Here is a 144,179-nt window from a genome sequence, read left to right as displayed (position 1 = left end):
TTAATCAAAGAGTTTATGTATATTCCGGATACAAGTAATTGCTTTATTATGTTTTTGGATTGTGGAGATTATTTATCATTTATTTAGAGTTTGTCCTTGTTGAATATGCAATTTTCAGGTTGGATGGATCACATTCAATTAAAGTCATGGTCAATTGAAATAAATGCAGTTTTCACTACAATGTTCTTAAATATTTATTTGGCACGACATATCGAATTAAACCGAGCCTAATATCCGAGTTTCCAGAAGAATTAGAAAAAGTAAAGTAGGTTTGAACTTGGCTACGCAACTCCATTACTGAAACAATTGGACTCTACGTGGAAATTGGCGTATTCTCTTTAAAGAAGTGACGAAAATAACAACATATAAAACAAAATAGATTGAAATTATATTTATTTTGTGTTTGTCTAGATGTTTGATTTTAAGCTTGATTTTATTAATTTGTTTATTTAAATCCTAAGATGATTTAGACAAAAATTAGTTATATATATAAAATGTGGATAGAGATTGGATTGAACTCCAAATTAAAATTGTTGGTGCTATGACAATCATTATAAAGATAGTTAATTTCCTCAGCAATTCCATAGTAAACCTCTATTCTCACACATTTTATTTTGCTTTGAAAAGATGATGCACATATAAACTTTTAAATATTTGGTTTATAATTAACATTTTGTATTTGATGCACACATTTTAGGGCTGATTTGATGTTGGTTATTTTTCGAAAAAATACTTATTTGATGAAAAAGTATTTAATTAAATTATTATAATTCTTATATTTAAAATTCAATTATTATAAAATAAATTTAAAGTTAATTAGAAATTTGGTGAATGAATTGAACAATTTAAAAAGGAAATAGAATGGGATTATATTGATTATGTGTAAAAATTATAAAGAATCCAAATAAAATATCTTAGGGTTGACATTTAGATGGGCCACATATAGGTTTCTTTTCTAAACATTCTTCTTTCAATAAATTGAATGCTCTAAGTACAATAATTTATTTCAAACTATTGGGCCTAGATTGATTCAAACTGAAAACTGACATTTAAAATATGAGAAAACACTCCATTGACCCACCAATTTGTGATGTGATTTGGTTAAATCATTGTTTGTGATATAATTAATTCATCTATTTTATTGCGATGTTTAAAATATGTATAAAATAATTTAAAAAATAGTTATAAAAGTAATAAATTTTTCATAATAAATTTTCTAAAATTCATTAAAATAAAATCAGTAAAGTCAGTCTATAAGTAAATCGTCAATCTCAATAATCTATTAGCTTGATAATCAAAGTGTTTATATTTTTTTTTCTTATTATTATTATTATTATTATTATTATTATTATTATGTTTTGTGATTTTTTTTTCAATGTTCATGTTTTTTTTTTGTTATGGTTATTGTTTTAAATTTTTAATATAAACTATCCATTAAAAAATGGAAAAAAAATATATTTAATATGAATTGATTAGTTGAATGTTTCTATCTATCCCATAAATCTAAAGCTTGTTTGATGTTGGGTTTTTTCAGATTGTTCATAGATTTTTTGTTCCAAAAAAATTTGTTAGATAAAAAAAGTGTATTATTTGATATTTGTTTAAGATAAATTCTTAAAATTAAAATAAAATATATAATATTTTAATTAATGAATAAAATTAACATGATATTAATGAGAAATATTGAAAGATTTTCCAAAATAATATATATATATATATATATATTAAAGTCAACAAAATCCAAGATCAAATGAACTTGGTATTATATTGGTCCAACACTGATTGCCCATATTATTACATGTAATCCGTAACACTTATTTCAAATCAAAATGCAAAAAAAAAAAAAACATTGTGTCTTGTTTGATATAGGTAAATCAAATTTGATTGATTTAATGAAAAAGAAGGTTATGAATCAAATTATTAAAATATTATTAGTATTTAATATTTTACAATATTATTTTAATAAATTATTTGAATTAAATTATAAGGCCAAAATTGAAATATTTGTATTACTCCATAATGACAACTAAATAATTTTGAATATATAACATTGTTCTATAGAATATATTATTATTTTAAATCATATATATTTTTGAAAAAATAAGATAATTTCATTAATTCAAATTTTAATAAAAAAAAATAACTAATAATTAAATCAATAAAAAATTAGCATGGACATTTTTAAAGTAAAAATCGAACTTTTTTTTTAGTTTAAAAAGTTAACAACATATTGAATTGATTCGATTTTTTTTTCTTATAAGAATTGAACCTTCTTGACACTTATGTAATTATATTAAGTAGTTTCAAATTAATATTTTAATATTATATTTAAATTAATTTTATCTTATTTTTTTTAAACATAAAACTTAAATTTGAATTAGAATTAGAAATCAAATTCCAAACATTACATAGTCAACTTTAATAAATAGAATATTACAAATTCTAAAACAAATGACTTTAGATAAATTAGCCAAAAAGATGTCAACATCTCCTGAATTTGGTCAATTTTACCAATCTAAATATAGTTTCTACTGTTACATGTTGTCTTATTATAGATAATTCTTAATAAAAAAATTATATATATTTCAAAATATTTAGAGTTTTTCTTCAGCAATTAAATATAATTCAAACAATGGTACATGCCAAATGTTAGTTTACACACAATTTACATATTAAACCCAACCTTTTGTAATGTAAGTTGTTCAACAACCATCACAAAAGGTAAATTTCTTAGATAATTTTGGTCAATTTTACCCAATCTATATAAATTACATATCTTATTTTAGATATATCTCAATACAAAATCATATATATAATTTTCAAAATATTTTAGTGTTTTTCTAAAGCATTTAAATATAATTCAAACAAGGGTAGATGTCAAATGTTAGTTTACACGCAATTTACATATTAAACCCACAAATTTGTTGGACAACCATCACAAATAAAAAAAACACCAAATCCCAAACCAAATAAAAATAAAAAAGATGACATAAGGTCCCAAAGTCGTTTACTAATTAATTATTAATAATAATAATAATAATTATAATTATTCCCTCTCAACCTCACCAATTTCAACGGGGGCGGCGGCAGCTTCATCACCTTGCCAAGTCCAAACAATCTCTTTCAACGACGGCCGTACATCTTCTTCACAAAACTTAACAAACTCAAAAGTATCTCCGGCCGATTTTGAAAATTCCACCACCGCTAATTCCGGCGCCACCTCAAATACCTCCGCCGTAACCGTCAATCGTCCTTTCCTCCCTTCCGTTGTTTTCTCCAACCACAATTTAAAATCCTTCGATTTCGAAACCCTGAATCTCAACCCATTCGCCGCCGATTCAATCGTCGATAATATACTCGCCGCCGACCATCTCGAAGTAAACATCGGCCGTCTCTTCCGTTTCTCTTCTTCTTCAAATAAACCAGATAAATCAAATCCAGATGACATCGATGTTATCAACTCAAACGCGTTTAGAAACGCCGGCGTTGACGCCGATTTCCTTATCGTACTTACAGTCTCGCCGCCGCCGGCAACAGAGGAAGAATCTTCGTCGTCGTTGTTGTTGTTTAATCCGTTGAAGGAAAAAGCGCGAGGGATTGAAAAACCTTTTCTGAACCAAGGAACACGCATGATTGCCGGCATGGAGATTCGACGGTCAGGATCAGCCATCAGAAGTTTAGAGATTAACCGGCGAGATTCAACGGAAAACCACGGCGGTATTTGAAAATCAGCCTTGAATACCTTCTTATACATAGTCATTAGATTCTCATCTTGAAAAGGTAAGAAACCGGCGAGTAAAACGTATAAAACGACGCCGCATGACCAAATATCCGCCTTAGATCCGTCGTATCCTTTCTTCCTTAACACCTCCGGCGCGACGTATGCCGGCGTTCCACACTGAGTGTGTAAAAGTCCGTCGTGACGGAACTGCTCCGGCAAGGCGGAAAGACCGAAATCGGAGATTTTAAGATCTTCGTTCTCGTCTAAAAGTAGATTCTCAGGTTTCAGATCTCGATGAAATACGCCGCGACTATGACAGTAATCGATTGCGGAAATCAATTGTTGAAAATACTTTCTCGCTTTCTCTTCGCTTAGTTTACCTCTTGCGACTTTCGAGAATAGTTCGCCGCCTCTGACGTGCTCCATTACGAAGAAGATCTTCGTCTTCGTCGCCATAACTTCCTTCAATTCAACTACGTTTGGATGTTTAACGAGTCGCATAACTGAGATCTCTCGCTTAATCTGCTCCATCATACCTTCACTCTTCACCTGCATCTTGTTGATAACTTTAATCGCTACTCCATCGCCGGTTGGAATTTCTCGACCGTGATAAACCTTCGCAAACGTTCCTTTTCCCAATAGCTTCCCGATTTCATACTTATCGAACAGTATTTGTCTCTCTTCCATTTCTCTCATCAATTGACTGTCTCTATAACTATATATATACTCAAATCAAATTCAGCAATCAGCAATCAGCAATCAACAATCAACAATCAATCAGAATTCAGAATTCAAATTCAGATCAAATGATATATAATGGAATCCATGAAAGTATGGATGATATGCCTATTATATTGTTATTATACAATAGCATTGCTGAACGGAGAAAAAGAGAGAGAAAGTCTCCGGCGGCCGGAAATTCAACCGGAGAAGACTAACTAATTTTTGAGTCTGAGGAGAGAGAAAGGGGTATGATTGTGTGGAGTGGTATACAAGAATATAATTATATATATACGCGTAATTATTGGAAGGTTATATGGGGACGAATAAGAAGATGACACGTAATCATGAGATTATGTTAAGTAATATTTTATTGTTTTGAGGCCTTAATTTTGGGTTTTTGATTATTTTATTTGTTAATGGAGTAATAATTGGTTTAATTTTTTTATGTTTTATGAATATTTATTTTAGTTGTTAATTAAGGATATGTATGATTTTGATTTGGTTCAAAGCGAAAGTAAGAAAGATGATAAATACTTAATAGCCACTAATTGAATTGAATTTATAGTTTATATAACAAATTAATTGCTATCTAAGTTTATTGTCAGTATTTTAATATACATTTTTTTTAAATGTTCTATATATGAAAAAAAAAAATACACATAAAACATAAAATTAAATAAAAAACATTATTTTTAATAAATTTTCGAATTAGTAGATTATAAAAAAAAGAACAATTAGAGAGCATCATAATATAACAAGTCCGAGTTTTGGGTTGTTCGAGTCCCAAGTAAAAATGGTAAAAAATAATTTTAACTGCATGCATTAGATCAATTTAAAAATTGATAAAAAAAAGAATTAATTTTATATGAGATTTGAAACCATAATCAAATCAAAATTCTTAATTTTGATCTTGAATCAATATGCTAAACCTTTTATGTTTAAAAAACTAAAAATTTTAATTAAACATCTATGTTATTTTATTAAATAGGCTTCTTTAGGAGTGTGATGTCCTAGCTAATTCGGCTAACTCGTGGGCTTGTTGGACTTACACTGAAGGTGGCCCGACTCTGAATAAATGATACATATCAAATTAAATGTTCACATATAGTTCATTTTACACCGTACACAACAAAATAAAATAAAATGGTAATTCTCAAACTTAAAAAAAACAAATAAAATTATAATTTAACTAAAGGATAGAAATCTTGTGAATTTCTAAACCTTTCAAAAATATAGCACCAAAGTTTACTATGTTATGTTATTTAATAAAAGAAATTATATTTTTGAAAAAGAAGTTAATTGTTTAAGTGGCTTATAGAGACATGAAATGAATTCAAAGATTGAATTTCAACTTTTTTGGAACCGGTTGGATACACATTGTTATATTCAAATGTGGGATCATTCATGTTTGTTATATAATTAATTGTATGTAGGGGCTAATAGAACGGACCGCCTTAGGGTGAGTTGAATTTTTGGGACCGCCTTAAGGTATAATGTATTCGGGACCAGCCATAGGATTAGAGGAATTCGGGTCAACCACAGAGCGAGGGGATTTGGGTCGACCATATGGTGAGGAAATTTCGAAATGAATTAGGAGGACCACCTTATCCATCTCAAAATTTAATAAAGAAAATATATTAAAAAAATATATCAATATATTAGAAAAAAAATATCAATAACCAATTCTTCTAGCACTCTCTCAAATCTTCCTCAAATTCTTTTATTTTTATTTGTCAACTTGTATTTTAGGTATAGATTATAATTATCTATTGAATTATTGAGTTTATAATTAACTTTTATATAAAAACAACTCTCATATTATAAAACTTGAGAAATATATATTAAACTAATATTAATTTCTTATTAATAAATTTATACTTTTATAAATACGTTAATATATTAGAAAAACAAAAAAAAACTTAGAATACATTCAGCCTTGTCTATGTAAAGATTTGTGAAGCAAGACAAGCAAAATTAAGAATTTTAATAGTAAATGTTTATTTAAAAAATTGTTAATTTTATATTATTATTATATTTAATTAAATATAAAATTAATAAAAACAATATAATGATAAACAAATTACAATGATATATCATTATCATTTGTAGAGTTAGTCATGTATTATTTTGATCTAAGAAATTGGAGCACCATGCATATGCATGACTAAGATAAAAAAAAAATGGATGTGATTTCTCAAGATGAGTCCTTCAAAGTTTGATTTCTTTTATTAGATTTACAAATTTGAGTTTATTGGAATTTAGAATCTCAACTAAAAAATTCACTAAAGTAGTTTAAATGTTAAAAATTGTTTTTAAGAAAATAAATATCAATGATTCGATCCTCAATTTGAACACTTTAAATGGAGTGAAAACTATTTGTGTGGGGTGTCATGTTAAATTTTTACTTAAAAACTTATAAAAAACAAAAATTATTATAATAATTTTACATAATTTTATCTAAATATGGTTCAATTTTCCACTAAAATAATATTAGTTTATCAAAATAATAATAAAAAAATATATTATAAAATTGAATATATATTAATTCACAATTCATTGCAAACATTAAGAATAAAAATTGATTTATAAATGTATTGATTAGTTAAAAGCTTAAAATATATTTACTTTTATTTTTCTAATTAAACTCTCCAACTTTAGCTTGAGAAAGTATTTTTAAAAAAAATTGTTCTTTGCTAATTTACAATCTATTGTTTATATTTCTTAATTCCCCTAAATAAAATCACTCTAAATGTCACAATCAATTAACCCAATTGAAATTAGGCAATTAAACTATATTATTTGTTTTTATTAGATATATGTCAATTTAAATACAGATGCACCCAGCTAATTTAAATAAATATTTTGAAATTTAGTTTATTTTGTCTTTCTCCATTCATTGTTAACATTAATATATATATATATTCAGCTTTACTATCACTTTGGAGATATGACATAAAAATCAATATTTAGACTTTTAAGTGCTTGAATGTCCATTAATAATGATTCAAGAGTGCATATGAACTAGGATCCAAGATATCATTTATATTGCTCATTCAACAAGATAATTAATTAAATATAGCCAACATCTTTTTCTTTTTTTTAAAAGAAAGATTAAAAACTAAATAAAACCAACATTACCGTTTAAATTTATCTAAATTAAAACCAAGTAGAACCTACTTGTGAAACCAACCGGTATATAGAATGTAACAATTTAATTTAGTAATTTAGTGGAGGTCGAATCATAAACCAACCAATTATTATTAAAATTTAAAAAGGAAAAAAAACTCATTGACACATGTTTTACTTGTATAAATAATTCATTTGATGTATTAATTATCAAAAAAAAATCTAATAAGACATATTTACTGTTAAAAATTAATTCATTTAGTCATTATTCGTTATTTTTCCTCTTCTCTTCTCTCGATTTTCATTTATTTATTATTACTGATTTATATATTTTTAAATTTTTAATATAAACAAAATCTTATTATTCAATTAAAAATGTTTAATCATATATTTATAAATTATTTAAATTTTAAATATTATTTCATATAATATTATAAAATATTTTAATAAATTATTAATAACTATTTATTCTTATTGAAATAACACAACTTATCACAAAAATAAAAAAACAAAAAAAATTAATATAAGAAAAACTCAATAAGAAAAATAATACAATAAATTTAAATCTAATAATTTCATATCATACTTAAATTTATTGTATTATTTCTATTATTAATTTTTTCTTATATTAACTTTTTAATTATTTTTTATTACTATTTTTATTAAATAAGTAATTTTAAATTATATATGTACATTTTTATTAATATATATGACCCATAATTAATATAATTTTAATTTTTTTTAATTATTTATATAATTTTTTAATTTAAAATATATATATAGAATTATTTATCTTAATTTTTTATACTATCAGTTGAAGTAAGTTTAAATATATATATATATATAATTTTTTAGATTTTAATTGAATTCTAAATTATTTTAAAAATATTTTGTTATATTGAATAAAATAATATTTGAAATAAAAATTTATTTAAATAATTTTAGATGAGAAAAACTTTTTTTATATAAAAAAATAAAAAAGATTATAAATTTATTTTAATAAAGTAAATAAATAACAATTCCAACCAAATTATGATAGAGTGTTAAAATAGATTAAAAATAAATATTAATATATATAAATGAACACATTAAGTAAGTAAATGAGAGACTATATATTAAGTCAAATTCATATTTAAATTAAATGAATTTGTAACTTACTAACTAATTAACTTAAGTGCTAAGATTGGTTGATAAAGATTAAAGGTTACTATTTAAATTGAAAGGAATATCATGAATAATATGTAAGTCTGAATAATAAGATTTATTGTTTTAAAATATGTATAATTAAAGGGCAAAAGTTAAAATCATTGTTAATAAAAATTAAAGGGCAAAAGTTAAAATCAACTAATCAATTTAATAGAATGTTTCAAGTAACCCATCCACATACAAAATGTTCAGATCGTCCAAAATGTTTCAAAACTTTAATTATCTAGTTTGAGATGTGAAATTTATGATTTTATTTTATTTTATTTGAAATGATAGTTGGAGTAATTAAGAATTTAATAGGATAATTCAAATAAAAAGTCATCTTAATATTTTAGAATTAATTTTGGTTTAAAATATTTTAAATAAAAATATAAGTGTTAAAATTTTAATTTTTGAATTTTTCTCAATTTCTTAAATTTTTTTCTTTATTACTTATATTTATAATCTTAATATTTTATCTCAATAAATTTAAATAAATTATAGTTACGAAAATGTACATGAATCTGTAGTGAATAATGGTTCATAAAGTCTTTTTTTATTAGTAAGCGATATATGAGTAAGCGGCCTTGTTAAATGTTTGATGTGAGTTTATGTTATTTAATTATCTATAACAGTAGTTAAGTGTTCTTGAAGTGAGTTATATCATTATTGTGATACAATCTATATATATATAATGATGTTTAATTTTTAAAGTGTTCGGATTGCCGGGTCGAGAGCTATGGTTAATTTGGATATAAGTGAGAGTAAATGAATACTTGGGTCGGATTATGGGTTGACCCGCCCATAAACTTAAAACGGTTAAAAATAAAATTAAAAATGCTATAGGTATGGTTCGAACTTGCAACCTAACAAAACAAATACAACCTTTTAACCAACTAGGCTAATAACACTTTATATTTTAAATTCAACCCAAAATTTGATAAACGCGTGACATTTTAACAATATAAGTTCAACTTTTATCTAACTAATCTATATATATATATATAATGATGCTTAATTTTTAAAGTGTCCGGATTGTCGGGTCGAGAACTGTGGTTAATTTGGATATATGTGAGAGTAAATTGATATTTGGGTCGGTTTGTGGGTTGACCCGCCCATAAAAATTTTACCGTAATATTTTTCACGTTTTTTTATATTATTACTCGTGCAAATGCACGGGATACATACTAGTTAATATAATGAGTAAATTATCAATATAAGTTGAGATATAATCTTAATATACTCATTTAGTATTCGCTGCACATCATTTAAATATTATATGCTACACAGATATATTCTTTTATATATGTCTAAATAAGAAAATAATTTTTATACTTTAATAAATTACTTTAATTTAATTTATATTTTTTTTATTAATAATTAATATATACCAAAATGTTAGAATTAATTTTAACAAACCCAACATTTATTTTAACTTGAAATTTCCCTCTATATATGTATATATAAAATATATAACTGATAAGATCTCCAGCTCTGCAATACTGGGTATTGATGATCTATTGACCAATTGGGCATATTTATTCCTTAAAATATGGACAACAAGACAGTAAGGCATTACCCTGAAATTAAATTGTTATTAAATCGGTTTTAAAAAGAACGTGACAAATGAATAAGAGATAGAGATGAGAAAAATTCAGATTATCAGACCAAATAAACATTAATTAATTTTCTATACTACTTCTTCAGTTCAAACATGTCATAAAAGATAAGGACAAAACAAACAACAAGAGAATAAAAAACATCAACATGTATTATTTACCTTTAATCAAATGGACCCACATTGATTTGCTTAAGATCATATTTCAAATATTTCTTGGTTGGTTGGACCATATTTATTGAGATATTTTTGTGATTAGTAACTTATTGCTTGATTAAAATTTAGAGGTATATATATATATTCAAAGTGTTTCTAATTAGAATTGAACTTATAATTTTTTATATTTTAGGTTAATTATTTTTATATGACTTATCATGTAACCTATATAATAATTGTAAAAAAAAGTTAAAATAATATTGTTTGAAAAGATATCAAATGTTTAAAATTCAATTTTAATAAAAAAAATGACTAAATTAAAGTGAAGATTATAAATATAGAATCTCTTAAGAAATTTGTAGGTGTTATTTAAAAAAGACTTTCAAGATATATATATTGTATTTGTAGTATGAATAAATATTTTAAATTCCAAAAATATTATGTTTAGATATTATATTTTTAAATTTGAATTCTCACTAAAAAAATATTTTTAAATTTAAATAAATTGTGTTAGTTTTTTCTATAGAATAAACTCTTGTTTAAAAATAAAATCGATTTTATCCCCAACAACAATGACTCGCACCCTCATTAAATGCGTTAAAATGAAAATTGAACACTTGATATTTATTTTCTTAAAATTCAGTCTTGCAGTAATTGAATTAGTAGAGTGAAATTAAAATTTCACAATATAAATAAATATAATTCATTTTTCTCTCCATCATTTTTTATATATCCTATGGTCCTATGGATGATATATATGGATGACATTGAAACTAATATCTTTAACGATTAATTATTAATTTAATGGACTATTTTAATAGTATAGTAGCTAAGAGTAGAAAAATTATTATACATTATCTTTTTCTTATTTGTTAATGTAAACAATGAGTTTTCTATTGCTAACTCATATGGAGAAGACTATCAGATCAAACTCACTATTGACATAATGAAAATTAAAGGTTAGATCTTGGTAAGATAGATATCTTATCAATAGGAGGAAGGTTGCTACTTATATATTAAGTCAACTCTTTGATCTAATTCTTATGTATCAAATGTCACTAGCATTGACTCTATTATTTGTGATAAAAAAATTGTTCAAATTGTTTATAAAAATGAAATTTTATATGCTTGCAACCAAAAATCATCAGCTAATTAAGTGCATGATGTTAATTTTTTACAGCCTAATTAGGTGAAAAATATTCATATATAAATCATATCAAATTATTGAAATAATAATGAATTGGGAGGTGTACATAAATAAGTCCATATATTACTTTGTATTGAAGATGTGAGATTAGATCTTCTAAGAGAAGCTAAACAACCCTTAAGTGTTACTTTACCTTTTGACTTAGATGTATATATAGGTTAAAAAAAATAATAATAATAACTTTATTATTCTAACATTTAACTAGACACAATTATTATATATTTTAATTTAACATAAATATAATAAATTAAAACATTTTTGTCTTATTTTGGACACCCCAAACTTTGAGATTGGTATTAGATATACATAATAAGTAAGCTACTACTAAGTTTGAACTTAATTTTAATATACACATTTACTATCTGATTTATCCAGATATAGTAATGATTTGTACACAAATATATATCTAACACTTATTATAAAGAAGTAATTGATATTTTCCTTTTGAATTTGACACGATTTTATCATTTGCTCTTTCAAGTATATAGTGTTATATTTTGTTTCTTTTATTGTTAAATAAATATAAAATTTAATACAACTAGATAGTTGAATGTATATTTTTAAAATTTAAATATTTTATTTTTCAAGTTTTTAAATTATTTTTGTCAAATTTTATTATTTTAACCTTTTATTTAATAAACAATAACTTTATTATTATTTTTAATTAACAATAATAGCATAATATTTATATAAAAAATATACCCTACAATAACATTATATAAAATAATAAATATTTATCAAATAATAAAAATATAGTGCGATTAATTATTTTTATTTGATATTTGAATATATATATATAGATATATATATATATATATATATATATATTACTAGTATTATTATATTTTATGAATTTATATATATATATATATATATATTTGAATAATTAATAGTTTTTAAAATATCAATACAAAAATATATAATTTTTAATTTTGTAATATTTAATTAGTACTCTGATTTTTTTTTCATAATATATAAATCGTTTAAATAAGAATAAAATATAAAATGAATATATTAATTAGTTTAAAATATGATTGTATACCTAACATTATAAATTAAAAATAATAAAATATAATATTATTCAAAAAATATGTTTAACTATTTTGTTAATTTTTAAAGTTAGTCAGGAAGTGTATTTTTTTCTTTGAAGCTAATTAATATGATCTTTGAAATCATGACTAATGACCCTCTTTTAACTTAATTATGGTGTTCATTGATTAAAAAATATTCATTGGCTTCACTTAGCTCTTGAATAATTGATTTTGAATATAAGAATTCAATAAATTTTTTTGTCACAACTTTTATTGATTTGACTTTACTTATCTTTATTGTTTTTTCAAACTATTTTTTTAATGTTAGGAATTTACATAACATTTAAAAATATGCACGACCACTCCTCTCTATTTTAAAACGTTTAAAATGAAAAGATTGTAACGTCTTTCCACTACATAAGAAATTAAAAACGGAAATTAGATATTGAAAAATGATCGACTCACATAAATGCTCATTAGACCGTCGTTCCTTTGTTGTTGAGTATTTTACTACGGTTTCAAAGGCTACTATATTTATAGAACGCAACAGTAATGAAGTTCATAGCAATAAAACTCAAAGTTACGTCAATAGATTTCAAACTATCTTATATAAAATAATGAGCAAATATGAATAAGTGATGGTGCGTTATAGAATGATTGGAGCTTAGATGACATTTATTTAAGTATCAAAGTATATAGTATAACACATTAAGGTTGTTGTCATGATAAAGATGGACATCCTATCATAGTTTTTTTTGTTGATTTATTATATTTTCATTCTTTAATTGTATCAATGAAAGACTAATAAAATGGTGCCAGCAAATGCATCTGTCAATTACTTAATTTACAACTAATCTAATTCGAACAGCTCATCATGATAAGAAAAAATAATTCCAACAACTAAAGCATTGTCTTCTTATATTTTGGAAACAATCTTCATTTTTTTCAAATAATTATTTTTATGTAAAAAATTAGTACTGCGATTCCTTGTTTGGAGGAGATCTTTGTTTTCTTTTTCAAGATTTTCCCCTAATTTTAGAAATGATATTAGTTTTATTGTTATGTCTCATTTTAAAATACTTATAATTATAATTATATATGAAAAAGCTAAAACAATTATCTCAAATTAAGATAGGATAAATATTGAGGCAAAAAAAATTATTTAATAAATATCACTTCATTCATCTATTTTTCATTAAAAAAACTTCAACTAATTCAATTACACATTTTATATCAAATACAAATAAAAATTATCTTCTCTAACATTAAAATGATTTGTAGAATAAATTTAGATTTTGAATTTTTTATGTCAAAAATTAATATTTTTTCTTTTTTATTTGATGTTATTTTAAATGGTTAGAACTTTTCATTAAGAGATTATTTAAATTTGGATTTATATATATATCTATATATATATATATATATATATATATATTTTTAATGGGTTCTTAAAATATATTTTTTTAAATGTCTTAAAATATATATATAATGATAAATATTTTTTAAAATATAAAATATTTTAGTATTTTAATTAATAAATTAAGTAATAAAATTAATAAGAGGATAGATGAAATCATGTTTGATTATGATTGAATTTAACCAGAATAACCCTTATATTTTTTTAATTGATGATGGATAACTAATTGATTGTATTATAATGTATGACTACTAATTTATAATTTGATTGAATTATTGTTTTATCGAAATTGTATAAATTGTTTTAATTTCACAAAAATTAGAGAAATAAATTTCATCTTTTTAAGAAAACAACAATCCTTAATTTATGGATCTAAAAGTGCCATTAACTGTACAAAGAATCAATAACTAACTTAAATTAGATGCATTTGAACTAATTTTCTCAACTAGGCTTCTTCCACCATAAAATCTACAAATTAAGAACAATAATAATATGTCTAATTCTCATCAATAGTCAACAAATAATATAATAATAATATGGTTATTTAGGGTAGGAATGTCAGCATAGCGGATAGAGTCAGAGTGTATTTATTATCCGTTTTTGTTTTATTTAGATTATTTTTAATAAAATTTTCGTAAGACATCGTTTAAATCACATTCTCTACCACAAAATAAAATCCATTTATAATAAAATTATATAAAATGATGTTTTATATAATATATTATAATTTATTGAAATTCATATTATTATAAAAAATAAATTTACAAGTCTTTTAAAATATAAATAATAAATAAAATATAAAAATAAAACTCTTAAAAAATATTATTAGTATTCTAGGTAGAATCAGTGAAGAAACTCGAGCTGAATTATAAATGACATCCTTAATGAATAAGAGTTCTAGAGATAGCTATGTATAAAAAAAGAAAAGTCCTTAGTCTCCTTAAGGTTCTAAATTCGAGTATGTCAGGCAAAACGTCTGATTACATTGGTTAAATCTGTTTGCAGATGATGTGCTACCATGCGAAAATTAATCGCACCCCAAAAAAAGTTCTAAAAAAAATTGCAAATACTCCAATTAAAGTAAAACTAATTTTGGTTAAGAATTTAAAAATTTTATGTTGTATTTTACTAAATTTTTTATTAATAATCGTGACAAGGTTGGTTATCTTTAGTAATAAAATATGGTGTAAAACATGGGTCCTTTTTTTTAGCTTATTAGAGATATTTGTTTAAGTGGCAGCAAATATGTTTGATTGAATTAAATAAGTTTTAAGAATTTAATTTTGAATAAGCTGGAGTACTTGAGGATACAAATAGAAATTGAAGATAAGTTTGAGGGACCAACTATGATTTCATCAAAAAAATAATGCTAAACACCATCACTTGCATTATTAAAGAAAAGGTCAAACCAAAACCATAATAACTATTAAATTTCTTTTTTTAAAAAAAATAAATTATTTAATAGTTGAGGACACATGTGACATGTACCTTCTAGTCAAATGAAAAATATGTTATCCTATTTAGTTTAAAATAGATAAAAAAAAAAAGATTCATTGTATTTCCCATATTTAATTAATTAATTGGGGAGTTATTTTTAATTATAAACTATTTAATATTTTGTGATGAAAAATAATTTTCTAATAATGAAGTACATAATGTTAGGTCAAATTAAGTGAAATTGTCTCTTTTCATTTATAACCTATATATATATATATATTTGTTTCACCTTTAAAAGTATTAATATGTATTATCATTACTAACATTTAAAAATAATACATAATTAACTTGGAAATAATCTTTGAAATTATCGAAAAATCAAAGATTAGAAGCCTAATATAAACAAATGCAGATTTCTTGAAGCGGAGATATTTCATTTGTATGGTGGTGGAATAATTCATTATTTCCATTCTATATATATATATATATATATTATACTAAAAATACAAATATTGTATTTATAAGACTATTATTTTATCTAGTATCTTCCATTTAAAAAACAATTATTATTTTTCATAAAAATAAAAACAAATTATATTAAATTATTCGTAATTTGAATATATACTTGTTAAATCTGTGTAAGCATAGTAACAAAAAATATGCAATTTAAAGCAAAATATTAAGTTTTTTTCTTTCAAAAATTAAATTTAATATACCCTTCCAAAAAGTTATATAATTATTATGCAGGTAAGATGATTAAAAATGAAAGGCACCTACTATGTGTATAGTTAATATGAATTTCAAATAATTTTTGGGAGAACTAATTATTTTAAATAAGTTTAATAAAGCACAAGGCAACTCTAAATAATTAATGTAAATTTATATTAAATTAATGGTATGCTATTATTTATAATTAATAATTTGTATAAGAACAAATGCATTACCACTACTATGTTGTATACTTTGAACTCTTTCCTAGAGGGCCACCACTAAGATCTTATTTCCATAGCTAAGTGGACATATAAATAATATATATAATTTCAACTTGTCCATAATTAAGAGATATTATATAATTGGTAATTTAAATAAACAAATGATAGTGTAAATATTAGTCAAAGATGGTGACCACAATTGATATAAGTGAGTGATTTAGTTGATAATTAATTACTAGGAATTATAATCAATTTTTTACTTCCTTTCAAGGGTCAACTAGTTTGATATGTTATTAAGTTATTTTTTCTTTATTTAATTTTTTTTTAACTTGTGAAAATTTGACCCACGATATTTACGATCTGACCCACGATATTTACAATCTTCACGGGGCAATGATTTAACTAAAAAAAGTATAATCTTTCAAAAAAAAGGAAAGGATCAAATTATCGATAAAAAAAGTGTGAAAAATAACCTATTATCAACCTTCACTCAAATGTATATTACGTTAGTTCATTGATTCAAATGAAACAAATGTTACAAATTTGGAATGCTTAGTGGCCTAATAATGGCTCTGTCTTTCATACCTAGAATTTCACTTGATTTTGAAAGAAAAAAACAAAATCATATCTTGTACAAGTGGAGGGGCCTCTATTTCTAATACCTCCATAACATGATCATGAAGGAAACCAAATTGGTGACATCAAAAAAGTGAAGTGAAATAATATCTCCTTTAGAGATAGCATTTTATTATGGTATATATTTCAAGGTGCTTTTATAGTCACTAGTGTACTTTAATAGTTAAACCAATGAAATTTGTTATGGGTCCTTCATGGATGATACAAATGTACACTAGTTAACTAAGTCTGCATGTAAAAATCATTCTTTTATGGAGAATTTATTTCCTTGACGCATCCACCTTCAATAAATATTCATCAGCTTAGTTATGCAATCAATTGCGTTAATGTTTTTAACAATTTGTTATTCAATAAATATTAAATATAATTTCAAACCGCAATGCAAAGTAAGTAAGGACTCGCACTTAATAATTATGACCATGTTTTTAATAACTAATTTTAATGTTACGCCTTAATGGTGGATCTAATTATGGGCTATCTGGATTGTAGCCCAAGTGACCTAAAATGTTATTTATATATAATTAAGGGCTTACTTTTTTATATTATTATCATTTTAGCTTGGAGATATTTATGATTTTTAACCCGTGTAGATTTTAAATCCTAACTTGTTCATTGCTTGCACGTAGAGTAAACCCTAATCCATAACTTCAACAATAGAGGTGAGATTTTGAATTCAAACAAAATGCCAATTTCTGTTACCACAAAAATTGCAAATAGTGAATGACCATTAGTTTTTGTGAGGATGAAATATGGGCACAAATATTTTAATATCTGTTAGAGACTCTATTAATGTCAATTATTAAATGGGTGACATCTGGATGGATATGTGTAGGATGTATTGAATAGACTAATTAGCCTTTCATCTTCAGAGGAGACAACTAACGGTAGATATGCCATTTTGTTTTCTACCTTAACTTATCCAGTTTTTATGCATTATTGACATTGAGTCATTATTGAGTTTTATCCAAAATTCTTTTACTTTATTTTTTATTTTTATTTTTTTGTTTCTGATTGATTTAAACTATAAAAAAAGTCAATAATTTTAATTTTTAATTATCTTCACCAAAGTGAATGCATTATTGGTGATTATGTGAGCTAGACTATTCAAGATTCTTAGGAGGTTGATTATGTAAGAAAATTTTGGTTGAAAAAATAGACGGTGATCCCATTATTATTTGGTGAACCATTTTTAGATTTTTATTTTATTTTTATTTTTATTATGATGTATTCAATGAATCATAATGAAATATGAAGTGATATGAGCATTTAATGATGAAGACTTCTCAATGTTTTCGAATATTTATTTATCTTGAATATTCTAGTTCCGAATCTGAATGAGCGGTCTTTTTAAATTGTTATATTAGATTTTTCGACCTCAGCACTATTGAATGTCTTTGTGTATTACTGAAAATGAACAAGTCTTTACTATTAAATATACTTAATTGGTAAGCTATATGGGTTGAACTTTGATATACACATTTACTATTTAATGGGTCGGTTTTAAAATGATGCACTTATGCATTTGCATATATATTTTAGGTCAGAAATCCCCGTAAAATATAAAATAAAATTAAAAATAAGTTATTCTCAAAGTGTGATCTTTCACTTATAATCATTAAAATTCAACGTGACGAAAAATAGAAATGTGGGAGAAGAGAAAAAGAAATATATAAATTTTTTATTTTTATTTTTTTCAACGAATCAGTTACACTACATCTTGTTTCTCTATGATTTCTCCAAAAAGTAAATATTTACATAATTATATTTCATACTTATTATAAATATACTAAATGAATCAAGCCATTAAACTCTATATTTTAATATATTAGTTTCATTTTTATTACGATAATAACTTATATATAATTATTTTTGAATATTGAAATTAAATAAAAACATGTTTATTAGAATGTGAAGTTTTTTTCCATTAAAATATTCATTATGAGCTTTCTTGTTAATTAGATATTCTAGACCTCTTAGGTTTGCATATTCTATTTAGGTTTCACTTTTATCACATTTGTAATTTTGTAAATATTATTCTCATTTTATTATCATATATAGAACTTTCCATACTAAACATTGACCTTTTGCAATATATATTTATTTGAGCTACAATATTTATATGATATTATAAATTATGATGAAATAAAATCTATATTATTTATATTAATATTTTTTCAAATTAATTGTAATAACATTGCATATGACCCAAATTGTTTTCTAATACAATATATATATACTCAAACATTAAGCAATCACCTTAAATTGATTGGATATAATTATTAATTCATGTAAAAAAAAAAAATTCTGAATAGAGGACTAGCTAATTAGTATTATCATGTATTTTATATTAAATCATTTGACCTTATTGGAAAATAATTTCATGTTCCAGTAATTACAAATAGTTGACATATAGATGATTTTTTTTTTTAGTGTTCAATTAAAATTGAACTTATTTTTTATTTTATAAAAAAAACACTTTCAAACTACAATAAATAATAAAGACTAAAAATACAGGTCTAATTTTAATAGGATTGTAAAATGATAATATATATATTTTAAGGTAAAAAGTTAGAACCTTCTCCAATTCAGTTTAAATCGTTTGAAGTGATAATTGAACTTGTGAACTTTGATCTCTTAAAAATCACTCGTTTCATTCGACTACTTTAATGTGTTAAAAATTATATTCATAGTTGATAATGAGACAGTTCGAAAACAAGTTCAAAGACAAGAAGTGCAAATTCCATCCCGCCCCGATTCCTCGAACACCAAGCATATCCCCGCTCCAATTCCTAACAGCAGGTATATTTTTTTATATATATTATTCCTGCCTCAATCGGAGACATGGATTCCTCGCGGGACAAAAAAATATATATATGATATTTTTAAAATTTTATAAAAATGTCAAAATATTATTTGTTACAAAATGAAAAGATATATTTTTATAAAGAAATTTTAATTAAAAAGAATAATAATTACCTATAATTTATTATCTATATGATAATGATAGGCTAAAACTAGTTATAATTATTATATACAGGTATATTGATTTCTTTTTATCTCTCTTCCATATATATATATAAAAATTTTCTTTTATAAAATAGATTAATACATATATTTGAAAATTATTTTACATAAAAAAAAAAATGATTGAAGACAATAATCAGAGACAAGGCATAAACCTATCGCGATTCCAATCTTCGATCAAACAGGAAATCTGATTGATTAAATTGATTGAGAACGCTTTTAAATTGTCATCTCCACTCATATTAAAGCTTATCTAATTTAAATAAAAATTCTTAAAAAAATTAAAATACTTTATTTATATTATTTTTTTTATAAAATAAAGACTAGTTAACAAATTAGTATCAACAAATTGTTTAAAAAATGATTGGAATAAGAAATTTGGGAGAGAAATTTAAGAGAGAATTACTGGCCGTAATCTGATTCGATGAAAAAAATAATAAATTTTCTCTATATTCCCTCTATCACCTTTTATTATTCGGAGAGTAGGCATTCCCTCCCTCACTCTCTCTTTCAAATTCTCTCCACCTATCACTACTCTTAAAAAAAAGATAGTATCAACAAATTATTGATATTTTATTGGTCCAAACTAAAAAAAAAAAATTTGTTATTCAAATGTGTTTTTAAATGTTGGTGTAGAACTATTTAATATTCTCGAAGATAATAATAATAATTATTATTATTATTATAATAATATTAATATGAAAGAATTACGTGTCTATTAGGACAAGATACCATGTCATGCCCATGTGTGGCATGTCACATTCTAATCCATAAACCAAGAAGTAACTTTCTTAGTGTTTTTGTGGTTCTCATTAAATTTAAATAAATAATATTTTTGTTATAATCATTTTCTACTAATTTATTTTGATTTTAATTCTTTTCAATTCATAAATTTAATTGGATTTTTTTATTTTTGTAGACCCCATTTACAGTGACTTTACAACTTATGTACACACCATGTCGACAATGATTTAAAATGGCATATAATTATGAATTAAATTATTATTTTTATTTTTATTTTTTTTCAAATTTAATTTCTTAAACAAATATTCTTTCAAAATTACTCAAAATTGAACCTAAAGTTTAAAAGACAATTACAAATAGATTCATTAAGTCGGTTTTCAATCTCTTATGCTTTTGTTGTCTCTTTAAACATTTAGAATTTTGAATATATTTTAAACAATTTATTATTTATCCACATATTTGCCCACTAATTAAAATATTATATATATATTTTTTTTATTATATATTATTACTTTTAAAATATTTTCATATTATAATTTAATTATTTATAACATCAAAACAATATTATTTAAACCATCCCAAGTTCAAGGCCTTAAATTATTATATTGTTTGTCTAATTTTCTTCCAATTGGTCTACCCAATTTTACCCAATTTCAAACACAATCAATTTGGCCCAATTTGAGATTTGGTTGGGTTTTGAATTCGGATTTAGATATTGTGACTTATTTTTTTTTTTTAAGTTTAAAAACATAAATTATTTTAATCATATTATTAACCTTCTAATTATGATATCATTTAAAAAATTAATTAAAATATCAAAATATTATATTTGACTTTCATAAAATTAAATTTTAAAATATATAAAAGTATTTTAATAATTAATGTCAGTAAATGTATTAGGAAATCAATCAATCCTAAATTACTAAAATAAACTCTATTAATATATATTTAATGAAATTAATTATGTCCAAAAATATCATTCCAAAGAAATAAAATTCATAAAGAAATTAACCAAAAAAAATCTATAACCCTAGTAGAAAATTCATTTTTTTAATAAGAAAATATTTTTTTAAAATTCCATGGATAAGTTAATACTTATTGTGCAATAATTAAATATTGAAACTTTATAAAAAAAATAAAGTAGTTATTAATGTATATATATTCATCAATTTTATTAATATACTTAAAAGAATTAATTAAAAACTTCAAAATTAAGTTAGTTACTACTTGAATCCATTTATCATAAATATTGAGTATAATGCATTTTTATTTTATGAAACATTAACTAAATTAAATATGTATATGATTTTTTATTTTATTTTTAAAAAAAAAAATACTCTGAAATCCAGTCACAAATATAATTTGAAAAGAATCCAACCATTAAAAATGTTGTATCAATGTGAATAGAATAGGAAATTATTTAAGTATTTCTTTTTAAGTTTGATTTTCAATTTGAATTAACTAATTCTGGTGTACAAATAAAATTCCCTTTTTCACTAATTAATTAATAAAAAACAAGTAGATAATAACAACCATATAAAATATTATCGTTAGACGTGTTTTAATTAAATAACCCATTTTTGTAACAATAATTAAAACAAGAAATATAATCATTAATACAAGTTTTCTTAAATTTATTTATAATGTACATTTAGAAATAAAAAAAAAACATGTTTCTAATGGACACTATGATGTGACATATTTATTTTTCTTAATTTTATTGTTTTACTTAAATAATTAGTGCAAATACTGAAAAGTGGAATTATGAATTAATTATAATCACCAAACCAAACAAACAATAAATCTAAAAAGATTGATAGAATCCACAATTTAAATTTTCTTTACTTTTTATGGTTGAAAGTTATTAAATAACTATAATTTTTTAATATTAAATAAAAAAATATTTAAAATTATTTTTTTAATATTAAATATTTATGTGTCACTGAATAAATAGTTTACCCTTTCTAACTAGAAGCAATTTCTTACCTATTTTCATTTCTACTGAAAGTTTTCTCCAAGTCTCATTTTCTCATTCTAACTCTTTCAACTTTCAACTAAAGCTAATTAAGTTGCTTAGCCCCCAACCAGGTATCTAGGGTTCTAGGAAGTCCTATTTCATTTTTTCTATACATAATTCATAATTTTGTTTAAGAAATACAATTATTTGTTATCTCTTTTGGATCTACAGGAAAAAGAAATGGAGCTTCATACAACATGTTGGAAAGGGATCTGATGAATATTGGGATGAACTTCTTTGTGTACAACTAATTTGGCTTCAATGGATGAACTTATCAAAATGCTTCAAGTAAGTAGCCATGTTATCTTAGAATATTTTTCTTCCTAATTTAATCTTATCCATGTCAAATATTTCTTAACTTAATTTGCTTTTAATATATACATTTATTGGAGAATAGGGTAGACTTGTTCAACGCAAGTTATGACAAAAGTAGTTCATATCCTAGACATATTCAATGCGCAAGTGTAGACAAAAGTATTTCACAACAAATGAAAACAATATGAAAAGTTCATATTTATATCCTGATTCCCTAAAAACCCGAGAACCAAGATTCAATTTTGAATCACAATGACATATCTTTCTAAGGGATGATCATATTGTAGCTAAAAGTTGTGTTATGCCATTTGAATTTGGCTCTTGAAAAAAAAGAAAAATCCAACCATATCAATTCAATACAAGTCACGACAAAATAATTTAAGACAATAAAACGACAAACAACATTAGAAATGTCCAAAATTTCCTCTCAAAGCGGCTTCATTGATACATCTCAAGGTCCTCGAAACTATATTCAAATCCACTGAATGCGAATATCTCATTCATTGTGTTTTCACCCTTTAGTCCATTGTAGTTAAATATATATTGTAGAGGAAATTGATTCCCTTTTTCTCTATTACGAAGTCTATTAATTTGTCCTCAGTCCCCACAAATTCCATGAAATCCCATATATAATAACTACTTCAAAACATTTGTCATGAGTTGAGTCCGTCATCGAGATTTCTTCGTAGGAGAAGAATTGTGCATGACAGTGGCTTACATCCTTAGTCTGGTTCAATTGGCTGGAAGAGAATTTCAGAGGAGAATCAAAGGGGACCAAGACTTTAAATTGGGCTTGGAATCTTCCATCATCTTATTCCTCTCGTTTGACATCAATTTGGATTCAACATCTAGAAAAGAATCCAACGTGGAGTCTTTTGACTCAGCATCTAGAAAAGAATTCAAGCTCCATATTGATTTATCATAATTAGAGAATCTCATATGAAGTAATAGTCATTTCAACATTGTGACAACTTTAGCACAATGATTTGTACAATTGTATACACAACACCTTATCATTGAATCCCTTAAATCTGATAATGAAGAGAATGGTTGTGTTGCAAAATGAGACTCTCTTGGATGACCAACTCATCATATTGAATGGTAAAGAAGGAAAACTCATAAGTATAAATATGAGATTGTCTTAAAAAGGATCAACTATGATATAATCTATTAGAAGAGTTAAACAAATTCACACCTAACAAAATAGAACAATAAGAAAATGAACCAATAATCACCGGATCAAACCTCGTTAAGGAGAAATGAGACCTCGATCCAAATGACACGGCCCCATATGAGATAAAGGGGTACATAATCCTCTAATATCAATTATGTACCCCTTAAGAAATAAATGAAACCCCTAAAATAAATTGACTACAAATACTTAGACGCCGCATCCAATAACTTTGTGAATATGAGTACTGGCGATTTCAAGATAGGCGCCGCAAAGCAATGTGTTGTCTAATGAAGTCGTTGGCGCAAGAGGAGACGAATGTGTTGTCTAATGAAGTAGTTATCCAAATGAATGAGAATAGTCCTAGTGACAATAAAGAAGGTAAAAGTGTGACTTAGAAATTTATTTCAATAGGGTTAAGTTGATATTTTCACAAACTTAAGCTACATAACCCTATTACATTATTCCCCAATATTGTTTGACTAAATTGGAGAACACCATTGCTTTTGATCCGATTTGCCTCTTTAATTTATAGATGGCTATATTATGTTGCCAATTGCCTAGTAACTCATGATAGATTTTACATGTTGAATTGCTAACAAATTAAAATGACATTTAGTTCATGCACACCAGCAATGATTTCTATCTTACCATGATTTGTCATGTTAAGTTTACATTATGATAGTTATTGTTTATTTTTTATTAATGTTGATGATAAGTTCTAAGCCAATTTTTTCAAGTGTTTGAAGTTGTATCTTTAATTGTTTCATTCTTAATATTTGTTCAATGTAGATTGTTGAATACATCTTATCAAAAGTGGAACAAATGCCATCTATATCGATTCTAGAATCCATTACTCCATCAATAGAGGCATTGAGTAAAGAAGAACTTCTCAATCATTCAAATATCGACATTAAAATTCTTGTTGTTTCCTGCCTTAGTGAAATATTTCGAATTACTGCACCAGAAGTACCATTTAATGATGAAAAGATAAAGGTACATATATAAACTTTTACAAAAATTATTTCTACGTGTGATTACTTGTTCTTCTAATTGAATTGTCTGTATATTTTCAGGTGATCTTACAATTGATTATATTATGTTTCAAAGACTTGTCTGATTTTTCTAGCAGTTCATATACTAGAAGAATTGGTGTGTTGAAAACTTTTAATATGATCAAATTTGGTGTGGTCATGCTGGATTTAGAATGTGATTTGCTCATTGTAGAATTATTCCAAAACTTTCTGAGATCCATAAGGTTGGTTGAACTATTAGCTAGTCTTTTTTTTATTTAATTTTGGACTTTGTATGATAATATTAAGATTTTACTTTGTTTTATTCATAGGGACTATCATCCAAATGATGTCTTCTCTTCAATGGTGGAAGTTATGACTCCTTCTACTTGAAGAAAATGAATCTGTTTCACTTGAATCAGCTTCTCCATTATTAGTGATTTTGAAGAAAGACAATAAGGTGATAATTGATTCTATCATTTTTATGCTTAATTAAGTTATCACTCATGTTTATTCAAAAAAAAAATTCAGAATGTATTGCCAGCAGCTCTTAGATTGGCTGAAAGGGTGTTTCAGAATTGTGCTGCGAAGCTCAAACCAGTTCTACTCAACGCTGCATGGAATGAAACTCTTCAATTTGATGAGTTCAATCATGTTGTTGGCGATATATGTGGAGTAATTCGTGTCAACAATATTGAAGTTTCTTCGGCCTGCACAAGAACTTCTAAGAAAGCTGTTAGTCTTGATTCTCCGTCTATGAGCATATGTCATAAGCTTATAGACGAGAACCATACCCAAAAAGATGGATGCAAAAGGGTGAAGCTGGATCAAGATTTGGATGCAAGGACCAAAAAGACAACCAAAAAAGAAGGTAGTTTTTGGTGATGATATTGAGATATATCACCAACATCTGTTTAGTACCAAAAGAGATGTGCTAAAGAGAGTTCTAGTAAAAAGGTAACTTTAATTTGTTTTTTTTATTTCTTTCAATCTATTTTTAAATTGTGTTGAAATTTGAATTTATCCTTGCAGAAAAAAAATACTTTCACCTAAACTTCTTGAAGATAAAGGATACTAAGAATGAAATTCTAAGAGATAGGAGGATGGTAAAAAAGGAAAATGTAAGTTTTCAATTATGATAAAATACTTATCATCTTCATTAATTTTATATTTCAATAACAATGAGAATTCATACAGGAAGAGAATTATGTGGGAGAAAAATTCTATGACAAAGTCGAAGATTTCGAGAAAAGAGAAAGTAAGTGTTATTTACAAGATATTGTATAAGAAAATAACAAGTAAGATTGTAGATTACTAGTTATTTTGGTTTCTATTTTAATTTTTGTTTTTAATATTCAATGCAGGTAAAACATTACACTAATGATATAGTGTATGACCAAAAGTCTGATAAGGTCAAGGATTAAAGTATGGTGGCCAAGATATATGGAGTAAGTTAATGATATAATATTTTATTTCTTTCACTTGTTACTTATTTTAGATGAAGTAATTTATATCTTAAAATGTAATTCATTTGTTGCAGATTTTATGAAGGTTTTATTTGTTCATTTGATCCGATAACTAAAAACATAAGGTTTATCTTCTCTTCTTTGTAATTTTATCATTTATCGATACTTATTTTCTGATTATTATTATAAAATGTTTTACAGATTTTATATGACGACGGGGGAGTGGAAAATGTTTATCTCGCGAATGAGAAATGGGAGTTTGTCTAAGAACTTGAATAGACAATTTAAGTTAAGTTAAGCTTATTAATGTATAAGTAATATAAATCTTATGTATTCTAGCTATTTGTTTGAATGATTCAGATATTTTATAAAGCTTATTTAACCTTAATCTCATTTAAAACAAAAATTATCAAAAGAAAATAGTCTCAACCATTTCTCAAAAAGTGAAAAAATTGTAATCAAACAAAGTTTCAAAACAATTATATGTATTATGAAAATTAATGTTTTAGACATTCAAAATAATTCAATGGAAAAAATACCATTTTGAAAGTGAATCAATATCTAAAAATGGTGGAAATTATAATTGATTATGATAAAGAAGAATGGAGTTTGTATAAGAAGAAATAAGTACATATTAAAACCAACTGAATATTCATCATGACAAACATACTTCTTCTATTTTTTTTTTAGTTTAATTAAGGATTTTCGGATGTTTGAAATATATATATAAAGGGACGGACACACTAAGGAGCTGAGGTGGGCTTAAGCCCACCCTAGCTCATTCATTCAATTTTATATATATATATATATAATTTAGAGGAATATGCACTATTGGGATGCAATTTGAGGTTTTCAAGCCTTGTTAGATATATGGATACATTTTATCTAGAGATATATTTATTTATTTTATTTTATTTAGAAGAAAAAAAATGAGGTTAGATATATTTATTTTATTTTATTTTAATTTGAATGATTATTTAGATTTTAATATATTTTAGAATTTGTCTTATATAATTTTTAATATTTTTATAATTTATGGATACATTTTATCTTTCAAATTTATTTATTTTCTTTATATTCAAATCATATTTTATAATAATAATTATTTTATTTGAATAATGTATATTAAAATAGTCTATTCCAAATCTTTCAAAAATAATATATTAATATTATTTATATAATACCTACTCTGAACTTTTTCTAAATTATATTTTATGATTTTTTCGGTTACATATTATTCATAATTTATTTTTTTTTGTCCCAAATATTATTTTATATTTTTTTATTAATTATTGTTGGAAAGTTTATTATTATTATTATTTTGTTAATAATTGAATTTGAAATATTTTATTATATTTAATTATATAGGAATTTAATTAAAATTTTACTTTATTAAATTTATTTCGTTTTCATAATATATATTTTTTAATATTCTTTTATATATAGAATGACTCTTTCCTCGGAGTAGATTTATGCTATAATAAAAATAATATTTTGTTATATTAGAAAAGGGATATGCTTTTTCATTTTTTGTTTTATTTTTATTCATTATTTTCTTTTATAATCTAAAAAAAGATTAAACTCATGTTAATATTTCGTTAAATCTAAAATTTTCTCATTAAATTATTAAACTTATCTAAAAAAAAAGTTAAACTTTAATATTTTTTCAAGCCCACCTAACAGTAATTCCTAGATTCGTTATATATATATATAAAAGCTTGAGCTGATTAATTTATAAAAAAACAAATAAAGGGAAGGCATTGAGAGTTCCGAAATAACTTGATCATTCCTTGTTCCCCACAAATGGAGGGAAAGAAGGATGGTTCGGGAGGGAAACAAAGAAGGTCCGTAACGTTACATGTGATCTCAAATATGAATAGAATATAAAATTTATATTTTTTTTAAATAAAAGAGAATTAGAATTACACTCCACAACTATGACCCCTTATTTAAACTCAAAATATTTTTAGGTGAAATCAAACTTGTAATTTTTTTGGCACTTAAGTCGACTCTTACAAATTTTAGTTGTACAATCAAAAAGTGAGTTTTTAAGAAATAATTTTTTGAATGTTCATTTGCGTTCTTTTAAAATAGGAATCATAATTCTGAAATAGGAATATAGGAAAAAGTGCATTTGTACCACCGTTAAGCTATATAAGTCATTAATGTTTAGCATTTCACAACACTATAGGAATGATCCAGGAAGGAATCATAATTCTGAAAGAGGGTTTACTTGAAAAAAAATGTGATTATTTAAAAAATTAACGATAAAATTTTAGATAAAACGAGTAAATAATGATAAGAAATTAAGAATGGTAAGAAATAAATAGTGAATTTTAGATAAACGAGTAAATAATGTTGTTTTTTTAATAATTAAACAAATAAATAGTGAATTAAATTGAAAAATTGTAAGAAATTAAAGGTAATGTCATTTTTATCGTAATTATTTTTTGGTGGGCTTCAGTCCACCCGATCCCATACATAGATCCGCTCCCGGAATTACTCTTTTCGTGTCTAAACACGAAAAGTCACAACACTTTTTTTGGGGGGGGAAACAGTTTAGTGTCATTTCATTAAAAAAACTCAAAGAGGAAAAAAAATACAAAAGTTTAAGATCAGATCTAGACAATTTCTAAATTTGACAATGAAAAATCACAACACTAATGAGTTGTAATGTGTACAATCGAATGACCAATTTTACTTAGCAAGTATAGACATGTCAAATTTTCGTTCAGTATCCGAATTGAATCTGAACTTGCCTCGAAAAATCAAATAGTTATATTACCCGAATTAGTCCGTTTGGAACTAGAATCGTTAAATACTCATACCCGACTTAAAACCAATGTTTTTACAAATATATTTCAACCGTGTAACATAATTGTGATTAATTACGCGTTCTTTTCCTTATTGATATGGTAACATATATCAAATATTTTATTAAGTTTTAATTTGTTGGGTGAGTTGGATCTATGAGAAATTATGTTACCAAATTTAACACACAAAAAAAATGTCTAAAATTAAAATTATCTTCAATTTAAGATATAATTCTTTAATTAATGATCAATGTGTTGTGCATTGCTAGTAACATTGACGAAATTTTAATGATTAAATTTGCTTAAAGCTTGGGACGATGACTTTTTTTTTTTCCAATATGAGTACTTAGAATAAAAAATAATAATTTTGGTGTTCGAGCATATTTTCTGGATTAAAAAATTATGAAATCTTTTAATTCAAAAAGTTTAAGGCAACAATACAGTTTTTTATATATTGTCATATTTGGTTGAACTTCATGTTCAATCTACTTTTAATATGTTAAATTATGGTTTTGTATAATAAAATAATTGATCAATTATGTGTAATAGTTTATGTTAACTACATTATTGGTTGTTTAAATAATGAAGGTCATACATATTACATAGTCAACTATTTTTGTTTTTCAATAATATTTGACTTTTAATCTTTAATTTAGTAACTTTAATAATAAGAAGAAAATCTATATAGAACTCGAATTAGGCTGAAGTCCAAACCAAACAATAATAATTTATTATTTATTAATTTGTATATATTTCAATATTTTAAAATTAATAATTGTTATATTAGTTAACTAATTGTTATCGGAGAACAAAAATTATATTACATATCCGGTTGAATTTGGGTTATTTGAATAACCAAAATAAAAAACATAATTTTAATTCCTTTTTATTAAATATATCAATCAATTAATTAAATAAAATATTAAAAATATATTCTATTTTAAATTATTATTATATATGAATACATCTAAGTCTTTATACTTGCACAAAAAAAAATAAAAAAATCACATTCTCAAAATAATCATTAATTCATTATTTTTTTTAAATAATCAAGTTTTTGAAAAATCTCAAACCACCCCCACCCCGATTTGATTCTTTTTAACTACATAATTTTTTTTTTTTTTTTTATTTTCTTCGAGTACACTCCAATATTTTAGAACACGTAGTAACTTTAATTTCTAATAATCATCTCTCAATTTAATTGAATTTATCAAGACAATTGAGGTAAAAAAAAGTTTTGTTTGTTAGGGATGGCAATGGGGCGGGGAATGCATTTACCGTTCCCGCACCGTTTTAATTTCGGAGATTTTTTTAATACCATCCCCGCCCCGTTCGGTTTTTTCGGTTTCGGGGAATCCCGCGGGGCACCGTTAATAATTATTTTTATTTAAAATAAAATAAAAATTATACAATAAAATTATATAAACAAGTTTTTTAATATAATATATATTATAATATATTAAAATTTTATATTATTATAAAAAAATAACCTTACTACTCTTATAAAATATAGTAAATAAATAAATATATTAAAAATTTAATATATTTAATTATGTTTATGGTGTTCGGGGCAGATTCAGGATGAAATCGAGGCGGGTCGGGACGGGGACACAAATACCATCCCCGCCCCATCCCCATTCGGTTTCGGGAAAAACTGTCCCAAACGGGGCAATTTGGTTCGGTTTTCACGGGGCGGTTTCAAATTGCCATCCCTACGCAGTTTACTATTCAAATTATCCTTGTAGGGGCGGTTCTTCCTTGGTTTGACCGGTAGTTGACCGAGGATGGTAGAATCCACCCGATCTCGCTATAATTTGTCCCGAACATTAATAAACACAATTAAAATAACATTATCAATATATTTATTTATTCTTCTTATATTGTAAAAGTTTTAAATTTATTTATTTTTATGATAATAAATTTTTTGAATATATTAAAATATATATAATAAAAATATTGTTTATATAATTTTATGAATACAATTATTTTATTTTATTTTTAAAAAATATGATATAACGATGCTACTCGGAAATTCACAAAAATCGTAAAAAAATGGTAATAAAACAAATCTCCAAAATAAAATGAACATGGATAGTAAATGCATTCTTCATCCCGATAGATACAATTATTATTTTTGTTTAATTGTTATTAGTAATTGACATATCAATAGAAGATAGTGTTAACTTTATCTAATAAAAAAAACATTGATCACATAAAAATAATATATTTGGAACACTATATCTGATTTATTGAATTATTATAAACTAAAGTTTGTGTATATTTATTTTGCTTAAATAATTGAGGTTAATTTATATTAATTTTATATTGATTTTAAATAATTAGTGTTATGCAAAGAATAAACTATATATATGTGTTTTATAGTTTAATATAGTTTTAATAACATTCATATTATTTTAGTAATCAATTAGTGATTATACTCTTAATCAATTATTTTTTTTAAATGCATTATATATAATTCATTTAATTACAAAAATCACAAATTATATATATATATATATATATATATATATATATATATATATATATATATTATATTATAGAAGAGTTAAAATGATATGTTTGATTGATTTTGTAACTATTAAAGTTAATTCCGCAATCAAGATTTCACATAGATAATTAATTTTTTATTTAACTAAAAATCATACTAGAATAACTTTATTAATACAAAGATTTGAAAAGAAAATATTGACATATTATGAGATTTGTACGATTGATCTTTTGATTTATGATATTATATATTTATATTGCACAAAAGATTTATTTATTAATTAATTCATATACTAATTTGATTTCTATTAATACAAAATTACACAATAATATTTATTCTCCTGTGAAAAAGGACGATAACATACTTACTCTATGTTTGTATCAAAATTTTAAATATAATAATAAATTATTAGTTAGCTCAAGGAATTAAATTTTCAGATTCATTCTCATTCAAAACTTATTATTAATATAAAAGTGAGATCTAATTACATTGTATAAAGGTAAAAACAAATCAACTCAATCTCTAATCACTTTATCTATCCACCTTTTTAGGACTAGTTTAGATTCAAATTTTTAATCTTGGTTATTTAAAAAGTATTAGATGAATAATAATATGAGTATGTAAGAATTATTTTGATAAAAATATTAATATATAATGATAAAATATAATATAATAATTTAAAATAAAAAATATTTTAGTATTTTATTTAATAAATTAAATTATAATAAAGAGAATGAGATTATATTTATTAGGTTATGTTATTTAAATAACTAAAAACAAATAATCCATGGAATGACTTATCCAGATTATGTTATTTAAATAACTTAAATTATTTAAAAATAAATGTTATGTGATTATTTGAAAGAGATTAAAATTTTGTTTTATAAAAGTATTTAAAGAATGTTAATATATAATAATAATAAAATAAATTTTAATCAATAACTTAAATGAAATGATTAATAAAATGATATTTTATTAAGACGAGTTATTTAGTTATTGATATTTATTTAATTAGTTTATAATGCTGAGAAGTCATTATTTTTTTTATATAATAAATCTTGAGTTTAAAATAATAAATAAAATTATTAAAATTATAGATAAATGACCGATTAAAAAGTTACTATTTTAAATGTGAATTTATATTTAAATTTGAAAATTATTATGAAAAAACAATATATAGATTCAAAATTTAAAAAAAAAAATTGTTAATAGTTAGCCTGTAAATGGAATTCAATTCATTCTTGCGTAAAATGTTTCTTGAATTCCGAAATATAATAATAAAAATAAAAAATAAATTTAATAAAGTAATGAATAAAATAAAATGTGAAATAATGTTTGGATAATTTATATTATTTAAATAACCTAACTTTCATTTAATTTCCTGTCTAATTTTTTATATAATAAATCTTGATTTTAAAATATTGAATTTGTAAATTATTATAAAAAAATACACGTAAGATTCAAATTCAAAAAAATTGTTAATAGTTACTACTAGTTAGCGTGTAAATGTAATTTCAATTGGAAACGACGTCGTGTAAAATGTGACCCTGGGTTCCAAAACGACGTCGTAATAATGGCCGACCTCACTTTTAGCCTTTTCAATTACTAGCCCCCCCTCCCACATCCCATCTTCTTCTCCTTCTTCTCAACTTGTCTCTCTCTCTCTCTCTCTTGTTTCTTTCTTTCTTTCTTGTTTCTTCTTTTCTCTCGCCCTATCTCTTCTTCTTCTTCTTCATAGTTGACCTGCGAATCTTAAGGCAAAAGCATCGATAAAATCTTTACACTTATGCGACAAGATCGGAAACGTTGTGAAGCTCGCTCTAGATCCGATCTTTTCAACCCTTGTTTATCTTAATCGAGGTTAGATCTCTCTTTCATACTTTAATGATTCAATGGGTTTTCTTGTTTTCATTTCTTTTTCATCAAAGTATCCATCTTTGAACTGATCATACATACACCTTTGTCTTTCTTCTAATTGGCTGCAGATCTGGCTCACTTAATCGAATCGGACTATTACCCTGTTTTCAAAATTGATTCCTGAATATGTCTGCCGAGCTTAAACCCGAATCGGTTCACATCCGCGAGGTTTGGGGTCATAATCTTGAGGAAGAATTTAAACTGATTAATTCAATTGTTGATGATTATCCTTACATAGCTATGGATACTGAGTTTCCTGGAGTTGTTCTTCGTCCTTTGGCTACTTTCAAACATATCAATGAATATAACTATCAGACTTTGAAGGATAACGTTGATATGTTGAAGTTGATTCAGTTGGGTCTTACATTTTCTGATGAGAATGGTAATTTACCAACTTGTGGTACTGATAGATGTTGTATTTGGCAATTCAATTTCCGTGAATTTAATGTTAGCGAAGATATTTTCGCTAATGATTCGATTGAGTTGTTGAAACTATGTGGGATTGATTTCGAGAAGAACAGTGAAATGGGTATTGATTCTAATCGATTTGGTGAACTCTTGATGTCTTCTGGTGTTGTTCTTAATGATGATGTTCAATGGGTAACATTTCATAGTGGGTATGATTTTGGGTATCTTCTTAAGGTTTTAACTTGCAGGAGTTTGCCAGATACTCAATCGGGGTTCTTCAAATTACTTCATATGTATTTCCCCATTGTTTATGATATCAAGCATTTGATGAAGTTCTGTAACAGTCTACATGGAGGTTTGAGCAAACTTGCAGAGCTTTTAGAAGTTGAGAGGATTGGGGCTTCTCATCAGGCGGGTTCTGATAGTTTACTTACTTCGTGTGCGTTCAAGAAGTTAAAGGATAGTTTCTTCAATGGTAATACAGAGAAGTATGCTGGTGTTCTGTATGGCCTTGGTGTTGATAATGGATCAGAAAACTGAAAGAAAAAAAAAACAAAAAAAAAAAACATTGTTTTGTTGACCACTTAGGCACATGACTGATTTCTATTTGTGTACACAAATTGCAAGAAAGTTGTTTTTCCTTATTATTATTGTTGTCCATGTGTTTGTGCTTGTTTACTTTGTTTTTCTGTAAACTAGTTGTAGAACCCTTGATGGGTTTTGTAGCTGTAGAAGTGTAAAATATCATGGTTTTAGAGCCTCTCTACCAATAACAAACCTTAACATCTACAAGCTTTCATGCCCTTGTTTATGTCCATTAATTCCATCTTCATCAGTTTCTTCATAATCGAATTCATTAGCTTCTGTTGAGTGTTGGAAATGTTCATTTGATTCTTCTGTTATGATATTCAGACTGTTTCAAGCTGTGGTCTTTTTCGAATGTCTAATTCTGATTTAGGGGTGATCTTTAATCTTAAACATGTGAACTCTCTTGATTTGGTTTGGTTTTGGCAGCTTCTTTCTTTTAGATAGTGTTGTATATTCTGCTGTTGGTTATTGTTTGCATGACGATGATGATGTCTTTGCAATTTGCATTATTTGATATGGCCCGGTTTGTTTGGATGTCGCATCGAGTATTACCTAACTGCCAAACGAAGACGTGTCAGTCATGTCGATTATACTACCAAATAGAACATGTTTCCTCTTACAAAGATGAGAGTCGGTGAGAAGACAGAATTTCGAATGAAGGATTTATTTAAAAAACATAATTGTATCTAAATTTAAATCTTGTCAATTTCTTTTTGAAAGTAAATTATTTGTTGTTTGGTAAAAAATAAGTGTTTGTATTACTTTTGACAAAATTTACAAATTTCTTTTACTTTCTTCTTTTTGGGTGTATTTCTTGGTTTATTATTGAGAGTTTTTACCCTCATTAGTGGTTGAAAATTTTTTTATCTTGCATATTTAATGTGAATCGTGTTACTTTGTTTTATTGGCCCTAATAATACTAAAGACTCAAAAGTTTTATTTCATTTGTGAAATCGCGGTTAATTGAATAAATGCAAAACTTATATGTTCATTTTACTTAATTCTCTTTTTTTTTCTTAACATGACTTTCAAATATTCATGATTTAGGTGTGAATAAGTCAAATTAAGTTACTCATATTTTTCCTAAAAATCTTGAAAAATGTTTCTTATTAATAAAATTAGGTCCATAACTAATGTTTTTAATCGGTTAGTTACCTTTAATTTTAATACCATAAATGTTTATGTTAAAGTTTACTAAAAGTTGGGATTTGGGTACAATAAAATTGTTTAAGAAATTCATAGGAGTGTGTAGATTTTTGTATGAATAAAATAATGACTATTGGACTGAAATTTATTTGTTGAGTTATTTGATTTGTAATTTGTATTAAGTTTCAAATACTATTTCAAGAATGTCATGCATAATAATATCAAAATCTCATTAGGAAGCATTCAGATTGAAAATAATTTATTTTTCATTTAATAAAGGATTCTTTTTAGTCATAATTCAAATATTTAGATCTTGTACTATTTATGTTATAAATTAATTTTATATCATAATCTAAATTAAATTACTTTTTAAATTACTATCCAAATTATATTATATTAAATAAAGTAAATAATCACTCTATAATCTGAATGATGATTCTAAAAATATTTCTTTATGAAATATATTATAATTCAGTTTATAAACCAAGAAATTATTCGAATTATTTATTTTTCATTTAATAAATGATTCTTTTTTATTCGTAATTCAAATATTTAGATCTTGTACTATTTAATGTTATAAATTATTTTTATATCATAATCTAAATTATATTACTTTTTAAATTACTATCCAAATTATATTATATTAAATAAAGTAAATAATCACCCTATAGATTCTAAAATATTTCTTTATCATATATTATAATCCAGCTTATAAACCAAAAAATTATTCGTGTTATTTAGAAAAAAAAATTGACTAATTTGATTAAATGTAAAAAGATATTATCCCTATTGGTTTGCCCGTAATTGGGTTTATGCCATTTTTTTTATAATGTCTTATTAAAATATTAATTTAAATAAAATAATTTTCTAAAATATATTTTAATAATATATATATTAAAATATATATAAACAGTGAATAAGTTGAATAATTTGAAATACAAAAGAATACACCAAAATGATTAACTTCATTGAAAAATTCAAATAAATTCAATTCTATCAAACATATTTAAGTCTTAAGTGAATAAATTTAAAATAATCTTTTTTTTAATTCTTCTCTTGATCTGAGTTCTATTTATAAAAATTATAAAAATAAATGAATAGGTTCAATGTATTTCATATTAAAATGAATTATATATTATTATTTCCATTCAAATAATTAAATAACGACTTTGGCTAATTAAAAAAAAAAAAAAGTAAAAAAATGAAGATAACAGACAAGCCGTTGATAAGTCAGGAACGAAGTGGTGGGACCCTGAAATGGCAGCCATTGACAGCTGCAGAAGATGTAAAAAACTTCCTTCGTTTTCACGATTCTCCCACCGAACCATTTTCTCTCTCTTCGCAGATCTCCGATCTGGCTTTCTCTCTGCACATAAACCTTCGCTCGCTCGCGGTCCAGAAGAATTGGAACAGACTGAAAAAGATAAGAATTCTACGTAATCACCATGGATCCGCCGACTTCCTGGGACTCCCTACGGAAACAGGTATTTGAAAAGTTTCTCAATAGTATAGATTAGGTTTAGGTTCATATCACGCATCGGACGGAGTATAACTGCAGTTTCAATTGGAAATCGATGAGATAGTTAATTTTATCTAGTTGAAGTTGATATTCTATTGAGCTTCGATTTTCCATGCTAGCATTCTTATGTTGATCTGTTGAATGTTGATGATGATATATTTCAGTTCACTTGTTTCTTATGGATTGGCTTAGTCGATCATATTTTCTATTTTTGAAGTATAGTAATTGCTAATTTAGCTTTCTTAAGATTGAATAGAGGCTAACTAATCTAGTTGAAGTTGTTATTCTATTGAGCTTTGATTTTCTATGCTAGCATTCTTATGTTGATCTGTTGATGATTGATATATTCCAGTTCACTTGTTTCTGATGAATTGGCTTAGACGATCATGTTCGCTATTTTGATGTATGGTAGTAATAGATAAATTAGCTTTCTTAAGATTGAATAGAGGCTAATTGATCTAGTTGAAGTTGTTATTCTATTGAGCTTCGATTTTCCATTCTAGAATACTTATGTTGATCTGTTGATGATGATATATATCTGTTGATGATGATATATTATAGTTTACTTGTTTCTTATGGATTGGCTTAGTCGATCATGTTTGCTATTTTGATGTATGGTAGTAATAGCTAAATTAGCTTCTTAAGATTGAATAGAGGCTAACTGATCTAATTTCTTAGTTAAGGGATGCCGAATGGATATGATTGTGAGTAGCTAGAAACACCTGCAATCTTAAGATCTTGCTATAGCCATTTCTCTTAAATATTACTTTGTTTAATCCTCCATTTTCTCTATTGTCTATTAATTATCATTTAAATGCAGAGGATATTATGTTTCCTTTATTGTTTTGCCTGATTTTGTCTTGTAGAAATGTTGATGTATAGAACTGTCATGTTTTGCTGGGATTAAAATTTGTAGGCACGAAATCTTGAAGCACAGTTGGATGAACAAATGCATACTTACAGGAAATTGGTATCGACGAAGAGCGATGATACTTCAAATAAGGATCTTGAGCCAAATATTGATCAATTATTACAACAACTTCAGCGAGTAATTTTGCATATGCAAGCTTGGGTGTCATCTGGGGGTTCTGAAGTATTATCTCACACGTTGACTCGTCACCAGGAGATTCATCAAGATCTTAGGCAGGTATTGCTTCTTCCTACCTTACCTTATGAAGAGAATATGGTTGAGATCCAGATCTATTTATGATGAAAATACTCATGAATAACCGGATGGCATGTATGTTTGTGGTGTTTTGTTCACAGTCACATTTGGAAATCGCCAAAGTAAAAAGTTAAATAATTTTTGGAGTTTGGTATTCTTTTTAGATGAAACTTCATTTGGTAGACAACTTTTTTTTTATCCACTTCTATATATATGTTGGATTTTAACCTTTCCTATAGATCACCATTCACTTTGCCAAAACATCATTCCAAAAAGCTCTTCTTTTCTAGGCTAATGATATAGGACAACATATTTTGATGGTGTTGGTGTCTTGAATGCCATGGTAGTGGTGCTTATCCTTATGCAGTAGACTGAGATTCTGAATGGCATAATTGTGTGATTGTCTCCTAGATGTCTAATTTATGTAACATTATGTAGACTGATTCTGAATGGTATAATTCTGTGATTGTCTCCTACATGTCTTATTTATGTAAGGCTATGTGGACGAGGCTTTTGTTGTTGATATGACATAAAACAAATGCTAGATATGTTTAGTGATTAGTGATTTATTTTCAAAAGAAATAGACAATTGGTTGTGGTGGGGGCTCTTATTAACTTATTCCATCGTCAAACACTTCTTCCATTAAGTGATTCTTGGACAAAAGTTCATTTTGCTTCCTGAACTTGCATCGAAGGCTCGTTTTGCTTCATATTTTTTAGAAATGCCTCAAATTACTTCCGGTCGTTAAGTTTTTAAATCATCTCTACACAATTTCTGCAGCTCCTTAATCTCTCGTTAACTTATTCTTCTTTTCATAATGCATATCAAGACATTAACAAAGTTAACCAAAAAATGATAATAAAAATTAATTTGAGAATTTTTTACAATTTTAGAAGCAAAATGATTTTCTTTTCTTTATTCTTTGTAGCATTTTAGAATATTAAAGATATTTTTGTCCCCAAATAAACCACTTTTTTCATCCAATAATATTTTTATTTAAAAAAAAATTACTTTAATAACCCCAGATCAAACAAGCCATTGGTCTATTTGGACCCAATGAACCTAGTGCAAAATTAGCCATGCCTATCTATTGTAGTAATTGTTCTCTAATGCCAGCATGCCTTCTAACAAGCGTAGATGCTTGAGTCGAGCGTAAAGGACAAGACCTTCATTCAGTCTCTTTGTGCAAAATAAATGCTCACAGTTTTTTGTAACTCTGAATCATGATCAACCGCGTAAAAGTTATCTATGCTTCCCACAAGCTAAGATGCTTGTATGTAGCTTAAAGGGCTAGGATTCAGGCACTTTGTGCAAAATAAATGCTCACAATTTTTATAACTCTGAATCATGAATCACGTAAAAGCTATCAGAAAGTAGCATTATAACCTCATGAAACTCCCATAGAACCTAGGCCTTGTCTGATTTTCAAGTTATTGAATATAGCCTATGAAGGTATAAGTGCCAAGGGTAATGAGTGACTGATTTGATTTTAACTCTATTGCAGGAGTTTAATCGACTGAGATCTAGTCTTCAAGCAAAGAAGGAACATGTTTCACTTTTGGAGGATTTCAGGGAGTTCGACAGGACAAGATTAGATCTGGAAGACGGTGGTGCATCACAAGAGCAATCTTTACTTAAAGAACGTGCTACCATCAGTAGAAGCACGGGGCAGGTACTATAGCTTGAACTGTTGTGAATTTCATCTGCTGTTCTCGAAATTTCATATGGCATATATTTGATCATTTTTATATAGCCTATTTGGAAACACTTCTGGATTCAAAGCAAATAAATTTATCAATGTGTGTCTAAAAGCATAGTAACCCCACTAAGGTCTTGTTTGATGTGGGTTATTTGAGATTATTTCCAAATAGCCACTATCCTATCTCCCAGAAAATTACCAAATTACCTTTACTCACTTCATGAACCAAACAGGTTCATTTGGAAACAACTAGTTGGTTATTCAATTCTTCCCAGATCAAACAAGGCCTAAGTAATACTAGAAGCCACAATTTGTTCATAATTTCTAACATTTTTGTGGATAGTTATGTCATTGCCAGTCTTTCATCAGATGATTTAATTTCTTTTTTGGGTGAAAAGATGGGAAGGACTTACTTTATAGCTTGAAACCAACACTTCTTTCTCACATTGTTGTTACTTTGGTTTTAACTTCAGATGGATTCGGTAATTTCTCATGCTCAAGAGACAATGAAGACTCTCGTGTTCCAACGATCAACATTTGGTGGCATCAACTCAAAGCTCAGCAATGTCAGCAGCCGCCTACCAACAGTACGATACAATATCCTATATGTTCTTTAAATTACCCATGCATCTACATCCGATTAGGCCTTTGTTAGGTGTTATTTGGATTAAAATCCAAATATAAATCACTCATTACGAATAACTTCTTTCATCAAATCATTCAAATCATCAACTAATACCCTTACTTTATTTTTTAAAAATATTTAAAATATTAAAATACTAAGAATATTTTTGTCATTTAACCCAAAGCTTTGTCCGGTTTCGGTTGTTATTTGGATTAATCTCAAGTAACCCACCATCCATTCATCAATCACACCACTCAACTCTTTAACTAAAATATCAAAATACCCTCAATTTCTTTTATAAAAAAATCATTATATATTTATACTCTGAAGGTCTTTCTACTCAAATAACCTATTTTTCACTAACCTGTAATAACAATGTTATTTGGAAATAACCTTGAGCTTGTTTGACATGGGGATATATAGAAAAACAAAATCTTGATTATGAAATCAAAAATCTTGTTCGATGAAAAAGTGGATTATTTTGGGTTAAGTTTCCATGGGGGTAATTTGATATATTTATTGATGATGATGAAATTGTTTAGAAAAAAATCAAATAACCCAAAACAGAAGAAGCCTCGAATAATTCACTTTTGCCTCCAACGAGATTTTTACCAAAATAGTTGGTTTATTTTGAAAAACCCCTAGATCAAATAAGCCTTTGATCTAATTGTGCGGCCTTTGAAAGATCGAAATATTTGCTTAGCCATTCTCAACTAAAAATTGTAGTCTTTTACTCCCCACGAATATTTTTTTTTTTTTTTTACAAATTTGGTTTTGAATATTGCAGGTGAATAGCATTCTTTCTTCTATCAAGAAGAAAAAGTCTATGGATACCATCATTTTATCCTTAGTAGCTTCAGTTTGTGTATTCCTGATTTTGATTTATTGGTTAACAAAGTAGAAGGAAAATTTGTGCGGTGAAAAATGGTTGCATCAGGATCTTCTTCTTCATTACATCTTATATCACCATATCATTGTAAGTATCCTATTGGATTGTTAATGAATCTTGTTACTTTAACCGCGATGATGCGACCAATATATGTTACAATGTTTCTTATACATTTCGGCCTCTTGATTTTTTATATATTTATTTTCAAAATTATATTTTGTCACCCTCAAATGTCTTGGTTAGATTTTAACATTGGTGTGAGGGGAGAAGTTATTGCCTTCTTTCAAACTATATCATGATTTTCGATGTTTCTGTCAGTTCAAAAAATATATGTTATGGGTGAATCCTTTGGGAGAGTTCATAATCTTTTTGAATGGTTATTTGAGTAGTTTTTTTTTTTTGGTTAATTCATAATTTATAGATTTTCACTATTAGGGTGTTATTTTCGTGATTTAATGGATTAATTGTTAAACTTATTATAAATTTTATAATTCGAATTTTATTAATTTTTATTGGTGTGTACTATTAGGGTGTTATTTTATTTGTGTTAATTATTGAAATGAGGTTTTAATATATTTTGTTGTTCCTTACTCCTATTCAATTATTATTATAATTTTTATTTTCATATATTTTAGTAATGTATTGGTATAATTGAATGATATTAAAAGTAAATACATTCTTTAATGATGTTAAATACCCAAAATAGAACAATACAAAATTAAGATATATTAAAAGTTGTATTAAACTCTTTCTTTCAAATTATTTATTGGCTGAGACTTTGAGTTGTTTTTAACAAATGAAGCTTGAACTTTGATTTGTGTCATAAGTTCGAGCTATCTCAAACCCGGGAAACCTGATATTTTAATCACACGATCGAATAGGATAGTTTGAAATGCGTTTATCTCGAAAGTATACTCAATTTAACACATAAATACGTCGTTTCGAAATTATGTCAAAATTAAATATAAAATCTATCCTTTTTTAGAATTTTCTCATTTTTTTTTAAATCACACCTTTTAGTCACTAAATCCACTTTTAAGTGACAAATGAATTATATAAGAAGAGAAGACGTTTTATTTATTTGAAAAAACGCCCAGAAATTCTGGGTTCGATCTTTTTTGTGTTTAAACGATTGTATCATTTTTAATATATATCATCTATTTAAAAAATATATAAATGATTAAAATAATAATAATTCAAAATTAATAGTTAAAATTATGATTATTCAAATTCATATAATATATAAATATATATAAGAAAATAGATCAATAATTAGGAAAAAAAATAATAATTCTAAGAGATATAGTTGGTCACCTAATGATGCATGTTGTTCCTTAATGTCATCTTGACCAAAAACAAATTATTAAATGTCTCTATCAGCTTAACTAAGAAATATGTTAAATGTCTCTATCTTGTCATATTCATATAACTCAACAAATAAAAAATATTTTTAAAATTGATTTTAATATGAAATTTCAAATTAGATCATCGCTTGCTTTTATATATATATATATATAATTTAAATTAAATGAGATGAGATTACTGGAAAAATATTGGCTTATAAAATTTAAGTAGTAAACTAAAATGCAGTTTAAGTGTAATGAGTTAATATAAAAACAAATACAATTTAACTTTCTAAAAAAAATAATAAATAAAATAATAAAAAAGATTAAAGATTACTTTTAAAATAAATATATAAAAGAAAATAATTAATTGAGAAAAAATAATTGACATCTTTTGCAGGCATGCTTGCCCACTTTCTTTTTTCACTCCAGTCTAAGGTTTCCTTTTTTCTTTTTATTTCTTTTAACTATTTAAAAAAAATAAAATTTCTTAAGCTTTTTTGATCCTTTGATTTAAAAAATATTAAAAAAAAAACTTATTAAATCATATATTATTTTATGATTTAAAATGACTAAATGTCATATCTCAGTCAAACTTTAAATTGTTTAAGTTCTTATATTTTTAAATTTACAATTTTAGTATTTTAAAGTAAATTATGACTTCCCTACATTATTAAGAAAAAAATAGAGTAAATTATGACTTACTATAACTTAATGAGTAACTTATAATTTTTAAATTAATTAAGTTCTTGTAATTTTGTAGACAACATTTTTATCATTTATTCTTTAACTAAATATATTAAATATTTATACTTAATTTTATTAAATTTAAAACAAATTTATAAATTTTCGATCCAACCACCATTTCATAAATTGTAACGCTTTCTTTATTGTTATTTGTGCCTGAGGTCCCCTGATCCAAGATCCTATATTCAAGTTTGACCATTTTAAAATATATTTTTTACAAAAATAGTTCAAGTTTCTTTAATTTTAAAATTTTTATTTATATGAAAAATATTATTAAACTTTTTTGATATAAAAAATCATCATTTATTGTGTTACAAAATATATATATATATATATAATAGGTTTTTGTCAAATACATTAAACGACTCTTTTGTCACTTTAATCATATTTTAAATTTTGTTTCATTTTAATATTTTTTTTTATATATTTATAAATAATACAAATAAGATTTATAAAATTTGAATATTAAATAATATGATAAATTTATAAAAAAAAAATTGTTGAGGTGTGCAATATAATATAAATGCGAGAAATGTTTTAAATTCAAACGCGAAATCTAAAAATCAAACCTTACTATAGAAAAAAAAATATTCATCAAATATATTAATTGATGGAAAATATTAATATTTAAATATATAAATTGAACTAATTTGAATATGGTAAAAAGTATTCTTTGCTATTAATTTTATAATTAAAAAATCTGTTAATATATATATATATATATATATATTTTATAAATAGTAACAATAATTAATTTACATACACATCCAAACTAGACGTTAGTAGTTAGTTCTGTCACCGTTAAATCCTTTCTTTTGAAAAAAAAAATGCCGCTTTTGAGAAAAAGAGAGATCTATGAAAGAAGATGGAATTCGTCTTCTTCTTCCTTCAATTGACTCCATTAATGGAGTCTTCTTCTTCTTCTTCTTCCTCAATGACTTCCGTTTGACCTATCTCTGATCTGCGTTTCGAACTGGTTTAATATGTAAGTTGACTTTCGCTGTATCCAGTGGATTCCTTTATATGTTACATTATTCAATTCCTGGATTGGAATGTATGTAGCTTCTTTCAATTTAATCAATGGCTAGCTCGTCCGGAAACGGTAGTAGCGGTGGTAATCGTATAGTAGAGGTTGTAAATGGCAAGAGCTGTTCGAGAATGTTTACAGATATGTCATCGTCTTTTTCGTTTCGAGGTATTCAATCATTTGGGCCTGCAGATTCTTCGTTTTCCTCTCAATCTGCAGTGTCTGAATCTATGGTTGATGTTCAGTCCAATGGTCCGTTTTCTGGTCTTGTTATTTGTGTTACTGGACTATCAAAAGGTAATCACTTATGTTTATGTATATCTTTCTAATTACCATTCAATTGCTCCTGAAATTTAGTTATCTTTGTTTGAAATTGTTCTTTGCATTCTCATATCTTCAATTATTTAATCTTTTTGCCATGGATTTCGTTTGGCAGAAGCCAGACAACAAGTTAGGGATGCGACGGAGAGGTTGGGTGGTCAATACAGCCCCCATTTGCATCATAAGTGCACACATTTAGTGATTCAGATATCCTTTTTTCTATTTTTCTGTTCAATCATTTCATTTATGTGACCAAGCATCAAGTATTCTGCATTTCTGAAGGAAAATGGAATGATTCTCGACATGGATGTCAGATGAACTATTTCATTTTGTGTCTTGACAAGAAATATATGCATACCATTCTTCTAGAACTATTTTTGTTTCAGTCTTTGACAACTTTTACAGCTTTTCTGGACGTAAGTTTGAACATGCTTTGAAGCATGGAGACAGTAATGGTCTGTTCCTTGTCACACTTGGTTGGTTTGTGGAGAGTGTTAGAAGGAATGGTAAGAGTTGAAATCTCTCTTCTTTGTTCATCTTAACATTTTTGAAAAACAAATTGATCTATTACTTTTCTTCTCTTTTTTTACGCTATTCTTGACTGTTGCAGAGAGGTTGAGTGAAAAACTATACAGTGTAAAGAATGCAGCAGAAAATAATAAAACATCACTTCAATATGCCGGTTCAGAGTCTCCTTATCTTCCAGCAGCCATGCAGAGACATGCTAAGCAATCTAATACGACTTTACAGTTCTCTGAAAAGGATAATAATGCCCAAGCTGCGGAGTCAGCTCTCTCTGGTCATACCCTCTACATTGATGTAGATGTTTCTCCTGAAATTCGATCAAAGGTGCATAACCATTTTTCTTTTGTGAAACATCATCCTATGTATTTTTTTTCAAATAAGTGCTGGTTTGATCACTGAAATTAGGCATCAAGGCCTTGTGTGATGAAAGATTAATGGATTTATCTCATCATCAACCAAATTACCCTTACACTTTATTTTTATTCCAAGTTTTTCCATGTTAAATCCTGGTATTGAAATCATATTGCGTTAGATGTGTATTCAACTACTATGATCCACTAATGTTTATTTAGATGAATGGGATAGTGAATAACTTGATATTGACAATACACAGTTTAAGGATTCAGTGTTTATGACAACTTGGACTGGTAGAACTAATTTTCTTTATCATGTGATCAATCTGGATGCAGTCCATGATATACTGGGGATTATTTCTCACATTATATTGTTTCTAGATTTTCATTGAGTTCTTGGAACATTTGTGCTATTTGTTTTGTAATCATTTTACAGGAAAGGTGACTTTTGTGTAACTGTAAATTTAATGAGATTTTCTGTTCTTTAAAAAAACAATCATACTGACACTCACAACAACCTGTGTGGATAGATTCTCGAAGTAATTGCTGAAGAGGGTGCCACAGTCGTGGATAGATGGTTTGTGGGTTGCAATGCGAGCTATGTAGTCTGTGAAGGTCCATCAATGCATAAGTATATGGGCTACTCTAATATTGTAACAGTAAGTGCTCTGATTCAATGCATCTGTAGATTTCTAAAGGAAAAAGGAAAGAAGTTGAGTTCAAATCATTTGATTATTGGGATTCTTTGTTTTGAGGAGACTTTTAAAGAATTTATAAATGCATTATTGAATTATATGGAATTGTTAACCCTGTATCTTTAATTGTTGGTGCATAATAATGTATCTCAGCCACAATGGGTTCTAAGGACTGCAAAAGAAAAGCGTATACATAAGCTTGTGAACCTTTCTGCTGATTTGGCCAGACAGATTGGAACAATGCTCGATAATGTTCAACTTGCAACATGCAGGGAGGTATATTTTTACCTTTTGCTCCTCATTCTATTGTGATGTATTGATATACTAATTGCACTTAATTATTCCATCTTATGTCTTCTAATTTGTATCAAATATTGATAAATAGAAGTAGAGTAATGCCTCACATTGTCAAAATTATGTCATTTTTGTATGTTAAGTGATAATTTTTTATCAAACTGTTTTTTCAACTTTTCTTGACATACATGTGCCAATCTTTTTCTTTCTTTCTTTTCTTTCATTTTGAAAAATGAGAATTTCATTACAAGCATTGTAAATGCGTAGAAATCAACCAAAGTAGTACAAGTCGTGATTTGTGTAGTCATGAGTTAATCGAGAATTCAGTAAGTGGTGGGAGTTGAAAAGCCATAATTTTTTTCGGTTCTTATTGTAACATCTAGGAAATATTCTTTATCTAGTTATCTTTGTGTTTACAGTAGTTTTAACAAAGTTTTTCCTGTTAAAAATAAAATTAATTACCCACCTGATATTATATTACTCAAACGCAGTCTTCTCTGCTTGAGTCTGTGAATGAAGTAGATGAAGATCCTACAACTTCTAGAATTGAAGAACATTGTATAGACAAACAAATGATTGTTAATATGGCAAAAGAAGGTGTTAGAAAGCGTCGCTGTCGACGTATGCAGGTAAAATCTCTTTACAATTTTGTATTTTTTTTAGGGTTTCCTCATGATCTGTGTGCATTTTGGTGTTTTTCAGACATGTCAAACTCCACTACGACCAATAACTCCGAGTATTCTTTTGGAATGTATTTGTTGGTCGGTGTCAGAACCGACTTCAACTGCTTCTATCTATTTAGATACATCAAGTGTGGTGGATAATGGAAGTGAACAGAAAATTTCTGTTAATTTGTATGGAAAAGATGGTGGCAAAGAATCTGAAGCTACATTCATGAACCACTCTAGATCACTTGCTGAAAGGTTTTATTCAACTCTTAGAACTCTTTTGTATCAAATCAAATGCTCGTTTTTTCTTTATGAACTTGAAAAAAAACAATCAAATTATTACTTCCTATAGGAAGAACAAAAAATTCAACTGCTCAATTGTAAGGGTCTTTTCTTACCTAAGAGACCAACCAAAGGTCTCAGGTTTGGTTGCACTGAATTAGAAAGAAAAAATTTCAGTTTCTTATTTCAAACTAACTTCGTTTTGATTATAACTTTTTCCCTTTTTTTCAACAGTGAGAAAACGGAATTGATATTCAAAAACCATCTTTTGTCGATATTATATCCAGTTGACCGATATAGTGAGGTAGGTCCTTGTTCAAGGACATATTTCAGTTCAACGGGCTTCACATGTTTGCAAGTTTTGGACATCATTTACACATTTTATCAGGTTCTTTTCTTGCTTCCATTTTCCCTGTCATTAATTACTATCTTTCAAGTTTTGGACATCATTTATACATTTTATCAGGTTCTTTTCTTGCTTCCATTTTCCCCTCTGTCAAAAGACCAAAATGTCTCGGTTTTGATTCCCACTGTTTTCAATTTAAGGTTTTTGATCAAGTTTTCATATGCAGGAGAACATGTCGGATCAAGAAATAGAGACTGCGATTCACACGGACTCGAGACAAGCTGATCGACTTCGAGCTGCGTATTGCAATAATGAAACTGCAAACAAAGGGTACGTCACATTCAAACGCATTGATTTCTTGGGAAGTCGTAAATGTTTTGAAATGTTGAAACGAGTTATTGGTGATAATAATTGTAATGTATATGAATTATTGCTTAGAGCATGATTAAATAATTGTAGAAGGATACTTTATCATTATTATTTTTAATTTAGAAAGTTAGCACGATCCCATTTTGGGGTGTAAACGAGCCGAGTTCGGCTCGACTTTTCATTTCAATGGGAGGATGAAAAGTAAAAATGATAGAATTAACTAACACATAAAAAAAAATTACATATCACAATAGACTGCCAAAATGTGATTTTTCTCCTATGAAGAATATAATTTGGACTTGATTTATAAGATACACTTTTTGCATTTCTCTATAAATCTATATGTTTTCATAACAAACAAACAAAACTCATCTCCATCATCAATCAATACACAACAACTCGAAGCAGCCCCGGTTGGGGTTCCGAGTAATCAAGGCATTTCTCCAGCAAATATCGCTGAATTGCAGTTCGAGATCCCATCGTGTGATGACTCTTCTCTGTGCAAATAAAAACCTGCATCATTTGTCTATTGTCGGACATAGCTGTGGTTTTCATTAGAGCAAATTCACACTGAAGAATACGAATGGCCTCGGTTGCATGAAGACCATGCAAATCTATTATTCTTTCGTTTCCTCCTCTTCCATTCCCTTGTATCTCCGGATTCCTGCCAAATTTTGAAACCATTATGTTTGTCAATTGAGATCAATTTCAAATAACTCATTTTCTAATCAAAAAGTCCTTAAGGATTGTGCTTAAAAAAATCATTACATGTTTATACCATAATGCTTTTTTATATCTTTCAAAACTTAGAGCTTGTTCGGTAAGGGATTGTGTTCTTTTTATAAAATGATATTAATATATAAAAAATAAATGGTATTTTAGTATTTTAGTTAATGAATTGAGCATTGTAATCAATTAAAAGATGTTTAATTATGATTTGATTAAAAAATAAAAGGTATTTTAGTTTTCTGTATTGAAAAATGAGATTTCGTTTAAATAATAAGTTACACTTAAAAACATATTTAATAAACAGGGTTTGAACAACTAACCTGGTGCGATAAACAGACTCGTGTGATCTCTCATGACCCTCCATCAGTTCCTTCTCTAAACCCTTATTACCAATTAGATAGGCCTGCCTCGCCTGAATTATTCAAATTATAAAGAAAGAAAAACGAGCATCCAAGGCATAAATTGCATTAATAACAACTAAATCTCGTATAAACACTCTATTTTGGAATCAAAACCGTAACAGAATCTAAGAATTCCTCGCAAGGCATCACCCCCTACACTAAAACATCCAACATCTTTGATACTATATTGAACCATGTAGATCAAAACCAATATCCCATTATCGATCACTTCTTTCATCAAATCATTCAAATAATTACGTTATTCTTTACAACATTTGACCCAAACAAACAACCTTTTACATAAAACAATATCTTTTTGACAAAAAAAAACAGTTTAGTAGTAAATAAAACATATCAAACAACCTCATCATATACCTGTTCAAAGTATGTATTACGCAGACTTGGGTGATCACTTTCTTCTCCTAGCATGTCAGAATACATATTTTCTGCCATTCTCAACAATTGTTAAATCAAGTAAAATACTACTACTTACATAATGTCAACCGAGATGCATATAAGATATAGAAAACATTACCAACTGCTTCACCCGTGTCTAGCCACAAAGGAGCTTTTCGAGATGAATTATGAATTTGATGAGTCTGACCATTAATAAATGAGCTCGCCATCAAATGCGAACTTCTATTTGAACCAAAAACAGTATCAGCCGAACCGTTTCTATCATACTTCCACACATTGGACTCTTGTGTTGACATTTCCCTGAGAGCCGAAGAAAAACCTTCAGATTCTATTGTTGGCGAAGAAGAGCTTGTTTTGAACGAAAGAAAATTATCCTTTCTAGCTGACATATAAGGATTATTAATGCTTTGTTGGATATCATCTCCTGTATAAATCCTCAAATCCAGTGAACTTAGATTTGGAGCTGACAAGTCCTTTGTGTTTAGATTCTGATTCAAGCCACCATCAACTTGCAACTACAGTAAAGGTATATTCCAGCTACATACAATTAGTTATCACGCTAATCTCCAATAAAATGACAAAACTTTAAGTATATGAGCACACAACCATGTCAATTATTGACAAACAGCTTTAAAGATTGTCAATTTGTTTACTTTATGGATAAAAAATCATCTATATATATAAGATTCATAAATGTATTGACGGTTTCTCATCTGGATTCAGATAAAAAAAAAATATAAAGTGTTTCCAAATAGGTACATAAATAGTATTATGTTTCTTAGTGTTCAAAGAGATAAATAAATCTAAGAAAACGCAAAAACATGTCAATGAACTTTTATCAACACATGAAACCCAATCTACATCACAATAACACTTTATATGGAAAGGAAAGACCTAAAGGACACCCCCCGATGAGATATTTGACAAGAATAGTAGTCAACCATATTTATAGTACAATTTTTATTCCCTTAAGAAAGAAGAAGTCGAAAAAGAGATAATTCTTATTCCATCCACCATTATCTATCACATGACAATTGTTAATATTTATAGTACTACAAAAATAACTGAAAGTAACTTCCAATAACTAACTAATAACCAACTACTATTAACCTAATAATTATTAACTGTCAATAATATTACTCATCTAGTATATAAAGAACTGTTGATACCATATTCAAGAAATAGAAAGTAGAAAGACCAAGAGAAGCTGAAACTCAGCTTCTACTTCTTTATTATGGCTTTATATACAGAATAAAATGGTAAGAATATTCCCAGTTGAGGAAATAACCGACACTCTTCTAGAAGAAAGATAGTTACAACCTAATTTCCAGCATAAGCCCTCAACTTCTATTCCAGATACAATTTAAGTCCATATTCTTTACACTGCCCTTTTTTAGCAAGTTCATGAATACATTTTTCCTACCTTAATACCCTCGATGTCATCATTCTGTACCATGAGCATTTCAGCATTAGGTTACATATAATTGAAGGCAAAATCGGAGAGAGATCTTGTTATCTATATTGAAAAAAAACTAATTTATTCCAATTGAAATGTATTGATATATCGTTTAACTAAGAGTTATACAACAGTCTTCAATTCAAAAGAGAATCTTCAACTGTGACCTAATCCAACCAACAAGTTTGTTTTCTAGGTGTCCATTATGTTATCAATGGAGCAATGAAATCCTAACAATGAAATGTGGTCATGGATTTACATTACTTATGTTGGTAAAGTTTAGCATACCTCTAGCTGAGTAAGCATGTCAACTGTCTGGCTTAAGTCACCTCTGTTTGCCAAATACACATCAGCGAGGCTCTCTGCAGAAAACCCGGGGAATTGCATAGCTAAAAGTTCAAAAGGACTCAGGTTCTCATTTTCCATCATTCTTTGCTCGGCCTGGATATTGGCGAGAAAACCACGAGCAGGATTTTCAGTGGTAATTAGTTGATCCTTTTTCATGGTTGTATCATTCCAATGTATATTTGACAATTGTTTCGAGTTAGAAGACAATAATATATCTTCTTCCCCATATGGTATCTTGAACTGCCTTTCAGTTGTGAAAGGAGAAAGCTTAGGAGCTCCATGGTTGTCTTGCAAGGACAAACTATCAAAGGAAAAATTGTTAATTCCCAGTTGATCATCTTGCCCCATGATTACCTTGAAATCAGGAGTTATATCGTCAGGAAGCTGATGTCGCCAGTATTGGCGAATCTCGTCGTCAGAGTTATTTGATAACGATGACTCTGATCTGTCCAGCACGGATTTTCCCAATTTAACCGATCCAGAAAAGGTTTTGCTGGAGAAGACATTTGTAGAGCTTCCATTTGTAGATGATGATGGTGACGACGATCTAAGAAAAAAGGGAATGAACTCAGCTGCATTTGGATTCAAGCTTTTAACCTTGCTTACAGTTCCTTTGCTAGACAAGCTCATTCTTATTCTATCTCTAATTCCTCCTCAATCTCTTTTAGTTAAATAAAAGCTTTTACATGATTCCACTAGTCAAATCCTGTAAAGATATTAAAAAATCATAATCAAATTTCTAATCAGGAAACCTTGCCTCAAAATGAAGCTCAAATCCAACTAATTAATCTGCATATTCTCAATCCATGCAGACCGATTTTGAGAAATCAAATTTAAGAGAACTATCCATAAAGATATTAGAAAAACATAATAAGGAGCAAACAAATTCATAATCAAATTTCTAATCAGGAAACCTTGCTTCAAAATGAAGCTCAAATCTAACTAATTAATCTCCAGATTTTCAATCCATGCAGACCGATCTTGAGAAATTTAAATTGCCGCTTACAAGCCACAATTTAAGAGAACTATCCATAAAGATATTAGAAAAACATAATAAGGAGCAAAAACCTTGCTTCAAAATGAAGCTCAAATTCAACTAACTAATCTGCATGCAGACCGAGATCTCGAGAAATCAAATTACCGCTTACAAACTTAACCACAATTTAAGAGAACTATCCATTAAGATCTACAACTGTAAGTTATAGATATTGAATTTTACCTTCGGTAGCTCCGTAATTGAAGAAACTGAATTACAGTGATCCATGATGGAGGAGGTCAAGACTGAGAAGAAGAAGAAGAAAAACGTAAGTTGACTCAGAGACAATCGTTTCACTTGATTTGAAGCTCCGATGACGACGACGGCTGTACGTTCAATCTATATCGATATCTCTTTTGTCTTCTCTCTGAAACCCTAATCGAACCACAAAAGATGATGAAGAAGAAGAAGAAACCCTTCGCCACTCAATTTCACGAACTTATATTCTCTCTCATCTCAACCACCAAACGGCTCCTAATTACAGTTCTTCTATCGCTGGTGGTAGTTGACATTATTATTTATTTATTTTTATAATACCTATACGTGGCACCATTTCACATAGGGCCAAGTTATTTATTTTTAATTATTAAATTCTTTTTTAATTATTTAAATTACAGTTTATAAAATAATTTTCTATTTTAACGAGTGATAAAGGAGATTAATTGAGAAAGAGAATGAAGTAGGATCAGGTCATTGGCTTGGCAGAACAAAAATGTGAAATTGAGAGAATTTTTTTATATTTTCATTCTCTTTTACGTTCTCTTCTCGTCGTAATATTGGATTATGGTTAATTTTCGAACTTGATCGGATAATAACTTTTTATTTTTTATTTCTCACTTCGAATTCGATTTAAAATTCTTGAACTTTACTTTCGAGTATTTATGGGTATTGGATACATGGGTATTAAGGAATGATCGAAAAATATGAGTTAAACTGAAATTGAATAAAATTTGGAGTGGACTTACAAAATCAACGCGAAAATTATGGATAAAACGAGTGGATAAAGATAAGTTTACCATTTTTTTAATAACTAGTATTTATCCCGTACATTTACACGAGTAACAATATAAAAAAACCGTGAAAAAAATATTACGGTAAAAATCTGATAGCATTTTTAATTTTATTTTTAACTGTTTTAAGTTTATGGGCGGGTCAACCACAATCCGACTCAAGTATTCATTTACTCTCATATTGAAAAACGATCTCTAAAACAATTGATACAATTTGATTCCTCAACTCATTTAGTTTCACCTATAGAGTCCACTTCTTCCCCATACTACGAGTGAAATGAAAAATATAAATACTATCATTAAAGTAGCACAGACGAGACTTACTATATCTATATGAATTATGTCACATATCTCTATAAATATAACGGAATTCTTCTATTATTGCTCACTAATAATAGTGAAATCTATAGCGCAGAGTCAAAAAAGAATTATGACTCATTAAAAACTATTGATTAACTATCTCGTTCATCAAATTTGGTGTTGAATTTAAAATATAAAGTGTTATTAGCCTAGTTTGTTAAAAGGTTGTACTTGTTTTATTAGATTGCAAGTACGAACCATACCTATAGCATTTTTAATTTTATTTTTAACCGTTTTAAATTTATGGGCGGGTCAGCCCACAATCCGACCCAAGTATCTATTTACTTTCATATATATCCAAATTAACCACAGTTCTCGACCCAACAATCCAGACACTTTAAAAATTAAGCATCATAATATATATATATATATATATATATATATATATTAGTTAAAAAGTTAAACTTATATTGTTAAAATGTCATGCGTTCATCAAATTTAGTGTTGAATTTAAAATATAAAGGGTTATTAACCTAGTTAGTTAAAGGGTCGTACTTATTTTGTTAGGTTGCAAATTCGAACCATACTTATAACATTTTTAATTTTATTTTTATCCGTTTTAAGTTTATGGGCTGGTCAACCCACAATCCGACCCAAGTATCCATTTATTCTCACATATATATTCAAATTAATCATAGCTCTCGACCCGGCAATCCGGACACTTTAAAAATTATGCATCATTATATATATATAGATATATATAGATAAAAAGTTTTACTTATATTGTTAAAATATCATGCGTTCATCAAATTTGGTGTTGAATTAAAAATATAAAGTGTTATTAGCCTAGTTGGTTAAAGGGTTGTATTTGTTTTGTTAGGTTGCAAGTTCAAACCATACATATAGCATTTTTAATTTTATTTTTCACCGTTTTAAGTTTATGGGTGGGTCAACCCAAAATTCACCCAAGTATCCATTAACTCTCACATATATATCCAAATTAATCACAACTCTCGACCCAACAATCCAGACACTTTAAAAATTAAGCATCATTTTATATATATATTAGATAAATAAATCGTAAATAAAAATAAAAATTAAAGAAATTAAGATTAATGTCACATTTTTATCGAAAAAAATATTTCGAGGTGGGCTTAAAAAAATAACGGACAATTTTTGAATAAAACGAGTGTATAATGGTAAGTTTTGTCATTTTTAAAAAATTAAATAAATAAAGTGTAAATTAAATTTAAAATATTTAATAAAATATGGGTGATGAATGTCATATCTTACTATATTAAAAAATTTGAGGTGTACTTTAAAAAAAAGATAACGAGAAAATTATTAATAAACAAATATATAAATATAAATTTTTTTTTTTTAAATTAGATAAATAAATCATAAATTAAATTAAAAATATTTAAGAAATTATGAGCGATGACTAATGTCAAGTATTACCCTATTAAAAGCAATCTTTGGATGGGAAATTTGACGAAATAACCTAATGATTCACTTATTTGATTTTTTGACCCGCACTTAAAATAAAAAGCGTTAGTGATACTTTTTTCATTTTTTGAACGATTTTACCCATGTCGCGAGACGTCCTCGATCACGAGACGCAATCGGCACTCGCGAGATGCAACCGACAATTATGAGACGAATTTTTAATTTTTTTCAAAAAAAAAAAATTCATACGGCATTTGGTTGCGTCTCGCAACGGGGATATTTTTGTCAAAAAAAAAAGTGCCACGAGCACATTTATTTTATGCGCTGGCCAAAAAGACAAATAAACTGATCTTTAGTTCATTTCATCCAATTTCCACTTTGGATGGCCTGAGCCCAATCTGTTTCTGCTAGGTTTGTGAAAAAAATCGAAAAATCGGTAACCCAACCGAACTGATAATTAATCAGTTTCATTTTAATGGTTTATTAGTTAATCGGTTCTAACGGTTCCGGTGAAACGGTTTTTTACCGGTTAAACGGTTCGATTTTCGGTTTACCTATTTTTCTAACGGTTTAACCGATAAACCGGTAATAATTTAATTTTATATTTTTATATTTTATAATTTGTATTAGTTATTTTATAATTATTATTTAATAATTTATAAATATTTTTATTTTTACACATTATAATTTATATAAAATTTTACAAAAATAAATTAAAAACAAACTGAAATAATTTCATTAAAATATGTAAAATTGTTTTTATAACGATACAATAACGTTGAATTATAAATGAATAAAATCAAAATAGTTAAACAAGTCTTCAACATTGACTTTATGTTTTAACTTTTTGTCCAACACTTGGTTGGTCAAAAACTAATCGGCATAATAGATTTGAATTTTTTGAAAAATATATAAAAAGTTAACAAAATAGCTATAAAATATATTATATTATTATAATAAAATTAAATATTATAACATATTCTTAAATATATCAATAAAATATATTATAATAATATAATATATTGATTATATTCTATAATATAATATATTATAATAGAGAAAATGATAATATAATAGGAAAGTGCAAGCAATAATTTAAAAAAAAAATCATTTTATAATTTATTACTTAATTTAAAAAATTGAATTATCGGTTCCTAGTTAAACCCGGTTAACCGACCGAAACTGACCAAAACTGATAGAATTAAAACCGGTAAAACCGATACCATTAACAGTCAGTTAACCGGTTTGTAAAATAATAAGCAAAATCGGTCTTAACCGAAACCGTTTAATCGGTTAACCGGCCGGTTGAACACTCATAATTTCTGCTAGTGCTCATTGACATGTCTATGTAAAATGTTCACTATTTTTTTTTAAATATAAATATATATATATATATTATAATTCGTTATTTGAAGCTAAAAATTAAGGAACATATTTATTTTTTAAATTTGATAATTTTTTTTCTTAATATATGTTCAAAATTGTGGAATAACTTAAAATATATGATATATCTAAAGAGTTTAAAAAAAAAAATTATTTATTTTTTATAAATATGATAAATTATCTAAATTGTGTTAGTTCAAACTCATATAAACCATTTTAAAATAAAAAAATATTCTAATTAGAGCCTAAAAAAATTAATCATATACATATTAAAATTCAAATTTAACTCCAAATTTACTTCTTCTTTTTTTTTTTATTTGAGACCGTTATATCAATTAAAATAAAAAGCAAACTATTAATTTTATTTATTAATAAGATTTCTTATCATCACTTTCTTATAGAGTAATTATCTAAAACTCATTTAAAAAAAACAAAATTCGGTATTAATTAACATTACTCATATTTTATTATTTAAAAATTAATATTATATTTATAACTCTTTATTTTATTTAATAAAACTATTTCTTATCAAAAATAAATAAAAATATAATTAAGTCATATGTATATTTTAAATCATTTTTCAAATTCAAATCTATTTTTCTTAATGAGCCAACTATATCAATTAAAAATAAAAGCAAAAATATTAATTTTATTTCTTAATAAGATTATTATCATCACTTTCTTTATATATAGAGTAATTATCCAAAAACCCAATTAATTTTTATTTTTGTAAATTTGACAAAAAAATAAAATAAAGGAAATAAAGTGGACTAATAGTTGTACTACATATATTTCTTGTACTACACACTTTCTCAGTAGTACAAAAGCCAACCTGCGTATACATTTTCACCATTTCTTACTTTTCAAAAAAATTGCAGTTTCTCTCTCTTAATCAACGAAGAAGAAGAAGATGATGCATATGACCTTCTATTGGGGAACAACAGTGACGATCTTATTCGATATCTGGAAAACTAATTCCATAAACAGTTACATCTTAACTCTCATCTCCTGTTTCCTCTTCTCCGTTTTTTACCAATTTCTCGAAGATCGTCGTCTCCGATTCAAACTCATTTCGCTTACCAGATCTATAACGGTTAGTTCATCCATCGATGCTCCTCTCCTTGTTCGCCGATCATCGTCAAGGTTTAGCGCTGTGAAGATAGGAGGAGCTGTTCTATTTGGAATCAATTCTGCCTTAGGTTATTTGTTGATGCTTGCTGTTATGTCGTTTAATGGAGGTGTTTTCATAGCTGTTGTTGTTGGACTAGCTGTAGGGAATTTGTTGTTTAGGAATGGCGATGAAGATGTTGTCGTCGTTGATAATCCATGCGCTTGTGCCTGATTCATTCATTCATTGATCGCCGCCGGCGAGTCGTTTAGATTTCTGAATCTGATTTTGTTGTTTTGGATTTTGATGATTTAATGGAATGAGATTTATATTTATTAATTAATTGTTGTATCAAATTTTTATTTTTATTTATTTTAAATTATTTTGCTAATTAAATAAAATCAATTCACTATAAGAGAATATTACCTTAATCCAACAATTATTTCAATTAAGGGAATATTTACCTTTTGTTTTTGTATTGAAAATGCTAAAAATGTCTTAAAATTAACCTAAGAAATCAAATTAACTTTTTTTTAGTTAATAAAATAAAATAAATGTTTTGAGTTTTTTTTTTAAATCTAGTGATACAAAAATAGAGTACTAAGTATTAACTTTAATTAATTTTTAATTAGTTTAGATTACGACTTTTATTTTTTAAATATCGAGTAAGAATATATATAAACAAATAAATTGGATTTTTTTTATTATTACAATTTCAAATTTGAACATATTACATTGAATTATACAGCCCATCCCATTTTATCCGTAAAATTTATTGGTACATTGCAACTTTAACGTATGTGTTTTGACAATTTCAATAAATTGTATTTTTAAATTTAATATATTGACTTTTATCGTATCAAAACTCTACAGAGACAGATGGATAATTTTTTGTTTGATAGTTCAGATCATTTTGAATGCACTTACTAAAAACTTCAATAATAAAGTGGACCACAATTGATAAGTTCAAATTTTTGTAAAAAATAAGAGTTGGATATTTCTAAAGTTCTGGATTCAAACTTGTTGTCTGGCCGGCCCGTTAAACTAATTGAGTGTGTTTATAGACTATGTACTTATCTGTGAGAGTATTAGTTTGAAGAAATAAAACTCACAATTATTTTTCAAAAAAAGGGAAAAGAAAAAGAAAAATTACTAATTTGTTAAACACACCCTAATATAATATTGTTGTAATTGTGAAATGCTTCAATTTCAGTGAAATGATTATTAGTTAGGGAACATTAACATTTTAATATTCTTACATTTTGTTAACATTTGGAACATTGTTCAAATTATTTCTTTATCTCATAATTATTTAATTTGTGTATTCCTATAAATTATTTCTTTATCCATTAAGAAAACATCAAATCAATCATTATTGAAAATGACCAAAAAAATTGATAAATTTTAAATCAATCTCATTCCTTCACAAAATCAATAGTGCAAAATTTCATGGCTTGAATTTGTTGCTAAATAAATTGTTATCCTTTTCAAAGTTTATTTTAAAACAATATAATACTAGCAACAAAATAAATCAATAAAACATTTTGAATAATACCTATAATATCTCTTAAATTTGATAAATAACAAAAGGAAAAAAAAAGATAAAACTATATAAATATAGATTCTTATTGTGCAAATTGCATAAAACTAGAATAAAGTGCATAATAGAGTAATATACCCTAACAAACACACAGTGCAAGACTGCATATATTATGGGGCTAAGTAATAAGCTGTGCCCTAGAAAAAACACTCATAACAAACACAATCCATTGAAGGCTAAAACCGCGCCACTTTTACGATATAAAAGGAGGGAAGGAAGAAGAGCACCCGAGAAAGACCAAAACCAAATCACGATGACGAAATGCTGCTATAAACGCGTTTCAAGCTAGGACATGCAGCCCTTAGTCCCACCATGCTCATTGAGTACAACTGAGAGTAAGTAATAGCCATTAGGGGTTGTTTGGTTAATAAGATTTCAAATAACCTGCCAAATATTAGTCAAAAAAACTTACCTTTGGGCAAAAGCGGATATCAAGAGTCTCCAGTATACTGCAGCCTGAAATAGCTGCTGCAACCATTTCTTCGTCAATGTTGCAAGACTGTAGAGAGAAACAAATTAGAGAATCGAATAAAAATATTGAAAAGTTTAGAAAGAAAGATTATTACACATTTTACATACCTGAAGAGATAGGCTAGCCAGCTTAGGACACTCTAGTTTTAAAACTTCCAAGGAGTAACAGTTGCTGAGGAGAATAAGAATACAGATCATGGTAAGGTAAGGCCTTGTTTTAGGGTTAAATTATATTAAATTATCAAAACTGGTTTTATTTGAAAACACTTTTGTATCTGGATCCAATTATTGGTCAGAAACTGCCATTGAATTTATGGAATGGGTTATTGGAATAATCCTCAAATAACCCACCAACTTTTCATCCATACTCTAATCAATCTCGTTATTCAAATCAAATACAAAAATACCATCTATTTCTTTTTCATTAGTCTTTTTACCCAAATAACCCACTTTTCGTAACCGCAGCATGAACAAGGTTATTTAACCTTGTGGCCTTGTGGGTATTTCAAATGACCCGAATCCGAACAAGGCTTAAGTCATAAATCTAGCACCACATAAGTTAAGAAAAAAAAGGAACAACTATTAATAGATTTACCTCAAGTTAAGAGAACATAGGTTCAAACAAGTCACGTCAACTTCTCTCAAGTTAGCAGAGAGAGAGAGATTTAGCGATGATAAATGGAAGCAACACGCTGCAGGAGGAATGAGAACTTTCTTAATGTTTGAGCAGCCAACACAGTTAAGGTTTTGGAGCAACCGGTTTGGCTGAAGGTTCGACAAGCAGCTATCATCTTGTGGAGATAGGGCATTTGAACTGCTGCTGCCCAAACTCGGTACACTAGAATCAAATGTACGGCTGCTACTGAAGCCCCAGTTCAGATCGTGCATATTTACGCATCCATTCAAGCTCAAGTGTGTGAGATGAGTACAGAAAGCTAGAAGTTCATCTATTGCAGACTGACAAAGGGTCCCATATGATAAATCCAACTCGCTTAAGTTAGGAAGGGCGCCGCCTTTATAAAGAGGCTCTAATGATGAGTCGGTAAGATATTTGCATGCTTGTAATTTCAGGACCTATCCAAGAGACAGAAAATATGAAGGTTGATTGAAAAGAAGTATTTGCAGTAGAACGTTACACCTGGAAATCAGATTTAGGGCCACTATTTTGAATGTGCTCAAAATTACACATCTATAATAAATTCTTGACTGAATTAAAATATCTAAATGTTTTTGACAACAATAGGAAAAAAAGCATCTTAACCAATCTGTATTGAATTTTTCAGCTTTGAGTGGGGCCTATTTGGTATGGGAAAAAATCATAAACAGAAAACATTTGGAGAAAAAATTCTATAAAATAAATATATATATGCAGCACAAGCAATTTTTTTTACAACTTCACACATTTTACAATAGAAAAGGTCAATCACATTTTTCAGACTAAATGCAATCAAAATCACTTTCAAATGGTTATCTGAAAACATTCATAATGAGGTAGAGGAGTCACCTTTAGCTTCGAACAGGACTCGAAAACAGGATGCAGGCTCACCAAGAAAGTGTATGACAAATCAAGTGAGGTTAAACGTGAAAGCAGGCACAGGGAAGATAAGCCATCAGGGCCAATAGATGGACATGACATTAATACCAGGGTTTCAATGAGAGGGCATGCAGAAGTTGTTGCAGACAGGCAGTCGTCCTTTAGTTGACTGAGCATACAGAAAGAAAAAAATAAAGGTACATGTAAGCATAACCGGCAGAAAAAAAACATTAAATCTTGATCAAGAAGAAACTAGGTTCACAAAATAACCTGCAAAATGAAGCATCGAGAGAGTTTAAAATCGGGCAATTAATCGATGCTTCAGACAGTACTCCACATCCTTTCAACTCGAGCAACAGCATACTTGGAGCTTCAATTTGAAGTAGACTAAGCTTCGGGCATATGCCTAAATTAAGTGACCTAAGACCAACCTACATCCAGAATAAGAATTTCACTTTGATTTTCATATATGAAAAAAATGAAGAACGTATATTAACCTTCCTATCAAACAAGTGATGCAAAACAATCATACCGCCTGACATGTATGACCTCTCTATCTAATTGGTTATATATATATATATATAGCATGTAGCGAATAAAGTCAATGTAACTTCCATTCTATTAGTATATAATAAGCTTGTTGTGACAGTTAGGGTTTGTGAATGAATTGATAGGTGAATTGTCTAGTCTATCTCATCTCTTTCTCTAGGTTTCATCCCATTCTCAAGTGTAAACTCTAACTACTATCAGCCATTTGGAGTATCAATAATAATACTTGTTACAGAAAATGAGAGTGCTAAGACATAGCTAGTAATATAAGAAAATGAGAACTAATCATGCATTTCTTTTCCTTTTTTATCTTATCCCCATTCTTTCATGGTCACAGATTTTTTTTCATTTTTTTGTTAGGAGGCCCAACAGCTTTCACTTACAGGGCAAAATGATGCTGTTTCGAGATGGTCACAACCATCCAAGGTGACTTTCTCAAGATGAGCACATGCTAGCTGAAGAGAAGTAACAGCCCGACAACCAGTAAGAGAAAGATTGACCAATGAAGAATTGCGGAATACAACCGCTGTCAAGCCCTGCAATGTAGAAAAATAGCTTTGATGATTTATCATTATTGGTAACAAAAATGAAAAGGAAAAACAAAGTCTTATTTTACAGATATTACAACATCAAATAATTGACCTTCAAGCATCACACAAACATGGGGCATCATACATTGGGTTGAATTGATGAAGCAAGTTTCTACAATTTGTTGTAATGTTTTTACAATTGGAATGGTTATTAGTTTGTGAGCGTGCATTTACCCCTTTCTAATTCTAATATTATTTTCCTATATAAAAAGGATAGATTTTCATTAGCATTATTTCTAAAAAAGTAGTTTACAGTAAATTCTTCTGTGGAAATAAAGTGTAAAATATAGCAAGATACTCCAATACTAAAAAAAAATGAATTTCCAAGTCAGCAACTACGTGAAGTAAACAACTAGATGTAAGACCCTAACAATATCATAAGCAACAAGTAACTTTAAACAGATTATCTTATCCATATAACTGGATGAAACACCGAGTTACTTGCATAGGAGATGCATATACCATGACTTCTTAGTTCATAGCAGCTTCTCTATATTTGAGGGACTCAAGATTCGATACATTAAAAGACAGATGTGGCTAAAATCTTAAACACACCTCGCTATTAAAATATCACGAAATTACCGAGAACGAACAAGAGCTTAAGCCAAATCAACAAACCTCGCAGTTATCAAGAACTAGCGATTTTAACATAGGACATCCACCTCCTTCACTGAAAACGTCACATATGGAGTTTGTTAAGGATTCACAATCAGTAAGGTCCACTTCTTGCAAACTCTGACATTGAAGTGCTAAAGTGGTTAAGCTCTCTTGCTTCTGGAGAACTAGTTTCTGCACAATTTACAGACATAATAAAGTTGAATGAGTGGTGCGACATAATAAGGAAAACTAACTCAAGATTACAAAGGATGGGGAAAAAAAGAGTGAAGTGAACGAACTTGGAGCATATTAGATGCGAGGCTTATACGTTGCAGGGCAGGACAGTTTGACACAGTTATAGATGTCAACATTATGCTACGCAAATTTAGATCTGTAAACCTGTGGGGGATTATAAAACTGTGAGTACATTATAGAACATCATAACCGTTACTAATTGTAAAAATAGCACAACATACTTTCGACAGTGCACAAGACGTATATTCTGAAGGCGTCCAAGATCCAAGGTAATTGATGCTAGTAAATTGCAATTATCCAGTTCCAATACCTAAACATAATTCATTATTAAGATTTTGATTTATAAAGGAAGAGCTTGCTCTAAAAAGGTTAATGATTCAGACCTCCAACATATGACTATGTGAAATGGAAGCCATTGAAGCAGATGTTATTCCCTCACAGCTATGTAGCTTAAGAACTGTTAATGTTGGCAATCTTACAGACTTCCAAAGAAAGGGCTCATGTTAGGTGAAAACATATCCAAATTTTAGCTGAATTGAAGTAAATAAAAAATTATATATGATACTGACCTCAAGTGAGATGTTGGGGCAATAAGATGCATTAAGGATATGAAGATTGGCGCAATGAGGTTCAAGTTCACGCAAAGTTTCATCAGTAACACATGAACAATTTGACATATCTAGAGACTCTAAAAGTGGGCATGATATTACTGCTGATCTAATAGCAGCATCTGAGAGCTTATGGCAAGAGGCTATATCAAGATCAATCAAGAGTGGACAGTTGAGTGCAGCATGTGCCATAGTACTACGCTTCAAAGATAACGTCTCAAGCTGGGGACACCTGCAAAACCATCAAATTTTATTGATCTTTTTCTATGAACTTTCTGAAAAAATCATATACTAGATTTTTTTTTATATCTAACCTGACACAAATTCGAAGCACACGACATTTCACAATCTGAAGATGTTTCAATCGATCATGGTATATCGGTATTTCTTGAATTCCATTGCCAAGACTTCCGTCAATAATGGTCAAGTTCCTTAAAGCAGAGCACTCTGTCAAAGCTTGGAAAAAGGGTTCAGCTAATTGTCCTTTGCCCACAGTTAATGTATCCAGATTCCTGACAAAAATAGATAAGTCGCAAGCAATTGCAACAGAACATCTTTAATGATCAACGAAAATAAACATATACCTTAATGATGAAACAGCTACCATTGCAAGGTTGTGAACAGCAGGGGCACCACAAATATTCACTCCAGTGGCATTTGGATACCTTTGGCATATACCCACAACTGCCCAATTACCGATAGAAAAATTAGCATGTATTTTCAGAATATTTTTATTATTATTATCTCTTTTATCATCTAGATTTTTATTATAATTTCAATTAATTTACATATTTTAGGTTTTCCTTAGATTGTTTAGGGAAATTTGCAAACTACAGTCAGATAAAAAAATATTCATGGTAAGCCAAATCATTCGTACAAAAAACATCTAAATACCAAACTTGTTTTTCAGAGAATCTCCGGAAGGTTCGAATCCCTCTCTTTTACGTTTGAATTGGTGATTTTTTTTTTCTTTCAAATTTTGCAAATCCCTTTTCTTAATAGATCCTTTTTGAAATGCATCAAATAGAGAAAAAACTAAAAAAACAAAAAGCAAGTAAGGAAAACAACCCTCGTTTTTATATGCCAAAATGCAAAGTGGCGAACCATTTAGTTATATAAATGTTGGCATTGCTTGTGAGAGGAAACTATAAGCAAAATGACATATTAGATTAGCATGCTTGTAATTTCAGGTTTGTATTAAAAAAACATGACATGAAGCTTGATTACATAATATCAAGCAAAATGCTAAACTTCTGGACAACAATATGCATTCGTCAACCTTATTGAATTATGAATAGGAAAAGGTACATTTCCAATGGTATGTGAAAACTAAGCCACTTAAGGTGTTAAGACTTATCATACAGTAAATCACCAATCATTAACACCTTGAAGAAGCGATGTCGGATCAATAAGGAATAAAGAAAGCTTACATTGTTCAAGAGATATGTTACGATTCTCAAAATTAAGATATCGCCAAAAGTCTTCATGGGCACTAGCAGAACGCCATTGTCTACAAACCATAGCTGCCCGGAAAAGATCAACATGCTTCAAGAAAGAAAATACCTGATGCAATCGTGTAACTTATGTCATAATGAATCATCTTCTGCTAATAACATGGATCATTGCAGAACCAATAAATTCATTTAAATAAAAAACAAAGGTCATGGCTACCATATGCAATAAGTCATCAGTAAGATCCATTCTGGTTATAAAATCTTCAAATCCTTGATCATCACTCTCATCCACAGCATTAATATGATGTTCTCTACTACCACCAAACATGGGAGAGAGAAGAGTGATATCCTTAAAGGAGAAGTTGTCAAATCTGCGGTCTGTCAGATTACCATCCTCCGCATCTGTGATCGTTGTAGCTGAATGGGGACTATCCCTATCTCCAAAAACTACGAAAGACTCTTTATTCTGCCTGTCAATTGATGTGAGTATTAGATATTATTTTGACAAGGCATTAGATATTCAAAAGATGCATGCTAACACTTTGATTTACATTGTTGTGGGAGCATGCACTCTCACGAATTAATGAAATCTACAGTTTTAGCAAAATAATAGGGATCTCCATTTTTTCTTAAATTAATCACTCATAAGCAAAAATAAGCATAGGGATAAGACATTGACACGAGTGGCAAAGTGTCACGCACTAAACCTATAAATGGAGGGTTCTAATCCCACCCCTTCCCTAGCAAAAAAATGAAGCATAAGAAAAGTTAAAACCTAGACAATCTTAAATGTCATTCCAAACTAGAAACGGTGTAGGAAGTGTGACATAAAGAGGATTATGCCTAGTTCGGGATCTGTAATCCCATCACAGAAAGGGTATAATGCCCAGTTTCCTCAGTAATGTAACACCATAATTTCTATCTGGATAAATTTGTTGGAAGTATTTGGTTTAGGTAGTTAAGATATAAACCTTGACAACCCACTTGGGGGGTTAGGTAGCTACCACTATAAAATGTCTTCAATTGAAAGGATTAGATGCCAAATAAACTATGATTTCAATGAGAAGAAGTTCACCAAAAACTATAGAGAAAGGGGAGCAGAAAAGGTCATCAAAACTAAAAATGGCGTACACATTGGATTGAAGTAATTAGTCACAAGTTACAACAATATCTTGAATCAATAAAGGTAATTGAACAAAATTGAGATCGAATTGTAAAACTCACATTGGAAAACGATTAACTTTAGGACGTTTATTGAGAGGGTTGCCATCAGATTCCCCTCTGACCACCATCGCCCCTAAAGAAGAAGATGAAGATGCCACTGAAGATAACCCAAGACCCAAGCTCATGTTAGGATTGCTACGAATTGATAAAATTCGCAAACTACCATGTCCACCATCATCACTAGAATGTACCATCGACCCATCAAAATCCTGAACGTTCCCAAACGGGAACCCAGACATCATCGACTCAGCCTCATCCTCTTCCATATCCTCAGACTTTAGCTCACCTTCGTCAGACGACGCCTTACTCATTACGTTATCTTCTTTAACCTCAACTTTTTCTTCTTCTTTTTCACCAAAGCACAAACAACGCCAAAACAGCATGCAATCGCACAAACCCAGCAGCAAGAACGAACCAAAAGACAAATCTTCACCAAACCCTAAATCAAGATCTCGCAGATTCCTCGATAACCTAGCTTTTTCCTTCAAGAAATGACGAAACACCAACAAAACCCTAGAATATGTAACCGCAACTGATCAAAAAACACAAACTCTCACCGATAGGATGAAAGTTGTATCATTTATCACAGATGCAAGTAAGTAGAAGTAAGAACAAGACGCGGAAGAAATGAAAGAGAGTTAAAGATGGATCTAGTCAGATCTTTCGTTCTTCATCTATAGCCCGAGATTAGGATCGCCCGCAATATGTTGATTTCTCTCATCTGATAATACACGCACTCTCTTTCTTCTCTCTCTCTCTCTTGATTGATCGATCTTAATTCGGAGGATGGAGAAAGCAGAAAGCCCAGATATATATTCATTTCCTTAGGAAAAATGTTTGGGTTTTTTTAGCCCAAAGTGAAAAAAACATAAAGATCTTATAATTAATTATGTGTAAATTATATATGAGATTACAAATATAAAGTATGTACAAATTATGTATATATCTTTTAGTATATGATTATTATTATTATTTTTAAATAATTCGTGTATAAAGAAAAAATATGAAATTTGTACAGATATGATATTAGAATAAATAAATAAAAGTAAAATAAAAAAACTAAATATGATTGATTATTTATATAGATCAAATTGTGACTATTGGTTATGATAAATCTTGACATCTATTTTTTAAACTTTAAAAATTTATGATTTGTTCACGTTAAAGTTATACAAAATTATGATTTATTTTAAAATTAACTTATCATTTCAGAGAATTAGTAGTTTAAACATACAATTAAAATTTGTAAGTTAAATTAGTTATATAATTTTTTTTTATTTATTACTTATAAATGTCGAGTAAATAATTAGTTTAAGTCGTTTGAAACAATTAAGACAAATATTGTTTTGTATAAGTATAACTTTAATCATAAAGAAGTAAAAAAACGTGAAATTTAAAAAAATATGTTTGAAATCTAAATTTGTCACCCTAGTTTCACAATTATATATATATATATATATAAACAAATATTTAAAAATTTTAAAAATTTTAAAAATAAAATGACCAAAAGAGGTTATTTAGGTGAATTATATTATTTATTTTATAAATTACGGTGTTTTATTGAATTAGATCATTTATATTTTAAAATTGTGTATGTCAGAAAAATTAAAATATGAATAATGAACATTGAAATTTAAATACATAATAACTTAAATATAAAATAAAAGTTGAATTAATTAAATAAATAAATTAATTACTTAATATTTAAATTAGTTTGATAATATCTAAAATTCACATCTAAAAAAATACATCAAAACTATTATGCCGTTATATATTAATTATATTAGTTAATAAATTTATTATATTGAATTATATAATTTGATATATTAAATATTAAATAAAAAACGGTTAAAATAAATATTAATATTTTTTAATTTTTATATTAATTTATAATTTGTTAATTGTGATATATATAAATAAATAAATGAGAGAGGGTGACTAATAAAAAAAATCTAAATAATGTTATTACAAATCTGAAGAACTGTAATTAAAGAAAAACAAATTAAATACTTGTAGAAGAATATAAAAAATTTAATACAATTATATATATATATATATATATGATAATAATTTTATTAATCATAATATATATATACATATATACATAATAATTTTTTCATTTTTAATATATATATATATAAATATAAATAAATGATAGATGGATTGAATATACTTTTTTTTAAATAAATAAAAACTAAAATAACAACCCAAAACAACTACTCAAATAGATGTATCTATTAATATTTATATACATACTTATTACTACAGCCAAAAGGAACTACAACAAAATATCTATACTTACTCACAACTCTCATAATTTTGTACAAGTCTTATATATATGCTCCATTTAAACAGCAAGTAAATATCCAAAATATAAGTTAAGCATTTATACAAAAAAAAAAAAACAAGTTAAGTCCAAGTAGCATAAGTCCCTCCTCCCACATTCTGTTCATCAGATTGCTCCTCTCCAAACCTCATTCCTTCAAGTGCATAAAAGTTAGGACTGGGTACCTACACCACACAAGCATAGTGAGTCTAATGACTCAACAAACAATTAAGTACTTAAAACATGTTAAAATATTTTGCTTCTAAAATGGAAGACATATGCATAAAAATGTTCATCATTTAAAAAGAGATGATCAATTTATAAACACCAATGGCATGTTTAGAAAATATGAATTCATGGAGTCTGTACAGTAACATCTTGAGCCATATTTTGACCCTACACCTTTCAGAGCTGATCCTAAAGGTAAGGAATCTGTTTGAGTCGTATTTGGTTAGGCACAATTAGGAGTTCAACCCTAGAAGTCCTTGACCTATTTGGACCATCATTTAGGTGGGCAACAGTAACTAGAGCTCATGCTAGTAACTCTGGTCCCATAAATATTCATCCATATTTGGAATCAGACTACCAGAGCTCATGTCAGTAGTCATCCTCCCCTATATCCGTCAATTCCTTTGAATCCATATCCCTTATATAAAATCATCATTCTTTAGAAACCATGGACATGCAATGAAAACATACTTTGAAAACATTTGTATTGTTTACATAAAATACATGAATAATTAGCATTGTGTGAGTTTAGAAAACGTATAGAAAAGTACTTGTCTAGTAAATCTTTCATCTGCAGGATCATTGGTCGAACCACTCGGTTTTGGGTTCCATCATCCACGGTCCTAGATCTCTATCAAGACCGTAAATTGGCCTCCTATTTCATTTTTAGTTTATTATTAATTTATATATGATCACATTTTTAGGGTAATATTAAAAATGATAGGAAATTGTTAGGTTTAAATTAGTTTTTAATTTGTTTATGAGTTTGAAATAATCTCCAACTAATTATGAGTTAAGTAGTTGTTCTATTAATTTTGTAATATTACAAATCTGATAAACTATAATTAAAGGAAAACAAATTACATACTTGTAAAAGAATATGAAAATTTTAATACAATTTTATATATATGATAACAATTTTATTAATCATAATATATATATATATATATTTTAATTTTTAATAGATATGATATTTTTCAAAATAAAAAAAAAAAAAATATATATATATATATATATATATAAACTATAGATGGATTGAATATATTTTTTTTAAATAAAGAAAAACTAGAATAACAACCCACACACCACCAACCTCCCATTATACTTAATTTCAAAAAATTATTTTTAAATAAATAATATATATATATATATATATCATTGGCCTCCTCTTTCATTTTTAGTTTATTATTAATTTATATATGATCACATTTTTAAGGTAATATTAAAAATGATAGGAAATTATTAGGTTTGAATTAGTTTTAATTTGTTTATGAGTTTGAAATAATCTCCAACTAATTAGGAGTTAAGTAGTTGTACTATTATTTCTTCTTATTCTTTTTATTCAGAATAAGAAGAATAATAAAAAGAAGAATAAGTAAAAACTTAAATCCTAGCAAGTTAATAATGTATTAACAACAAGTTTGGTATCAAAGAACTAATTACAAGTGAGTGAATGAACTAAACACAGGTGAGTGAAATGGCAGAATCAAACAAATTTGCCCAGTCATGCATTCCTAAGTTCGATGGAGACTATGTCAAAAGAATATTTCAGTGTGGTAAAAAATGGATTTGTCGAGCCATCCGATGAAGAAACATTGTCCGAAGCACAAAAGAAGACCCTTGTTGAAGCAAGACTAAATGATCTAAAAGCAAAGAACTACATCTTCAGCTAAGGGTGTAAGCGGTCCGGTTCGGTCGGTTTTTTTACTGAAAAATTCATCCCAACTATTGGTGTCGGTTTTTCAAAATCTTCATCCATCGGTTGTCGGTTAAAGGTCGATTCGGTTTTGCGGTTATAAAATCGGTTCGGTCAGTTTATCAGTTTAATCATTGAAAAAATAATAATTATAATATAATAAATTAAAGAATGAAAAAATAGTTGAGTTTTATAAAAAAATATCAAATATATATAAACTAAACTAATAGAAAAATTAACATATATTCATCCTTTACCACTAGGCTAGAAGAACATCTGTTTATAAAACTATCAAAACACGTATATATACGGTCGGTTAGTTAAACCGTTGGTTTTATATTATATAAACTGTCAACCGAACCGGTCAGGGTCGGTACAAGAAATTATGAACTAGCCAGAACTCGGTTCGGTCGATTTATAATTATTTCGGTCAGTTTTTCAATGGTTCGGTCCGGATCAATTTTTTCGGTTTTGCTTACACTCTTATCTTCAGCACTATCGACAAATTCATTCTCAAGACGATCACTCTAAAGGGACTTCTAAGAAATTGTGGGATTCAATGAAGACTAAGTACCAAGGAAATGCAAGAGTGAAGCGTGCTCAACTACAGACGTTACAGAGGATTTTTTAGTTGCTTGAGATGAAGAATGGATAGTCCATTTCAGATTATTTCTCAAGAGTGATGGTGGTGGCCAATGACATGAGAATTTGTGGAGATGACATGCAAGATGTCAAGATTGTGGAGAAAATTTTACGCACATTAATTGAGAACTTTGATTATATTGTTTGCTCAATTGAGGAGTCAAATGATATCGACAGTCTCTCGGTTGATGCTCTATGGAGCTCGTTATTGGTGCATGAACAGAAGATGAGAAAAACGACATATGGTGGAGATGATCAAGTGCTGAAAGTCACTTATAAATATCGAGATGGTAGAGGCAGAGGAAGATTAAGCTAAGGAAGAGGAAGAGGTAGAGGAAGATCTTCAACAAAGAAATTATAGAGTGTTTCAATTGTCACAAACTCGGATATTTTCAATACGGATGTCCAAGTTGGGGTGGAAAAGCCAATTACGCAAAAGTAGATGGCAAAGAAGGTGACATGTTGTTGATGGCTTGTGATACGTTACTAATAGATCTCACAAGAGATGAGAAAATGGAAAAGTTTGGTTTCTAGATTTAGGTTGCAGCAACCACATGTGTGGAAAGGTTCTCTGCACTCGACATTTTTTTTGTCATTTAGTGAAGCTAAGGGAACAATTCCTAATTGGGAGTGATGGGGAAAGGGAACGTGAGCCTACAATTGGATGGAAGATTATGTACGGTCACTAATGTTTATTATGTACCTGACTTGAAAAACAATATATTTAGTAGTTGACAATTTCTCGAGAAAGGATGCAAAGTTCGAATGAAGCATGGAGACTTCAAGCTATTTCATCCTGAATTGGGTATGATCATAAAGTCAAAGATGAGAACGAACAGACTGTTTAAGATCATAGCGATAAAAAAATCAAATGAATGTTGTGTTAGAGTGCTTACAGACTACCACAACAGATGAGTTTCAGCTTTGGCATTGTAGGTACGAGCATCTCAACTATAAGGGGATGAGAACATTAAATTATCATAATATGGTGAAGGGTATACCGCATCTAAAGAACATAGAGGAAACTGCAACCTGTGTCAGTTGTTTAGTTGGAAAACAACATCGGCAAACCATTCCAAAGAAGAGTTTGTGGCGCTCATCAAGGAGATTGCAATTAATACATTCAGATCTTCGTGGTTCGATATCTCCAGCCTCAAACCGTGATAAGAAATACATCCTTACTTTCATTGATGACATAGAAAAGTTTGGAGACAAGTTGAGAGACAAACCGAAGAAACATTGGTTTGTTTGAGAACTGACAGAGTAGGAGAGTTTACATTTAACGAGTTTAAGATGTTCAATGAAAAGATGAGAATAAACAAACAACTCACAACCGCATTTACACCACAACAAAACAGAGTAGTTGAGCGTAAGAATTGTACCATAATGAACATGGTACGATGTATTCTAAAGGACAAAGAAGTCCCTAAGAATTTCTAGGCCAAAGCAGTAAGATGGGTAGTGCACGTCCTAAACAGAAGTTCAACATCAGTCCTTAAAGAAAAGACACCTGAAGAAATGTGAAGTGGAGTAAAAATAATGGTGAATTATTTTAGAGTGTTTGGTTGTTTTGCTCATGTATATGTTCCAAATCATAGAAGAAAGAAGTTGGATGTTAAGAGTATTACATGTGTACTAATCGGAGTGAGCAATGGATCGAAGGGTTACCGGTTGTACAATCCAGTCATAGAGAAAGTTGTGACAAGTCGTGATGTTGTGTTTGAAAAAGAAAAAAGGTTAGAACTCAGAAAAGTCATCCAAAGAAATAAAACGATGAACAACTGATCTGGGAAGAGTGTGAGTCAAATCATAATGAGGGTGAATTACCACAAGATATAGCTGAAACATCAAAGGACATACCACAAGATGTAGCAAAAACACCAGAGGAGATCCCTAAAATCTCTAAGACTTGAAGACCACCCACTTATTTACAAGATTACATAACCGGGGAAAAGCTTTTTGAAGAAGAAGAGATCACCAATATGGTCATGTTTATTTCTTTTGTAGATTCAACCATGTTTGATGAAACTAAGGGAGATGACAAATGGATAAAATAAATGGAGGCTGAACTAGATTTAATAGAAAGAAACAAAACGTGATCTCTTACGGAGTTGCCTAAGGGAGCAAAGATAATTGGGGTGAAATGGGTTTACATAACGAAGTTAAATGAGAAAGGAGAAATAGACAAACACAAGACCAGACTCGTAGCCAAGGGTTATACACAACAACAAGGGTTGTATTACAATGATGTATTTGCTCTAGTAGCACGATGAGACATTATACACATGATCTTAGCATTGGCGGCTCAGAAAAGTTTGTGTATCTATCAGTTGGATGCCAAAAGCGTCTTTTTTCATGGGAGCTATATGAAGATGTGTATGATGAGCAATCACAAGGGTACATAAAAGGAGAAGAGGAGCATAAAGTATATAAACTCACAAAGACTTTATACGGTCTAAAACAGGCTCCTCGCGCATGGTATAGCCGAATCGAAGCATACTTCAGCAAAGAAGGGTTTTAAATGTGCGAATACGAACATACTCTATTTGTCAAAACTGAAGAAGGTAACAAAATGCTCATTCACAGTCTATACATGGATGATTTGATCTTTATGGGGAATAATTTGTTTATGCTTGAAAAGTTCAAATCATCTATGAAAGAGGAATTCAACATGACCGATTGGGGAAGATTGAAGTATTTCTTAGGGGTTGAAGTGGTTCAAGATGCAAAAGGGAATTTTATTCATCAAAGGAAGTATGCTGGAGAAATTCTGGAAAATCAATCTATAGTATGGAAACGTAGTTAAGAATCCAATTGTGTTGGGTTCAAGACTCTCAAAGGAAGGCGAAGAAACAAAGTGGATCCAACACTATATGAGCAATTGATAGGGAGCTTGATGTACATCACGTCCACAAGACCAGACCTGATGTACATGGTATGTTTACTTAATAGATATGTGGCTTCTCCTACAGAACAACACATGCAAGCTGCAAAAATAGTGCTCCGTTATCTAAAAAGTACGTTATCATTCAGTTTGTTCTGCAAAGAGAGTTGTTGGAGAATTAACAGTCTATACGAATAGTGATTATGCTGAAGACATAGACGATAGAAGGAGTATAAGTAGAAGGAGTATAAGCGGATATGTATTTCTTTTGAATGGAGAAGTTGTAACTTGGGCATCTAAGAAACAACTTGTTGTAACGTTATCCACGACAAAAGCATAGTTATCCACGACAGAAGCATAATTCGTTGCAACCGCTTATTGTGGTTGTCAATGCATTTGGATGAGAAGAATTCTGGAGGAATTTGGGTTGGCACAGTCGGGAAGTACTAAATAATGTGTAATAACAGTTCAACTATCAAATTGTCAAAGAATCATGTTCTTCATGGTCGAAGCAAATATATTTATGTCAGATTTCATTTCTTGAGAGATCTTACTAAAAATAGTGTTGTCAAGTTAGTGCATTGCAGAACTAATGATCAAACAACAGATATTCTGACCAATTCGTTATGGTTAAAAGTCTTCGTCAAATTGAGAGAAAAGCTTAGAGTTTGCAAAAGAATAAACTGAATGCTAGGATTTAGTGTTTAGGGTTTAGTCTATGAGAAGCATTGTTATGTTTGAATTAATCTTTAATTTGTTTATGAGTTTGAAATAATCTTCTAGTAATCGGTAGTAATGTAATTGGGAGTCAAATATTTATCCTATTATTTTGTTAATTAAGTCTTCATTTTGGCTATTTAAAATCTATATTAAATAGAAGAATAATTAAATTTATTTTATTTGTGTAGAGAAAAATTGGAAAATTTAATAATTTATACACAATTGTATATAGAAGAAATTTGATTAAATTTATAAGGATATAATAAAAAACAGTTATAGAGTAGCATGTTTAGTATTTTTATTTTTAAAATAAGTTTTATATTTTAATTTATTATTTTCAATATATTTTCATTTATATCTATATAAATAAATGATTATAAATATACATTATTAAATTAGACTTATATTACACGTCATTCATATATTAAATTAAGTTAAAGTTGTTGGATTACAAAATTATATAGTTTTGAAAAAAAATCTTGTATGATTTTATACATATTATTTCAATTTGGTTGTCATTATAATTTTGTATTTATTATTTATTTTAGAGTTTGTGAAAATAAAATTAATGTAAAATGCCTAAATTTTATAAAATAATGAAAACAAAATATAATAACGGGAAAGTATTAGATTTGGATGAGATTTGGAATTTATGTATCCAACTAGGGATATAAATGAACCGAGCTGCTCGCGAGCTATTCGAATCTCGGCTCGACAAAAAGTTCGTTCGAGCTTGTTCGTTAGTCTTAACAATCCGAACTCAAGCTCGTTTAAAAGCTCGAAAATTTAAACGAGCCGAGCTTGAACTTCTCGATATTCGGCTCGTAAGCTCACGAACATGTTCGTTTATAAGTTCGCTTATAAGCTCGCGAACAAGTTCGTTTATAGGCTCACGAACACGTTCGATTATAATATTGTTTAAATATAATTTGTAAATTATTAAAAAAATAGTAATATATAAATATATATTATAATAATTAATATTATTACATGATTATATTTATAATTTTAATGTTGCATTCATTTCATTGTTCAATTTATAAACGAGCTCTTAACGAGCTTTCTAAACGAGCTTTAAACGAGCCGAGCACGAACGGCTCGTGAGCTCAAATAAATCCATACGAGCCGAGCTCAAGCTCGATTGTAAAAGCTCGAAACGATCTCGAGCCGAGCTCGAGTCCGAATATATACTAGACGAGCCGAGCTCGAGCATGATATTGTTCGACTCGGCTCATTTACATCCCTATACCCAACATTTAAAAAAGGTGTTAATGTTTTTATGATCTTTGTAAATGGTATCATTTCTATCCAAACAAAATAAAAAAATAGAAAGATGTAATATATTTCTTTTTTTTCAATTCATCTGCGCATGTAGGGTTTTATTTTTTAATCCTACTTCTAACTTAAAAACAACATGATACTCCTAAATAATCAGTTCAGATCTTCTGCTACCGATTGCCGTATTCCCCTGTGGCGGACCAATCAGATTGCAGCATTATTAATTTAATAATAAATCAATCTGGGCAGGAGACGGAGGGAGGGAGAATCCGGAATCCGGGTTTAGGCCCGGGTTCACACAAGACGCCGTTAACGGAAGCGCCTGTTAACGCCAGGAAATAATATAATATTCAGATGATAAACAGATAAGATATCTTCGCTCCGGGACCGTGTCAGAGGGAAGGGTGAGATGCGATGGGAGCGAAGATCTACACGCCCGTTGCCATGACCCTCATGTAAACCCCCCATACCCACCCATGAGAAGACCGCCTGCCTTCCATGAAAATACACTTACACGTCTATGTAAAGACCGAATTGACAGGGATTTTATATTTACGTTTATTAAATATTAATTTAATTTATTAAAATACACATGCAGCGATATAATATTCGCTTCAATTAATTCATTCATTTTTTTCTAGGAATTTTATTTAATTTTTTTATTTCATTTTTTTGGCTTGGAGACCCTTAGGAGCGAAGATATATTTGCTTCAATTAATTTTAATAAAAACCTCATGTAAAACCCCATTACCCACCCATGTAAAGACCGCTTGCCTACCATGTAAAGACACTTACCCGTTTATGTAAAGACCAAAATGACATGGATTTTATATTTCCGTTTATTAAATATTAATTAAATTAATTGATGATGACATGCAGCAACCGAACAAATCTTCGCCTCAATTACCGGCTAGATTTTTTTCCTTTTTTTTTATTTAAGTTTTTTTGGCTGGAGACCTTCATGAGCGAAGATATATTTGCTTCAATTAATTCTAATAAAAACCTCATGTAAAACCCCCCTACCCACCCATGAGAAGACCGCTTGCCTACCATGTAAAGACACTTACCCGTCTATGTAAATACCAAAATGACATGGATTTTATTTTTCCGTTTATTAAATATTAATTCAATTAATTGAAGATGACATGCAGCAACCGAACAATTCTTCGCCTCAATTACCGGCTAGATTTTTTTAATATTTTTTTTTTCCGTTTATTAATAAATGTTAATTTAATTAATTTAAAATGACAATCAGTAAACGACCAAATATTCGCTTCAATTTTGTTTTTCGAGTAGACGATTGAAAGCGAAGATTTCTTCTTTTCAAATATTTTTAGCCTGACCTTCATGTAAAACCACCTCCCCTCCCATGAGAAGCCAACTTGCCTGTCATGTAAATTCACTTACCCGTGCATTTACATTCCGCGAATAAATCTTCGCTTCTATGAATAGTTTTTATTTTCAATTTAATTTTATTATTTTTTTTTGAATTTACGATATCGAACGAATATTTATTCGCTTCCATGACTAGTTGATATAATTTCAATTTCCCGCTACAAGCCGACTCTCCCTCAATTTCATTTTCATAAGCAACTGTTCATATTCTTCTCTCTCTATCTCCCGGCGATAATCCAAACACTGAACGTCGAAACCCTAGATATTTCGTTTATACTACAAGGATTTCTTCTGAACATGTCGGGTAACCAAGGCAATAACATGGAAGTGGATCATCCCATCGACTCCCGAGAGGTCGTCTTGCAAGTTTGTAGGAGCATAAACGAAACCGAAACTGCACCCACTCCGGCATCCAACGTCAATCCCAGCAATAAACCAGAGAGGTATGTTAATCTTATTGTGTTTATACTAATTTTACACATGTTTATTCAATTTATTTCGTATAATACTGATTTATGCTATCCCACCAAAATTAATGACTTCGAGGACATATGAAAGGAAGAGGAAGAGAAATCCGAAGACGAATACTAAGTCGTCATCGACTGCTGAATCAGTTTCCACAGTTGCTGTCGAAGCTACTGATGTTGCTGCAGGTACTGATGAGATTTTACCACCACCTGTTCCCCCTAAAAAAAAAACCAAAGTTATTCCTACATCCACTCCAACAGTCGATGAAGAGTTACCAGAACCACCCCCAGAAACCACTAATATTTCTCCGTCTACTACCCCATTCGATGAAGAGTTTCCCCCATCTCCCCAAAAAACCCAAACCATCAAGAAACGTAAACTGACATTTCTAACCAGATCATCACCTCATGGCCTCGCTCAACTCATTCCTAAATTGAGCGTAGAACAGAGGGAAGCCGTGAAGGAAATCGGGTTTGGTTCTCTTCTTACAATGGGCGTCTCCAAGTGCCTGGCTCATTTTTCCAGACACGTAATCCAATGTTTTGACCCGGATAAGAGTTCTCTGGTATTGTCCAACGGTGATGAGATCCGTATCGATGAAGATCTCGTACAGCTCGTGATGAACCTCCCTAGAGGGGCAATGAACGTAGTCGAGTCCGTTGGGTTGGACAAGACTAAGGACCCCGATTATTTTAATTTCTTGAGGGATTGGAAGACCAGATGGACCGGTGAAGACTCAAAAGCTCCCGAAACACTTTCTATGATCCCCAAGATATTAAGTAACACAAGTGCAGACAACGATTTCAAAATAGACTTCGTTGTCTTTGTTGTCTCAAGTTTTTTATGTCCTGTTCAAAATTCACGAGCCAGGTAAACATGTATTCAAACTTATTGTATATCTAATTGTATTTGTGAATACTGACAAATGTATTTTTTTCATTTCAGGTTCAAAATTCTCAAATCCTTAATGGAGGTTGATAACATAAAGGAACTGAACTGGTGCCACTTTACACTACAACGATTGGTTGACAGTGTAAGAAGTTGGAAAGAAAAAGCAAGTAAAGATAAAAATCCATATTTCGATGGACCTATAACCCTTTTATCGGTAAGTATTGTTGCCTCTCTTATATATGATTTATAGATATGTAATATTTTCTAACATGTTTCCCACTCTTTTACTCCAGATTTGCTACCTAGATGGTGTTTTTGTGGAAGGTGAACGTATCCCCTACGAAAGAAAATTTCCAATTATCTCCTGTTGGGACGACGTCAGCGTGTTAGAGTTTACCAACTTAGAAGTTCGTGCCGGTGGTTTTGGGCTGGGCAGGGCAAGGGCGCGCCTAGCAGTTAAACAACCCGAGAATCCAGTTGACTCGGTTGAACTAAAAGAAGACGATAATGAGGTATGTGGAAACTATAAATTGACTCCCATTGTTCTTTATTATCCTGTTTTCAAGATTAATGATCTCTTTTTTTCATAATGTACAGATGTTGACATCCAAAATCCTGCAAACTTTTAAAGATACAGCCCAACAGCTGAATTACCTATCAGGGGAGTTGGAGAAACGCAACATCGATCCGAAGCCCTTTTTTGAGGCCGGTTTCCTGAACCTCAGAGAGTCTGAAGGCTTCATGAAACACTTGAAGGTGGTGATCGATGGTCCGGTTCATGTAGGTGTGGAAGATCCTACAAGGGATGCACTTGGGGACACTTTACAGTGTGCGGGCTTGAAAGTCAATAGTCCCCGGGTTGATTACACATGTCAGACTGCAGTGGAGGACCATGCAGACAATCCACCAGCACAGGCTGAACTGAATGATTTTGAGGATGCAGTGATGTCAAATGAAGAAAATCCATCAGATCACGTTGAACAGAATGATCTCGATGTTGCCGTTCTGCCCAATGAAGCTCCGTCACCCCCTGTTCAACCGAAATCTGTTGAGGATGTACGTGAGGACATTGAAGATGAATCACTCCTTGTTGAACAAGAAGATGTAGAGGCTGTATTTCAGCACAGTCAAGCCAAGTCACCCCCTCCTCAGCAGGACGAACATGAGGATTCATTTCTGCCCAACAAAGATGACTCACCCAGTGTTGAACCAACTGATCATGAGGGTGAATGGAAGGAACCGGATGGGGCACACAAAGTGCAGACAACCACTGTTGAAGACGATGATCAGGTTGAAGGGAAGGAACAGGTTGATGAACCAAAATCTCCGCATGAAAATCCAAATGATCAGGGGGCAGGGAAGGAAAATGTTGAGGAACCCCAAGCTCAGTCTGTTGCACCAAGTGATCAGGGTGAAGGCAAGCAACAGGTTGAGGAACCCAAATCTCAGCATTTTGAACCAAATGATCATGGTGTAGGGAAGGAAAATGTTGAGGAACCCCAAGCTCAGTCTGTTGCACCAACTGATCAGGGTGAAGGCAAGCAACAGGTTGAGGCTTCTAAGGCCGTTGAATCTTCTGAAGATGAAGATGAAGGTGATGGGGGGGACGCATCAACATTAAAAAATATCCTAAGAGGAAGATCTCAAAAATTCCTGTGCACCTTCGATCCCCTTACATGCAACAGGTTGCGGATATGTTGGACCACAAAATAACCAACAAGGAACAGAGATTAGCCGATTTTGTGTTTGATGAAGACCTGCCTGGATCGTAAGTTAGTTCGCATTGTTTTAGAAATTTTAAAAATGAAATTATTTAGTTATGGTCTTCTAAATGAATGTATTTTGTAGTGACGTTCTGTACGAAGGTGCACCTGGTAATATCACCCGTGAATTACTTCGTTCAATGAAAATGGGTCGCGAAATTTCTAGCGAAGTGATTGACGCTTGGTCCATAATTGTGCACTTCAAATGCCGTAGGTTGCCAAGGCATGAACCAAGAATAATTTGTTTCTCATCATGTTCACATGTAAGTGCATCTCTTTTTTTTGCTATGTATTGTTTGATGTTCATGACTTTGATGCTCTGCCCTTATTTTGCAGGTTAATATGCAGCATGATGCCACGTTATTTTCCCAATCCATTAAAGAAGACATGAGAAACTACCAAGTCACAAAAGAAGACCTCATCTTCGCTGACGTGGTCTGTACATATCCCTCAATTCCAAGTAAATAATATGCAATAAAGTAATAAATGTTTGTGTTCTTTTTGCAGATATTCCTACCCGTTGTCGTTTCCCGACATTTCTTCCTTGTTTGTGTGAATATTAAGGACTCCAAAATCGTTGTACTAGACAACTCCGGCCGTCCTCATGGAATGAAAATTATGGACAAGTATGTCACTTTGAGTAAACAACTCGATTGTTTTGTGAAATTCTTGTTAAGTCAAGGCATGGAAAGAATGGCTGTCAAGGTTAAAAAATACAGGATAACGGCCCCAAAGCTTGACTGGTAAGACAAAACAAACAAGACAGACTGTGGTGTATACTTAATGAGACATATGGAAACATATAGAGGAACGGCGAAGAATTGGTCTATTGACATCAACGAAAATAATGTAAGTGTTATACCATATTTTAGTATGCCACATTGAACAATTTTAGATGTTCTTATACTTTCTCTTGTTCTTTTGAAGGCCGAAGAAGCTTTGAGTACGTTGAGGATAAAATATTTATACCGAATTCTTATGTCTGAGCACAATGTCAATAGGTTCAAGTTAAAGACTGCAATTAGATCAAGATATTAGGGATTTGTATGTCTTATACGGAATTATATTTGTACAGTAATTCTTATGTTTACACAGGTCAATTCACATTTTTTAATGTATGGATGTTTGATAGTGAATTATAACTTATAATGCAATTCAGATCTTAATGTATGGACTGCAATTCAGATGTTAATGTATGGAGTTATAATGTATTGATGTTTGATGTGTCTTCTTGTACCGATTTTTTAAAAATCATAAACGAGGATATTTTCTTAACTGTGTGTTTTAATATTCTTAAACGAAGATATATTGTCAACATCATGAAACTGAAAAACTTGCAACCGTAATATCTTCCTCACTGAAAATTTTGAAATTCATAAACGAAGATATCTTCTTATGTTCATTTTTGGTGCAATCCATATTTTGGAAATCCGAGACGAAGATATCTTCTTCACTATATGTTTTTAAATTCATAAACGAAGATATCCTCGCAACTATACATTTTCAAAATCTTAAACGAAGATATCTTCTTATGTTATTTTTTGGTGCAATCCATATTTTTAATATCCGAGACGAAGATATCTTCTTCACTATATGTTTGCCAATTCATAAACGAAGATATCCTCGCAACTATACATTTTCGAAATCCTAAACGAAGATATCTTCTTATGTTATTTTTTGGTGCAATCCATATTTTTAATATCCGAGACGAAGATATCTTCTTCACTATATGTTTGCCAATTCATAAACGAAGATATCCTCGCAACATGTAATGCCCCTACCTGTGGTATGTATTGATGTCAATTCACGAATGAAAACTCATTTATTACTTCAACTACTGCTGTATCAAGATCATCACTCTCATACCCTCACTCTCACTCTCACTCTCACTCTCACATTACACTCTCACTCCTTCCCAAATCTCTATCTACCGGTGTCTTTCCTTCATTCCTTTAGCGTAAAACTCATAAGATGGATGTAGAGATTGACCCAGACATGCTTGTTTTATCGCAGCAACAGCTGGAGCGATACTTAAGTCAGATCAACGATGACCCTGTCCCTTTTAGTGTCTATCATGTAGATGAGATTCTTCCTCTATTACGAATAAACGTTAACGACGGACTGATGGCCCACATGCAAAGCAGATGGAATACGGACTCTCGTTCTTTTGTTATTGGGGAAATGCACATATGCCCGACGCTAGAGGACTTTGCTTCAATCCTTAGGTGTGGTAGTCTTGCACTCATGATCTTGCCTGTCCATCAAGATCCTCATATGGCCGCCCACATTTGCGACAGCTTCTATGGCTGTACAATGTTTGATGCTCTTTTGTTTACCCTCCAACATGGATTTCTGAATATGTCAAACATAGACGAGTACATTTGGCGTGTCCAGGGAGCTGAGAGGACCATCAACCACACACAAAGCAAACTGATCATGCTTGTGGTTCTGGCTCATTTTTTTTTATGTCCGGCTGCAGGACGACGGCCTTCGGAAAGGATCCTGCAGGTAGTTCCTGCACTGATGGGAAACGCCCCAAACCTGGCTAGCCTGGTACTTGCTGAGACATTACTTGGTCTTAACGAATTTGTTCCCGAGGAAAACAACTATTCTCGCCGTGGATCACCTTTGGTTCTATACCTCTGGTTGTTAGACAAGTTGCATTGGTTGCCCCGTCCTTCAATTCCCTACACTTCCTTTGCCAATCTACAAGTGCAAAGGGTTAATGGACTCGTGCCTCCGAATTTTATTTCGGATATTCACCCAATTAGGTTCATTGTTCCGTGGTATCTGTTTACTGAAATGATGTACGAGATGAGGGGTTCTCCATTCATCATTTTGTTGGGCCTTCAGGGAACTACCTCCTACTGCACAAGTGTCATATACAGACAATTTGGCCTACGGAATCCCCTACCTTCAAATGGACACAATCCTCCGGAGGACTTCATGTTTACTCCTCAACATCTTTACTTAGAGTACGCATCAATAATTGAAAATTCTTTGACGGTTTTCATCCCCAACCGATGGATCAATGCTGTGAACGAAGCCATTCAGCTATACATTCCACCCGTCATCGAACATGAGGTCGTGTCGCTGACAGGACCGATAGACGAGTCATCCTCTCATGAATCAGACTAGAGCTTCATTTGTATTGTTGAACAGCTATTGTTAGGATCTAGGTCGCCGCTGGTGGACCGGGGGTTGGACCGGTTAGCGGTTCTTGCTCGTAGGGTGGTGATTAATCCGGTTAGAGATTAACACCGGAGTTTCAATACTACACAACCTGTCACAAACCCTTGAACTAGGTTCAAGCGCGGAAGAGGTTTGCTTTCAAGTTGAAGCGATACACGTGTATGATAGGCGGAGTCGGTTTCGGATGATGGAGAATTGAAGAATGGTGGGTCGGTTTCGGTTATCTGGATATTCGGTATGGTCAGTATGGAGTTGGTTTGGAGCGGTATGGTTAAGTTAGTCGGTTATGTAAGGAAGCCAACAGAAAATAAATAACACAACAGAGTTTTATGGATGTTCGGAGATAAAACTCCTACGTCACCCCTTCCTCTCGAAACCGCGAGAAGGATATTCACTAAGGAATACAAATACAATCCGATCGAGACTTATTTTCTGCTCGATAACACTCTTACAATTCACACCGAAATTGTAGAACACACTTAGAATTTAGCACTTAGGCTTTCTTAGAATACCACACTGTTATCACTTGTAGTAAATGCACTTAATGTTTGTCTCACTTAGTAACTGCTCAATATCTGCCTTTTTGTCCCGCATTTACTCTTCTGCAACTGCCTCCTTTTATAGGTGAAATATGCCAACGGTCATATTTCACTTGCTTGAATCTGATTGGCTGGTTAGCGGTGCAGTGATTCAGTGTCTCAGACCTGCCGGTCTTCTCCTCAGACCTGACGGTCAATCTCAAACCTGGCATCCTGTTTCAGACCTGCCGGTCTGTAAAGCAAACCTGCCGGGTTTGTCTTTTACTCAATGTAGGCACTGTCTGCTTGGACAGTTGTCTGTACTTTGAAGATTTCCTTTCTGGCTTATCCCGAAGTAGAAAGATCCGGTAGTACTATTTTCTGCAGCCTGCAGTCTTTCCTCAGACTTGCATGGATATGGAAGTATTCAGTCTGTTCCTTTGGTATCATTCTCAACAGATACCCAAAGTGTCTTCTTGTGCAGGTCGGCCTCTTTACTTGGCCGAATATCTTTTGATAGTGAAGTGACCGGGCTTATTCCGGTTATGTTTGTCTTGAGGGTTGATCGGCTATTTGATGGATCTGGCTTTTAGGCTTTGGCCGATCCTTCCTCTGTTCGGTCGCGTACCGAATATTCTTGATCGGTTTGGTAGCTTGACCGGTTCGGTTTCTTCAGTTGGTTTTCTTTTGTTCATCCGGTCCGGTTCCTTGTTCCTGCGTAGGAGGTTTGTTTAAGTTAGGTTTATTTGAACCGGTATGAATTTATCTAACAGCTATATTGTTGGTTAATCTGTGCAGTACTTATGTAAACGGATTATGGAATGTTTTTGTGTATTCAACAATATTATGAAGTTATGTTTGATTATAGTCTGAAGTTATATTTTACATTATGTAGTGAGTTTATTCTGGAGTGATATAAATCGACTCATTGTCGTTATGTTTGATTCTTTGATTGCAATTTGGATGTCATGATCAATTCAAAGTATAATGTAAAACAACTGATCTGTTCATGTAAACCCCTTAGATTGATCCATCGATTGGTTGCTCGCTTCCTTACACAGATCTAATCAGTAAATCGAACGGACATTTCTTCGCCTGTAAAACCCTTGAAAACGAAGATGATGTCGCATCCAATCTTTGAAGTTACATATTATTGTTGACACTTTCATGTCATACTCTAATGAATTTGAAAACGAAGAATCATTCGCCTGTAAGTTTCTATATTAAACACAACATTGTTACGAAACGAAATACTATTCGCTTGATCTTCATATTTGAGGTCGACCACATTGAACGGAAATGTATTGAAATTATATTTCATCATTGAAAAAAGAAGTGTGTTTTCGTATAAAACCCTATAAAGAAATCATTTCATATCTATGGATTACTGTATTAAGCCTGTCTTGACATATCAAATCGGAACAGTGTGCAGTATTGTTGTCACATCACAAAAATTAATAAATATTATATTTTAATAAAGTTGCAAATTATGTTTTTTTTTCAATTATTAAACACATGAATTCATCTAATTATATATGAAAAGAAGCGAACATATATTCGTGTTCAGTGAAAATTGCAAATTATTAGGAACTAATTTGAAGCGAATAAATCTTCGCTTGAATGAATTCTAAGTTGACGTACATGTGAAACACACAACCCCTACATGAGAAGACCCTTTACACCTGATGTAAGTACACCAACGCTTGTATGTGAAGACCAAAATAATGAATGAATGTGGGAGGAAAATACACGCCGCGAATAAATCTTCGCTACAAACAATTTTTCAATTTCTATCCGTTAATCACATTTAATTTTTATTTATAATCATTACACATCGAATCGTACCAAAACTTACATTTAAAATTATGGCAATGATATGACTTATGGGCAACGTATACTTAGCCAGAAGAGTAGATATGATAATACTTTATTATTTCTAACAGATTCGTTATTTTATTAATGTTTAATGACATTTGCATGAAAATAAAAATAACAAATAATTATTATAATTCGACGTACAAATTTTTATTACAAGTTTCATAAACATTTCCCCGTTTCATAAACATTTGTACATTTTAACAATATTCATCTGCATCTCCAGCTTCAAGGCATCTCCATTGAAGCAACCACAGCGGATCTCTCACGCATAACTGGGGTCATACACCTGTTGAGTTATCTCTTGAGATGTTTTCCATCCCAGGGAATCACCCACAGTTGGCGCTTCCCACCAGCAGTGTACACGAATGATCTTCATTTGATCGGTAGTTTCTACTTGAGTTACCAAGCATTCGTGGTAACTGAAGATGTTTTCCACCAGTTGATCTTCATTGTACAAGTTTTCCATCACAGAGAATCTCCCAAATGATACATCTCAACAAACTATATGAAAAAAACACACACTCTCAACAAAAACGCTCAATAGATATTTCATGCTGCCGACGAAGATTGTTCATGTAATCCCTACATTTATAGCAAACAGAAAATCTGTTTTCTTCATAAAATATTTAGATCTATTGATTCAGAAAAAGTAAATTTCCCGTGATGAAATATCAAATCCGAACAGTGTGTAGTCACTTTGTCACATCATGAAAAAGTAATTTCATTCACGAAAAAGTAATAACACTTAATAATATTAAATAAAATAAATAATTCAATATTGTCATTCACATTATATTAGATAATAAATTATTTCAACATTAATAAAAATATTTTCATGAATAATTATAAAATTATATTCAATATAATACTATAATAGTCTTGCTATACGAACAGGGAAGATATCTGAGCTAAACTAACTCCATAAGCGAAGAAATTTTCGCCACAATTGTTTTCGACCTGTCCCCCGTGTACACCCCCCATACACAACAATGAGAAGCCCGCTTGTCTGTCATGGAAAGACACTAAACCGTGTATGTGTAGACCAAAATTAAATGTATTTTAAATTTCCCTTTATTTCATATTATATGAAATTATTATAACTGACATTAAGCGAACAAATATTCGCTCAAATGACCTGGCGGATCAGTAGGCAGTCCTTTGAATTGTCACATCATGCAGAAATTATATGTCATCATTGAAAAAGAAGTGTGTTTTTGTATAAAACCCTATAAAGAAATCGTTTCATATCTATGGATTCAGTAAAAGTAATAAGCCTGTCATGACATGTCAAATCTGAACAGTGTGCAGTATTGTTGTCACATCACAAAAAGTAAAAAATAGTATATTTTAATACAGTTGCAACTTATTTTTTTTTCTATTTTTAAACACATGCATTCATCTAATTATAGAAGAAAAGAAGCGAACATATATCCGTGTTCAGTGAAAATTGCAAATTATGAGAAACTAGTATGAAGCGAATATATCTTCGCTTGAATGAATTCTAAGTTGACGTACATGTGAAACACACAACCCCTACATGAGAAGACCCTTTACACCTGATGTAAGTACACCAACGCTTGTATGTGAAGACCAAAATGATGAATGAATGTGGGAGGAAAATACACGCCGCGAATAAATCTTCGCTACAAACCATTTTTCAATTTCTATCCCCTGGATCACATTTCATTTTTATTTATAATTCATTACAGACATATTTTTGTACGGTACATCATATCTTAAAGTAATCATTATACATCGAATCGGACCAGCCTTCATTATTTTAGATAGGGAACATCAATCATAATTTATATATTGTTAATTAAAAAGTTTAGGTGATGTTTGATCTTATCTTGTTACACTTATTATCGAAACCAAAAATTTATATTAAAAAATGCTGAATACTACGGTCATAAATAAAAAAATTACATTTACTATAATTAACATTATATGAAATATTAAATTGTTCATACATAACAAACCTTATATTTATTACATGAGTGTCAAAGTAAAATATATACATTGTCATTTATATTTTAAAAAGAATTAATTAAATTTAATTGACAGCTCAATTAAAAAGGAAATTAGTACAATGAAGCGCCAAAAAATTTTCCACATGTCAAGTCAACTGTCACAAAGTCTCAGGCTTTGTGACGACGGCCAGTCAATCGCTACCATCGAATCAAATGTCATTCCTTTTGATTGGATACGATCTGTTAGATTGCAAGATCGAAGATTTGTTCGCTTATTCAGCATTGAGAAGCAAATAGTTGTTCATTTTGTGGGAATTTTTTTTCAAATAATGTGAAACAAGAAAGACATGTACTAAGCGAAGATATATTCGTACATTGCGGAGTTCTGCACGAATACATCCTCGTCTATTGTAGTATGTTACTTTTCATAATGCATAATTACCTTTCACACTACAAAAGCGAATATCGCTTCGACTCGTACGAAGTTCATGAGAAACTCCTTATTCATGTTTGTGAAAACCGATACGGCCTCATGAAAATACATTCACACTAACAGTGCACTTTGCAAAGTAAAACTGTAAAACATCTGAAGCCCGAATCCGGCCGTAATACACCCAGGTTATTCTACCATCTGACCTAGCGCTGTCGTCTCCGGCATTTCGACTACGAATCCATTTCTCTTCCGGTTAGTATCTTCGGCTCCAGCGAAAATGGTAAGAAGTGTTTACGGTTGCATGCTTGTGCATATTTCGTTTTCTTAGTTTAGGTCGTTCGAATCTAAATGTGACTTTAACATCTCAGAATCAGGATTCCGATATGCAAATAGTTCCATATACTGAATCCACGACTGAAGTGAACACACTAAGGTAATTACGCGAATGTTACAATTGTTAAAATTTGACTATATTTGGATTAGGTAAGTAATCCAATTTGCGAATGATAATGTAGTGTTCAACAAAGGAAACGAAAACCCGATGCATCAGGCACGCCCACGACACCACTGGATATTCTGGCCAACGCGGCGAATGAAGCACTTAGTGAGAACCAGGTTCAGAAGAAAAGAAGAAGGACTCGTGACCCTGATGTCGATTTCAAGAGCAGAACCTCTCCATCGGGCCTTCATCACCTGATTAACAGGTTATCTGAAGAACAGAAGCAGGCTGTGAGGGACATAGGATTTGGTTCCCTTCTGTCACTTGGCATATCAAAATGCCCACTTCAATTCTCACGGTGCATTGTGAGTCTATTCAATCCCAGAAGGAGGAGCATCGTCCTACACAGTGGAGAGGAGATGCAGATTGATGAAGAGGATGTTCAATGTGTATTGAACATACCCAGATGTGAATTAGTTGTGGCAGAGTGTTTAGGAAATCACACGGACGACAAGGTGTACAAGGACCATCTCACGGCGTGGAGAAGGAGATGGGGATTCGAGAACAGTGGAGGTCCTTCAACCTACCAAATGCCTGACAAAATTCTACAGAACACAGAAGGAGACAGTAACTTCAAGATGGACTTCGTGGTGTTTGTTGTATCCAGTTTTTTGTGGACATCCCAAAATCCACAGTGCAGGTAAACCCAAAGAACCTAGCATTAATTCTGTGATCTCATTTAGAACTTTAATATCATTTTACATGGCTTGAGTCACTACTTCTTTATTTTCAGATTCAAAGTACTGAAATCCCTCCAGGATGTATCTAAAATCAAATACTACAACTGGTGCAAGTTCACGTTAGACGGGCTAGTCGACAGTGTTTATAAGTGGAAAGCAAAGAAGACATCCTATTTCCATGGACCATTAACCTTTCTTTTGGTGAGTGTAGAAATCTATTGGCTGGAGGTTGTCCATTCATAATTTTTTGATGACTTTGAACGTAACATATATTTGTTCATGCTAATGTATCAGTTGTGCTACTTGGACCGTGTGGTTGAGTTCAAGGTAAACAGTAAGATCTCAAGGAGTTTTCCTATTCTAGGATGCTGGGACGAGAAGAAGATGTACGAAAGGGTTGAGTATGAGGCTGCACAGGGGGGGTTTGGACATGGTAGGGTGGTTGCTCGCATAGCCATTCCGAATGAGCAACCACCGATGCAACAAAATGTGCAGCCAACACCACCACAAACTGGAGATGACCATCCAACTGAGCATGCTCCAATTACACAAAACCTGGCGTCATGTTTGAGGAAGGTTGCTGCCGCTGCCGAAGAATTGGCACAAGGGGCTAAATATCTGAATGAGATGCACCAGATAAACGCCATGGAACTTGTACAGTCTGCATTTGAGCCATTGGCCACGGTGCTAAACTCCAATGCAATCCTGAGGGAAGGGTTACAGCGGAGTCTGGACCAAAACAAAAAGCAGCAGCCCAGAGGAAGTGGCATTAACCCCAACACGGAAGCCACAACCCAAGCGAAAGGCAACACCCTTCCTACCAACAACCCTGCCAACACCAATCCAACGGCCCCATCGAACAAGAACACATTCACCCCCACCACCGAAACGAAGACAAAAGCCAACCACCCACCAACGGCCCCATCCAACAAGAGCACACTTTCTCCCAACATCCACAAAAATATCAACGCAGACAACCAAGCCAAATCCAACACCCATCCTCTAAACACCCTAGACCACACACAACCCACCCTCACACCAACACCCCAATCCCACAAGAACCCCCTTCCACTCAAAACAGATACCAAAACCCTAGCCCCACCCCCTCTAGTGGCACAAGCCAAAGCAAACCCCCTTCCTCCAATCAAAACCACACCCCCTCCAGTGGCACAAGCCAAAGCAAACCCCATTCCTCCACTCAAAACCACACCCCCTCCAATGGCACAAGCCAAAGCAAACCCCATTCCTCCACTCAAAACCACACCCCCTCCAATGGCACAAGCCAAACCCAAAGCAAACCCCATTCCTCCACTCAAAACCACACCCCCTACAATGGCACAAGCCAAACCCAAAGCAAACCCCATTCCTCCACTCAAAAACACACCCCCTCCAATGGCACAAGCCAAAGCAAACCCCATTCATCCACTCAAAACCACACCCCCTCCAATGGCACAAGCCAAACCCAAAGCCAACCCAATTACTCCCACAACAGAAACCAACACGAACACCAGCACTCCAACCACCCCAGCCTTGCCTCCTACCCTAATTATCCAAAAAAAAGAGGAAGCAGGACCTTCAAAGGCCTTAAATGTCCAAAGAAAAGCCCCACGAAATTTGAAAACTGATTGGTTAACCGATGTCATCAAAACCGAAACCAACAAAAACTCCCCTTCTTTGGCGATAGTTAAAAAGGAACCTGAAGAATGCATCTCCAGTCTACCACAGCCACTTCAAAACGCCTCTTCATTGGAGATAGTAAAGAATGAACCTGAAGAAGGCATCTCCAGTCTACTAACGCCACTTCACACAGCCTCTTCTTTGGAGATAGTAAAGAATGAACCTGAAGAAGGCATCTCATCCATACTACCGCCACTTCAAACTGGCTCTTCTCGTCCAAACATGCAAACGAAAGAATGGCTTAAAGCATTGGACTTGCCTACAGCTTTGAAAACACCACATTTCAATAAAATGTTTAGGGATGACAAGAAACTAACAAACTTTCAGAAGATTTTTGTGGGTTTTGTATTTGCTGGAGGACTTGATCCAAGGTAATGTTTCCTGCAAATGCTTAATTATTCATAAAAAATAGGAATTGTACACCATTTTGAAAAATGTTTTGTTGTTTTCATGCAGTGAAATGTTATTTATTGCGGAAAACCTATGTCTACACGTGACGCGCGGGGACATGCTTACAATGGCTGATCAAACCTGGGTAGACAGTATGATTATTGATGTTTGGTCATACATTTTGCACGACCTTTCTAGGAAAAATGTCAAACGTCGTTACAAGAAGATTTTCTACACAACCGTGCTCACCGTAAGTTGTGCTAGCACTGTTATTTATCAATTATGTTATTCTTGTGAGACTAAAGACTGCTGTAAACAGATTTTTCGTGAAGGTGGGATAACTACGCGAGAAAAATTCAATGACAGGTTCTGTCTAGAAGGTCGGGCTTTCCAAATTTCAAAAATGGACCTCTGGGAAGTGGACCTCGTAAGTACATCTCTAGCTGTCATACCTTATAATATCATTTACCACTCAGTTCAAATCTAATCTTTTTTAATTCTATCCACAGTTGTTTTTCCCAATCATTGATGACAGACATTTCTACCTTGTTTGCTATAACTTCATACAAAGGCAATTTCAAGTAATTGATAACCGGCAGTCACCTATGCAATCGCCCTTCGAAAGAAGATATAAGAATGCACAAATCTTGGTATGACACTACAATTAAAATTTAAAATAGTTCAATTTTGGAATTCTAGTAGCACTAAAATACATTACATAATGTTGTTTGTAATGATGTATCAGGATGACTACATTCAACAATATATGAACGACGTAGACCCCGTTCTTGCTAAAAAGTATGGCGGTTTGGAAAAGATATGTCTGAAATTGCCATGGCAGGATTCAAAGAATTACACTGACTGCGGCATTTTTTGCATGAGACACATGGAGACGTATGAAGGTGAGGTGAAGGGGTGGAAAACTGGCTTTGGAGTTAAAAGAAATGTAAGGAACCAAATAAAGACATTGAGGATGGAATACTGTTGGCGTGTCATTGGCTCGGAGCTCAACAAGGCCAGGAGCAAGGTCTACAATTCCTGCCGTAAATGGATAAGTCAATGAATTAGGAACTGTATACATATTGTGTAATTAAATTTTACAAAGAATTTTAGTTCACATGAGTACAATAATGTACTCATAGACAGATGGGGTAATTAAACTATTTCTATAATTGTAATGATTTATTGTTACAATAAAGAATATGTTGTGTAATTTCAATTCTCAAAAATTGTTACTTCACATCCTCACACTAATGAACGTGTATACATGAAGTGTGTTTTTTATGAAATTTGATTTTCCAATACTTGTTCAATTATGTGTTAAATGAATAAATTAAGTGAAATAAACATGAGCCGCATAAATATTCGCTTCAAAGACCTTCTCTTCATAAAATATATATGTGAAGCCTCGAATTTCATGAAAGAAATATGAAGAGAATAAATATTCGCCTCTAAGACATATTTTCGATGAAGCGAATACATATTCGCCTCAAATTATTGATAATGTAAAGCCACCATCTCATCCATGAGAAGCGGGATGACTTGTCATGTCACTGCACTTACCCCGACATGTAAATACCAGTTTCAACATAAAGATCAATTTCATCAGACAAATATGAGGAGAATAAATATTCGACCGAGATACATGGTGAGGTTCAAGCGAACACATATTCGCCTCAGTTTTATGTTTCATTTTCTCCATTTGCAACTAAAAGGATACTTAATATTAGTTGACTGGGGGCGAATAAATATTCGATTGATTTAGGTGTTTGTAATTTTTTAGAAATGAATTAGTGTGGTCATTCATTTGGTATTTCATAAAACTTCGCATGCATACATTCGACCTTATTCTTTGTTTCAAATCCAACGTACATACAATACTATATACATATCAGATTTCACATGAAACTGGAATTCGATAGTTGAGATGACAAAAGAACAGTGAACGGAGTATTGGCGTCCATGCTGAAACTTTCGTCCCATTGTTGAGGAGTTGAGAACTGAGGAGTTGTCGTTGGCATTGCACTTGATGGCTGGAAAGGAATATCAAATTTATTTAAAAGTATGTTATTATATGAATATTAATAACACAATTATTAGTAAAGAATGTAAGTCAGCAATTTCATACCGGAATATGTGATTCACTAGTTATTCTTGTTGATTTTCGTTTTCTTGAGTTCTTCTCCAGTCCACCTTTCCTTCTCTTACCCGACTTTGTTGGCTTCTTAGTTTTCATTCCTTTTGCTTGAACAGGGGCACCCTCGGCAGAACGTGATAAACCGGTTGGTGGAGTTTGCATATTTATACTCTCCTGCAATTTTTTATCCACAAACGTGCACTGGCTCAGCATGATTTCTTTGACATGATTGTAAGTGTCATCTCTTTCGGCTGCCTTGGTAAATAAATGCATGGACAACCCACACAAATCTCTGTATCTTATGTTATGAAGCTCACTCGGATCAACATTAGTACTGTCCACGATTGGATCAGTTCCAAATATTCCATCTTTGGCTGTTCTTGTCCACCTCTTCAATATCAACGCCGGAGGAATCTTCAACACGTCAATCGTTGTGAAAATCTTTAGGATGTGAGCACACAAAATCCCTCCAAATTCAAATTTACAGCAGCTACACTCGATATTCTTATCGTCATTCTTATGAACTGTAACTGTATGAGAGCATCTCCTAGTGTGGGGTGTTACCTTGTATTTTCTGTGTGTGTCGACATCCTCTAACATTTCTACACCACAATCATGCGACATAAACCATTGTTGTTCAAAGCACTTAAAGACCTCTGGGGTGTAAACTTTGCAGGCATCCTTTAAGATCAAAACTGGATAGTTAAGACTTGGTTGGCTGGTAATTGATTTGAAATCAGCCTTCAACACATCATATCTTCTTTCATCGAGTAGTCTTTCAAAGTGTTTGAAAAATTCTAAAAACTTGTGTTTGTAGGAGCAGTACCTTTTCAACATACTGTTCATACTCTCACTTCTCTGTGTTGTCGTCATATCAGCACAAAACATTTGTCGTCCATACACTAATGCCCACTTTCGCCTGATGCTAAACATGCGTTTCAACCAATCGTTGTATTCAAGCCCGTAGTTTGTCAACATTTGATTCCAAGCTTCAACAAACTCTATCTCTTCTTCAAAATCATATATACACGAAGAAAAATCCTTAGAAAAATCTCTGAAATTATGGAACACCGAGCTAAGATGTATGGCTGCATTTTGAAATATGTGCCAAATACAGAGACGATGATTTGTTTCGGGCCATTGAGACGCCAAGGCCTTAGCCATGGCCGTGTCTTGATCTGTAAGAATAGTTTTTGGTTTTTTCCCATGCATAGCTTTGGTGAAAGTCTCAAACAACCAATCAAAAGTCATCGCAGTTTCATCGTATAATAGAGCTGCTCCAAAAAGAATTGATTGTTTGTGATGATTGACACCTACAAAAAGCGCAACTGGACGACCTTCATTATTCTTCTTGTATGTGGTGTCAAAACTGACCACGTCTCCGAAGTATGAATAATCGGACCGCATGTTGGAATCACACCAAAAAATATTCGTTATCAAATCGTCCGCATCAAGTTGAAAAGCATTATAAAAACCAGGATCATTGGATTGTTTTTTCTGCAAATACTCTAATACACCCCCTGTTTCCCCAAAATTACACTCTCTGGTTCTTTTCGTGCGCAGGTAATTTTTGTAATCCTCAGGAAGAAAACCTAGATTCTCCCTTCCATCGATTTGTTTAGACATTAGAGCATGTGATGACTTAGGAGGAATTCCCACGTTAGTGGCCATCTCGATATGTAAGCCTGCAACTGCAGAAATATTCCTATGGCATCTATACAGGTGAGTTTTCTTTGGACTTGCAAGAGGATGACTATGATCACTAATAAAATTTACCACTTGGAACTTTCCATTGTCTGCCCTCTTTATCCTCAATTTCGCTTCACAACAGAACCGAGTCACAGAACGTCTACGTTTCACATAGACATCACGTTTGTCCTTTCCCCGTTCACCCTGTGCACTACAACAAAAAACTCTATCCAGTATTTTACCCTCCTTGTCTACATGTTTTGAACTGCGCCTTATACCAAATCCTATTAGTTTAGCGTATGCTAAGTAGAATACGTAGCCTTCTTCTTCACTCTCAAATTCTCTACCTAAAAGTGGAATTAAGTTGGATTCGATGTCCTCCAAAGGTTGGCCGTTTCCATCGAAATTCAATTGACGACGACAAGTAGCAGATTCGCTGTTCAGTTTGAACAAGTGGAAAATAAAGGTTCAACTAACCAGAACTTGTAGATTATTGGAAAATGAAAACAATATAAGCGAAGAAAGCTTCACTTCAACAGTATGAAGATTGTAATATTAGGCGAATATAGTTTCGCTTTATAAGATATTATCTAATAATATATTAGTGAAGAGATCTTCGCTTACATGTGCACTACAAAAATTGGAGAAGTTAAACAATGTTACCTTAAATCAATAATATCATTCTCGTCCATATCATTCTCGCTGATACGTATTCCTTCCTGATAATCAAACAGAACAGAACATTTCATGTCGAGTATTCAAAAAACATAGAAAAGGTTGGGAAGAAAAGTAAAGAAGGTATAGATGACATTCAAAAACATATCATTTTATAATTTAGGAAGATGGATTGATATTATAATGAAGTCTCCGGCGAAGGAGAGGTCGATGGTAGACAATGTAGTATAACTCCGGCGAAGAAATGGTCGTACAGTAGAGAGAGAGAAGAGTACAAAGTTGTCTAGCTTAGCAGCATGGCTTGCTGCATGCAGCATTTAATGAAAAGGTGGCAGGTGTTAGGTGGCGGTGAGGTGACTTGTTAAAAAAATTATTTCATTTTAATAATTAAATGACAAAAATTATTATGAAATTAAATTAATAAATCAATCAATCAATCAGTAAGCGAAGATTTCTTCACATTATTATTTTCACAATTGTTTTACAAATATTATTTTGACAGTAGTTTTAAAAAATATTAATTATTTATCAAATTTATACTTCAAGTTATACAGTATTTCTTAATGTTTCAAGATTTAGTTAAATATAAGACTCATCTTTTAAAAAAAAACAATTCGAAGAACAAAAAAGATAATTCTGAAATCAAATATGACATTGAATTTTCAAGAATGCAAAATATTCAAATATTAAGTAACAAATTAAACCAACACATGTCTATTACAAAAACAAAGGCTGTAAATCACAAGCAGCAATGGATTCTAGCAAGCTTGTGTGAGGAACACCAAACACATCCAAATATGTCTTCAGAGGATTCTCTGCCTCAAATACCCAAACAAGTTCATTAACATCGTGCCGAGACTTGTCGTATACAACTATAGTTTTGTCGTCCTCGGGCTCGACAAATGGATTCTCCATTTCTTTAGTTGTACCTCCTCCAGTAATTACAAACCCCATAAGATCAAGTTTGTAAGCCGGGATGAATTCCCCTGCAAATATGAAGGTGTAACTGTCGAAGAGTTTGAGCAGCTGAAAGAAAATACAAAACATTATTAGTAATCATGGACAATTGAATATCATATGGAGGAGTAGGAATAAGACAAAACTTACATTGTTCAAATACCGCATTCTGCCAGCTCTTGGACCGCCCACAGTCCCATGATTATCTCGCTGCACCTCGTATGGTTCCTCGTCCACGTAACAGTTAAATCTGATTGATGATTTTATCCCTGTATAAAAGCAATATGTGTTTTTAGTTTCATATATGTTAAAAGGAATATTGAGTTAACAGTAAAGGGTTAAGAATAACAGAGTCTCACAATCAATGGTAAGGACCCAACTCCCGTTCAATATGCCTTTCAATACTTTGATAGTGCGACCGCATCCACCATTAGAATCGGTGGATGCTATGACGTGGGTCACATCGTCTCTCCACCTCATTGACACCGTGGCACCACATGTGTTAGCATATTGTTGAATCAAGTGCTGTTTAAGAACAATCATAAATATTTCAGTTAAACAGGATGAAAACTTAAACAATATGGAAAAAAAAGGGAGAAATGTCACGAAGAGTACTATCTCTTCACTTGTTAATTGATTTGGGCATAAAATCCAGTCTTTGCCAAAGTTTTGGACGGATGCTGAGGCAGTTGCCTGCACGTGCATGAAAAAAAAAACGGTCTTTGTTAGTATGTACTAGGGTTTCAAGGAAATAATATCCCAAAACATAACAATAGGTAATTTATCCTAAATAACATTGATTTACAGTGAAGGTGACATTTTGAGAGTAGGGTTTCCTAAATATTAAAGAGACAACAACATCACATAACAGAATCTAGTGTAGTAGTTCCATAATCCTAAATATGAAAAGTTACTGTTCAGGAATACGTACCATTGTGGAGTCGTGAAGATGTGGATTCAGGTTCGGTCGACGGGGAGCCGGTTACGAATCGCCGTGAAAAGGAGGCAGGAAGAGAGAGAGATGAATCGGGCGGAAATGATTATAAAATAATCATATTAGGGGGTATATATATTCATGTAACCGGGGCGAACATGTCTTCTTTCGAAAAGCGACTATTCATTCCATGTAACATGACACAGGGACCAGGGGCGAATAAGTGTTCTCTCGAGAAGCGACTATTCAATCCATTTTACATGGAACATGGTCTAGGCGAACAAATGTTCTTTTCCAGCCAAAAAATTTAAATAAATAAAAAAAGTAATGAATTAATTGAAGCGAATATTATATCGCTGCATGTCATTTTAAATTAATTAAATTAACATTTATTAATAAACGAAAAAAAAAATATATGAAAAAAAATCTAGCCGGTAATTGAGGCGAAGATTTGTTCGGTTGCTGCATGTCATCTTCAATTAATTGAATCAATATTTAATAAACGGAAATATAAAATCCATGTCATTTTGGTCTTTACATAGACGGGTAAGTGTCTTTACATGGTAGGCAAGCGCTCTTCTCATGGGTGGGTAGGGGGGTTTTACATGAGGTTTTTATTAGAATGAATTGAAGCAAATATATCTTCGCTCATGAAGGTCTCCAGCCAATAAAATTAAATTAATAAAAAAAAAGGAAAACAATAGAAGTAATTGAGGCGAAGATTTGTTCGGTTGCTGCATGTCATCTTCAATTAATTGAATTAATATTTAATAAACGGAAATATAAAATCCATGTCATTTTGGTCTTTACATAGACGGGTAAGTGTCTTTACATGGTAGGCAAGCGGTCTTCTCATGGGTGGGTATGGGGGTTTTACATGAGGTTTTTATTAAAATTAATTTAAGCAAATATATCTTCGCTCATGAGGGTCTCCAACAAAAAAAAATGAAATAAAAAAAAAAAATAGCCAAGGAATTGAAGCGAAGATTTGTTCGGTTGCTGCATGTCATCTTCTATTAATTGAATTAATATTTAATAAATGGAAATATAAAATCAATGTCATTTTGGTCTTAACATAGACGGGTAAGTGTCTTTCCATGGCAGGCAGGCGGTCTTCTCATGGGTGGATTGGGGGGTTTACATGATGTTTTTATTAAAATTAATTGAAGCAAATATATCTTCGCTCCAGAGTGTCTCGAGGCAAAAATAAATAAATAACAAAATTAAATAAAATTAATTCAAAAAAATATAAATTAATTGAATTAATATGTAATAAACGGAAATATAATTATTAAAATTAATTGAAGCAAATATATCTTCGCTCCTGAGGGTCTCCAAGCCAAAAAAATGAAATAAAAAAATTAAATAAAATTCCTAGAAAAAAATGAATGAATTAATTGAAGCGAATATTATATCGCTGCATGTGTATTTTAATAAATTAAATTAATATTTAATAAACGTAAATATAAAATCCCTGTCAATTCGGTCTTTACATAGACGTGTAAGTGTATTTTCATGGAAGGCAGGCGGTCTTCTCATGGGTGGGTATGGGGGGTTTACATGAGGGTCATGGCAACGGGCGTGTAGATCTTCGCTCCCATCGCATCTCACCCTTCCCTCTGACACGGTCCCAGAGCGAAGATATCTTATCTGTTTATCATCTGAATATTATATTATTTCCTGGCGTTAACAGGCGCTTCCGTTAACGGCGTCTTGTGTGAACCCGGGCCTAAACCCGGATTCCGGATTCTCCCTCCCTCCGTCTCCTGCCCAGATTGATTTATTATTAAATTAATAATGCTGCAATCTGATTGGTCCGCCACAGGGGAACACGACAATCGGTAGCAGAAGATCTGAACTGCTAAATAATAGACAACACTATATTTATTAAATTAATAATTATTTGGTCCACTTCTTCTCACAAATTAAGTTCCACACAACAAAAATCTGTCTAATTCTAGTGCAAACATAGCTAATTAAAATTAATAAATGTTTTTCTCATTATTTAACATTAAGTTAGAACGAATAAATATTATTAAATTTGTTAATATATAAATAATATATACATGTATCATATTCATAAATTTCAAAAAAAAAAACAAATTAAAAAAAAAAAACTTTTATAGTCTAGCTACAATTATTCATACCAAACTAATTAAGTTACGCCAGGTCTCCAAAAGGAAGCAACATGTTTCAAGTCATTTGACAACTACTCTTTTATGTCTAATAAGATATTGTTTTTAATATATATTTAATATTTTAACATAATTATCTTATTATAAAACAAAATAAAATAAATAAATAATCTTTACATTATTATTTTAAAAATAATTAATTAATTTATATATCTATATTATATTTATAATGGTTAAAATGAATAATATTTTCAAATCAAATATTTTTAAACAATAATTTCTTTAAAAAAAAAAATAATTAGATAGTTGAAACCAACATTTTATCGTAATAGATTTTATAATTTTAAATATATTTCCAAACAACAAATTATTTCGACAAATATTAATATTAATATACAGGCTCATTGTATGATATTAAAATATTTAATTAAATTGGAGATGACGTCCTATAAATTATATTATAAAGTAATTAAATTCTAGAATAATTTAAATAAAATATAAAATAGTAAAATTGATAAATTATGTTTATTAATTAATTTAATTTAATTGTATTTTTGTTTTACAAATGTTGAAAAAATAATAATAAATAAATATGTAAAAAAATGGTAGACGCAACACAGAACATTCAAACTCCATAAAACATCAAGATCGTGGTTGAACCCAAGCGCAACAAATAAGCACCCAAGTCAAGGGGTCAAGACGGATGGCCCGGATCAAAGCGGAAGAGTCAAGGGCGACCCTAAACTGGGTCAACAATCACTGGACTCCCTCACGATGGAATGAACTCCGCATGTGCGACCATTTGTGGACCATTTCTATTAATCAAAAAGAGAAATATCACGAAATTTTTTTAATAATTTCTCCCAAGTCCTTACACAAATTGAGGGATCCGCTAAAGGCAATTTGACTAATAAACTTATGTCAAATCACATAAATTCAGGGAATTCACACTGTTAGTTGTTTAGATCGAAGTTGGGCCGAGTTTAAGAGTTTTTCGAAGTCTTTTCGAGTATGTATATGAAATTAGAGAGGAGGAGCCTAGAAAACTAAAAATCGACATGGTTGTCTTTTAAAGCTTCTTAAACTTTTTGGTTTAGGAGGCTACAAACATTTTTTCGTAAGGTTGATGGGAATTGGGATGAGAGATTGTTCCTATACCTATCTGTAACGGTGTAATTTCTAAAATCCTTCCATTCTTAGTTAGTTTTATAATTCTTCAAAAATCAGGTTGGAAGAAAAACTATAAAAAATGACTCATAAGACCTATTTATCTAGTGTTTATATTGAGTAGTTCAATCATATTATTATGAAGTAGTTTCGCTTTAAATGTTTCTGAGTTGATTTAGATGTTTGAAACATATTTGTAATAAAATATTAAATTTTAAAATTTTAAATTTTGGTTGTGAGGTATTGATTTTTGGAGTTAGAATGTCTTTAGGTTGTTCTAAACACACTAGACACTTTCTAAATACAATTTAAGAACATGGTATATTTTAAAAAACTGTTTAAATCCCGCTTTTTCAAAATCATATTATGGGTTGTTAGAAAAAATATTTAATTTACATACTATTTGAGTGATCAAATAAAAATTAATATTTAAAAATCATCTTACAAATATGTGTATCTGAATTATTGTCTCACTCTAATCACCCAACTTTTGGGGTCTCAAATATATATTTTTGTTATATAATTTTCCTGTTTTTCTATATCATTCAGTTATAAGTCCTTAATTCATATAGATTTTGACCCATAAATATTATGGTAATTTATTTTCTCATTGGTGGAAGATAAGGGTTACATTTCTGAGCTAAGCTATCAAAATAATTTTATTATTATATATTAATATTGTAGTTATATTTTATGTTTTATTTGAGTTTTTTTAAAAACCCAAAAAGAACAGGCTCTTATTTGAGCGGTCTCAAGATTGATATTTGTTATTTTTATTTTAATAATTGTAAATAATTTTTTTCTAATGAAATGATTTTTTATTTATTAATAAACACTGCATTTTCACCCATATATATATATATATATATATATATATATATTTCATTTTACTATATTTTCTAAAAATAAAAAATAAACACTCATTTATTATAGTCTGTCTTAATAAAGAGAATTGACAAATAGATTATTAAATTTACATAATTTCATAGCACTATTTTATTTTATATTTCTTTGGTAAGATAGTTTTAGCCCAAGACAGAGATTGGGCCTTAACTTGGGCTTTAGGGTAAAACTTGCAAACTTAGTGATTTGATCCCGTCCGTCCAAATCTGAAACCTATATCCATGACCGTACGATTCAGCGATACTTCACTATATGTAACAGATCGGCAGTAGGGTTTGAGAGACCTCAGGCAATCGTTTATACATCCAAGCGCGGAGCTTTCTTCTTTCTACTCCAAGTATCCAACCATGGCTAGCCAGATGAGCAAAAAGAGAAAGGTTTGTACCGTCTTTACCTATCCAATCTCTCTTCGGTAGATCTCAATAGAACGTTAGATTATACTTATGGGTTTTGATTATTGGTAGTTTGTCGCCGACGGAGTTTTCTTTGCCGAACTAAACGAAGTTCTAACCAGAGAGCTTGCGGAAGATGGTTATTCCGGCGTCGAGGTTAGGGTTACTCCCATGCGCACTGAAATCATCATCAGGGCTACCCGTACCCAGAATGTTCTCGGTATGTTGTTTTTCTTGCCTGTAAATATGTTTTTTTTGATATGGGTTTTGTTTTACTTTACAGTAATCTACCTGCTTAGATCTCGAGTTTTAGATTAGAAGACAAAAGAGATGTTCTTGTTAGAAGTCTGATGCTCATAGTTGATGATGAACTGGTTTTTGTGGTCTCTTTCTTTGATTTGGTAGTGATTCCTGTATGTTTATACTTGATAGGTGAGAAGGGTAGAAGGATCAGGGAGCTAACTTCTGTTGTTCAAAAGAGATTCAAATTCCCAGAGGGAAGTGTTGAGCTTTATGCTGAGAAGGTTAATAACAGAGGTTTATGCGCAATTGCCCAAGCTGAGTCACTCCGTTACAAGTTGCTTGGAGGTCTTGCTGTTCGCAGGTATATAAATTTTCATTTGTATCTAATAAGAATGATCTATTATATAAAGCTATCTTTTGATGAAATTAGTTTTACACCTGGTCCTGCAATACCCATTACTTGCTTCCTATTTGCAATTAGATTATTTATGTCCAATTGATCTGTCTAACAACTTGCTACATTCTTCCAATTTGTTTGTCATTATTATAGCGAGTTGGATTTTCTTTGTGCCTTTCTCGTGTCGGATGATGACAATATGTTGATTCATCTAATGTTGGAGTCCAAAGAAGAATACTCATCTTATTTGTGACGTAATTTAGATGTGAAATCTTTCAAATTTATTAATGTCTTTGTTTGTTCATTCGGTTGATTTTGATGTCACTTGCTACGTGTCCCTTTGTATTGTTCTAGTTGATCTTCATTATTCCTATTTGTTTGTCATTATTATAGCGAGTTGGTTGATCTTTGTGCTTTTCTCGTGTCGGATGATGACTATATTTTGATTCATCTAATGTTGGAGTCCAAAAAAGAATTTCATCTTCTTTGTGACGTAAATTAGATGAGAAATTCTATATTTACACTCTAGTTTCCTTTGGATTCCTGTGTTACTAAGGTTGAGTTTATGTCACTTACTATGTGTTCATTAGTATTTAGTCTAGTTGATCTTCATTCTTATAATTTATTTGTCATTATTATAGCAAGTCGGTTGATCATTATGCCTTTCTTGTGTCGGATGATGACTATATAATGATTCATATAATTTTGGAGTCCAAAGAAGTATTTTCAATTTATTTGTGACTTAATTTAAATGGGAAATTTCTGTATTCATTCTATTTGTTTGATTGGATTGTTTGTTAAATATGATGAGCATATTGTCACTTGCTTTGTGTTCCTGTGTATTTATCCTAGTTTAGCTTCATTCTTCCAATTTATGTCATTATTATAGCAAGTTGGTTGTTCTTTATGCCTTTCTTGTGTCGGATGATGACTATATTTCACACATTTAATGTTGGAGTCCAAAGAAGAAAACTCATCTTATTTGTGACGTAAGTTAAATGTAAAATTTACAATTTTTCTTTCTAATTCCTCTTAGTTGTGTGTTAGTCTAGTTGATCTTCATTTTCCAAATTACCTGTCATTATTATAGCAAGTTGGTTGTTCTTTGTGCCTTTCTTGTGTCGGATGATGACTATAATTGATCCATCTAATGTTGGAGTCCAAAGAAGATTATTCATCTTTTTTGTGACGTAATTTAAATGGGAAATTTTTAAATTTTGCAGAACTATTTCATTTTATTGGATACTCAATATGGATTCATTTTTCAATTTTATTTGTCATCATTAAAGCGAGTTGGTTGCATTTGGTTCCTTTCTCGTGTCGGAAGTTGACTATATTTAATTCATCTAATGTTGGAGTCCAAAAAAGTATATATCTTATTTGTGACGTAATTTAGATGAAAAATTTCTCTATTTGATTAGGATATGTATATGTTCATGTGGATATGCTTCATATTGTGGATTGCCTCTAGCTGATATTCATTCTTCAAATTCATGTCATCATTAAAGCGGGTTGGTAGTTATTGGTGCCTTTCTCGTGTCGGAAGTTGACTATATTTAATTTCATCTAATGTTGGAGTCCAAAAAAGCTTTATCATCTCATTTGTGACGTAATTTAGATGAGAAATGTCTTGTAATTGCCTACTATTTCCTATTTATTATTGATTCTCATTTGACTGAGTTTGGTTTCACCTCTTTAATCCATAATCTGATTTGATTTGAATTCTCCTCTAGGGCTTGCTATGGTGTGTTGAGATTTGTCATGGAGAGCGGTGCCAAAGGTTGCGAGGTTAGTGAGAAACTATAATAAATTTCCTTTGTTGCAATAATTTTACGAGTTAATTATTTGTTTCTTTTGTGATAATAGGTCATTGTAAGTGGAAAGCTCAGGGCTCAACGTGCCAAATCAATGAAATTCATGGATGGTTACATGATCTCTTCTGGTCAACCTGTCAAAGAATACATTGATTCTGCTGTCAGACATGTTCTTCTAAGACAGGTTTGTTTTACATATTTGGGTAAAATAACTAGAATGTCCCTTGTAATTGTACTGTATTTTTGTTGTTGAATCAAGAAACATTTGAATCTTGTGTAGGGTGTTCTTGGTATCAAGGTGAAAATCATGCTTGCATGGGACCCTAAGGGTAAGGAAGGACCAATGACCCCGTTACCCGATCAGGTTGTTATTCACCAGCCCAAGGAAGAGGAGATTTTTGTCGCCCCTCCAACTGCTGCACCAGTTCCAGTCGAGGTTGTTGCGTAATTGCGTTTTGTTTGTCTTCTAATGCAAATTAGGAATGCCCCTTTTTACTACACATTTTCATGATTTAATGTTTGGTAGTTGAGTTCACACACCCATTATCTTATTATTACTCTATTCAGATATCTTTATTTAAGTTTAAATTTTGGGTGCATAACAATTTTAATGAATTTTGACTTTGTTTTTTAATTTAATCATCAACGCAGGATTTTTACATTATTTTTTAAAAAATTTCAAATTTATCTACAAGCTTTTGCCAAATAATCATATATTTAACTATTAACTCCTATTTGTAATAAAATATTTTTTTATTTTGAATTTGTTTTAGTATAGAAATGACAAATCACATTAACAAAGTTTTTTTAAGTAGATTATCAATATTAAAGTACAGTATATTAGTGAATTTGATATTTTAATGTTCAAATCTCTAAAGCTAGGAGTTAATATTTTAATGAAAAATAATTTGTTGGTTTACATTGTATCTTTTTAAATTGTGAATATTTTAAATTGTGAATATTTTTTTTGTATCTTACATTGATGAAATAAATCATTTTATAAAAAATAAATTTTTTATACATCAAATTTTATGTGACCATGAAATTAGATATGATAAATATTCAAGTATTATTTTTAGATAATATAAAATGATTAAATAAATATATAATTAGGATCTTTAATATCATTAAAATTACAGAACCGATTATGAATAAAAACTGAAACACTTAATATTTTAAATTCGATTTACTTCTGAATTAAAAAATTTGATTAAAAAATCAAATGAAATAATTATTAGATTCTTCTACAAATATATTGTTATTGTGAAATTTTATATTGCCTGAGTTTATAATGAATATAATCCTAGACCATCAATACTCATACCAAATATGTACAAATGTCTAAATTAAAATAAAATAAAATCATCATTAATTTATTTTCCTAATTACTAAATTCCTTCTACATAAACCTTAATATATGTAATTAATTTTTTACATATTAACCTTAAACCAATCAAGGCTGATATTTTAAAAAACAATTAAACAAAATTAATTATATTTTTAATAATAATTGTGATGTTTAAACATTAAATCCATTTTTAAATTATAATATAGTTCATATAATTAAAAAATTTAAGCATTTGGTGATAGTCCAAAATTTTATGAGTTTTTGTTGATAAGTTTATATTATGAAAAAGTTAATGTATTATAATATAAGTGATAATCTATAATAACAATATTAAAATAAAAATAATCTGTCACATTGTTACCAAATACATAAAAAATACATTAACATTAACCAAATCAAGGATCATACAAAAATAAAAAAATTAAATAAATAAAAATAAAAATAAATAAATAGCAATATTTTATAATTATTTTAATATCGAATCTTATAAATTTAAAAATTTATATTCAATATATTTTAAACTATTTTTAAAACAACCAATTCAACCAAATTGTTTAACAAAATACATAACAATTTCAAATAATTTTTCCTTATTAAAGTAAAACTTAAGTTAGTATATCTTAAAAAAAATTTCATGAATTTCCTACAATTATATCAGATTTGTGTTCGATTATTTGAATACTATATAATTTATAATAGTTTCATAACCCAAAATTCTATATGCAAATATAATTAAATAAAAATAAATTATTATTTAAATAAAAATGAATATTAAAATTAGGGTTAAAAAAAATAAAAATTGACATCATCTTCTATTCTATAGTGAAATCTGGTTTATTCCTCTCTTTCTATCTCCTCCTCCAAAAGCTCAAATATTTTCCCAAACTTTCCCTCCTTTATCTTTTCACATATACAGTCTCTCTCTCTCTCTATATCTCTCTCTCTTTCTCTCTCTATATCGCCGATTTTCAGAGATGGAAGGGAGTACGCCGGTAAACTCACGAACAGTAGAAGACGTTTTCATAGACTACAAAGGACGAAGAGCCGGTCTGATTAAAGCTCTCACCGCCGGTAATTGTGTCTCCTCTCTTACTTATCATCTGTATCGTTTAAAACTGTTCGTAATTGATTTAAGATGTCGATCGACTATCCACTTGTTGTTTCTTGGTTTAATTTTACATTTTCATCGTTTCGTTTGATGCAGATGTTGAAGAATTTGTCCGTCTGTGTAACCCTGGTTTGTTCCTTTCATCATTTGTTTAATTCGCTTTTTGTTAGATTTATGTTTAACCTAACCGTCAATCGAAATGAAATTCAGCTATGTGAATATCTCTGTTTGTCTCAGAACTTCAAATTTATACATATATGATGAAATCAGCCTTTATTCTTTTCAATTTTGTTGTTATATATATATTCTATTGAAAGTTATATGCATCTGTGAAAGACATGTCACTGTAAAGTGGATGATAGTGGGGACAACTTTTAATAGAATATATGATGATGATAAGATAATCACCAGTTTATTTGACTTATTTGATTTAATATGTGCATATTGAGGGTACAGATGGAGGAGACTATTTGATCTTATGATTGATATGGTTCAAATTATTCATCTCTTGTTCATTGTTCTTGAAACAGTTCAAATCCATTTATCAATAGATTTGAATATTACTAGAAAGTAGAAACACGATCTTGCTTCTTAGAATGTAGCCAAATGTCTAGCAAACAGATTGGGAGGGGTTTTACCATCTATTGATTGTGTTTTACATGTTTACTGTTAAGTATTTGAAATTATGTTGATGTCACATGAGATGAACTTGAAATTATGATGGATTGCAGAGAAGGAAAATCTTTGTCTTTATGGACTTCCTAATGAGCAGTGTGAATTGAATTGAGAGGGGTTTTACGACCTATTGATTGTGATCACATATTTACTGTTAAGTATTTGAAATTATGTTGATGTTAACATGAGATGAACTTGAAATTATGATGTATGACAGATAAGGAAAATCTTTGTCTTTATGGACTTCCTAATGAGCAGTGGGAAGTGAATTTACCAGCTGAAGAGGTGCCACCAGAGCTTCCTGAACCTGTGTTGGGTATTAACTTTGCTAGAGATGGCATGCATGAGAAAGATTGGCTATCTTTAGTAGCGGCTCATAGTGATGCATGGTTGCTGTCGATTGCATACTATTTTGGTGCTAGATTTGGATTTGACAAATCTGATAGGTATGTTTCTCGATTTTGATTGGGATTTCACTTATGTAAATACTAGATTCAGTTCATTATCTTTCTTTTGATAATTCAAATTCATAGTTATTTGCTTCTCGAGCTTTTACTTATCATTTGTTAGTTTCGTGTGAAAGATCTGATCTAATTATTGTGAAAGATGTGATGTGAAATTGTGAATTATACATTATATGTTGATGGCATTTCTATGGTTAGCTTCTCATTGCACTAATAAACTATCTTTCTTATGGATCACCATTTTGCTAACTAATCCAACTTGGTGTATATGATTTTTTTTTCATTTGGTATAAGATTTTTGTTGGATCATGTGATAATTTTGTGTAAACAACTTACTTTTTAATCACAATGCAAATTCTAGTGTATTTATTTGCTTCATTTTGTATAGAGAATTTTTCATGATCAACTTATTATGTTTTTCTACAAACATAACAGATTGTAGTTTTTTATGATCATCATTTGAAATAATGTTGATAACAAAACATTCCAAATCCAAAGAGTTCAAGTGAAGTGAGCCATGTCTGAAACCACTTTTTTGCTAGTAACTAGATCTTGTCGATTTGAATTTTTTTATTCTTTGTTACAGGAAACGCCTTTTCAATATGATCAACGATCTCCCAACACTATTTGAAGTTGTTTCAGAAACTGCCAAGAAACAGTCCAAGGAGAAATCATCTGGCGTAAACAAAGGAAGCAACAAATCTAAGTCAAGTTCTAAGGTAAGTGAAATATTCTCACTTTTTATAGAATGGTTTAGATAGTTTAATCATTTTGTTTAAGCATTCATTCCATTCGATAGTATTTTGATATTTTCCCATGGGACAGTCCCATTGAATCATATGGCTTTGTTCGGTTCAGATTTTTTAAATAATGCAAACATAATCAAACATCAATTACATCACTCAAAATGACCAAAGTTATAAGATTATCTTTATATGATTATCCAGAATCCAGATTAAAATGAATTTGGTGATCTGTTTATGTTTGTTTTGAATACATTAGTTGACATCCTTCAATTGTCTTTGTAAAACCAGAGAGGTAATGAACCTGAAACTCTGAGAAAGCATAGCAAGGAAGTTCCGCAACTGAAAAATGAAAATGGTGAAGATGAAGATGATGATGAAGAAAGCGAGACATTGTGTGGAGCCTGCGGGGAGAATTACTCATCAGACGAGTTTTGGATATGTTGTGATATTTGCGAGAAATGGTTTCATGGTAATTGTGTCAAGATCACGCCTGCAAAAGCCGAGCATATCAAGCATTATAAATGTCCGTCATGCACCAATATCAACAATAAGCGGGCTCGTGTTTAAATACAAATTTGGAATAGTTTTTTTTATAGTTTAGTTAGTTTTCTGGATTTATTTATTGTGGTTTATTTTGGAGCATAATATGGAGATCATCATATTCTTTTTAATTTGCATAAGACATGAAAAAATATTTTTTTTTGTTGACTTTGTTTTTAGTTAGTTTATGACTTGTACAACATTTTTTTTTTCCAGATTAAAGAATGAATTCAAATTTTACGACATATAATTTTTTAAGATTTAGGGTTTAAAATTTAAGGTTTAAAATTTATGTAATATATATAATTTTTTATTTGTCTCATTTATTAAAACAATATAAATATATATATATATATATATATATATATTGAAAAACAAATGAGACACTTAATTGGAACATCATATCCTTACTCTTAAAGAATACATCCCTTTTACTAGCACAAATGCCCAATTGAGAAGACTTAATTTTTGACTTAATTTTGTCTAAAGTTTATTTAATAATCTGATAATCATATATGAATGGTTATTTATTATTATTATTATTATTTTTGGTATAATATTGATACTGTAAATATTATTGTATCACACCAAAATTTTGGTATGGTGATTATAGTAAATTTACTGTTATAAAAATGTTCCGACCTATCTTACATTATTCTTTAGCCTTGAACCAAAATATATTAATATGATCATACTTTCATAAAAATATTTATTAAAATAAGTGTATAATTTGTATAAAGATAAGAATGCCTATTAATCGGGTTCGGGTCGAATATGGGCAGGGTAGATGGTTACCCGATTGAGATGAGAGTATACGAAATCAAAACTAAATATCCGATTATATTAATATTTCAATTTTTTCATAAGAAAGATAGAATTTCAAAAGCAACATATAATTTGTTAAGGAGTAATATATAGTACAATTATAATTATAATCAAATTTATTAACTAAATTTGTTGGATAATTTTATAACTACATTAACTTAACTATAATAATTTATAACATAAACTAGGTTTAAAATTATAATAGATTAACCTGTTACAAAATTATTTTATATATTCCTCACTTCTTTATCCTATACTTCTTCCTTTCCCTTTCATCTTCATTGCTTCATATTCTTTTACATTTTCTCTTATTTACTTATCTTCAATAGAAATATTATTTTGTTTGTCATTGTGTTACATATAGTTAATAACATTAATTATTTATAAATATTTATATAATTATAAAAGTTAAACTATATATAAAATAATATAAATCATATAATAATATTTATTTAAAAAATACATTTATATGATGATTATATATTATTTTTATTATTTTAAAAATAATTAATAATGCAAATTATATCTAAAAAAAATATATTAATTCTAATATAATTAATAATCCAAACTACGTATAAAATAAATATTAAAATAATAATTATTTTTTTATATAAATAAAAATAAAATAATCTTTTATACTCTTTACTATTTATTTTTATATTATTAACCAAACAAAAATAATAAAACTTATATAATTTATACCAAACTCAATTAATATTTATACCTACTCAATTTATATCTACCTAACATATATAATTTAATACCAAGCACAATTTATACACTATATTTTATAGTTACATAATATATTTACTTTCTATATTTTATTCTCATTACCAAACACAATTTATACACTATATTTTATAGATACATAATATATTTACTTTCTATATTTTATTCTCATTACCAAAGACAGATTATACACTATATTTTATAGGTAAATAATATATTTACTTTCTATATTTTATACTCATTACGTTATACCAATCCCTACCTAAAGATAACATCCAATTCTGGCTGAAACATGACTGAAAAAACATTGTTTTCTACAAATAATCTAGATATTCATAACCAAAAAGAAACCGTCAACAACATGTTTACCTAGTATTTACTTAGTTTGTGTGCTCAAGCACATAAGAAAACCTCTATCTCAACTTAGAGTTAAAAATGATCAACCAAGAGTCCTAGACCTCTAACTTGTTTGATATTAAAAAAACATTCCAATTCTGAGAGATAATAAACATAAGAATAATATGTTCCAAAAACAGCCACTACACTTAATCCCCTAAAGATATCATACCAATTCTTGAGGAATAATAAACATAATGATAAGAGTTCCAAAATCTACCTACTACACTTAAAAGATAAGATTCAATTCTTGTTGAAACATAACTGCAGCAAAACACTTAGTAATCTAAAAATTAATAACCAAAAAGAAACCATAAACAGTAAGTAAGTCTTCAACTAATTGTTTACCTTACTTAGTTTATGTTGGATCTTAATGCCTCCAACAAAAGAACTGTCTTCTCACGCATATAATCTAGGTGTTTCAAATAAACCTCCGCCTCCTTCACTTGTAACTGTCTGAACATATTGTCCAATTCTAACTTCTTGGCACCTGTAATCAACTGAGACCCATATTCTTCAATTTTCTTCTCCAAGCTCGAGCCTATACAGAAATTAACATTAGATGGAGTAGCAACAGCAGCAGCCACATGAACAGCAGCATTATCAACCTCCATGTTAGCTTTTCCAGTTTTGGCTTCAACAACATTCTTTCCTTTCCGAGACAGTTTGGCGGTAAAACTTCCTTTGGATGCAGTAGTTCCCCATATCTTTTTCGATAAATGATAACACTTCTGATCGTGATCTTTGGCGAAAGTTCTATCAACACCATTGAAACTTCTCTTGAGACTGGTCAAATACTTCTTCTTCAGCCTTTTTATTTTTTCAGTTAACTGGCTTCTACTGGCTTCTACCTGAAGTGAATATCTGATGGAGTCGTAAAAAGAGGACATATCCACTGTAGCAGGATTAATCCCTTCATTTTCACCATGGTCGATCATTCCATTCAATATTGTAATTTCATCTTCTTCGCTCCATATCCGTTGAAACAGCTGTTTTTTAGCATCATCGCCCTTATTTTCCATGTTTTCACATTCTACATTCTCATCAGCGTCCAGCTCCTGTACTTGCTCATTCTTCTTCTTCTTCTTCTTAGACTTCTTTGAATCATTTCCCTTGTTTAGAGCGGGGGACTCTGCCGGCCTCTTTTTCGAAGATCTGGTATTTTTTCCCGCATGCGAGGAGGATTCTCCGTTCGGCTTTTTGGTAGAAACAAGATTTACTTCAGGAACTGACTTGGGAATCGGGTTAGATTGTAAATCATTGTCGGAATCAGACGCATCTTCGTCGTCGTCAGTAGACTTGTGGGGAAGAGAGGTTACCAGCTTCTTTGGTGGAGGCCGGTTATTCATATTTCCTTCAGATTCCGAATCGGAATCTTCTTCGTCGGACGATGAACGTTCCATTGCTTCTTTCTCCGCCTCAGCAGCTTTACGACGAGTATGTGAAGCCATGATTTGCAATTAGGGTTAGGGTTCTAAGAAAATGCGAAAAGACGGTTAGGGTTCTAAGAAAAGGCGTAAAGAGAGATCCGCGTTAACTTAAAGCTGTTTGATGTATCAAATACTCTTTATATAATATTTTATTGTCGAAATATATATTAATATATATTTTTCTTATTTTTTTATTTTTTTATTATTAATTTTATTTTTAAAAAGGTAACTTTTCAAATTCCTAAATATATCATATTATATTACTCTTTCCAAAAATATTTTTCATTACTATTCATCTCATTCTTATAAGATATCTTTTAAAATAAATAAAATATAAATTTTTTAATAAAATTTTAAATTAAACTATTAATTTTCTTTTACCAATTTTTTCTAACAAAATATATAACTGATTTTAATTTTAAAAAGAATAAGAAGAAAAATGGTAAGTATAGACATCCACATTTTATCCGAAAGTATTATAATTTAATTTTAGACTAATTTAAATCGTCAAATAAATTAAAACAAGATTAAATTGTTTTTATCTATTTTATTAATTTGTTTGTTGATCTTTTATTTTGTAGGAAAAGAAAAAATGCTATGTCAAACAAAATCGTCATTTTTACCTCCCTTGAATAACATAAACAAACAAATGTTTAATCATCATTTTTAATTGTTATTTGCTCAAGTGTTTTTTTTTTTTTTTTTAAATTTATTTTGTTTGGAATGATGGTTTAATTTCAAGATAATTGAACATGATATTAATTTTAGATTATTCCATAGATATAATTACATGTGTCATCTTATCTACATCCAATTCTTTACCCTAACGCATTCTTGAAAATATTTATTTGTCAAAATTCGAACAATTAATAGTGAAAATAATTTTCACTTAAACAATTTTTAATGAATTGTTGTTACTTTATTGAATCTCGGTTAAAAATAATATTAAGAATATGTGTTATTAAGAATAAGTGTTAAATGACCTACTTGAGTCATTTTGAGAGGTCACTTATTCGTAATCTATAGAAAATAATCAAATTAATAAATTAAAAAAAATAATAATTTGGTGATGATTTTGAGAAATGGTAATTATTTTTGGTAGGAAAACTTAAAATGTATTAATATATATATAAAATAAAAAATAATAATTTATTATAAAAGATATTTTAATATTTTAGTTAATTAAACAAATATAATTATTGAGAAATAATTAATTAAAAAATTAATTTTAATTAAGTTTTTTTTTCCGAATGAGAACAAGATTTATAGGTGAACTAAAAATATAAAAGCATAAAATGAGAAGTAATTATGTTAAAAATTGTCAATTGAAAATTAAAGAAAGTAATGATGTTAAAAATGGAAATAAATGAAGATACAAAGGTAAGGATGATGTTTCCTTAATATAATAATAATAAATTTGAAAACGGGTTTCCTTAATATAATAATAATAAATTTGAAAACGAAAACGGTGTGTTTATGGATTGATTAATTACAATATTATATGATTATCAAATATATTGATAAATAAAACTAATTATATATATATATAAAGTTATAATAATAAAACAAAAATAGTAAAATAATTATTTTAACACATAATTAATTGTTTTTTAATAAAATTTTGATGAATTTTCCTTTTTTTTTTAACTAACTTTTTATTTTATAGATATCCCCAGCTTCGATACTTATTACCTGCACTGTTATTTTATATTACTAGCATGTATCTCGTGCAATGCACGAGTAATAATAATATAAAAAATCGTGAAAAAAATATTAGGGTAAAATTTTATGGGTGGGTTAACCCACAATCCGACCCAAGTATCCATTTACTCTCACATATATCCAAATTAACCACGGCCTCGACCCGGCAATTCAGACACTTTAAAAATTAAGCATCATTATATATATATAGATTAATTAGTTAAAAAGTTGAACTTATATTGTTAAAATGTTACGCGTTTATCAAATTTTGGGTTGAATTTAAAATATAAAGTGTTATTAGTTTAGTTGGTTAAAAAGTTGTACTTGTTTTGTTAGGTTGCAAATTCGAACCATACCTATAACATTTTTAATTTTATTTTTAACCGTTTTAAATTTATGGGCGGGTTAATCCACAATCCGACCTAAGTATCAATTTACTCTCACATATATCCAAATTAACCACAAATCTCGACCCGACAATCCGAACACTTTAAAAATTAAGCATCATTATATATATATATATATATATATAGATTTCGTTACGTTTAGAGTTAAGATTAACATATACATGTTTAGACTTTAGTTACTTTTAGACACATGCTCTAAGATTAAATAAATAAAGTATAAAATAAAAAAATTTAAATGATCAAAAGTTTAAAATAAAAACGATAATGTGATAGACATGTGAGACATAACGCGTGATCCCTTTCTCATGGGTAACTAAATACTGAACCAATAACATAATTTATAAAACGTGTTTAAACACTCAAAAAAATTCTTTCTTATTTTCTCGTGTATTAAATTAGGTGGCAACTCAAAAAATTAAAAACTATTTTAAATCGATGTTTTTAAATAAATTATAGTCAAGTCTACTATTTTGATTTTTCGTCTCACACAAGACACGAGAGGGGATAAATTATGGGACGCGACAATCGAGTAACAAAACTTTTTTTCAAAAATGGTCGATTTTTGGTGTTATAATGACATAAACCATAGACTCAATTAATAATAAAACTAAGATAATGTTACTGGTTATACAATAACTTCACAATCAATTTGAAGCAAGAAATTAGAAAGGAAAATAAAATTAACATTATATATAAAATCTTAATGGAACAAAAACAATACTAAAAAATAAATCATTTGATAAATGGTATAAAACAATTTAAATATACCAATCAGTATCATAAATCTTTAAATAATTAGGGTACCAAACAAAATAAAAATTCATCATATTAGATAAATGATTAAGTAAATTGGTCATTAATTTTAGGGTATTTTATATTAAGTTATAGATGAAATATACTATATATATGAAATATAATATTGCCATTTTTTTATAATTATGGAGGGTTGGAATAACTTTAAATTATTAATATTAAACATAGAAAACTATATTAATATATGAAAAATGTTATCTTTTATTTATCGACTTGATTTTGACCTAAATCAAAAAAATATATAAACAAAACTTGATTTTTGCGTGTTCGATTTGGATAGTATTTTTGTGTCGTATCAGAATTATCGATCATATGTCACTCATATTGCATAAGTAAACATTCATTACTTACAAATAACTCTAGTATATGTGGAAAACAAAATTAAATAGTTATTTTATTTTATTTTATTTAAATATAAAATTTTGTATATTCTATTCATAATAAAAACACATAAATTGATAATATGGTGATGGAGTCCATGTTAACTTATTTCCTATTATAAAAGATAACCAATTTAACATGCCCATTATTTCTTAAAACAATTCCACAAAGTTTTCCATTGCCAATTTTAAATTCTAAAAATTTACATCACAACTCTCTTTAATTTATGATGAACTAAACAAATTCTTACCAAATAATATTAATTATTAATATTCTTTATTTGAAAATAGGCTTGATGTATTTGATTAAAATAGTCTACCAAGTGGAGTATAATTGTCCTTGTTATTGAATTTGGTAACAGATTACAACCAACACAATTGTTGTTTATTTGGTAACAGATTCCAACCAACACAATTGTTGTTTTTTATAAGATAAATTACACTTTTAGCCCTTAAATAAAAGTTTAAAATAAATTATCCTTTAAACTTTTAGAGAGATTATCATATATTTTTTAAAGTTAAATATAATTGTTTAAATTTAAAATATTATATATATATATATATATATTATCTTTAATCATTAAATTTTATATTTATATATATAATTATTAAATACTTATATATATATATATTATCATTAATTTTTATATAATAATATAATAATTAAACTATTTCATATAAATAAATAAAAATATATATTATTTATTTTTATTTATATCTATATTTATATCTATATCTATAAAAAAAAAACATTATATATATTATCTTTAATAATTAATTTATATATATAAATATATAAATTTATATAATATATATTTTAAAAAATAATTTGAAAGCTAAAAAAAGAATCACCCTCCAACTATTCAATTACTTTTTAACCTTCAAATTATTTTTAATATATTTATTATATAAATATTATATATAAACTAATGATTAAAGATAATATATATAAATTATATATATATATATATTATATAAATTATTTTAAATTTTATTTTATATAAATACGTATAGATAAAAATAAATAATATATATATTTTATCTATATATTATATAAAAGATTTAATAATTATATAAATATAAAAAATTAATAATAAAAAATATATATAATCGATTTTAATAATTATATATATATATATATATATATATATATATATAAATAATGATTAAAAGATAATATATAAAAAATAAAATTTTAAGTTTACACGGTTATGTTTAACCAAGAAGTTGATGAAAGAGACACCGATAACTTTTTAAAAGTTGAAGAACGATTTATTTTAAAAAATAATTTGTAGGCTAAAAGTGAGCATTCATAATAATTAAAGAGCCGCCTAAATAATTTGTCTTTTTTATATTATTCTTTTTAAATGGAATATTAATGTACCCTAAAATATATAAGATATCTCCTCATCAAGAGGATTACAATAATCAAATTAAACTATCTCTTAGTTAGTCTCTATTTATATATATCAATTCAAATAAAAAAATCTAAAATTTTATTTTCTTATACAAAATTATAGGTATATAAGTAGAACTTGTAAAAAACTGTAATGGAGAGAGAGGAGATGAGGAGTAAATTAGAGAGTAAAAACTAAATTTCATTTAGAATGATTCCCGAGTTCACCATGATTATTTTATTGTTCATCAATTAAAATTAAAATGATATACTAAACATCCATCTTTAATTTCTTTCACCTTCTAAAGTATAAAAAACACCTACCAAGCACGACATGAGTCTTTGTGCAACTCCTCCTCGATTGACTACTTAAGAAAATTAAAATCTTCGTAATTATGTTAAACTTATATTATATATTTTTTAGATTTGTACTATAACAATAATATGAAATGAATAAACATTTAAGATTTAGTGAACAAAATATGACAATGAATAGAATAAAAATAAACCAAAACTTAAATATAAATATGTACTAAAGTTACAATAATATGATTATTTTAATAAAATATATCTGAATTATTATTATAACAATGATTATTTAGAAATAATTTGAAATGTTCTTTTGTGAGATAGTGTTATTTCAGAATTTTATTCCAAAAACCAATTTATATCATTTAATATATTTTTATTAATCAAATAATTTTATTCAACAAAATGTTAAATTATCTTTTATTTAAATATTTATAATTTTATTAAAAAAGATATGAATGAAAATATTTACCAAATATAAGGGTATTTCCAAAATTCATACTCAAAAAACCATTCTTTTTCAAATCACGTCAAACTGATTTTAATTAAAAAAACATTTTTTTCAAAAAAAAACCAGCATCAAAAGAGCTAATAAACATTTAAAATACATGAGTAGAATGAGAAAAATATATAGGTTAGGAGTAATTATATAATAATGATTATTTAGAATAATTCTTACATGTTCTTCTTGATACAACCTGATGAAGTTAATTTTGTTTGATTGTTTTGTTTTTCATATGCATTTAAAATTGAATATTTATTTGAATGAGTATGAATTTATGTGTACTAAAATACTATATATACACATCAAGAGGCCATTGAAATAATCAAATTCATCTTCTAAGTTCTCCTTAATAAATATATTTTCATTGTCATGACACATACACTATGAGAGAAATAGAGGGAATAGAATGGAAGCAATAGAAGAGTCGGCCATAAGAGGAGACTGTCGCGCAATGATCGATGGGCACTCGAGCGAATCGACCTAGGCGACTTAGTCCATACCCCCTCCACATTTAATGATCCTGAGTTTATAAATGTTATGGTATAAAGCTGGAAACAACATTTTGCATCAAGCAGAGATGTTCAAGAAAATCTAGGTATATATATCCTATTTAAAAACACTTTTTTAGGTCTACATATGGCCCTGTATAAATTTTTTTGGAACACTTTAATTTGCCAGAATATAGATCTAGATGAGATAATATCTTGAAACAAAATTTAATTGACATCAGTTTACAATTATATGATATTTTCTCTTTCCAAATTCAAATCCCTAGCTAAACTATGAAGTTTGAAATACAAAGTCAATAAGAAAGGAAAATATCATGTCAAGATTAAAAACATATACTAAAGGTAAAAATGAAATCTAAAAATGTTTTTTTATCTATAATTCCGTAACATAAGGATTTTAGGTCTTCCTTTGTAAGTGATAATGCAAAGAAAAATATATATATCAATTAATTTTTGTATGACTTTCAATATTAATTAAAGACCAAATGGAAGAAGGCATAAAGAAATTGTCACAAATAAACCTTCTAGTATATTAACATTAATGTCCTATTTTCATAATTTGTCAATAAAACAAATTAAGAGTTCCTCCTTAGTTGTATGACCTATCCTGGTAACTAATCATTTTCTTTTTAAAAAAAAAGTAAAAAATCAACATTTCTATAATTTGAATGGGTATAGAATTATATGATATGATTACATTTCTATAAAATGTTTATTTCATTTGGCATTTCATTCATGAATATACAAATAACAATCACTTCTATCAATGTGTTATGGTGCTTGAAGATCATCAGATGTATTATTGACCAAAAACATGAAAATCAATCTAAATGCTACAAATGCAAAGGGACTCACTCATTTGGACATATTATCGCATCAAAACCATCACATTTTGTTATCCATATCATCAGTTCCAATTTCAGCCTCCATAGTTGTGTCCTTATTGTTCATTTTAGCTTAACACAAAAAGTTAATATTGCAAATTCTCCAATAAAACTCAGCCGAACTCACATATTTAAATTTAAGTCAACCCAATTCAGTCTAATCTAACACTTTGTAACTAAATCTAACCTAACACAACATGTCATCAACAAAACAAAATGAAACATCCCTTTTTCAATGGCCATAAGAAATAAACAATGGAATCAAAGCTTATTGACGACACAATAATCCAATGACTTCTCTTTCTCACTTTTCATACCAATATGAAAAGTAGAAGATGATCAACAAATAAACAAAACTGAACATCTATAGAATGAAAGAATAATAGTAGAGTGAGTTACAATTTTATACCTAGTTTAAGGTATAAGTTATACCTTTTAAATTACAGTAGTTATAAAATTATTCAACCAAACATTTAATAAGTTTTCTGTGGGTATAATAAAGGCTAAGTGTATAATTAGATAAGAATGCCCATTAATCGGTTGGGTTGGGGTCGGATATGGGCAGGGGATTGGGGATGGGAGTGTGTTATATCCAACTATATTATTATTCCAATTCTTGGTGGGATAATAAACATAAGAATTATAGAGTCACAAAAACAACCTACACACTTAATCCCTTAAAGATAACATCCAAACCCTAAACCATCAATAATCTACTACTTAGATTGTGTTGAATTTCAACCACAAGAACCAACTGCTCAAGCACATAGTCGAATAGTTGCAAGTAAACCTTATCTCAACTTAGAGTTAAGAATGATCAACTAGAGTTCTAGACCTTTAACTTGTTTGACATAAAAAAACATTCCAATTATGAGAGATAATAAACATAAGAATGATAAGAGTTCCAAAAACAACCTACACTTAATACCATAAAGATAACATACCAATTCTTGAGATAATAAAGACAAGAGTTTCAAAAACAACCTACACTTCCAAATTATGCAAAATATTCATAACCTAAAAGAAACCATCATCAATATGTCTTAAAAGTATTTACCTATTACTTAATTAGTGTTGGAACCCAATGCTTCCAACAACAGAATTGTCTTCCTACGCATGTAGTCAAGGCGATGCAAGTAAACCTGTGCCTCCTCCACTTGTAATTGCCTGAACACACTGTCCAATTCTAACTTCCTCTCACCTGTAATCAGCTCAGACGCGTATTCCTCAATTTTCTTTTCCAAGAACGAACCTATACAGAAAGGTTCAACATTGGATGGAGCAACAGCAGCACGATCAACCTCCATATCAGTGGGTACACTCTTCTTCTCCTCCAAATTAGATTTTTTGGCTTTAGCTTCAACAGCATTTTTCCCTTTCCTATTCCTAGACACCTTGGCGTTAAGAGTTACTTTACCTGCAGTAGTTCCCCATATCTTCTTGGATAAATCATAACACTTCTGGTCATGATCTTTTGCAAAAGTTCTATCAATACCGTTGTAGCTTTTCTCCAGATTTGTCAAAAACTTCTTCTTCAGCTTCTTGACTTTGTCAGTTAATTGGCTTCTACTGGCTTGTACCTGAATTGAATCTCTGATTGAGTCGTACAAAGAGGACATATCCACTGTAGCTGGATTAATCCCTTCATTTTCACCATGGTCGATCATTCCATTCAATATTGCAATCTCATCTTCTTCGCTCCATATCCGTTGAAACAGCTGTTTTTTAGCGTCATCGACTTTATTTTCCATGTTTTCACATTCTACATTCTCATCAGCGTCCTGCTCCTGCTCCTGTTCATTCTTCTTCTTCTTCTTAGACTTCTTTGAATCATTTCCCTTGTTTAGAGGGGAAGACTCTGCCGGCCTCTTTTTCGAAGATCTGGTATTCTTTCCCGCATGCGAGGAGGATTCTCCGTTGGGCTTTTTGGTAGAAACAAGATTTACTTCAGGTACTGACTTGGGAATCGGGTTAGATTGTAAATCATTGTCGGAATCGGACGCATCTTCGTAGTCGTCAGTAGACTTGTGGGGAAGAGAGGTTACCAGCTTCTTTGGTGGAGGCCGGTTATTCATATTTCCTTCAGATTCCGAATCGGAATCTTCTTCGTCGGACGATGAACGTTCCCTTGATTCTTTCTCCGCCTCAGCAGCTTTACGACGAGTATGTGCAGCCATGATTTGTAGGTATTTGGAGTTAGGGTTAGGGTTCTATCAAAAGCCAAAAAGAGAGAAAATGGGCGATTGGGGTTCTTAACGCTGTTTGACGTATCAAATACGCTTAATATAATTTTTTATTTTATTTTTATTTTATTGTCAAATCGAAATATATATTATTATTTAATATATATATATATATATATATATATTTATTTATTTATTTGATTTTTGAAAGAGGTAACTTTTCAAATTCCGAATTATTAAAAACATCTAATTTTTCTTACGACTATTCATCAAATATTTATAAAATATTATCTAATTTTTTTATTATCATTTCAAATAAATAAAAAATAATTTTTTATGAAAAAATTTAAATTAAAACATCAATTTTTATTTACCAATTTTTTCTAATTAAAATATATAACTGATTTCAATTTTTGAGAAAAATAAGAAGAAAAAATTGTGAATATAAAACCCACAATATTATAATATTAACTTAGACTAATTTAAATAAATTAAATAAATTAAAATAAAATAAAATTATATCTTAGTCATTTATTTGATAGGAAACAAGCCAAACGATTTAATTATCATTCTTAATTGTTGTGTTTTTTAAGCTGCTTCATCCTTGTTTTGTTTTATTTATTTTAATTTTTTTTTGTACTGATTATTTTATTTTGAGATAATTGAACATAAATGATATTAATTTTTAATTTTAGATTATTCGATATAGTTCATATTATTTGTGTCTGTATTATCTACCTCAAATTCCTTGGAAAACATTTGTTTACTAAAATTCCAAATTTCCAACTATCTATAGTAAAAATAATTTTCAATTTAAACATTTTTTTAGCGGATTGTCTATACTTACCAAATCCCGGTTAAAAATGAATATTAAGAATAAGGTTAAATGATCATCGAACTTAAGTCAGTTTGAGATATCACTTCTTTATAATTTATAGAAAATAATCAAATTAATACTCACCAAATCCCGGTTAAAAATGAATATTAAGAATAAGGTTAAATGATCATCGAACTTAAGTCAGTTTGAGATATCACTTCTTTATAATTTATAGAAAATAATCAAATTAATACTCTTTCAGTTGAGTTTAAACTATAGATGTGAACTAAAAATATAAAAACATAAAATGAGAAGTAATATATAAATTAACATAGAAACATAGAAAGGCGTGTGACAATTGAAATGAAAGAAAGTAATGATTGTAATTAATAAATGAAGATGCAGAGGTAATGATGAAGTTTCCTTAATATAATAATAATAAATTTGAAAAAAAAAACATGTGTATTTGGATGAATTAATTACAATATATGATTATCAAATATATTAATGAATAAAACTAATTATATATAAAAAAGTTGATAATAATAGAACAAAAAAGTAAATAGTTATTGTAATGCACATCATTTATTATTATTATTATTATATTGTTGTAAAATTTGTTTGAGTTTTATTTTCTTTATAAATTAACTTTTTATTTTGTAGATATCGATATTCATCATATTATAGGTATTTCGTTAAATGCTCTAAGATCGAATGAATAAAATGTATAATAAAATTCTTTTAAATGATTAAAAAATAAAAATAGAGACGATAATGTGATAGACACGTGAGACATAGCGCGTGAACCATTTCTCATGTGTAACCAAACACATAATTTAAACACGCAATATTTTGTTTTTCCTTCCTAATTTCTCAAGTAGTAATTAGGTGGAAATTCTAAAAAAATCAAAACTAGTTTAAATCGATATTTTCAAATACACTCTAGTCAAGTCTACCATCTTGTTTCTTACTCGATACTTGATAAAAATATAAATTATATGGCGCGTTTATCAAGTAACAAAAACACATTATCGAGAATTGTCGATTTTTCGCGTTATAGTCACAAATAGACTCAATTAATAATAAAACTAGCTATAAATAATATCGGTAAGTTTCATAAATCTTTAAATAATTATGGTACCAAACAAAATAAAAAGGTCAATGTTAAATGATTAAGTAAATCGGTCATTACTTTTTTTTTTACTTTATATTAAGTTATAGATGAGAGTAGGGCTACAAATTAGTCGAATCGATATTGAACCAGCTTGAGCTTGAGCTGGAGCTCGAGCTCGACTCGAACTCGAGCTCGAACGAGTTTTTAAATTTGAGTTCGAGCTCGACTATTAACCTAAAAACTTGGCTCAACTCAAAAACTTTGAACTAAAATTAATTTTCAAACTTAAACTCCAACTCGAACTCGAACTCAAACCAAACCAAAATTTATTTTGAAAATAAAAATATCAAACTTTCAAACATATTCAATATTTAAAACATGATATTTCAAAATAAAAATATTAAATAATCATAATTATTCAAATTTTTAAAAAATGATAGTCAAAACTCAAAAAAATCAAATCACGGTTAATAATCAAAATTTTAAAACATAAAATTTCAAATTTCAAATACAAAATAATATAAATTGTTCGAACATTCAATATACTAATCTTTTAACAAAATTTATAACTTAAATAGTTAGAATTTATTAAACTTTTTTATATATTATAATATATTATTAATTATATAAATTCATTTTTTTATCTCAACATATTATATATAAAATATATACTATCATTTTTTATCCCTTCATATTATATATAAAATTATTTTTTATTATATATAATATATCAACATTTTTTATTTATATTATATATAATATATTAAACTTTTTTTTTTATCAAATTCAATATATATAATATACTAATTATTATATCCTTATCTACTTATTTTTTCTATCATTAATTCAACCTTAATATAAATTAAAAATCATTATATATCAACCTTAATATAAATTGAAAATTATTATATATAATAATGTTTATATATTTATCAAACCTCTAATATAATTTCATGTTTATATATATATAATATATAATATCTAATAGTATTTTTCTATATTAATCATATTAGGATAAGTTTCTCATAAAGAAAAAGTATTGTGAATGAATGAGATAAATATTGTAGATGAATGATAATATGAAAAATTGAATTAAACTATTATCAATGAGTGAAAAAAATGGTAAATACTGAAAAAGAAGATAAAATGGTGAAGAAGAATAAGAAGATAAGAAAAAAATGAAATGGTAAAGAGGATGAAATGGCGACGAAGAAGAGAAAGAAGAAAAAGAGACGATGTAGATTGATTTACTAGAAATTAGGGTTTTGCTTTTTAATATAATATAATAATATGGATCTGTTTATTATATAAACTTTGAAAAGAGAAAAAAATAAAAAAAAACATTGTTTTAAATTTTAATATTAAATAAATAAATAAATAAGATATATTATATTATTAGGTTCGAAAAAACTTGACAAATCATCGAACAAACATTATATGAGCTCGAGTTCGACTCGAATATTAAACGAGCCGGCTCGAGCTCGGCTCAAATTCAATGAAAGTCAAGCTCAAGTCGAACTTTAATCAAGCGGCTCAAAATTAGTTAACGAGCAATTTGACTCATTTACCGCCCTAGACATCATAATAATATTTTCACTTTTTTAATTAGAGAGAGTAGGAATAACTTTAAATTATTAATAATTAATATGAAAACTATATTAATATGTAAAAAATGTTATGGTTTATTAATTACATAAAACTTATCGACTTGATTTTGACCTAAAAAAAATATATGAACCTAACTTGATTTTTTCTTATTCGAATTGTATTTTTGTATCGTGTTAGAAATATCGACCATACGTTACTCATAGTGCATAAGTCAACATTCATTACATACAATAACTCATTAAAATAGTTTAAGTAAAAAAAGAACAGTTGTTTTTTTTTCAAACAAAAGAATGGTATATTCTATTTCAAATAAAAACACACTAAATTGATAATATGATGATCGAGACCATGTTAACTTATTCCCTATTATAAAAGATGACCAATTTAACATGCCCAATACTTCTTAAAACAAATCCACAATGATTTACATTGCCAATTTTAAACTTTAAAAATTTACATTACAACTCCCTTGTTTTGTTTTATTTATTTAATTTTTTTTTTGTACTGATTATTTTTTTTTGAGATAATTGAACATAAATGATATTAATTTCTTAGTTTTAGATTATTCGATATAGTTCATACTATTTGTGTCTATATTATCTACGTGCGTCGAATTCCTTGAAAAGCATTTGTTTACTAAAATAACAACTATCTATGGTAAAAATAATTTTCAATTTAAACCTTTTTTTAACCTTTTTCAGATAAGTTTAAACTAAAAATACAAAAACATAAAATGAGAAGTAATTATAAATTATCATAGATAGGCGTGTGACAATTGAAATGAAAGAAAGTAATGATGTTAAAAATTGTAATAAATGAAGATGCAGAGGTAATGATGAAGTTTCCTTAATATAATAATAATAAATTTGAAAAAGAAAACATGAGTATTTGAATGAATTAATTACAATATATGATTATCAAATATATTAATAAATAAAACTAATTATATATAAAAAAGTTGATAATAATAAAACAAAAAAAGTAAATAGTTATTGTGATGCACATCATTTATTATTATTATTATTATTATATATATATATATATATAATGACGCTTAATTTTGAAATGTAGGAGGTGTATATCACGCTCTTTCCAAAATATCTACATCATATATATTTTTTTGTGTTAGATATATATATTTATCTCTTCATTTATCTTTATTAATTATTTTTTTTATTTTTTTTATCATATATATATTTTCTCACTAAAAATATAAAATATATATTTTTTCATCAATTCTATTAACTAAGTTTCATAATTATCTATGTCCGTTACTCTTTTATATATATATATATATTAATATTTTTATTAATTAAATTTAACATTAATATTAATTATAAAAAATTGCAAAAATAATAAGAGTTTCAGTTATTATATTATATTCATTATAAAATTATTTTATTTATATTAATTCAGTTTAGTATTAAATATTAAATATGAAAATATGTAAAAATAAAAAAATTATCATATTATAATTAATGAAAATATGTAAAAATAAAAATTTCAATTATCATATTATAATTAATGAAAATATATAAAAATAAAAAATTTCAATTATCATATTATAATTATCTATTAATTGAATTTAGCAATAAATATTGATTATATCAACTAGCAATAAATATTGATTATATCTATATAACTACAACTAAACCAATATATTAATCCATTCAAATATTTTATTCCTATAAATAATCTTAGATGAACAAGGTTCAACTAAAGAGAGAAGAGTGATATCTTTATATACAAAGCATTTTATTTCATCGATCTCCTTTTGTCGTGTGCTATCTCTATTTATAATCTTATCAATTTCTCTATCAATATCATGTTTTTAATAATTGAATTTGCATTATGTTATGTTTCAACAACATTATGTTATGTTTCAACAATCCGTATTCACTGATTTGTATTTTTTTTCTAGGAATTTGATCATTTCAGGCAGCTGCAAAAACATCTTCGGTCTCCTTTTGTAGCTTCTAACTCTACAATCATTCACAAAATTCAGGTAATTTCTCTTTCATATATATATATATTAATATTTTTTATTAATTAAATTTAGCATTAATATTAATTATAAAAAATTGTAAAAATAATAAAAATTTCAGTTATTATATTATATTCGTTATAAATTATTTTATTTATATTAATTCAGTTTAGCATTAAATATTAAATATAAAAATATGTAAAAATAAAAAATTTCAGTTATTATATTATAATTAATGAAAATATTTAAAAATAAAAATTTCAAGTTATCATATTATAATTAATGAAAATATGTAAAAATAAAAAAATTCAATTATCATATTATAATTATCTATTATTTTATGCAGTTGTATAAATAATTGAATGAGAATTTTAAAAGAATTAATAAGTTGCAGTTATAATTTTAGATAAATATATAGATATTATTGAAAAAATTAAAATTTATTATAAAAATAAATATTCTGAGAATATTCTTTTGAGTTTGAGTTTTTGGGTCGGGATAAATTACTAAGATATTTACTGCATTTTAAGTATGAGAATAAATATCTTTCATAATATATATATATTTCTCTTTCTTAATTTAATTATTAAGTATTTTTTTCTACTTACTATATAAAATTTTATATTTTTTCACACTAATAATATAAAATATTTTTATTAATATTTTTTACATAAAGATATATAATATTACATAACATATTTATTTATATATATATAATAACATTATATATAATAATGTTTAATAGATGAATACGAGATTTATACACAAATTATTTTTATCTCAGTTCATAATTTATCTCTCTTAATTAACTCTATAAATTATTCTACTTCTTAAATTAATTTTTTATATATATATTTGACTATCTTTCTTAATCTAATTATTAAGTATTTTTTTTTCTTACTCTTACTATATAGATATTTATATTTTTTCACACTAATAATATAAAATATATAATATTACATAACATATTTATTTATATATATATATATATATATAATAACAATATATAATAATGTTTAATAGATGAATATGAAGGTTTATACACAAATTCATTATGATTTCTATCTTAATTCATTATTTTATATTCAAGAATTTTTCATTTCATAATTTATCTTTCTAATTAATTCCTAATATTACTCTTTTTTTTAATTAAATTTTATTTCACTTTCTACTTATCATAATATATAAAAATTTAAAATTATATATATATTAGGTAAGTTAAGACTATTTATTTTAAATAGGTGATTATATATAAATAAATATTTTAAATAACAATATTAAATATTTCTCTCAACTAAAATCTATATATATATTTTGCTTAAGAGAATTTTTTTAATTTGGTTGTTCAAGAAATCATTTATTTGTGGACAATATTATTTTTTTATATCACAATTTTTATTATTTGATAATTTTCTGCCTTTTTCTTAAATGTTACGGTGATCACTCTACTAAAGCGTGGTTTCATCTCTAAAATTACCGAGTGTGATGTAAACTTTTTAACAAAGTTTTATCTCTAAAATATTCTTATTTTTATCTTGACTCTTGTATATCTACATTATCTCACTTTATTAAAAATACAAAGGTCTAAAGAGAATTTGATTGAGCCAACTTATTTTTTCTTTAAATAATACTATTATTTTAGTTTGAATTGTTTAAATTAAGAATTTTCTTAATTTGGTTGTTCAAGAAACTATATATTTGAAACAATATTTTCTTTATATCACAACTTTTATTATTTAGTAATTTTCTGCATTTTTTTTAATGTTATTAATACCGGTAATCACTCTACTACACTACTATAGTGGTTTTATCTCCACAATGACCGAGTGTGATTTAAACTTTCAAACAAAGTTCTATCTCTAAAATATTTTTTTTTTGTCATGACTCTTGTATATCAATACTATCTCACTTTATAAAAAATACAAAGGTCTCAAGAAAATTTGATTGAGCCAACTTATTTTTTCTTTAAATAATACTATTTTTTTAGTTTGAACTTTTTTAAGAGAATTTTTTTAATTTGGTTGTTCAAGAAACTATTTATTTGTGTACAATATTTTTTTATTACAGTTTTTTATTATTTGATAATTTTTCTGCATTTTTCTTGAATGTTATCAATACTGGTATTTACCCTACTACAATGTAGTTTCATCTTCACAGTAACCGAGTGTGATCCATCTCCAAAATATATATTTTTTTTTGTCTTGACTCTTGTATATCTACACCTTCTAACTTTATGAAAAATACAAAGGTCTCAACAATTCTTTTACTAAATTTATTGAAACTCATTGCAAAAAATTGATGCAGTCAACCTTAAGAACTAAAAATAATTAATATACATATGATCGAAACATATTTTATATTATATAAACATATATCTTACTTTTAAGTTAATATTATTATTAGAATTAAGTTACTATTATTAGTAGTGATATATTTTTTTATTGAACAAAAATATATTAATACTCACTTAATCTTTGATTATAAATATAGAATTTGTATCATTTGGTTAATCTTCTTTTTTACAAGATACTATTTAAGAGAATTTTTTTTATAATTTAGTGAAGGAGTTTTATTAATCTAAATTTTTCATGACCTACTTTCAAATTTTTTGGACTAGGTTGGTCTTAGAAAAAAGAGATTTTTTGAAAATTGGTTATAAATACTTATTTAAATGTTGAACTATAATATCAAACTATATCAATGATAGGTAAAATGTGTTATATACTATTATATCATTCATCCTGTATGAGTTTATCCCCTCTCTTATCTTCGAGTAAATTACTTTGTTTCTTTTGTGATGAAAAATTTTCTAACATTTAATTACATTTAGAAATATATAAAAATAAAAAATATATTTAATAAAATAGTTTAGAAGTCTAATAACAATCCTTTTTTTCAAACATCATTCAAAAGATAAATTAAGTTTTAAGCCAATATAATTTATTTATATTTATTCATTTTTTAAGTTAAAATTGGGTATTGACTATTGAATTATGTTAGTTTTTTTTTATATAGAATGAATTCTAATTTCGTTTATTATGAAGTTCGTAAAATGAAGAGTAATGTTATCTTCATTTGATTATGAATTTGTTTTTATTATTGTATAACAATAATTCATAAAATAAAATATTTTTTAAAAAAACAATCAACAAAATTATATAAAAATTCAAAGGATTCGCACAACACTTTGACACAAGAAATTAAGACGAAAAAAAAGTAACTAAAAATTAGAGTCAATAATCTCATCTTTAAGAATTAAGAACCATCCAATAAATCTACAAATGTCTATAAATTAAATTAGAGTTGAAAGATTTAATTTAATATAAGAAAAATAATAATATATACTTTATTTACCTACATAAAAAAAATATTAATTATTTTTTTAAAGTGAGATTTAATTTTTTATGTTTTTGTTAATAGTACATTTTTATATGGGTATAATAGTTTTTATAATTAAAATTACAAATTTATAAAATATTTTTTATTTAAAAAATTTATATAATATAAAAAAAATGATATGAAATGATATAACCTTTATTTATATAATAATAATAATAATAATGTAATTTTAAATTTTATCTTTCTTCTTCCATCAAATTTTCTCAATTTTTATTTTAAGTTTAAATAACTTAAATAAAAATAATTTTTTTTTTAAAATTATAGTTATAAACTCATAATATTATTTATTTATTTAATTATATATATATATTAAATTTAAATGTTATTATCTCATATAAAATAATATTTAATATAAAAAAAATCAAAAAATTTTTATGATTTAAAAAAAAAATGACATGAGATATATATAATAATAATAATAATGTAATTTTAAATTTGATGTACCAAATTTGTATTTTTTTATTTTTATCAAAATTTCTTAAATATTATTTTAAGTTTAATTTATTTTTTTATTCACTTTTTATTTTCTATCTTATAATTTAATTATATTTTTTTGATTGATTATGTATATAAATATATGGATTTTATTTTTTCTTTTTATTATTTTTCTTGAATTTGGAATTGAATAATAAATAGGTAGATAATGAATCTAAAATAAATATCATATCATTAAAAGTTAATTAGAAAATTACATTAATTTTGAAATTTTTATAACTTTATTTTATTTTTTTAAAAATATTTAGATTAACCTTAAAAGAACTTATTTTTTTTCAAATAGTTTGATAATGTAGTTTGTATTTTGTAAGCAAAACTTATTAGTTAATTTTTATTGTTTTATTTTTTTTTATATAAAAAAGTGTCTAAAGATCATATTTTTTATATTATAATCTTTGATTTAAGATATTTAAAAATATATTTTTATTTTTTTATAATAAAAACAATGCAAATATTTTTACATTTTATAGTTCGACAAATTATTCTAAGGACAAGAAGTAATTGTGAAGCTAAATTGTACCACATAAAAGTTGAGTAATATAATATAATTGTGTTATTTAAATTTTATATTAATTTTTTTTTATTAATTCTAAAATTTGTTTGATAAATATATTTATTTATTATAATATGTCAAATTATAATATTTTTAGGTCAATAATAAAATTTTGGACTGATTAAATATAAAAAAGCTGATAAGCAAGAGAGAAAATGCCAGAAAAAACTCGGATATATTCTTATGAATTACAATAGGAACTGAACCAATCTATCTTGAAAGGCTCCCATGTCCCGCTAACCTTCTAAAATGTAAGGTCATAAAAACAGCTTATAAATAGTAAAAATTGGGTCTCACATCACCAGAGCGACTCCATGTGCTCTCCTCTCTTCTCCTTTAATTCTGTAATTGTTATTTGTTTATTTTATTTATAAGATTTTTTTGATTATATTGTTAAATTTTTTTGATTATTTATTAATTTTTAATTTCAGTTAAATTTTTTGTTAAACATTTTTATATCTATAATTTGTCATATTTAAAGGTATTATATGAGTCTTCTCTTAAAAGTTTAAAATAAGATTTATTTATCTTTTAAAGTACTTAATATTATAAAAATGAGAAGAAATATTTAAATATATAATTTATTAGTATAAAAGTATGTCATTTTTTTTAAACTCACTCAATTTTTGTTAATAATATTCATGAATGGTGGTGTGATTTATATAATATTATAATTTTAACGTAATAATATAATTAATTTACACTTATCTTTTATCTTATTCTAAATTGTAATCAACAATATTTATCTTTAAAAAATTATTTATCATGTGTAGAATGACCCCTACAACGTAGGGAAATAACTCTAGTTATTATTATTACTGTAAAATTTTGTTTGAGTTTTATTTTATTTTTAAATTAATTTTTTATTTTATGGATATAGTGCAACTATACTTTCAGAAAAATTTATTAATTATTTAGTTGGGTAAGTTTATAACTACCCTAACTTAATAGGTATAATTTATTTCTTATTCTATTTATAAAATTATAACTTATTCCACGTGTTACAAACCCTTTATTAATTTTTTTATTCCATTATTACCCTTATATATATATATATATTTATTATATTTATGTTTATATAAAACCCAATTCTTCTTTTATTATTCTTCTTCTTTATCATCTTCATTTATCTTTTCAAAAAAAAATATAATGTATATTGTGTGATTTTTTTTAGTATTAATTATTATAAATATTTATATAATTCTAAAAGTTAAATTATAAGAAATTTTATATAAAATCATATAAATTATATAATAATATTATTTATTTAAAAAATACATTTATATAATAATTATATATTATTTTTTAATAATATCAATATAATTAAACATACAAACTACGTAGAAAATAAATATATTAATTTTAATATGATTAATAATACAAACTACCTATAAAATGAATAATAATTAAAAATAATATATAAATATAAGGGTAAAATAATCTTTTACACTTTTTATTTTTTTTATACCACAAACCAAACACAAAATAACTTATTTAATACTCTCAACCAAACATTAATAACCTATATAATTTATATCTTCTAATACCTTCTTTACAATTTATACCTATATAACTTATATAGTATACCAAACACTACCTATAGGTACTATCTTTTTTTTTTCTTTTTTTTTCTTTATGATTACATCTAAATGAATGGTCTAAGATTGAAAGAATAAAATGTATAATAAAATTATTTTAAATGATCAAGAAGTTTAAAATTATTTTAAATGTATAATTTTTAAATTATTTTAAGATTGGATGTCTCGAACCAATTCCTACCCACATTTCAAACAATTTTTTCCAAACTACCCACTTTTTTATTCAAATTCTCAAACTACCCACTTTTCTCTCCCTAAATCATTAATTAACTTTTTAATTAAACATCTTCCATATTAAATTAACTAATTACTTTATTTTATAAATACAAATATATATACATAAAATTAATAATATATATTAAATAAAATATATTACATAAATATTAAAATAACACATATATTTTATTTTTACTTAATTTTATAATTATAATATATATAATTAAAAATAAGCAATTTAAATTAAATAATAAAAATAAATATTATAAACTAAAATAAAAATCATTACCTACACCTTTAATATTATATATTAAAATAAAATATATTATATAAATATTAAAACAACACATATATTTTATTTCTACTTAATTTTATAAGTATAATATATATAATTAAAACTAAACATACTAAATTAAATATCAAAATAAATATTATAAATTAAAATTAAATAAATAACATAAACCTTAAATAAAATAAAATAAACTAAATCTTAAAATAAATTACCTAAATCTTAAAATATTTATAAAAGTATTAATTTAAAAAACCTTAAAATAAAATAAATTACAATAAATTTTAAATTATACGTGTTATTTTAATATTTATGTAATATATGTATTATTTTAATATTTATATAATATATATTTTATTTTATTTTAATAAATAATATAATATTAAAACTTTATGTAATTTAATTTATTTTAGTGTATAATATTTTATTTTAGTTTATAATATTTATTTGAATTATATTTATAATGTTTAATTTTAATTATATATATTAAAAAAAATATATTTTTTTTTATTTATAAAATAAAAGATTAATGAATTTAATGTGAGAGATGTGTAATTAAAATGTTGATTAATGATTTTGAGAGAAATGTGAGTAGTTTGAGAATGTGAATGAAAATGTGGGTAATTTAGGAAAAATTGTTTGAAAGGTGGATAAACAAGAAATGGTTCGTCGGATGTCGGGATGTCGTTGATTGTGTGGGTTTATCATGACCAATTGGTTGGTTTGCTTTTTGTCAAATTTTAACAAAACCACAACCAAATCCATCTAATAAAATGCTGCCATTTGTCAGCCTCTAATTAGTTGCTCAAATTTTTTTTTATCTATTATCTTTAAAACCTGATTTTAGCATTATTTATAATTTTAAAAAATAAATAAAATATATCAAATTTCATAATTTTTTCAGATCTATAAATAGACCACTCTTACTATATTTCAGAGCAAAAAAATCACAATTTTATCAATTTCTTACTAATTATCCTCCTTTATTTACAATTATCCATAATTATTACTAAATTATTATGGATAACTACAACAATAATCTAAACACTTCTGCTGATTTTGATCTGAATACTAAAAATTAAAAAATATTATTATGTATAAAAATTAGAAATTAAATATTATTATTATATTTAAAAATTATTTATTATTTTTTTAATTTAAAAATAAAAATAATAATTTTTCATTAATGATCATTTTTTTTTTGTCATGGATAAAGCACCATGACCAAAATCTTGGTCTTTAAAAAATTGGTTATTGATAGGGATATTGCAACTTTGATTTTGTCTCGCTAACATGTTATCTTTTTACAAATGAGTGAGGGATCATGGTTGTGTAGAATCATATTGACATCTTTTAAAGATTAAATTATGGTTAAACAAAAAAATCATTTGAATGGACTTTAATATGTGCCATCACGGCTTGGTGCATTGTGATTGCCCTAGTTTTACTTGGAAATGCCATAAGGTTATTTATGAAGTGGGTGAAAGGAAAAGGTAAATATTATTGGGATCAAATACATATAAATAAATCAGTCCCATAAGATCATACATGTGTGAAATTAGGTCAATAAACATGATAAGTGGATGGGATGATATTTTGTTATTGCAAATCTCTTTATTTACCGAAATGTTTAATTACAATTTAACTTGAAGGGTAATTTATGGTAAATGTCATTCTAGCTTCATACATTCAAAATATTAATTTTTATTTTTCTCATTCTACTAAAATTAACTTATTTTTTTTCAAATAGTTTGATAATGTAGTTTGTATTTTGTAAGCAAAACTTATTAGTTAATTTTTATTGTTTTATTTTTTTTTATATAAAAAAGTGTCTAAAGATCATATTTTTTATATTATAATCTTTGATTTAAGATATTTAAAAATATATTTTTATTTTTTTATAATAAAAACAATGCAAATATTTTCACATTTTATAGTTCGACAAATTATTCTAAGGACAAGAAGTAATTGTGAAGCTAAATTGTACCACATAAAAGTTGAGTAATATAATATAATTGTGTTATTTAAATTTTATATTAATTTTTTTTTATTAATTCTAAAATTTGTTTGATAAATATATTTATTTATTATAATATGTCAAATTATAATATTTTTAGGTCAATAATAAAATTTTGGACTGATTAAATATAAAAAAGCTGATAAGCAAGAGAGAAAATGCCAGAAAAAACTCGGATATATTCTTATGAATTACAATAGGAACTGAACCAATCTATCTTGAAAGGCTCCCATGTCCCGCTAACCTTCTAAAATGTAAGGTCATAAAAACAGCTTATAAATAGTAAAAATTGGGTCTCACATCACCAGAGCGACTCCATGTGCTCTCCTCTCTTCTCCTTTAATTCTGTAATTGTTATTTGTTTATTTTATTTATAAGATTTTTTTGATTATATTGTTAAATTTTTTTGATTATTTATTAATTTTTAATTTCAGTTAAATTTTTTGTTAAACATTTTTATATCTATAATTTGTCATATTTAAAGGTATTATATGAGTCTTCTCTTAAAAGTTTAAAATAAGATTTATTTATCTTTTAAAGTACTTAATATTATAAAAATGAGAAGAAATATTTAAATATATAATTTATTAGTATAAAAGTATGTCATTTTTTTTAAACTCACTCAATTTTTGTTAATAATATTCATGAATGGTGGTGTGATTTATATAATATTATAATTTTAACGTAATAATATAATTAATTTACACTTATCTTTTATCTTATTCTAAATTGTAATCAACAATATTTATCTTTAAAAAATTGTTTATCATGTGTAGAATGACCCCTACAACGTAAGGAAATAACTCTAGTTATTATTATTACTGTAAAATTTTGTTTGAGTTTTATTTTATTTTTAAATTAATTTTTTATTTTATGGATATAGTGCAACTATACTTTCAGAAAAATTTATTAATTATTTAGTTGGGTAAGTTTATAACTACCCTAACTTAATAGGTATAATTTATTTCTTATTCTATTTATAAAATTATAACTTATTCCACGTGTTACAAACCCTTTATTAATTTTTTTATTCCATTATTACCCTTATATATATATATATATTTATTATATTTATATAAAACCCAATTCTTCTTTTATTATTCTTCTTCTTTATCATCTTCATTTATCTTTTCAAAAAAAAATATAATGTATATTGTGTGATTTTTTTTAGTATTAATTATTATAAATATTTATATAATTCTAAAAGTTAAATTATAAGAAATTTTATATAAAATCATATAAATTATATAATAATATTATTTATTTAAAAAATACATTTATATAATAATTATATATTATTTTTTAATAATATCAATATAATTAAACATACAAACTACGTAGAAAATAAATATATTAATTTTAATATGATTAATAATACAAACTACCTATAAAATGAATAATAATTAAAAATAATATATAAATATAAGGGTAAAATAATCTTTTACACTTTTTATTTTTTTTATACCACAAACCAAACACAAAATAACTTATTTAATACTCTCAACCAAACATTAATAACCTATATAATTTATATCTTCTAATACCTTCTTTACAATTTATACCTATATAACTTATATAGTATACCAAACACTACCTATAGGTACTATCTTTTTTTTTTTCTTTATGATTACATCTAAATGAATGGTCTAAGATTGAAAGAATAAAATGTATAATAAAATTATTTTAAATGATCAAGAAGTTTAAAATTATTTTAAATGTATAATTTTTAAATTATTTTAAGATTGGATGTCTCGAACCAATTCCTACCCACATTTCAAACAATTTTTTCCAAACTACCCACTTTTTTATTCAAATTCTCAAACTACCCACTTTTCTCTCCCTAAATCATTAATTAACTTTTTAATTAAACATCTTCCATATTAAATTAACTAATTACTTTATTTTATAAATACAAATATATATACATAAAATTAATAATATATATTAAATAAAATATATTACATAAATATTAAAATAACACATATATTTTATTTTTACTTAATTTTATAATTATAATATATATAATTAAAAATAAGCAATTTAAATTAAATAATAAAAATAAATATTATAAACTAAAATAAAAATCATTACCTACACCTTTAATATTATATATTAAAATAAAATATATTATATAAATATTAAAACAACACATATATTTTATTTCTACTTAATTTTATAAGTATAATATATATAATTAAAACTAAACATACTAAATTAAATATCAAAATAAATATTATAAATTAAAATTAAATAAATAACATAAACCTTAAATAAAATAAAATAAACTAAATCTTAAAATAAATTACCTAAATCTTAAAATATTTATAAAAGTATTAATTTAAAAAACCTTAAAATAAAATAAATTACAATAAATTTTAAATTATACGTGTTATTTTAATATTTATGTAATATATGTATTATTTTAATATTTATATAATATATATTTTATTTTATTTTAATAAATAATATAATATTAAAACTTTATGTAATTTAATTTATTTTAGTGTATAATATTTTATTTTAGTTTATAATATTTATTTGAATTATATTTATAATGTTTAATTTTAATTATATATATTAAAAAAAATATATTTTTTTTTATTTATAAAATAAAAGATTAATGAATTTAATGTGAGAGATGTGTAATTAAAATGTTGATTAATGATTTAGAGAGAAATGTGAGTAGTTTGAGAATGTGAATGAAAAGGTGGGTAATTTAGGAAAAATTGTTTGAAAGGTGGATAAACAAGAAATGGTTCGTCGGATGTCGGGATGTCGTTGATTGTGTGGGTTTATCATGACCAATTGGTTGGTTTGCTTTTTGTCAAATTTTAACAAAACCACAACCAAATCCATCTAATAAAATGCTGCCATTTGTCAGCCTCTAATTAGTTGCTCAAAATTTTTTTTATCTATTATCTTTAAAACCTGATTTTAGCATTATTTATAATTTTAAAAAATAAATAAAATATATCAAATTTCATAATTTTTTGAGATCTATAAATAGACCACTCTTACTATATTTCAGAGCAAAAAAATTACAATTTTATCAATTTCTTACTAATTATCCTCCTTTATTTACAATTATCCATAATTATTACTAAATTATTATGGATAACTACAACAATAATCTAAACACTTCTGCTGATTTTGATCTGAATACTAAAAATTAAAAAATATTATTATGTATAAAAATTAGAAATTAAATATTATTATTATATTTAAAAATTATTTATTATTTTTTTAATTTAAAAATAAAAATAATAATTTTTCATTAATGATCATTTTTTTTTGTCATGGATAAAGCACCATGACCAAAATTATTGAGTTTTTGTGCAACTCCTCCTCGATTGTTTACCTAATAAAATCAAAAGGATTATAGTGGTGTTAACTTTATAATATATATTTTTTAGATTATCAATCTAACGATAATATAAATTGATAGACATTTAAGCATGGTGAACAAAATATAACGGTGAAAAGAATAAAAATAAACCAGAACTCTAATATAAATATGTGCCAAAATTTACAATAATATGATTATTTTAATAAAATATTTACAATAAGAGTAGAATGAGAAAAATACATATGTCCCGATAATTATTATGACAATAATTATTTAGGAATAATTTGACATGTTCTTTTGTGAGAGAGGGTTTATATGGTGTGTTATTTTGGAATTTTATTCTCATCTAATATTTTTTTATTTATTAAATCATTATATTTATTAAATAAATTATTAAATTATCTTTTATTTAAATATTTTATAATTTTATTAAAAATAATATGAATAATTTTTTTTACCAAATATAAGGATATTTCGATAATTCATACTTAAAAAAACATTTTCTTTTTCAAATCACGTAAAACTGAGTTTTAACTAAGAAAAACATTTTTTCCAAAAAAAAAAAAAAACAACATCAAAAGAGCTAATAAAACATTTAAAATACTTTAGTAGAATGAGAAAAATATATAGGTTAGGAGTAATTATATAATAATGATTATTTAGAATAATTCTTACATGTTCATCTAGATATATACAACCTGAAGTTAATTTTGTTGGATTGTTTTGTTTTTCATATGCATTTAAAATTGAATATTTATTTGAATGAGTATGAATTTATGTGTACTAAAATACTATATATACACATCAAGAGGCCATTGAAATAATCAAAGTCATCTTCTAGCTTCTCCTTAATATATATAAATGTTTTTTTTCGTAAACACAACGTTGAAACCGAGTTCATTTGGAAATCTTTCTAAAGAGGGTAGGTATTGAAATCTGGATAGCTAAACCTGTAATTCGGTAGGTATTGAAATTTGTATGACTTTCAATTAATATGATTTAAAGACCAAATGGAAGAAGGCATAAAGAAATAGTCACAAATAGACTTTCTAGTATATATATATATTAACATTAATGCAGGTTTTCATAATTTGGCAATAAAATAAATTAAGAGTTGCATGACCCGACCTTGTAACTAATCATTTTTAATCCCATAAAGATAAAAATCCAATTCTTGCAAAAGACTTAATTGACTACAAAATAATCAAGATATTCATAAGAAACCATTATCAATATGTCTTCAAAATAACCTATTACTTACTTAGTTTTTGTGTTGGATTTCCTTGCTTCCAGCACAAGAACTGTATACTCACGGATATAATCGAGTCTTTGCAAGTAAACCTCCGTCTCCTTCACTTTTAACTGCTTCAACTTTTGATCTAATTCTATCTTTTTTTCACCCGTTATCAATTGTGACCCTAATTTCATAATTTCCTTTTCCATGCTCGAACCTATACAGAAAGGTTCAGCCTTGGATGGAGTACCACCAGCAGCAGCAGCAACAGCAACAAGAACAGCAGCTTCATCAACCTCAACATTCTCCACATTTCTATGACTTACGTTAGATTGAGTTCCCCATATCTTTTTCGACAAACTGTAACACTTCTGGTCGTGATCTTTTGAAAATATTCTATCATTGCCATTGTAACTTTTCTTCAGATTTGTCAAATACTTCTCTTTTAGCCTCCTTATTTTGTCAATAAATTGACTTTTACTAGCATCTACCTTAAGTGAATGTCTGATCACGTTGTAGAAGGAGGTCTTATCCACTATAGCAGGATCGATCCCTTCATTTTCACCATGCTCGATCATTCCTTTCAAGATCGATACTTCATCGTCATAGCTCCAAATCCTATGAAACCGCTGTTTTTTAGCGCCATCGTCCTTACTTTTCACGTCTTCTTCGCATTCTACATTCTTCTTCTTCTTCTTCTTTGATTCAATTCCCTTATTCTTAGAAGATCTGGGTTTCTTCCCCGCACGCAAGGAATCTCTGATCTTCTTTTTTTGAAGACACAACCGCCTTGGCTTCAGGAACTGACATGGGAATCGGGTTAGATTGTAAATCAATTTTGGACGATGGTGAACGTTCCCTTGCTTTGCTTCCTCCGACTGTGCAGCCATGTTTTGCAGAAATCTTGAGATACTGCTTTAACTCTAGCTGTATCAAATACGCTTTATACTAATACTTTAAAAAATTCATTTCTTTTTTAATATTTTCTAATACTTTTATTTTTTTATATTTAGTATATTACTATTTTAAAATTATTTGTTATTTAATTATTCTTCAATTTTTTTTATATAATTTTATATTAGTAAAGTATTTAAATTTACATTTTATTCGAGAAATGGGTTATACGTCGACCCACGAATCGTGAATAAGAAAAAAATAGAAATACTCGTTAAAATCGGGTCGTATAGTAAAATAAAAATTGAATATTAAGATGACAGAAACGATTAAAATATAAAGTTTACGTAAAGTCATTACACAATTATAAACTCAAATGGTATGAGTTTATCTAAATATAATATTTAACTATAAAATAATACATTTTTAAAATATTTTAAACTTTATAAATAAAAATCATTCAAAATACATATTTATAATTTATTTAATATTTCAATTAATATATAAAATATAAATAAATAATTTAATTTAAACCAAATTAATATTAATTATAACTGTATAATATATTAACTATTATATAATCAAATTATAT

The 144,179-nt window shown here is 28.1% G+C and overlaps 12 protein-coding genes across 12 annotated transcripts; 6 read left to right on the top strand and 6 right to left on the bottom strand.

Moving 5' to 3' along the window:
- Window positions 1-2,821: 2,821 nt before the first annotated feature.
- On the bottom strand, window positions 2,822-4,688 carry LOC124926247 (CBL-interacting serine/threonine-protein kinase 25-like). The gene has a single exon (XM_047466439.1). It carries the CDS (start codon window positions 4,415-4,417, stop codon window positions 3,047-3,049), a length of 1,371 nt encoding a protein of 456 aa, XP_047322395.1. The 5' UTR covers window positions 4,418-4,688; the 3' UTR covers window positions 2,822-3,046.
- Window positions 4,689-33,909: 29,221 nt separating this feature from the next.
- LOC124926273 (probable CCR4-associated factor 1 homolog 6) lies at window positions 33,910-35,385 on the top strand. Its single transcript, XM_047466467.1, has 2 exons — window positions 33,910-34,121; window positions 34,247-35,385. The coding sequence occupies exon 2, from the start codon at window positions 34,305-34,307 to the stop codon at window positions 35,124-35,126; it is 822 nt and encodes a 273-aa protein (XP_047322423.1). The 5' UTR covers window positions 33,910-34,121; window positions 34,247-34,304; the 3' UTR covers window positions 35,127-35,385.
- Window positions 35,386-37,623: 2,238 nt separating this feature from the next.
- Window positions 37,624-42,388, top strand: LOC124925906 (Golgi SNAP receptor complex member 1-1-like). Its single transcript, XM_047466032.1, has 5 exons — window positions 37,624-37,804; window positions 38,756-38,986; window positions 40,510-40,677; window positions 41,178-41,291; window positions 42,117-42,388. The coding sequence occupies exons 1-5, from the start codon at window positions 37,766-37,768 to the stop codon at window positions 42,228-42,230; spliced, it is 666 nt and encodes a 221-aa protein (XP_047321988.1). The 5' UTR covers window positions 37,624-37,765; the 3' UTR covers window positions 42,231-42,388.
- Window positions 42,389-45,328: 2,940 nt separating this feature from the next.
- On the top strand, window positions 45,329-49,327 carry LOC124926231. Its single transcript, XM_047466425.1, has 10 exons — window positions 45,329-45,632; window positions 45,772-45,863; window positions 46,060-46,162; window positions 46,267-46,505; window positions 47,065-47,193; window positions 47,383-47,505; window positions 48,015-48,152; window positions 48,226-48,446; window positions 48,708-48,861; window positions 49,046-49,327. The coding sequence occupies exons 1-10, from the start codon at window positions 45,389-45,391 to the stop codon at window positions 49,262-49,264; spliced, it is 1,662 nt and encodes a 553-aa protein (XP_047322381.1). The 5' UTR covers window positions 45,329-45,388; the 3' UTR covers window positions 49,265-49,327.
- Window positions 49,328-49,446: 119 nt separating this feature from the next.
- On the bottom strand, window positions 49,447-53,241 carry LOC124926230 (polyadenylate-binding protein-interacting protein 7-like). Its single transcript, XM_047466424.1, has 5 exons — window positions 52,480-53,241; window positions 50,854-51,250; window positions 50,694-50,764; window positions 50,238-50,329; window positions 49,447-49,852 (listed from the first exon to the last, which is right to left on the bottom strand). The coding sequence occupies exons 1-5, from the start codon at window positions 53,167-53,169 to the stop codon at window positions 49,573-49,575; spliced, it is 1,530 nt and encodes a 509-aa protein (XP_047322380.1). The 5' UTR covers window positions 53,170-53,241; the 3' UTR covers window positions 49,447-49,572.
- An 834-nt stretch (window positions 53,242-54,075) lies between these two features.
- Window positions 54,076-59,190, top strand: LOC124927230 (copper transporter 5-like). Its single transcript, XM_047467612.1, has 2 exons — window positions 54,076-54,098; window positions 58,624-59,190. Exon 2 carries the CDS (start codon window positions 58,625-58,627, stop codon window positions 59,054-59,056), a length of 432 nt encoding a protein of 143 aa, XP_047323568.1. The 5' UTR covers window positions 54,076-54,098; window position 58,624; the 3' UTR covers window positions 59,057-59,190.
- Window positions 59,191-60,430: 1,240 nt separating this feature from the next.
- On the bottom strand, window positions 60,431-68,477 carry LOC124924065 (F-box/LRR-repeat protein 15-like). Its single transcript, XM_047464113.1, has 17 exons — window positions 67,705-68,477; window positions 66,698-66,950; window positions 66,457-66,589; window positions 65,611-65,710; window positions 65,341-65,538; window positions 64,988-65,258; window positions 64,802-64,900; window positions 64,640-64,728; window positions 64,463-64,562; window positions 64,185-64,355; window positions 63,360-63,512; window positions 62,698-62,858; window positions 62,398-62,596; window positions 61,489-61,967; window positions 61,002-61,065; window positions 60,835-60,921; window positions 60,431-60,751 (listed from the first exon to the last, which is right to left on the bottom strand). Exons 1-17 carry the CDS (start codon window positions 68,085-68,087, stop codon window positions 60,671-60,673), a joined length of 3,021 nt encoding a protein of 1,006 aa, XP_047320069.1. The 5' UTR covers window positions 68,088-68,477; the 3' UTR covers window positions 60,431-60,670.
- Window positions 68,478-104,069: 35,592 nt separating this feature from the next.
- On the top strand, window positions 104,070-107,306 carry LOC124925979 (40S ribosomal protein S3-3-like). Its single transcript, XM_047466131.1, has 6 exons — window positions 104,070-104,206; window positions 104,294-104,441; window positions 104,654-104,825; window positions 106,595-106,649; window positions 106,728-106,859; window positions 106,956-107,306. The coding sequence occupies exons 1-6, from the start codon at window positions 104,177-104,179 to the stop codon at window positions 107,121-107,123; spliced, it is 705 nt and encodes a 234-aa protein (XP_047322087.1). The 5' UTR covers window positions 104,070-104,176; the 3' UTR covers window positions 107,124-107,306.
- A 1,562-nt stretch (window positions 107,307-108,868) lies between these two features.
- Window positions 108,869-111,724, top strand: LOC124925978 (PHD finger protein ALFIN-LIKE 4-like). Its single transcript, XM_047466130.1, has 5 exons — window positions 108,869-109,094; window positions 109,228-109,260; window positions 110,024-110,252; window positions 110,857-110,989; window positions 111,305-111,724. The coding sequence occupies exons 1-5, from the start codon at window positions 108,998-109,000 to the stop codon at window positions 111,581-111,583; spliced, it is 771 nt and encodes a 256-aa protein (XP_047322086.1). The 5' UTR covers window positions 108,869-108,997; the 3' UTR covers window positions 111,584-111,724.
- A 1,891-nt stretch (window positions 111,725-113,615) lies between these two features.
- On the bottom strand, window positions 113,616-114,993 carry LOC124927930 (probable transcription factor At1g11510). The gene has a single exon (XM_047468436.1). The coding sequence runs from the start codon at window positions 114,955-114,957 to the stop codon at window positions 113,860-113,862; it is 1,098 nt and encodes a 365-aa protein (XP_047324392.1). The 5' UTR covers window positions 114,958-114,993; the 3' UTR covers window positions 113,616-113,859.
- Window positions 114,994-122,820: 7,827 nt separating this feature from the next.
- On the bottom strand, window positions 122,821-124,092 carry LOC124927795 (probable transcription factor At1g11510). The gene has a single exon (XM_047468269.1). The coding sequence runs from the start codon at window positions 124,015-124,017 to the stop codon at window positions 122,905-122,907; it is 1,113 nt and encodes a 370-aa protein (XP_047324225.1). The 5' UTR covers window positions 124,018-124,092; the 3' UTR covers window positions 122,821-122,904.
- Window positions 124,093-142,716: 18,624 nt separating this feature from the next.
- Window positions 142,717-143,583, bottom strand: LOC124923739 (probable transcription factor At1g61730). The gene has a single exon (XM_047463703.1). It carries the CDS (start codon window positions 143,581-143,583, stop codon window positions 142,717-142,719), a length of 867 nt encoding a protein of 288 aa, XP_047319659.1.
- Between the last annotated feature and the right edge of the window lie 596 nt (window positions 143,584-144,179).

This window comes from Impatiens glandulifera, chromosome 2 (assembly GCF_907164915.1).
Source record: "Impatiens glandulifera chromosome 2, dImpGla2.1, whole genome shotgun sequence".
In the NCBI taxonomy this organism is placed as follows: domain Eukaryota; kingdom Viridiplantae; phylum Streptophyta; class Magnoliopsida; order Ericales; family Balsaminaceae; genus Impatiens; species Impatiens glandulifera.
This window is presented reverse-complemented; position numbering and strand designations above follow the sequence as displayed.

Excerpts from the sequence above, each read along its gene's own strand:
- LOC124926247 (XM_047466439.1), bottom strand. The coding sequence starts at position 4,417 with ATGAGAGAAATGGAAGAGAGACAAATACTGTTCGATAAGTATGAAATC.
- LOC124926273 (XM_047466467.1), top strand. The coding sequence starts at position 34,305 with ATGTCTGCCGAGCTTAAACCCGAATCGGTTCACATCCGCGAGGTTTGG.
- LOC124925906 (XM_047466032.1), top strand. The coding sequence starts at position 37,766 with ATGGATCCGCCGACTTCCTGGGACTCCCTACGGAAACAG. Across the intron at positions 38,987-40,509 it reads TTCATCAAGATCTTAGGCAG|GAGTTTAATCGACTGAGATC; the intron begins GTATTGCTTCTT and ends ACTCTATTGCAG. Across the intron at positions 41,292-42,116 it reads TCAGCAGCCGCCTACCAACA|GTGAATAGCATTCTTTCTTC; the intron begins GTACGATACAAT and ends TGAATATTGCAG.
- LOC124926231 (XM_047466425.1), top strand. The coding sequence starts at position 45,389 with ATGGCTAGCTCGTCCGGAAACGGTAGTAGCGGTGGTAATCGTATAGTA. Across the intron at positions 46,506-47,064 it reads CTCCTGAAATTCGATCAAAG|ATTCTCGAAGTAATTGCTGA; the intron begins GTGCATAACCAT and ends CTGTGTGGATAG. Across the intron at positions 47,194-47,382 it reads GCTACTCTAATATTGTAACA|CCACAATGGGTTCTAAGGAC; the intron begins GTAAGTGCTCTG and ends AATGTATCTCAG.
- LOC124926230 (XM_047466424.1), bottom strand. The coding sequence starts at position 53,169 with ATGAGCTTGTCTAGCAAAGGAACTGTAAGCAAGGTTAAAAGCTTGAAT. Across the intron at positions 51,251-52,479 it reads ACATGCTTACTCAGCTAGAG|TTGCAAGTTGATGGTGGCTT; the intron begins GTATGCTAAACT and ends CCTTTACTGTAG. Across the intron at positions 50,330-50,693 it reads GTAATACATACTTTGAACAG|GCGAGGCAGGCCTATCTAAT; the intron begins GTATATGATGAG and ends TGAATAATTCAG.
- LOC124927230 (XM_047467612.1), top strand. The coding sequence starts at position 58,625 with ATGATGCATATGACCTTCTATTGGGGAACAACAGTGACGATCTTATTC.
- LOC124924065 (XM_047464113.1), bottom strand. The coding sequence starts at position 68,087 with ATGCTGTTTTGGCGTTGTTTGTGCTTTGGTGAAAAAGAAGAAGAAAAA. Across the intron at positions 66,590-66,697 it reads CTGATGACTTATTGCATATG|GTATTTTCTTTCTTGAAGCA; the intron begins GTAGCCATGACC and ends CGATTGCATCAG. Across the intron at positions 61,968-62,397 it reads AGTCCTGTTCGAAGCTAAAG|GTCCTGAAATTACAAGCATG; the intron begins GTGACTCCTCTA and ends TCTCTTGGATAG.
- LOC124925979 (XM_047466131.1), top strand. The coding sequence starts at position 104,177 with ATGGCTAGCCAGATGAGCAAAAAGAGAAAG. Across the intron at positions 106,650-106,727 it reads GCGGTGCCAAAGGTTGCGAG|GTCATTGTAAGTGGAAAGCT; the intron begins GTTAGTGAGAAA and ends TTGTGATAATAG. Across the intron at positions 106,860-106,955 it reads GACATGTTCTTCTAAGACAG|GGTGTTCTTGGTATCAAGGT; the intron begins GTTTGTTTTACA and ends AATCTTGTGTAG.
- LOC124925978 (XM_047466130.1), top strand. The coding sequence starts at position 108,998 with ATGGAAGGGAGTACGCCGGTAAACTCACGAACAGTAGAAGACGTTTTC. Across the intron at positions 109,095-109,227 it reads GATTAAAGCTCTCACCGCCG|ATGTTGAAGAATTTGTCCGT; the intron begins GTAATTGTGTCT and ends CGTTTGATGCAG. Across the intron at positions 110,990-111,304 it reads AATCTAAGTCAAGTTCTAAG|AGAGGTAATGAACCTGAAAC; the intron begins GTAAGTGAAATA and ends TTGTAAAACCAG.
- LOC124927930 (XM_047468436.1), bottom strand. The coding sequence starts at position 114,957 with ATGGCTTCACATACTCGTCGTAAAGCTGCTGAGGCGGAGAAAGAAGCA.
- LOC124927795 (XM_047468269.1), bottom strand. The coding sequence starts at position 124,017 with ATGGCTGCACATACTCGTCGTAAAGCTGCTGAGGCGGAGAAAGAATCA.
- LOC124923739 (XM_047463703.1), bottom strand. The coding sequence starts at position 143,583 with ATGGCTGCACAGTCGGAGGAAGCAAAGCAAGGGAACGTTCACCATCGT.